The sequence below is a fragment of the Pleurodeles waltl genome, chromosome 7 (assembly GCF_031143425.1).
Source record: "Pleurodeles waltl isolate 20211129_DDA chromosome 7, aPleWal1.hap1.20221129, whole genome shotgun sequence".
In the NCBI taxonomy this organism is placed as follows: Eukaryota; Metazoa; Chordata; class Amphibia; order Caudata; family Salamandridae; genus Pleurodeles; species Pleurodeles waltl.
This window is the reverse complement of record NC_090446.1, coordinates 1,394,426,761-1,394,570,939: the sequence shown is the minus strand read 5'-3', so window position 1 is coordinate 1,394,570,939 and position 144,179 is coordinate 1,394,426,761. Positions and strand designations below refer to the sequence as shown.

Below are 144,179 nucleotides of genomic sequence, written 5' to 3'. Positions count from 1 at the left end.
CTGGACCCACGTCAATGACAACGACACCATCGAAATCATAAACACCATCGACTCTGGCTCACCATCCGACCCCTGCCCTCACCACATCTTCAACAAAGCAAGCTCTGTCATGGCACCCCAACTCCGGAAGATGATCAACGGTTCCTTCGAGACCGCCAACTTCCTGGAGAGCTGGAAACACGCCGAGATCAACGCCCTCCTCAAGAAACCCAAGGCGGACCCAAACGACCCCAAGAACTTCTGGCCCATCTCCCTGCTCCCCTTCCTGGCAAAAGTCATAGAGAAAATTGTCAACAAACTACTGACCTGTTTCCTCGAGGAGAACAACACTCTGGACCAGTCCCAATCCGGATTCCGCATCAGCCACAGTACCGAAACCGCCCTCATCGCCATCACCGATGACATCAGAACCATACTTGACACTGACGAAGCCGCGGCCCTCATCCTCCTGGACCTCTCAGCCACGTTCGACACTGTCTGCCACCACACCCTAAGCACACGCCTCAATGACGCAGGAATCTGTGACAGAGCCCCGGACTGGATCACCTCCTTCCTCACCGGCAGAACTCAGAGAGTCCGCCTCCCTCCATTCCACTCTGAAGCCCCCAGAATCATCTGCGGCATACCCCAGGGATCGTCCCTCGGCCCGACCCTCTTTAATGTCTGCATGGCTTCGCTCGCTAGCATCGCCCGATCGTACAACCTCAACATCGTCTCATACGACGATGACACCCAGCTGATCCTCTCCCTCACCAAGGACCCCGCCATCGCCAAGACCAACCTCCACGAAGGAATGAAGGCCATCACTGAATGCATGAAGAACAGCTGCCTGAAATTGAATTCCGACAAGACTGAGGTCCTCATCTTTGGCCCCACCCCCTCCACATGAGATGATTCCTGGTGGCCTGCCACACTAGGAACTGTACCGACACCCACCGATCACGCATGCAACCTGGGATTCATCCTGGACTCATCACTGTCAATGACTCAGCAAGTCAACGCCATCTCCTCCTGCTTCAACACCCCGCATGCTTCATAAGATCTACAAATTGATCCCCATTGAAACCAGAAGGACGGTCACCCAAGCCCTCGTAAGCAGCAAATTGGACTACGGCAATGCCGTCTACGTGGGAACCACGGCCAAGCTCCGGAAAAGACTTCAACGCATACAGAACACCTCCGCATGCCTCATCCTGCCACATCACAGCCCACCTGAGAGACCTAAAGTTTCTCCCCGTCAACAAGATAATCACGTTCAAACTCCTCACCTACGTTCACAAGGCACTGCACAACACCGGACCAGAATACCTCAACAGACTGCTCTCCTTCTAAACCCAGACCCGACAGCTTCGCTCCGCCGACCTTACCCTCACCACCGTCCATGCATCCACAGAACAACGCCGGTGGCAGATCGTTCGCCCACCCCGCCGCCAAGACATGGAACACTCTTCCCACCCACCTGCGTCAGGCACAGAACCTACTTACCTTCAGGAGACATCTCAAAACATGGCTGTTCGAGCAGTAGCAGCCACCCCCTCCACTCAGCACCTTGAGACCCTCACAGGTGAGTAGTGCGCTTTACAAATACTCTGATTGATTGATTGATATGTCGAGTGAGGTCTGACTGTCCCGGGTTTACCCTGCAGTGCATGCTAACCTGTGAATGTGCCCTTGATTGTGGGGCCTTCCAGAAGATCATCAGCACACCTAGTGGGAAGTCCAGCTAACAAAGGTAGCAGCCACAAGCATGCAACACTAATCATAGTGCAAATGTATTTATCAAAGTTGTCTAGCTGGCCTGTGCTAAGGAAGAAGGCATCCCCTCTCATCAGGGCAAGCATCAACCGACTCCTGCATATCAACCCTGTGACTGAGGGTGAGATCCAGCTTTCTCTGGGTCAGGATCTTGTGTCTGGGTTTAGGGGAGACACATTGAAGAAATTCTCTCTGGATAGTGAGCCATGCAACCTTTGGACAGCCACGCCATCACCAGTATAGATTCGGTTGACTTTCAACTGACCAGGCATGCAGACGTGCACACATCAGGGAATATTGGCCGGGCTGGGACAGAGAGCAGAAGATCCCCACTTGATGGGCCGTGCAGAGACCTCACCACCTTAATTAGCAATACACCTTTGACCTCTGACATGCGCAGGCTCTGGCTGCATGCACAAACTTCACCCAACACAAATAGGGTAGTGTGCAATTGGAACAACAAAAGAGAGGGAAACCTTACCTCATTGAACATGAACACAACTTCAGAGAGAAGGGGTTTATTTAGTCATGGGAGAAGGTGTACAGCAGGGTCATCTTTCTTTTTAGAAGCAAAAGCACTGGCTGGGCACTGAAATACTGATTTCTTTGGGATGGTCTGTTGAGTTCTGAGCCTCTAACCCCACATCATCTCCCTTAGTTAAGTCTAGCAGTGCTTGATTTCACTAATCTGTGGGGGTCGGGTGCTAAAGGGCTGCACTTGGTGCACAGTTTTGGATTCAAAAGTAAGGTTAATCCCAGGACACCAGTGGTAAAAGTCTCTGATTGTCACACTGGAAACCCAGTCCCATTTGATTGTCCGTGAACCCCTGGAAATGTTGCCATAGTGGACATCCAAGCAATTCCTGCTGCACACTGACCACTCTCTGGTTTGTTTTTGTACCAGTCTGTAATAGGCTTAAGGTTCTGCATCACGTCAATAGGAGTACCAGTACAAGGAAGAAACAAAAAATGTCTGTGAAAGTGTCTGGGAAATGGCCTACATGGATATGTATATTCAGGATGTGAGACAACTGCAACTTTATGCTAGGCAGTCACACGACAGCCTGCGTTCTCCACAGCCACGAGGATAAATTGTGTGCTTAACTGTGTTCATAAAAACTGTCTTTGCTTTCTTATTTGACAACTCCTCATGCTTAACAGAGACCTAGTGTGCATGCCTGATGTGCCTAGCCTTAACCCACGCAGTTTCAAGCAGCCAGGGGCAATTGAATTAAAACAATATATTCCTGTGTCATTTCTCTCTCCTTACTTCACTTCACCTATTCTAGCTTCCTGTTCTCTCTTAACCTCTCTATCTCTAATCACCTGTATCCTCTCTCAGCTCTCTCTACTTCACATTTGTATACCGCACCTCTCTCTCAATATACCCAACAAATCTCATTCAACTTCATCCATCTATACCTCTCTAATAATCTCTGTGCCTACTTCTATATCTATAACACTCAATCACCTCTTTCTACTTCGGCTCTCTCTTTACCTCATCCTTCTCTCTGTACCTCACTTACCCTTGTCCACCTGACCTCACTGAATCTTTATTTCATGTACTTTACTTTTTACATACCCTCATCTTTCTCTTTACCTCACTTCATTATCTCTCTCTGCATGCCTGTAGTACCTTCCTCTCTCTTTCTCTCTCAACCCCTTGTCTTCCCCACCTTTCTTTCTCATTTCTGTCTCTACCTCACTACCTCACCTTTCTCCCATCGCTCTTTATCTTACTACCTAATCTCTCAAGTTTACCTCACCATTAGTGCACTGTCTCACCTTTCCACTTTTTCTTTCTCTCTTTCTGCCTCTGTTTCCTTGTCCTAATTTTTCTAAATATCTTGCTCCTTTCTGGTTGCACCAGTTTTCTCCCTTTCTTGTCTATCATCAGCGCTTCTCTGGCCTCTTGCCTGGCAGTTCGGGCTGGCTCCCAAAGGGAGCAGGGTCAAGACTGTTTTGCCTATGGCTGGGTCCAAACTGGGGTGGCGTGGTGGGGGGAAAAAAACAATGGTATAAAACCCAGATCTTTGTGACTGGAGGTTAGTGTTTGCATTGTTCAGTATTCCGTGCATCATTTGTTCTTTTTGCTTTTGTCACCCTAAGTGGGAAAGGTATGCCCAGACGTGGGTCCCATGTTCACTGCACCACTGGTTTCAAGCTCACCTGGCTGATGATGGGTGATACCCCAAAACCAGTCCCTGGATGCTTGTTTCTGGTCCAGGGCGGACCTGGCCTGGCAGTTTGGGCTGGACTGTTCCCAAGGGAAGCAGGTTGAAAACTGATTTGTATATGGCTGGGTCCAAACTGGGGTGGCATGGTGGACAAAAAAACAATGGATTAAACACAGATCTTTGTGACTGGGGGTAAATGTTTGTATTGTTCAGCACTCCGTCCATCATATGTTCTTTTTGCTTTTGTCACCCTAAGTGGGAAGGGTATGTGCAAACATGGGTCCTGTGTTCACTGCGCGACTGGTTTAAGCTATCCTGGCTGATGAGGGGTGATACCCTGAACCAGTACCAGGGTGCTTGTTTCCAGTCCAGGGAGGACCTTGCCTGGCAGTTCGGGCTGGATTGTTCCTATGGGCTCCAGGGTCAAGACTGATTTGCATATGGCTGGGTCCAATCTGGGGTGGCGTGGTGGGAAAAAATGGATTACACCCAGATCTTTGTGACTGGGGGTGAATGTTTGCATTGATCAGCACTCCATCCATCATCTGTTCTTTTTGCTTTTGTCACTCTAAGTGGGAAGGGTATGCCCAGATCTGGGTCCCATGCTCACTACATCACTGGTTTCAAGCTAGCTTGGCTGATGAGGGGTGATTCCCTGAAACCAGTCCCAGGATGCTTGTTTTCTGTCCAGGGAGGACCTAGCCTGGCAGTTCGGGCTGGACTGCTCCCATGAGGAGCAGGGTCAAGACTCATTTGCATATGGCTCTGCCCAATTAAACCCAGATCTTTGTGACTTGGGGTGAATAGTTGCATTGTTCAGCATTCTATCCATCATCTGTTCTTTTTGATTCTGCTCCGTTTTCTTCATTTCTCCAAATATCTTGCTCCTTTCTGGTTGCACCAGTTTTCTACCCCTTTTTTCTATCATCAGCTCTCATCAGTTCTTCTCTTTCTCTCACACACGCGCGCAAACACACACAAAACACATATCTGTCTCTTTCTGCCGTCTTCATTTCAAATCACTTCCTTCACCTCAATGATATCTGTATACGTCTTTCTTAGTAGATCTCTCTAACCTTCTCTTCATCTCACCATCTCTTTCTCTGTCTACTTCTGTATCAATCCCACCTCTTTTTCTCTGTTTAATGTGTCACTCAACTTCCTATTTTCACTCTACATCACATTTATCTTGCTATCCTTCTTCCCTCTCTCTACCTTTCTTTGTTCATTGCTACTCTTTACCTGATCTGTATTTGATACCTCTCCTCATTTTTCTCTCTAACTTGCATCTCTTTATTTTTCCTCACGTCTCTCTAGCTCTATACCTTTATCCCTTCTTGCCTTTACATCTACTTATTTATCTCCTTTTCTATATTACCTCTCCCCTTATGGAATTATACTCCTCTGCCTTTCTCTACATTTGCCTAGCCTATATCAATCTTGGTCGCGGTCAGTAATTTCAGCAGGGAGGGTGGTGGGGAGACCACACTCACACATACACACTCACTCCCACCCATGCATTCACACACACACATCCATAAAACTCACTCACAAACACACATACATACTTTCATGTATACATACACCCACGTGCACACCAAACACTAGAAAACATCAAACTTACCTTAACTGCAGCTGTCCAGGAGGGAAGCCTCAAAGGTTCCAAGGGGGTTAGGGCTGCTGCCTGGTCAGCCAATGAGGGAAAGCAGCAGTCCCTTACTCATCCCAGAGTGGGATGAGATCAATGACACTGCTAACCCCACCCTACACTGTGATGAGGTGTCACTGATCGACCTCAGGGTTTAAAAATGAAGCACTCAGATCCAAGGCAATCAGTGACGCTCTCCCCTTGTCATGAGGGGGATGGCCTCAAGGCACCTTTGCCAGACTGAGGAGGTCACACCCACAGGGCTTTGAAATCCTCAGCCTGGTAAAGTTCAGCTCAGGCAGCCAACAGCCTGCGTATTTAGTGCATGTCTCGCTCCTGGCTGCCTGACCTGAACAAGAAGAGTGTCTATCAGGCTGACCTTTGTTCAGGCTGACAGACACTTTTTGGTGGAGAAAAAGGTGGGGGCGTGGCCTGTCTATTTATACGGGCGGGCCACTGCTGCTCCATCTCTGTGTACCTCATTTTGAAACCTTACCAATTTCTCTACCTCTCTTTTTCTACTTAATTCTTCCTTTTCCTGCTTCTCTTGATCTTTCTTTTGCATTATTATCTATTTGTAGAATTTATAAATCACATGGCTACCCAACAAGGGTTTCCCAGCACTACCTCACCGTTCTCTATTTACCTTACATCTCTCCCAATTTCAATTTATAGTTCTGCATCTTTAGTGCCACCCTCCTCTCCCTGTACTTCATGCTCTTACTATACTGTTCTCTGTATGACTCTGTCCTTCTGTGTTCTATACCTCACCATTGTCCTTACTCTGCAGGGTCATGGGTAACTATCTAGCCAGACAAGTGCACACAAAATAAGAGGAGAAGAGGGGCAAAGCAGGGGAAGAGAAAATAGGAGAAAAGTATTAGAATTTAAAAACTGGAAAGTGAAACTCCTCAGAGCAGCTCATTGTTTTTTTTTACTGTTGCAGCAAGAAAGCCACTAGTGTAAGGAGATAACTTTGTGGTTACAAATATCCAGCAAATAAAGCTACAATTTCAAGCAGTATGTGCCTGTGTCTTATTATGGTGTGACTTGACAGTACAACAGCTGCTAGCCAATTATATGAGACTAACCAGAAGAGGGGCTTTGGCTCCGCTCAGTTGTTTGGATTCAGGAGTACATGTTTTGAGTGTGCAGAAGTTGTATGCTTCCACAAAAAAGGTGCTAGCCCTCCACATAGCTATGATTATTGTGTTTATTTATCCATCTGCAAGAGCTTGAATTTTCAGGGGCACACATGCTATTAAATTGTCTTGGATAACTAGGTAATTGATGTTTTTTTCTGTGGCAGCAGTACAGATGGAAGGAGGACAGTCATCAACCTACACGGATTTTTAAGTCTGGCGTGACAGTGCAAGTGACCTTTTTACCTACACTGATAATATTCTATAGTTCTTTGCTTCCACACAAATACATATTCATTAACCATGCAATCTACTTGTGATGCTTCACATTATCATACAAAATTCCATTAAAGCTAGGCCTTATGGCATTGTTGTTTTAATATTACGGACTAGTCCACTAAACATCTGCAGTCATCATTAGCATGTTTTGTGCAGTGGGAGTAATAAGCTGGCAGACATTGAATTGGATAGAAAATACTGTTTCAAGTAAACACAATCTAGGTACTGGCTAAAAAAGAAATGGCTTACTCGATGCTTCCTTTAATTTATTTTGGTACTGTTTGGTTGACCAACACAAGGCAGCTTGAGTGTTTGATTTATTGGGAGCCCCTGTTTCTGAAGCGTTAACATATAATTCAATATTGTCTGGCCTCTTTTTGGCTTTAATGAGCCAAAAAGGGGTCATAAATTCAGAGATGTTCCAAAAGAGTGGACCCAAAATATATCTTGCTCGCCCCCCCATACACCCTTACAATTTCAGAGGGGCCACTGTTCAGGTTTGTCGTCAATTGTTAAGTAGAAGAATGATACTAAATGCATTTAAATGTGAGTGGTGTCATATTTACTCAAGTGGGTGTACAACATGGAGACTCATGCGCTGCTGATTTAGACGTCAAATCAAGGAAATGTGCCACAATTACAAGCGTGGAGTTTGTGCATGGATAGAAAAACCCCAGGTTCTTTAACTTTAACTCTGACCCTCACCATGCACACTTTACGGTATCACACATTCCTTCACACACAGTACCGCGTTCCATTCGTTTATGCTATCTCAAAAGATATCCGTGTTCACACATTCGCACTTTAAGCAGGGAAATAAATGGAACACTTCCATTCGATATTAAATGTATATCTTTTATTTGTCACCCGATCAGCAAAACCTATTTTTCTTGTGAATAGTTCATACACCATTGAAACACAGAACAAGGTCACCACCTAGTGGATTGGTAGCCCAAGTGCTTTTGTAAATACGAGTTTGAAAAATGAAGGAATAAGAAGAAATTGTTCCGAGAGACAAGCATAAGGAGGGCCCCTGCTGATTACTAAGGAAAGCGACATACTTCTCTGACATACAAAAAGAGTGAGCTCCATCTGCGCGCTTGTATGGTCCGCGGAACACTTTTTACAATATATTTTCTTATGTCAGAAACGCATTAAAATTAAGAAAACATTGGAATAAGACTCATCGTATCATGCCGATTGGGCGAATCCGTACCAAAGATCTAACTTAAAGCGTCACTGTTTTTACAGTTTTTAAAAATCAACAAATAAAAGAAGAAACGTAGCCCCTTACTTGAGCAGTAAACAGTGGAAATCTGATGGTTCACCTTTAAGAATACCACACTCTGCGCTGTCCCATCATGTCGCGTAGGGCCAGCCAGGCAGTTAATTTACTTCAACTGAATAGAATCCTCGAACACAGAAGCCTTTTCTTGAGGCTACTGTTGATAATAAACTTAACTGCATGTTTTTTTTTTGTTTTCACGAGAAACCCTTTGACATGCTTGGTGAAGATCCCCCATATTCTTTTGGAGGCGTCTCCTCTCTGCGGTCAGATTCCTAACTCCACATGCTGGGCCTCTCTCCGAGAAATGCGTCATCTGCCTTCCTGATTCTGAGTCGATGATTTTTCTGGAGGTGTCATGTAGGAGGCTGAGGGGTTGGAAAACAAAGCAGTTCGCGGAGGTGTGTGAGTTTCTTTAGGGGTCACCACGTCTCTCAAGGTTAGGGAGCAAGTACCATTATTTCTCAAATTACTGACTTGTTTAACCAAGTAAATTCATATTGCCCCCCACCTCACCCCCACCGGCAATCCACATACCTATCTGGGCCCTCCCCTGTGCAATGGTTGGCGTTTAGAATAAATACCTTTTTAACCAAATTGCAAAACCGAACACGAAACCAAAATTCTAAAGTCGGGAGTCAGGTATGTAGAATTCAGAATTGCGAAGACGGTGGTAATCAAAACCCGGTTCTAAACTCTCTTTGGCAATCGTTAACACTACTAAATGCAAACCAAGCAGTAACAGTAAGGTCTAAATCCCGAGTTGCCTGGAGTAGTATTTCTGGGATTGACCCTGCCACCACCGAATCACTCCCACCCTCCGGCCCCGCCCAACCCATGCCCAACAGCACCGGTCCAGGTTGACTCAGAGCAGGTGCTAAGGGGCATATTTACTCGCATTTCACGCAACACATATTTATTTACATTGCACGCAACGCAGGGCAGCAAACAAAAGTGCTGGGTTGAGTGAAAGGGAGACAGCACAAATATATGTAGACATGCAATCCACTAAGATATGGTATATTTCTGCCTTATTGTGGCGCTGGAGAACCGTGTGCAGCCTAGCCCCAATGCAGGTACCCTTGCACCACGGTGCCTTACAGAAGCATGTTCCTCTTTTTATGTGTGCTGCAGAATGCATCATGAATAGAAACTGGAAGTAAAGAAGAGAAATAAAAATATTTCTCTCTGTTATGCCTGCTTCTGGGAGGTGTAGCTTTTTCACTCATTACCAGGTTTACTAACTTTAGTAAATCTAGGACAAAATCCATGGGTAGCTACATGGGACCCCTCCAGGTACCACCCACGGGGCGCCTACCCAATTCAATGTAACCCAAGGCAGCACAACACACTTCTTGTGTCACTTTGTATTTACTAATCCAAACTTGATAAATGCCAAAAAGGATTTTTGGAGGGCTGCACCATACAAGTGATGCAAGTCCGTGGCAAAGCCTTAGTAAATATGTCCCTTAACATCTGAGTTAAACCTCTGGCAATCGGGGAAAAGGGCCCTTTCATTCCAGGTCCAGCCTGTTATATCCCAATCCCCGTTATCTCGTAGGGAGATACCAGCTACAATTATTAATTCCTGCTTCAGCATCTCACTGTGGAGTTAACAGGGAACTCAGAATATTGGCTTTTGTTGTTTCATGTAGAAGTGAAAGCATACATAGAAAGCAAATGATGAGCTGGAATGTGGAGGCCAATCAGCATGTCTGTGTAGAACTAATTTTTCGATTTTATTAAATAAAATCGGTCCTGATCTACCCTGGAGCCTGATGTGGTGCTGGCACTCATATTTCTCCATAACCTCAGGTTCTTGATGGCATCTGCTTCTCTGTGGTGGTTCCTGGTTGTCGTTACCTATTGTTCCACTCTGCTCCTACATGTTAAACCTTTGCTCCTGCCACGTGCCTAAAATGCTCTTCTGCTGGTCCCAGTGCGTCAGAGCCTTTCCTGATCTGTCTTGACTGTGCTCACATGCCAGGGTTCTCCTGACTCTGACCCTGATTCTAAGTGACTACTCCTGCTTGTAACCACCTACCCTTTGATGTCAGATGGAATGGTCTTCATCAGGAACAGCTCGCTCCCACCAATCTCCAACCAACATGCATCCTTGTGGCACTCTGGAGATTTGAGCACCATGCAAGAGATGACATTCAAGTGAGAAGCCTGGAGAGTATTGGGGTTGAATGACCATCTATTGGGCCAGGCTGGATGTTCCTATGAATCACCTGAGCTAGGTAGCCCTCGAATGGCCTGGAAGGCTAGCTGGACTTCGAGTGGTTTGGGCTGGGTGGTCCTCTAATGACCCAGACTTGAAGCCCTTCGACTGGTCGATGCTGGGTGTCAGTTCACAGAGGGGCACACTGTGAACAGAAGCTGTGAGTAAGAGCCTTTGTGATAAATGGAATGGAGGGGCTGAGCACAGAAGGTGTCCTGCCATATATAGCTCTGTCTTTAGGAGAACACCTGCAATGAAGCCGGCCAAAGCCAACAGAGGACTTGACCCAAATTCTTTACTGCAACTCAGCCCATCCAACGATCGCCAATTAACAGGACGATCAGTCTGCTTCTCGACAATGGTGCCACCTGCAGCTGCCAGAGGTTCCTCTTGAATGTTGTCTTTTGGAAGCACCCCAAACCCTTCTCTTTTACATAGTCATTACTGTGAAGGCTCACTTCTTACTGTGCTAAGACTATGCCTCATTACAGCTAAAAACCTACTTCCTACACTATTGTCTAGCAGTGATGGCCTTTGATTGTCTATTTGTTCAGAGAACAAATGTCTTTGCTGCTTTGACTTTAAATAAATACTTCTATGTACCAAACTAACAATGTAAAGTATCAAGTTTTTATGAAACTTTCATAAGAAAATGAAAAGTATGAAAAATATGGGGTTTTGAACGATGACAGCGATCCATGGGAAAGCAGCAAAACTACTTAGAACAACGAAAGGACTTCTAACTCAAAATACATCATTAGAGCCCAATAAAAGATTCTGTGAAACTTTCGAAAGGATAGCATGGGTTTTGGAACGAGAGCAGCGGTCATTGGGGAAAACAGCAAAACTACTAAAAAAATGAAATTAATTTTAGATAAAAATATACTCTTAGAGCCCAGTAAAAGATTCTGTGGAGTTTTTTTAAAGTTCACATCCATTAGATCCTCAGTCGTAGTGGATCTAGCCCATAACCTGTGGGACTAAAAACTGCTGGAAGGCGTGGAGGGAGGCTGTGGAGCTGGGGTTGGGGGGCAATATAAGCATCCTAATGAGTAAAGTTAGGGAACGTGAAGTCCTTGCAGATATTTCAAATGTCCACTAGCATTACTGGGAAACAGTGTAAATCACCTACATGGTCCCTGAGCCCACAATTTCAAAGTCCTTTTTCTTATTTGAACTTCTTACGGTTGGTCCTAGAGACTCAAAGCATACTTGGCAGAGCTTCCTAAGTTTTGTTCTGACCGTTTGCAAAACACTAAGGGGGTCATTCTAACCCTGGCGGTCGGTGATAAAGCGGCGGCCAACCCGCCAACAGGCAGGCGGTCCAAAAAATGGAATTCTGACCCTGGCGGGAACCGCCAACACAGCCCGCCACATTAACACTCCGACCGCCACGGCGGGACCGACAAACAGCGCGGCGGTCACCGCCAACAGGCAGGCGGCAGAAAATGTACCGCCCACCCTATCACAACTCACCAATCCGCCACCTTTTCCGGGGCGGGAGCCCCGCCGATAAAAACACGGCGGAAACAGACTACGAACGGGAAAACGCTCACCTATACACACTCCACGAGGAAGGAGGACAGCATGGAGCCCGAATTACACATCCTACCGGCTATTGTCTACCTGCTCATCTACCAGGAGTACGAACGCCGGCGCAGACGACAACGGTGAGTACTGCACCTACGACACAGGGGAGGGGGGAGGAGGAAAGCTTACGGGCACACACATACGCGATACACCCACCCCCCCAACCCACCCCCCGAATACCTACACACCAATGCAGAGCAACAAGTCAGAGTGACACCCCCCAAGCCCCCTGGAAGAATGCAAAGACATAATTCAAATGAAGTTTAAAATGTATGTATAAAATAGGTTCATTTAAGTCATGGTAAATATGCCATATGAAATATACAAAAGAAATAATGAACATAGTGCAAAGTATAAACATAGTCAATAAGTCCTGCACAGTCCGTTCAATATCCATAGTCCGTGGGCCAATGTGTACAAACACATGGGCAAAGCCCACACAGGAGACCGGAAACCATTGGAGAGAACACTGCTGGGGCATCAGATGAGATAACAACAGGCACCTCAGGGGGAAGGGAAAGGGGGGCACCTCAGCCACATGAGTCCACGACGCCAGATCCACGAGGGGCCTCCATGCCCACTGTACCATCCTGGGGAGTGCAAAGCCACAGTCCATCAGATGGATAACCGACTCCACTGGTATTGGAGGAGGCATGGTGCCCAGAGTGCTTCGTGAACACCTGCTCGACACAGAACCGGCACTGTCAATGGACCAGCGGTGCTTGAGACGGCGGTGCCCAGCGGAGCGGTGCTTGAGATGAAGGGCCCAGCGGAGTGGTGCTTGAGAGGAAGGCCCCAGCGGAGCGGTGCTTGAGACGGCGGTGCCCAGCGGAGCGGTGCTTGAGATGAAGGGCCCAACGGAGCGGTGCTTGACAGGAAGGGCCCAGCGGAGCGGTGCTTGAGATGAATGCCCCAGCGGAGCGGTTCTTGAGATGAAGGGCCCAGCGGAGCGGTGCTTGAGATGAAGGGCCCAGCGGAGCGGTGCTTGACAGGAAGGGCCCAGCGGAGCGGTGCTTGAGATGAAGGGCCCAGCGGAGCGGTGCTTGAGATGAAGGCCCCAGCGGAGCGGTGCTTGACATGAAGGGCCCAGCGGAGCGGTGCTTGAGATGAGGGCCCCAGCGAAGCGGTGCTTGAGATGAAGGGCCCAGCGGAGCGGTGCTTGAGATGAAGGGCCCAGCGGAGCGGTGCTTGAGATGAAGGCCCCAGCGGAGCGGTGCTTGAGATGAAGGCCCCAGCGGAGCGGTGCTTGAGAGGAAGGCCCCAGCGGAGCGGTGCTTGAGACGGCGGTGCCCAGCGGAGCGGTGCTTGAGACGGCGGTGCCCAGCGGAGCGGTGCTTGAGATGAAGGGCCCAGCGGAGCGGTGCTTGAGAGGAAGGGCCCAGCGGAGCGGTGCTTGAGATGAAGGGCCCAGTGGAGCGGTGCTTGAGATGAAGGCCCCAGCGGAGTGGTGCTTGACAGGAAGGGCCCAGCGGAGCGGTGCTTGAGATGAAGGGCCCAGCGGAGCGGTGCTTGACAGGAAGGGCCCAGCGGAGCAGTGCTTGAGATGAAGGGCCCAGCGGAGCGGTGCTTGAGATGAAGGGCCCAGCGGAGCGGTGCTTGAGATGAAGGGCCCAGCGGAGCGGTGCTTGAGATGAAGGGCCCAGCGGAGCGGTGCTTGAGATGAAGGGCCCAGCGGAGCGGTGCTTGAGATGAAGGCCCCAGCGGAGCGGTGCTTGAGATGAAGGGCCCAGCGGAGCGGTGCTTGACAGGAAGGGCCCAGCGGAGCGGTGCTTGAGATGAAGGGCCCAGCGGAGCGGTGTTTGAGATGAAGGCCCCAGCGGAGTGGTGCTTGAGATGAAGGGCCCAGCGGAGCGGATCTTGACAGGAAGGGCCCAGCGGAGCGGTGCTTGAGATGAAGGGCCCAGCGGAGCGGTGCTTGACAGGAAGGGCCCAGCGGAGCGGTGCTTGACAGGAAGGGCCCAGCGGAGCGGTGCTTGAGAGGAAGGGCCCAGCGGAGCGGTGCTTGAGACGGCGGGGCCCTGTTCAGCGGTGCTCTTCACGGCGGGGCCATGTTCAGCGGTGCCTGTCTTGGCGGGGCCCTCTTCAGCGGTGCTCCTCACGGCGGGGCCCTGTTCAGCGGTGCTCTTCACGGCGGGGCCCTGTTCAGCGGTGCCTGTCTTTGCGGGGCCCTCTTCAGCGGTGCTCCTCACGGCGGGGCCCTGTTCAGCGGTGCCTGTCTTGGCGGGGCCCTGTTCAGCAGTGCCTGTCTTGGCGGGGCCCTCTTCAGCGGTGCTCCTCACGGCGGGGCCCTGTTCAGCGGTGCCTGTCTTGGCGGGGCCCTCTTCAGCGGTGCTCCTCACGGCGGGGCCCTGTTCAGTGGTGCTCTTCACGGCGGGGCCCTGTTCAGCGGTGCCTGTCTTGGCCCTGTTCAGCGGTGCCTGTCTTTGCGGGGCCCTCTTCAGCGGTGCTCCTCACGGCGGGGCCCTGTTCAGCGGTGCCTGTCTTGGCGGGGCCCTCTTCAGCGGTGCTCCTCACGGCGGGGCCCTGTTCAGCGGTGCTCTTCACTGCGGGGCCCTGTTCAGCGGTGCTCTTCAGGGCAGGGCCCTGTTCAGCGGTGCCTGTCTTGGCGGGGCACTCTTCAGCGGTGCTCCTCACGGCGGGGCCCTGTTCAGCGGTGCCTGTCTTGGCGGGGCCCTCTTCAGCGGTGCTTGTCCTGTCTTTCAAGGGAGCCAGACCTGGCCAAGACTCCCCGCTTAGTCGCCCTCCGACCTTGCGGTAGCGGGGCCCTCCTGTGATGGAGTCTTGTGCCCGTGGGTGTCGTCCGTCACACCCGGTATGGGGCTGGTGGGGCCCTCCTGGTGCGCTCGGCTGCTGCATGTCTTCTCCGCCCTGCTGCCCTTGCCCTCCTTCGCTGCAGCTCTCGGGCCCTTGCCTCTCTTAGATGATGTGGCAGGTGACGTGGCAAGGCCACTCTCCGTGGTGGCAGCCGTCTCAGGCTTTTCGCGCCGGCCCTTAAGTTTTCTTGTCCTCTTCCCAGGGGGTGGGCTGGCTGTCCCCTTGCTGCTGGCCGATGTTCCTTCCCTAGGAGCTGGTGGACTCCAAAAGCCCTGCACTATGGTGATACTAGATGCAGGGCTGGTGGTGGCTGAGGTGCTCTTTGGACTCTTACCAGATGGAGGGGGTGGGTCAGGTGATGCAAAGAGGTTAATTTTGGAGAGGAAAAGTTTTTTAGGAGCAATGGGAACGGTAGGTGCAGTGGGTATGGGAGTGGAGGAAGAGGATGTGGTTGTAGGAGAGTCAAGTGTGCTGTCTTTGGGTGCAGGTGCTTGGGCTGGAGGCTGTCGTGAGGTGGATGGCTGTTGGGTGGGTGGCTGCCTGCGTTTGTGTGGTTTGGAAGAGGGGGTGTCAGACACAGTGGGAGAGGACACAGGGGACGTGTAAATGGCAGTGGGGGTGGTGACTGCACGTGTGCTGACTGTAATGGAGGGTGTGCTGGTGATGGAAGTACTGGCTGATGGTGGTGTGCATGCAGGTGTGAGTGGAGACGTCACAGGGAGGGAGGAGGGAGACGAGGAGGAGGGGGACACAGAGGTGGTAGTGACTGTTGGCATGTCTGCATCTGGATGTTGTTTGTGTGAATGCTTGTGGGATCTGTGGTGCTTATGTCTGGATGAGCTGCCCTTGGGTGTTGAGGTGTGTGCAGGCTGGTCTGATGGTGTGGATGGGATAGGCTGAGGAACAGGAGACTGGGACTGGGTGGAGGGAGTTAGAAGAGGGAGGCTGGAGACAGGGACAATGGCTGCCATCAGTGCTGAGGCCAGAGCGTTGAACGATCGCTGATGGGCAGCCTGACCCGAATGAATGCCCTCCAGGTATGCATTGCTCAGATGCACCTCCCTTTCCACCCCCTGGATGGCATTCAAAAGGGTAGACTGCCCAACAATGAGCGTCCGGAGGAGGTCAATGACCTCCTCACTGAGGGCAGCAGGGGTAACTGGGGCAGGGCCTGAGGTGCCTGGGGCGAAGGAGATGCCCGCCTTGGTGTGCGAGCGGGCACGGGGTGAACGCTGAGGGGCTGCTTGGAGGGCGGAGCTGGTGCGCTGGGTGGCGGCTGTACCTGTAGTTGCGGTGGGCACGGATGTTGCCGCCACCGCAAGGGAGCTCCCTTCCGAGGACGTGTCGGTGTCGCTGACGTCTCCACGGTTCTCCGTTGTGGAGCTCCCCTCGCCCTCCGTCTCACTGCTGAACTCGGAGTCCATTGCATGGCCCTCCGGGGCCATGTGAGATGCAGCTCCCTCGTGCGCCGATGCCACTTCTCCTCCACCTGATGATGCTAATGCACACATGCACAGGAAGAAAAAGAAAATGGGTGGGGGGGGGAAATGAAGACAGGTTGAGTGCATGCATTGGCAACACCGTTGGCGGAGAGGACAGACACAGAAGCCCCCTGAACTACGCTGCGCAATCGGGGTACACTACTCAGTTCTTGTGACTAGGCCTACCGGTCTATGGACGACAAATGCACACATGGGTGATGCAGGACCATGGATAGCTGTACTTGGCACCCTACAGAGGTGGGGGGCGGGGGCACAGGGCCATGGCTAACGGAGGGGACTAGCCTACAGAAAGCACCCTGGCCTTGAGTTACCCACAGCCCTCCTCCCCCACCCAGACACCTCCACTGCGCGCAAAGATAGCAGAATGTGCTGATACTCACCCCCTTGTGTCTGCTGTGATGTCCTCACGCGCCCATCCAAATCGGGGTAGGCCACCGCCAGGATCCGGGACATCAGGGGGGTCAATTGGCGGCTGGCACCCCTCCTACGTTGGGAGGCCATCCCCAGCAGAGACTCGGCGGTCTTTCTGGTCCCGCGGCGGATGTCCTCCCACCTCTTTCGGCAGTGGGTGCCCCGTCTGTTGTGGACCCCCAGGGCCCGGACGTCCTTGGCGATGGCACGCCAAATGTCGACCTTCTGATGGGCGCTGACCTATTTGACATGTACAGGGTGGGAAAGGAAATATCATCACTTTTCAGCATGGTAGATGTGAGTGGCCCCCCCTCCCCAACCTTGCCATGTGGCACATGTTCCCATCTGTCGTGCGTTGCACTCCTCATTCGCTCCCCTCCCCACCATCTTACATACACCCCACTCAACACAGGCATAGCCCATTCAGCGTGCACCCTGTGTACTAACCTGTTGGTCTGGAGGACCGTAGAGTAGCGCATACTGGGGGAGGACCCCATCAACAAGTTTCTCCAATTCTTCGGAAGTGAAGGCAGGGGCCCTTTCCCCAGTCGCAGCAGCCATTGTATCTCCCAGACCGAGGTCACAGCAGCACTTGCAGTATAGGTTCTCTCCTGTGGATGATCAGGTCTCGAGTGATTAATGAGATAGAAAATGGCGGTCACGCCCGCGGCGGTGCGTACCGCGGCGGTGCGTACCGCGACGGTGCGTACCGCGACCGCCGGCGCACATCGTCATTGGCTCCTGAGACCCATAGGGTTCAATGTTAACCAATGCTGCTTTGCGCCGCGGTCTTCGACCGCCTACCGCCACGGTGTGCCACGCCAGCGCAGTGACCTCACATCCCACTGTCACACTTCACAGGTCAGGCAGCCGCCATTTCAAGGGCCCACATGGAATGATTTCTACTGCGTCACTCAGGCCTTGCATTGCCACTCATACAAGCCGTTCCATGCATAGCGATTCGTGTACTGTGCAAGCTGTGTGAACAAACCTGTGGGTTGCTTGACTCTGTGCTCCATGTTGTCCTTCCTAGGCACCGTCCGCTGGGACTTGCGAGGAGAAGGATGAATCCTCCCGTGTACCGACCGCTGGTGGACCTGTCGACAATGGAAGAACGACATATCATACTTACATGCCGGCTTGACAGAGCAACTATACATGAACTATGTGCCCAGCTGGAGCCAGACCTGATGTCCCCCATCCGCCAACCCACAGGGATTCCCCCTCTGGTGCAGGTTCTGTCAGTACTCCATTTTTTGGCAAGTGGGTCGTTTCAGACAACAGTGGCCATATTATCTGGGATGTCTCAGCCTATGTTTTCAAAGGTTTTGTCCAGAGTGTTGTCTGCCCTGATGAAATACATGCAGAGCTACATTATTTTCCCTGAGGTGGGCGAATTGGCTACAGTGAAGGGTGATTTCTATGCCCTTGGACATATCCCCAACATCATTGGGGCCATGGGGCTTTGGTTCCCCCCAAAGACAGTGAGCAGGTGTACCGAAACAGAAAAAGTTATCATTCGATGAATGTCCAGGTGGTCTGTTTGGCTGACCAGTACATCTCCCATGTAAATGCCAAGTTCCCTGGGTCAGTGCATGACGCGTATGTCATGCGAAATAGCAGCATCCCTTATGTGATGGAACAGCTACAGAGACACCGTGTGTGGCTAATTGGTGACTCTGGTTACCCCAACCTGTTGTGGCTACTGACCCCAGTGAGGAATCCCAGGACAAGGGCAGAGGAACGCTACAATGAGGCCCATGGGCGAACTAGGAGGATCATAGAAAGGACCTTCGGGGTCCTGAAGGCCAGGTTTAGGTGCCTGCATATGACAGGGGGATCCCTCATGTACTCACCAAAGAAGGTGTGCCAGATCATCGTGGCCTGCTGTATGCTTCACAATCTTGCATTGCGACGCCAGGTGCCTTTTCTGCAGGAGGATGGTCCAGATGGTGGTGTTGTTGCAGCTGTGGAGCCTGTGGAGAGTGAAGAAGAGGAAGACGACGGGGACGACATGGACAACAGGGATACAGTCATACAACAATACTTTCAGTAGCACACAGGTAAGAAACAGCCACCCCAATTTACATTTACTTGAGGCCTCATTCGTCTCCACTGTCTGTGTTTACCCCCAGTTCCTGTTAACTGATTTGTGACTTTCCCTTCCCTTTTCAGAGCTGTATGACCCACTGCCTGACTTCAGCTTTGTTTGCCCATGGACTGAAGCTTATTGAAATTGGTATGTTGTCATCACAAAGTAACTGGACATTATTGAACCGTTATGTGTAATACATTTGTTAAGAATACAAGCAGACTCCTGTTTATTTTAGTGGAATGAGTGATTTATTTAAAGTGCTAGATATAGGTAAATGATTGGGAAGCGGGGATGGGTGGGGGTGGAGTAATGTCCATGGCAGAGTCCAGTTCTCAGTCGCACAGGTGCATTGTCCATATGCCTGTGGAAGGATGGAGCAGGGGCAGTTCAAGGTTGGACAGGGTGACAATGTGGGACAGTGGGATGACATCAGGGGGTATCTTAGGCTGGCGGGGGTCTTGCAATCCTACTCTGTCTTCTTGTGAGATCTCAGGTTCCGCTTGCAGGTGGTTCTTCTTCTGCAGGAGGTGGGGTTCTGGTGGCCTGTCGTTGTGTGGGGGCCTCCTGTCCACTGGCGCCGGCGGAGGTGGTAGGCTGGTCCTGGCCTGGGCTAGTGACAGGGGCCCTTTGGGGTGCCACATGGTCCCGCAATGTGGTGACGATCTGGGTAAGGGCCAGGACGATGGTCCCCATTGCGGAACCGATGTTCCTCAGTTCCTCCCTGAAACCCATGTACCGTTCTCCTGCAGTTCCTGGATCTCCTGGAACCGGGCCAGTACCGTCGCCATCGTCTCCTGGGAGCGGTGGTATGCTCCCATGATGGTGGAGAGGGCCTCTTGGAGAGTCGGTTCCCCGGGCCTGTCCCCCCCGTGTCGCACAGCAGCCCTCCCAGTTCCCCTGTGTCCCTGGGCCTCTGTCCCCTGGCCGGTGTGCCCACTACCACTGCCCCCAGGTCCCTGTTGTTGTTGGGGTGGTGGGTCAACCTGGGTGCCCTGTAGTGGTGGACACACCGCTGATTTACGTGCCCTGGAGACAGAGGCATGGGCCCGCTGGGTGGGAGCTGTGCTGGTGTTCCCAGAGGGGGTTGGGTCTGGTGTAGCCTGTGGCTGTCTGTGGGGAACCGACTGTCCAGAGGTCCCCGATGGGCCGGGCTGGTCGTCTGGCTCCAGGGAGACAGAGCTGCTGTCATCGCTGGGGGCCTCTTCTGGGGGTGGGATGGACATCTCTGGACCCTCCGTGGCGGTGTGGTGGCGTTCGGGTCCTGCAGGGGTATAAAGGTATGGTTATTGCTTCTGTGTGTGGGACTTCGTGTGATGGGTGGGTGTCCGTGTACCCATGTGCAGGCATTTCCTTGTGGGGGCTTTTGTGAGGGTGGCTTGTGGGGGTGATGTGTGTGTGCAGTGGGCATGTTTTGGTGATGGGTGTCCATGCTTTGGGGTCGCATGCAGGGCTTGGTGTTGGGATGGGTGGGTTGTGATGGTGAGGCTTTTGCTAGGGGTTGGTGTGATGGGGGAGGGGGTGAGGGTGGGGGTATGATTTGGCATTCAGGTGGGGTGGGGGTGGGAAGCAGTGGTGAAGATTTGCCTTACCAGAGTCCATTCCTCCGCCTACTCCAGCGAGGCCCTCAGGATGCAGGATGTGCAAGACTTCCTCCTCCCACGCGGTAAATTCTGGGGGAGTAGGTGGGGGTCCGCCGCCAGTCTTCTGCACCGCTATGTTGTGCCTTGATACCATGGAACGCACCTTCCCCCGTAGGTCGTTCCATCTCTTCCTGATGTCCTCCCGATTGCGTGGATGCTGTCCCACCGCGTTGACCCTGTCCACTATCCTTTGCCATAGCTCCATCTTCCTGGCAATTGTGGTGTGCTGCACCTGTGCCCCGAAGAGCTGGGGCTCTACACTGACTATTTCCTCCACCATGACCCTGAGTTCGGCGTCACTGAACCTGGGGTGTCTTTGGGGTGCCATGGGGTGGTGTGGTTGAGGTGTGGGGTGGCGTTTGTGGTGATGAGTGTGGTGCGTGTGGTGGTGTGTGGTGTTTGGTGCGTGGATTCTGTGTGGGTGATGGTGTTGTGTGCCTCTGTGTTGTGGGATTCTCTATTCTGTGCTCTGTCTCTAGCCTTCGTCAATGATTTCGGGTGGTAGGGGCTTGTGGGTGATGTGGGTGTGTGTTTTATATTGTGTTGGGTGTGTGGGAGTGGTGTTAGTATGTGTATCAGGTGTGTGTATTTCGAAGTGACCAATGTGGCTGAGTTTTCTATGGGTGTGTGTATTTTGACCGCGGCGGTGTGTACCGCCAATGGAATACCGCTTTGAAAGACCGCCGCGTGGATTTGTGGGTCGGAATGGTATGGGCGTATTTCTGTTGGCGTGACGGTGGAGGTTTGGTCAGCGCCATTTTTTTGCCGACCTTTGGTGTGGCGGATTATTGAGGATGTCGGGTTTTCGGCTGTTTGGCAGTTGCGGGTCAGAATGACCGTGGCGGTTTACCGCGGCCGCGGCGGTGTTATGGCGGTCTTCTGACAGGCGGTAAGCGCCTTTTACCGCCGAGGTCAGAATGACCCCCTAAGTGTACCCCCCCCCCCCCCCCCACACACACACACACACACACACAAAAACCCTCATTTTTCAATCTGGACAACAGTCCAATAGAATGCCTTGGTGATAAGGCATGGGGAATTTGATGCACAGATACACGTTTGCTGCCTAAATGAATATAGTCCCCAGCTTCTATAAATGCTTATAACCCTTGGGCCTATGGGTTTCTTTCTTAAGGTCTTGGTTGCATGTAGCCTCAACTCTCTATTAGAGACCAAGGGCCTCATTTACAAGAAATGACTCATTGTTGCATTGCGGCAACGGTGAGTCAAAAGTACTTGTGCAACAGTATGCCAGATTTTTAAGCCATGGATGTGCCATATTTATAATATGGCGCACCATGGCACAATGGACAACAACACCAGCCAGGATCTCCAGACATATTCACAGGGGAAGAGGAAGTCTAACTCCAGTGAGGAGGAAAATGACATCTTGATCACTGAGGTGACAGAGCACTAAAGTCAGCTCTTTGTCACCTCTAAATTCCCACTAGGGAGGAAAGAGGCCTTTTGGCAGGCTGATGTGGAGAAGGTCAACAGCGTGGGACAAGCAAAAAGGACTGTCATCGGTTGCAAGAAGCTGTGGCATGATTATAAGTGCCGGACAAAGGAAATACTTACAAGAAACCTGATGGCAGCCATGCAAACTGAAGGAGGGAGCCCTGCACCCCTGGAGGCATTGGGGGGCATTCTAGACAAGTTGATAGCTCTAGTCACCAGATATGACAGTGCAGCACATGCAGGACAACCACAGACACAGGATAAATGTCTACAAGGGGCAATGGGGGCATCAAAGTCATGTTGTGCATTGCTGTTAGCGATGTCCCAGTGCTACACTGCGCTGTCTGCAGGGCAATAGGCCAGAGTCTGGACCATGTCCCATTAAATTACAGTGAAATGGCACTCTCACTGCCCAGCAATATGTTGCACATCTCAGTCAGCCTGTGACATGGCTAACCATTAAGTGTGTGAAGTGCATCACCAGTCCATGTCAACCAGTGCATACTGGCATGTGTAGAAACAAAGGTATATCGCCACGTTGCGCTTCCCTTACAGGCTTTTGATGCATTCCCAGGTTAACAAAATGTTGTAGATCAGGGAATGCATCACAATCCTTGGGTATTTCATGGGAACACCCACCACAACACTCATTGGAATGCCTCTTTGACACAAAATAAGGTAACGCAGCAACTTGCGCGTTGCATGCCTTTTTTAGGTAACGGTCTGCTGCTTGCCCCGCTGGTGTGTCACAAATAGTGAATTACTGGTGGCAGAAGCTTCATGAACATATGCACCATGGACTGCAACAATACGGGATCTGTCAAGTGAAATTCAAAACCAGTCCACCACCACAAAGGGCATCAGTCAGCAAAGGTTGGAGACTGAGATGGATGTGCCCAGTCATGTATGAAAACTGGGTAGATACATATCTTTCATAATAATTCCACTACCATGTGGGGTACAGCCTGATCCATAGGCTTCAATAACAGCAAGACCTGTCAGTACGCTGGACATGGTCACACATATTGTTGATATTGTAGGCACATGTGAGTCAGCCTGTGATCTTGGTTACATCACTGTGTGGCAGTAAGTTGAGTCCCTGGCCCTAAATGAGTAGTCGCAGAGGAGGCATGTACAAGTATAAGTGAGTTACCCTGTGCCAAAGGATGTGTCATACTATGCAGACACCCAGATTTTGTAAACCTCAACTGGGATGAGTGTCTGTGCCAGTGTGCCTTACATAGTGTGACATTGACCATAGCCCCACGTCTGAGACCCAGTGCTCACTGCCCCCAATATAAAATGCAATCATTCACTCTGGGAACAAAGATATGGGAAGAACATGTTGTCACACATTCATGCTGCCTCAATGTTTCTTTGATGCGTAGATTTGGTCTGGATAACTGTAACCAATTCAACCCTTGCCCTCATGAATACACAAACATACAAGGCAGCAAGGCAGCACAAGGCACCGTGCCATAGTGTACAGTGGAAAACCCAGATGGCAGACTGTTTATACATTTTGGACAAAAACCACATTACCTGCACAGGAGCAGTGGGTAGGATGATGGACATGGGGAGTGCTGCTACGATAGGTAGAGATACTGCCATCTGAAAGGCAAAGTAAGTGCTAATTGGACTCCATGGGCCAGATGTACCAAAGGATTTTACCCATTCTGTGTCTATGGGAAAATGCTTTAGTACATATGGCCCCATATCTCTTGAGTAACATGCACCCAATGCCTCAATGTTAAATACAATTAGAAAACTTTTGCAAGTCTGAAAGACAGACACATTAATCATGTTAACATCTGACCTAAGGCACCGTTAACATTGTTCTCTTACATTGCAGAGGATGTACCTACAATTCCTAAACAGATGCCTGCCCAGGATGATGACCTGGATGAGGATGACAGCCTGCCAACCCTAGACCAAGACACCCTCTGGGAAATCCTGGGCTCCTTCAACACAACATCTCTGGCTGCAGGAAGGGCCAACAGCATTGCTGGGTCTCCAGAGGATCCACCCAGCAGACAATAAACACCTGCCACATTACCCCCAGCCCTGGACTCTGAGGACCCACAAGTAGAATTTCAGCGCTGTGCGGTAGGAGTCCAGCTGGACATGCTAGATGTGGTACGGAGGGAAATGGAGACCATGGTAGGCACCCTAGAGGCAGTCCGCAGGTGCCTCAGTCCAAATAAGGACACCTCGCCTGTTATATGAGGCACCTACATTCTGCTCTGTGGATTCCAACAGCCCCTGGCTGATATCGCTGGTGTCATGAGCAGAGGCACAAACAACTGCCCTGCCAAAATGGCACCACCGAGGTTGCCAAACAGTTGGGGAAAATATGCAGCACCCTGGAGTCCATGGAGCGGAAGCAGGACACATACATTGCCACTATGGGTACCTACCACTGCAATGTTGGTGCTGTGCTGGCAAATATGTATGCCCCTCTCAGTGCAGTGCTGCCTCACTTTCAGACACTGAGAAGTGCTGCTGCGGACAGAGGACCTACATCTTCAACTCATGATGTGTGTGTGCCTTCTTTGCCTCAGGCACCTGCAATAACCCCCCCATACAGGAAGCAGCACACACATCAGAGGAGGAGGATGTGGTCATAATCTCCTTCAAACTGCCAGGTAGCATCTCTCTGTGCCAAAATGGCTGTTTCTTCTTTGCCTGGTGTTCAGTCATTCCAGTGTATGTGACAACTGCAACTGACCTCATTTTGCTGCCCAACCTGTGGACCTCAAACAATTTAGGATGGCCAATGTGACTTTCCTCCCTATTGGCAATTTGATCATTCTCTTCCTCATTGAAACACTCCTCTTTCACATATGTATATTGCAATGAATCCCCCATTGGACTGGACATTCCCAGGTTCGGATGAAACGTTGGGGTTGTTGAAAAATGGACGGCCACTTGCAACTTGCTCCTATGTCTACTTGTAAGTAAAATCACTTCCCCACAGCTTGTTGTATGTCTGATAATTATAAGATGGAGTACCCCATGTTGTTTGTGCTGGCCCATAATACTCTATGGAATTGTATGCAAAAAGTCCAAAAGTGTATGTGAAACATATGTGCATCTGTACTAACAAGTAGTCACCTAAGGATACATGTATGAAGTTCTTGGAATTAAAATCTGTCACTGGTCACGCAAAAATATGTGACTGTCTAGGTGACAGATATATGAATACAAGATAGCCAACAATCTACCATGATGTCTAATTAATTGTTGCTGGGGTGAGTGAGGAAGTTTATGGGAACAGTATGTGAGCCTATGTGAGCCTACACATACCTGCTAACTCAGATTTGCATCATGCATTTGCCACCACAAAACATGTAGCTTTATTTACAGCACACAGTACAACATTTGGATGAGAATAGCAGGTTGCCCATCCACAGCAGAAATGCCACTTCTGCCTCAAAACCATGTGGGGCAATCCAGTCAGTCATTCTAGATCTACCTTACCAGTCTCTACTCTCTCGATCCTTCACTCAGTCAACCATGTTTAGAAATCATGTTGTGGAAGCAAACATCATGGGCCTAATCCAGCAAAGCCATATATGTCAAGTGCCACATTGTGAATGAGGAAGCAGTATTGTAAGTCATTCACAATGATTTGTTATACACAGTACTGACATAATAATATCTAAAAGAAAAATGACCTGCACTTACTTACAGGCCTAAACTAACTATGCATATTATTTTCTAAGCTAACTAACCTATCTTACCTTTTCCCACAAACAACGTGAACTACCTATCCTTAACCTATGAATACCTACACATAAACCACATCAGACCTATTAACCATCAACACCATCACCCTCCTTAATGCACAATAGGACATGAAACACACATACACTAAACCTATATATAAACTAACTGAACGTTGAAACCTAAACAAATATATATATTTTTTTATTTTTCAATGTTGTTTCTTCATGCAGACACTAAACACCAACCCCCACCCACTAAATGAACTACCCACCCATATGCCCAACTAACTAATACTAAAAGCTAATTACCGTTAAAAACTGCATAACCTAACACTAATCCAATCCCCACACAACACTATACAAACATCAGATGTAAAAACAATTTGAAAAATACAGGGAAGGAGCAACAGGTCCAACTTCACTAAAGGTGGACCAAAATAGCATCTACAGACTTTTGTAGTTTGTCCATCTTCATCAACATAGTGACAATCTGTAGTTTGAGGCCTGCCAGCCTCTGCTCAATGTCATCATTGGCTTGCTAGTCCATACTGGAGCCAGGACCGGGGTGTAGTGTGTGTGTGAGAAAACAGGGCTGATTGCAAAGGCCCCCTAACTTTTTGCCCCCATTTTCCACTTTTTGCTGGTGTTTTCCTGACTCTGATGGTGCCCTGGGTACTGCTAACCAGTCCCAGGGCCTGTGCTCTGTGTAAAATCTATATGCAAATTAGGCTAATTATAATTGGCTAAGTTAACCTACCTATATGTCCCTAGTATATGGTAGGGCATGTAGGTTTAGGGACCACAGCATAGGTAGTGCACCCATAGGTGCACTGCTGAGGTGCCCAGTGCCATTTTAAAGGCAGGCCTGCCTTGCTGGCTGCTTTTAAATTAAAGTTATATGCAAATTCAACTTTGGAATTAAAAGTAGTTCCAAAGTCTTAAACTACCTTATTTTTACATATAAGTCACCCCTAAGGTGTGCCCTATGTGCCCCTAGGGCTGGGTGCCATGTAACTATAATTAGGGACCTTATAAAAGTAGTTTTATAAGCCCTGGTGAGGTAAAAACTGCCAAATTCGTTTTTCCCTCATTGTAGTGAATGGCCTTCATAGGCTAGAATGGGGAGACTTTATTTTAATTTTTAAAGTCCCCTTAAATGACAGATACAAAGAGTTTGGTATCAAATTAATTTTTATAATAAATCCCACAACTTCCAGTTGTGGGATTTAATATAACTTGTTCAGGTAAAGAGTTTTAAACTTTACCTGAAAAGTTGCCAATTTCAGCCCTGCATTGTTTTTGCTGCTGTACTCTGATTGGCCAGTCCCTGGCAGCCAGGCCAGGCTGCCTTGATGAGGTGTGAAGTGGCCTCGCTTCACCCAAAAAGATGTGCCTGTGGGAGGGAATTTCCCCTCAGCAGATGGTGAGGCAGGAAGGGGGAGGGATGTCAAACTGGTCTTCAAAGGCAGAGAAGGACATTTGGAGCAACCCAGCAACACCCCCACATCCTGCAACCCCAGACAACTAGGTGCCCCCTTGATTAGATTAGGAGAAGGCAGGAGAGGGGTGTGTTTATGATTTTTAGCCACACCAGTGGGTGGGCTCAGCCAGATGTAACCTCCAAAAATCATTTTCAGCCATGATGGATTTTTGAAGAATGTTGCCTCCTGGGATTGATTTTTGCCACACTTCCTAGGAAGTGGTCATCACAGGGGGACGAACCCTGCACCTGATTGGAGAATCAGGACCCCCCTGTTTTTCACCCAGGAGCAAGGATAAAACTGGCAGACCTGCACTGACACCTCAGTTCCCTACCAGATCCCCATCAGATTCCAACAAGGAAGAACCAAAGGAGAAGAAGGACTGCCCTGCTGGACCCCTGGCCTGCACCTGCACTCAGAAGGACTGCACCAGCTGCACACTTGGGCTTCACCACAAGAAGGACTTTGCCTGGCTTCAACTGGTTCAAGGAGGGACTCCCTGTTTGCTACAGGTGAAAAATTGCTAACCAGAGTCCCCTGCACCAACTCCTGAAGAAATCAACCAGCTGACCACTGCCCAGTGGCCAAAAAGGAGTTTGCGCCAGGTGCATTCTGGGAGTTGTAGTCCACCCCCCCAAGGATCATCTCAGAGCTTCTGGACCCCTGGGGTGAGCTGTGGACCCCAAAAGAACCTTAAAGGAACATCTGGGAGAAGATCCAGAAGTTTGGAGAAATTTTGAAAAAAAGCTCCATAGAGGGACCGACCCGCCGCAGCAACTCAAGCCGGCTTGCATTCAACCGCGACCCGGGCTGATTTGCAGGTTCGTCCCAGTGAAGAAAATCTCCAAAAAAGAGACGAAGGTGGTCATTACAACCCTGGCGGACTGTGATAAAGCGGTAAGACCTCCAACAGGCCGGCGGTAAAAAAAATGGAATTACGACCGTGGCGGTTACCGCCAACAAAGACAGCCACTTTAATACTCCGACCGCCACGGCGGTACAAACAAACAGCGCGGCGGTCACCGCCAACAGACAGGCGGAGGACAATGTACCACCCACACTATTATGACAGGCCAATCCGCCACCTTTTCCGGGGCGGATTCACCGCGGATAAAAACACGGCGGAAATAGGATTCCGAAGGGAAAACGCTCACCTCTATACACCCCACGAGGAACGAGGACACCATGGATCCGGAACTCCAAATTCTACCTGCGATAGTCTTCCTGCTCCTCTACCAGGAGCACGAACGCCGGCGGTGAAGACCACAGTGAGTACTGCACCTACGACACAGGGGAGAGGGGAGGGAAAAAACAGGGACACACACACGCAACACCCTCACCCCCACCCACTACAACACACATACTAATGCATATTAATACATCACAGTTACACCCCCAAGCCCCCCGGAAGAATGCAAAGACAATAGAAAATGAGTGTAACCATTGTAATATATTAAAAGCAAGTAGGCAGAAATATATATATACACCATTTACAAAATATATACCAAGCATAGTAGTCCAGCTAGTGCTCCAATTAAGTCAGTGGAACACTGGGACCACACGGTATGGGCGAGGCCCACACAAGATCCCCGACCATGACGGAGAGAACACTGCAGGGGCATCAGAGAGCAACTAAACAGGCACCTCAGGGGGAGGGAAAGGGGGAGCACCTTAGCCGCTTGAGTGCACGACGCCAAATCCACGAGGGGGCTGTCAGGTCCCGAGAGGGCCCTGAATAATAGCCAGGGACACAGTAGTGGAGGTGTACATCCGCTTTATTCACTCTGGCCTTACAAACTGTCTTCGCGCCCTTTCCGCCCCTCCCTTGTCACCTCCCCTCACCTCGTCACCGCCCAGTCCATCCTGACCTGGCCAGAGGGGTGGTATGGCTTCACCACTCTCGTGCTCTTCTGGTGGTGTAGTCCTGCGCTGGTGACGACACCACTTCCTTTCCCAACGGGGAAGGGAATCTTTTAACATGAACATCACAACTAACTGGTAACAAGTTTACTTTGCCAGTGTGGCTTTTCTGTTGGAACTGTTCTGGGCTCTCCAGGTGGGTGCCCTGGGGTTGGTCAATCATCGGCATAGTTCTCGTATCGCCGGGATGGGCCTGGATTGTGCCTCAACAGGTACCTTCCCGTCTTGGACCGGTTTGACCCCTGGCTCCCTTCTGCTCTTTCGTTGGGTGCTATTTCTCCGCTGGGTTGCCTCTGTCTTTGTTCTGCCGTTGGGTGGGCTACACTGTGTTCCGGAATATCTCCCGCCTCTCCGCTTGCGGATTCCGGCCCGTCGGTGTCCACGTTCAGGTCTGTCCATTCTCCAGCGCTGTCTTCGTCTCTTTCACCTGTTGTCGCACAGGGTACGTGTTTGAACAGTGCTGCGTTGCGTGTTACCGTCTCCGGCCCTCGTCGGGCTGTTATCATGGTACCTTTCATCGCAGTCACGGTCCAGGGTTGTGCTTCGAACGGAAGGCGGAATTTCCCTCTTGGGTGGCGGTCTTTTACCAGGATGGTGTCCCCGATTCGTATTGTCATTTCACGGGCTCTCCGTCTCTTGGAGGCTTTCGCGTTGGTGGTGGCTCTTCTTGCTTCTGACCTGTTTGATGGTGGTAACTTCATTGCCCATGATGGATGGTGTGGGATGGCATCAGACACCACTCTCCCAAAACAGAGCTGGCTGGGGGTGGCTCCTGTGGTGGCGTGTGGCGTGACTCTGTATTCTCTCAAGAAGGTATTTATTGCTCGTTCATGATTTTCACCTTCTGCTACCGCTATGCAAATAACTTTGTTAAGTGTCTTTACAAATCTCTCCACTTCCCCGTTTGCTTGTGGCCATCGCGGCGTGATGCGCCGATGTTTAGTGTTTGTTGACGCTAAGAACTCTGCCCATTCGCGGCTGTTGAAAGGGGGCCCGTTGTCAGTGCGCACTTCTCCGAAAAGTCCGTGGGTGGCCATCATTTTCTCGAATTTGGGGATGACCATATGGGCGGATGTGGAATGTACAACTTCGACTTCCGGATAGCGCGAGTAGTCGTCTATCACGATGACCATGTGTGAGCCATCGGGAAGGCTCCCGAAGTCTGCACTGACTCGTTGCCATGGCGCTGTGGACCCCTCCTCGGTGATGATCGGCGTTGGGGGGTCTGGGCTGCCACTAGCCTGGCATACTAGGCATCGTTTTACTGTGTCTTCTACCAGTTTGTCCAAACCCGGGAACCACACTTTTTCTCTGATGCGGGCTTTCGATTTTACGATGCCTTGGTGCTCCCCATGAGCTAGGGATACTGTTCTGGTTATCAGACTCGACAGGATAACTAAACGGAGGCCTCTCAGCAGGAAGCCTTCTTCGCTTGCGGAGAGTTCTTGCTGTACATTGAACAATGCATGTAGTCGAGCTTGAGCTTCCTGCTTCCTGAAGGTGTCGGGCGTTGTAGGGCTCGCCAATTCCCCGTCCTGGTAGCTACAATGGCTAGCTGTAGACATTCGTCTTGGGCAGTTGCTTCGACCACTTCGCTGAGTGGTATGGGTAGGGGCCTGGCGCGCTCCACTATCATTCTGACGTACTCCTCTGTTTCCTGTGCTTCTTCTGCTTCTTGTGGTGTGGCTGTGCGGGCATGTCGGGAGAGGAAGTCAGCTGGGTTTCTTGTGCCTGGTTGGTATTCCAATGTGAAGTCATATTCTTGGAGTTGTAGGATCCATTTTTCTATCCTCAGTGGTGGTTTTGAGGAGGAGCCTTTGAACAGCGGTAGTAGGGGTTTGTGGTCTGTCACCACTGAGAACGGTTTTCCATACAGGTAGAGGTGATAATGACGGCATCCCCAGTGTATGGCGATGGCTTCACGTTCGATCTGCGAGTATCGCTGTTCCGTTGGTGTGAGTGTGCGGCTGGCGAATGCGATGGGTGCCCATTCTCCGCAATCCTGCTTTTGTGCTAGCACTGCTCCTAACCCCGTGGGGCTGGCGTCGACGACTAACTGTGACTGCCGTTGTGGGTCGAAAAACGCCAGTGTGGTTTCTGCGGATAGCGCTCTCTTTGTGGCTTGGAATGCATTCTCTTGTTCTTCGCCCCATTGCCATTGTCGATTCGCTTGTGTAAGCTGCCGCAGAGGTCCTGTGATGTCCGCCAGGTTCTGCATGAAGCGACTGCAGAATGTGACCATGCCTAGGAAGCTCCTTACCCCTGAAACTGATGTGGGAGCCGGTGCTTCTTGGATGTCCTTGACTTTCAGGGGATCAGGTCCGACTCCGTTTTTAGAAAATCGGTATCCGAAGAAACAGATTTATTGTTTTAGGAAGTCACACTTGTCCTTATGTAGTGTTAGCCCCTTGCTTTGTAATCTGGCGAACACTGCTCGTAATCTTTTCAGATGTACTTCTACGGTGGGTGCGTGGACTAAGATGTCATCACTCATGTTGAGGACTCCCGGGAGTCCTTGCAGGACCTCTTTGATGACATGCTGGAACACTTCCGCTGCGCTAGAGATTCCAAAGTTTAGTCTCTTGTATCTCCAGAGGCCATTGTGGGTGGAGAAAGTGGTGATGGGCCGTGATTCTGGGTGTAGCATGATTTGATGGTATCCTGACCGAAGGTCCATTTTGGAGAACCAGTAAGACCCTGACAACTCGCTGAGGATGTCATCTATTGTAGGAGTTAGGTGTCGCTCCCTCTTGATCGCTAGGTTTGGTATGCGCATGTCGACGCAAATTCTTACCGCCTCCGGTTGCTTGGGTTTCCGGGCGACTACGATGGGGGAGACCCATGGTGTCGGGCCTGACACCTTTTCAATGACTCCTGCTTGCTCTAGGAGACGTAGTTCTTGTTCCACTTTGGGTCGTAGGTGGAACGCTATTCGACGGTGTCTGAGTGCTGTGGGGGCCACTGATTTGTCAATGTGTAGGCGTAGTGGTGGTCCTTTGAGGCATCCAATGCCTTCAAATAGAGACTTGAAATCTTGCATTAGGACTTGGAGCGCGCTCACGTGGATTGCGAAGGAGAAGTGTACCAGGTTGAGGTCTTGGGCCGTGCAGCAACCAAGTAGGAATCCTGTTCCGTCTTTGGAGACATACACTTTGGTGGCCATTTCCGTGTCGTCGTGGGTAATGTCGGTTGTGAAAACCCCTGCTATGTCTAGCGGTCGGCTGTTTCCAAATGCAAACACTTGTATGTTTGTGGGCCGGAGTGCTGGTCGTGGTTGTGACAGGTTGTTGTACACGTCCATGGCCATTAAATTTATGGATGCGCCTGTGTCTACCAACGCCTGTGTCGGGGAGCCCTTGACTATGACGGTGCATGTGGGTAAACGTCGGCCTCCGACAGCGTGAATTACATGGACTGTGTGCTGATCGTTGTCCGTGTCGCTGTCTGAGTCTTGGGTCAGTGGGGCTTCCACCATCTTGACAGTTTTCTTTGTGGGGTTGTTTGCCTGTTTCGGTGTTGATTTGAAGACTTTAGCAAAGTGATTGAGCTTTCCGCATGCACTGCATATTTTTCCCCAGGCTGGGCAGGTGGTCGGGTGTGGTGCTGGGCCACCGCACCACTTGCATGGCTTGCCCCAAAGTCTCCCTTTATACGGTTCTCTTTTTGGCCGTGGTGTGTTTGCTCTTACTGCGTTGGCCGTCTCCGTCTTTATCTGTGCTGCCGGCGGTTGTTCCATGTGAGCTGCTCTAGCTCGCGCTAATTCTTGTGAGCGCCCCAGTGCGAGGATGTCCTTCATTAGCATATTGGGTTGCTGGAGAATGCGTTCTCTGAGTTTTGACGATGAGCACCCCTGTATGAATTGTGCTCGGATTTCGTCCTCTTCGTCGGGTAGAGTGCAGGTGCTGGCTAGTTCCTTTAGCCTAGCGTAGAAGACGTCGACAAACTCATCTGTGATTTGGCGTGCTTGACGTAATAGAAATCTTTCATAGTCTGCGTTGGCGTATGGCTCAAAATGTGTTGTAATCGTCCTTTTTAGTGTTTCATAGGTGCGTGGTTGTGCTTCTGTGACCGATTTGAATATTTTGTGGATGTGCGCTCCACCGATATGGAGGAGAAGGGGTCTGCGCCGCTCTGCTTTGATGTCTAGGGCTTCAAAGTATGTTTCTAGGCGCTCTACCCAGACCTTCTATCTTGCCGCTTGGGTGGGGGGGGGGCGCCTGTGACAGTGAAAGGCTCTAGTGGTGGTACTCCAGCCATTATCAACAGTGGTAAAAGGATTGTTCCCCCTTTTTTTTTTTTTGTGATGTGACTTAGTTTGTGGCCTTTTTGTGGTGTCTGTTATTTGTGCTCCTCGCTTTCCCTTTATTTATTTATTTTTCCTTTCAGTGTGTACTGCAGGTTTTATTTTGTGTCTTGTCAGCTGGTGGGCGGAGTCAGTGGACTCTCGTTGCGTGTTCTCCTTACTCTTTTTTTTTCAAAACAGCTCCGGGAGGGGTGGGGCACTTTTACTGGAGCTGGGTGGCGCCCGCGCTTGAGCAGCGCGCGTTGATGGAGTGCCGATTGTGCTCGCGCTAAGCAGCGCGTTCTCTTCTTCTTTTTTTTTTTTCCAGGTAAAGGCCTAGTGCGGGTGCCCTTGCCGTGGCAGCGCACCGGCCGTCTTTCACTTGGCGTTGTTGGAGGTGGGGGCGCCTCCTGTCGGCTGCCGCGCTCGCGCTGGGGCAGCGCGTGATTTCACAGGGGGGCTGATAAAGGGACAGGTAGGTGCAGATTGCGGCCACACGCCGCAGCGTTGCACTCCGCGTCGCTGGGAGCGTTGACTGTTCGCGCCTCACGGAGCGCGCGTTGCTCCGGGGGAAAGGACGGGTACCTGGCGGTAGCAGCTCACCGGCCGCTTCTCTTCCGCGCCGCTGGAGAGGCCGCCTGGGTTTGAAGTCTGCAGGGCAGGTAGCTGGGTTCCGCTTGAGGTGGGCGGGTGTTCTTGGGTGCGCTGGCCTGCGCGTCCCTCTCTGCCTTGTTGTGGTGTTCCTGGTGTTGGGTGGTGCCGCTACCATACGTGGTAGGCCCACCTCGTCGACAATTGTTAGGTCCCGAGAGGGCCCTGAATAATAGCCAGGGACACAGTAGTGGAGGTGTACATCCGCTTTATTCACTCTCGCCTTACAAACTGTCTTCGCGCCCTTTCCGCCCCTCCGTTGTCACCTCCCCTCACCTCGTCACCGCCCAGTCCATCCTGACCTGGCCAGAGGGGTGGTATGGCCTCACCACTCTCGTGCTCTTCTGGTGGTGTAGTCCTGCGCTGGTGACGACACCACAGGGGCCACATGCCCACTGTTACATCCTGGGGAGTCCAAAGCCACAGTCTCTCAAGTCTCTACAGTGGGTGGCTTGCCCACTGTTACATCCTAGGGAGTGCAAAGCCACAGTCTCTCAAGTCTCTACAGTGGGTGGCTTGCCCACTGTTCCATCCTGGGGAGTGCAAAGCCACAGTCTCTCACGTCTCTACAGTGGGTGGCTTGCCCACTGTTACATCCTGGGGAGTGCAAAGCCACAGTCTCTCAAGTCTCTACAGTGGGTGGTTTGCCCACTGAACAATCCTGGGGAGTGCAAAGCCACAGTCTCTCAAGTCTCTACAGTGGGTGGTTTTCCCACTGAACAATCCTGGGGAGTGCAAAGCCACAGTCTCTCAAGTGGATGACAGTCTCCACTGGTTCTGGAGGGGGACTGGTGCCCAGAGTGCTTCATCCTGCTAAGGACAGAGGTAGTGGATGGATCTCTCCACTGGTTCTGGAGGGGGACTGGTGCCCAGATTGCTTCATCCTGCTAAGGACAGAGGTAGTGGATGGATCTCTCCACTGGTTCTGGAGGGGGCTTTGTACCCAGAGTGCTTCATCCTGCTAAGGACAGAGGTAGTGGATGGATCTCTCCACTGGTTCTGGAGGGGGACTGGTGCCCAGAGTGCTTCATTCACCCCGTGACGGACTCAGTAGCATCAGTGCCCTTGCCGCTCATGGGCCAGCGGTGCTTGAGACGGCGGTGCCCTGTTCAGCGGTGCTTGAGACGGCGGTGCCCTGTTCAGCGGTGCTTGAGACGGCGGTGCCCTGTTCAGCGGTGCTTGAGACGGCGATCTCCATTGCAGGGACTCAGCTGCTGACGGTTCTTCATGGCCCAGCAGGGCTTTTGCTGGCGGTTCTTCATGGCCCAGCAGGGCTTTTGCTGGCGGTTCTTCATGGCCCAGTGGGGCTTTTGCTGGCAGTCCTTCATGGTCCAGCGGGGCTTTTGCTGGCGGTCGGTCCTTCATGGCCAAGCAGGGCTTGTGCTGGCGGTCCTTCATGGCCCAGCGGGGCTTTTGCTGGCGGTGGCCTCCTGGGCAGCTGGGCTTTTGCTGGCAGTGGCCTCCTGGGCAGCTGGGCTGGTGCTGGTGGTGGCCTCCTGGGCAGCTGGGCTTGTGCTGGCGGTGGCCTCCTGGGCAGCTGGGCTTGTGCTTGCCTCCTGGGCAGCTGGGCTGGTGCTGGCGGTGGCCTCCTGGGAAGCTGGGCTTGTGCTGGCAGTGGCCTCGCAGCTGGGCTTGTGCTGGTGGTGACCTCGCAGCTGGGCTTGTTCTGGCGGTGGCCTCCTGGGCAGCTGGGCTTGTGCTGGCGGTGGCCTCCTGGGCAGCTGGGCTTGTGCTGGCGGTGGCCTGCTGGGAAGCTGGGCTTGTGCTGGCGGTGGCCTCCTGGGCAGCGGGGATGATGGTGGTCTTCTCCGCCGTGCTGCTGTTCCCAGCCTTGCCTGGTTTCTTGTGGCCCTTCCCCACCTTGGAAGGTGTCACTGCTGACTCCACACTCCCACCAGGACCCCTGGGAGCGGCTTTGGTGGCTGGAGTCTTCCCCCTCTCCCGCTGGGCACTGGCAAACTTCTGATGCTTCACGGTGGGGGACTGTCTGTGCTGTGGCTCCGTGCCACACTGGCTGCCCTGGTGGCCGGTGCACTCCAGATTCCGGTGACTACAGGCACCACTGGTTCCGGAGATGTTGTGGCTGAGGTGCTAGTTCGGGACCTATGAGACGGACGGGGTGGGGGAGGTGTGGGAAAGAGGTCAAGGTTGGACAGGAAAAGCTTTTGGGACACACTGGGACAGGTAGCTGGAGGGGGTTTGGGAGCGGAGGAAGAGGTGGTGGTTGTAGGAGGTGTATGTTTGGTGACTTTGGGTGAAGGTGCATGGGCTGGAGGCTGTCGTGAGGTGGATGGCTGTTGGGTGGGTGTGTGCCTGCGTTTGTGTATCTTGGGAGGGGGCGTCACAGACACACTGGGAGAGGACACAGGGGATGTGTGATTGGTAGTTGGGGTGGTGACTGCACGTGAGGGGGGTGTGGTGGTGGGTGTGCTGGAGAGGGACGTAGTGGCTGTAGAGGTAGTGCATGCAGGTGTGAGTGTAGACGAGACAGGGAGGGAGGAGGGAGACGAGGAGGAGGGGGACACAGTGGAGGCAGTGGATGTTGGTGTGTCTGCATGTGTGTGATGCTTGCGTGAGTGCCTGTGGGATGTATTTTGCTTATGTTTGCTTGAGCTTCCCTTGTGTGCTGACGTGTGTGCATGCTGGTCTGTAGGTGTGCTTGGGATAGGCTGAGGTAGAGGGGATTGGGTCTGGGTGGAGGAAGTTGGAGGGGGGAGGCTAGACACAGGGACAGTGGCTGCCATCAGTGCTGAGGCCAGAGTCTGAAAAGCTCGCTGAAGGGCCGCCTGACCAGAATGAATGCCCTCCAGGTATGCATTTGTTAGTTGCAACTGCCTTTCTACACCCTGGATGGCATTCAGAATGGTAGACTGCCCAACAGTGAGGGACCTGAGGAGGTCAATGGCCTCCTCACTGAGGGCAGCAGGGGTGACTGGGGCAGGGCCTGAGGTGCCTGGGGCGAAGGTGATGCCCACCCTCCCGGGTGAGCGGGCACAGGGCGAAGGCTGAGGGGCTGCTGGGAGGGCGGTGCTGGAAGGGGGGGTGGCGGCTGTACCTGAAGATGGGGGGGGGGCACAGATGTTGCCGCCACCACAAGGGAGCTCCCATCAGAGGACGAGTCCGTGTCACTGGTCTCAGCTCCTGTCCCCGCCGTGGAGCTACCCTCGCCCTCCGTCCAACTGGTGAACTTCGAGTCCGTAGTGTGGCCCTCCATGGCCATGTGGGATGCAGCCCTCTGGTGCTCCGGTGCCACTGCTCCTCTGCCTGATGATGCTAATGCACACAAGAACAGGGAGACCACAAAAAGGGGGGAGATGAGAGAAGAAAAACAAGTTGAGTGCATGCATTACCGCTACCGTTGGTGGACATGACAGACACAGAAGCCCCCTGCACTACGCCGTGCTCTTGGGCTCCACTGTTCAATTCCTGGGAAATGGCCTACAAGGCTATGGACGACATCTGCACACATGGATGACACAGGGGCATGACTAGGTGTACTTGGCACTCTACAGAGGTGGGGTGGGGTGCCACATGGCCTGCCTTACGGAGGGACCTTGCCTACGGAACTCGCCCTGGCCTAGGGATACACACAGCCAACCTCCCCCACCCATACCCCTCCACTGCGCGCAAAGTCAGCAGAATGAGAGTGTACTCACCCCCTTGTGGCTGCTGTGATGCCCTCAAGCGCCCATCCAACTCTGGGTACGCCACCGCCAGAATCCTGGACATCAGGGGGGTCATGGTGCGACGGGCACACCTCCCACGTTGGGAGGCCATCCCCAGCGGAGCCTCCGCCGTCTTCTTGCTCCAGCGGTGAATGTCCTCCCATCTTTTCCGGCACTGGGTGCTCCGTCTGTGGTAGACCCCCAGGGTCCGGACGTCCTTGGCGATAGCACGCCAAATATGTTTTTCTGGTGGGCGCTGACCTACATGATTTGTACAGGCGGAAGAGAAAGTTATTACCAACTGCACCGTCAAAGTGATTGGCCCCCATCCCTACCCTTGCCATGTGGCACATGCATTCACCGTCGTTTCATGCACGCCGCACTCTCCCCCCTTCCTTCTTACATCTAGCCCTCTCCACACAGGCATAGGCCATACGTCATGCTCCCAGTGTACTTATCTGTTTGTCTGGAGGACCGTAGAGTAGCGTGTACTGGGGGAGGACCCCGTCCACGAGTTTCTCCAACTCCTCCGATGTGAAGGCGGGTGCCCTTTCCCCAGACACTCGAGCCATTGTCTCTTCCAGACCGAGGTCACAGCAGCACTTGCAGTGTAGGTCCTCTCCTGTCGAAGATCAGGTATTGAGTGATTGAACAGATAGAAAATGGCGGCACGTCCGCAGCGGTGCATACCGTCACCGCAGGCGAACATCGTCATTGGCACCTGGGACCCATAGGGTCCAATGTTAACCAATGCAGGATTGCGCCGCGGTCATCGACCGCCTACCACGACGGTGTACAATGCCAGCGCAGTTACCTCACATCCCATTGTCCCACTTTAGAGGTCAGGCAGCCGCCATTTCAGGGGCCCATATGGCTTCATTTTCAACTGCGTCACACATACCTAGGCCTAGACTCAACACACATACAGGCCACTTTTTGAGTATGAATAGTGTTCTGTGTAAGCTGTGGGTACGTACCTCTGAGTTGTTTGACTCTGTGCTCGCTGTTGTCCTTCATAGGCACCGTCCGCTGGGACATGTGAGGAGATGGTGGCATCCTCCGGTGTACCGACCCTTGGTGGACCTGTCGACAATGGAGGAACGACATGTGATTATCACATACAGGCTTGACCGTGCCACAATCCAGGAACTGTGTACCTAGTTGGAGCCAGACCTGATGTCAGCTATCCGCCATTTCACAGGAATCTCCCCTCAAGTGCAGATGCTGTCAGTGCTCCATTTCCTTGCAAATGGGTCATTTCAAACAAAAGTGGCCATAGCATCAGGGATGTCCCAGCCTATGTTTTCCAACGTGTTGTCCAGAGTGTTGTCTGCCCTTCTGAAACACCTGCGGAGCTACATCGTTTTCCCTTAGGTGGAGGATTTGCCTACAGTGAAAGGTGATTTCTATGCCCTGGGACATATCCCCAACATCATAGGTGCTATTGATGGGACCCATGTGGCTTTGGTCCCCCCCCACAGGAGTGAACAGGTGTACAGAAACCAGAAGAGTTATCATTTGATGAATGTACAGATGGTATGTTTGGCCGACCAGTACATCTCCCATGTGAATGCCATGTTCCCTGGCTCAGTGCATGACGCCTACATCCTGCGGAATAGCAGCATCCCTTATGTGATGGGTCAACTCCAGAGGCACCGTGTTTGGCTATTAGGTGAGCACCTGGAAGGAAGACAGTGGGAATGGTTGTCTGGGTCTGGGGATATCCCTCCAGGTTAGTGTGTGTCTAACAGTTGTCCCTCGCCATTTGCAGGTGACTCTGGTTACCGCAACCTGTCATGGCTACTGACCCCAGTGAGGAATCCCAGGACAAGGGCAGAGGAACGCTACAATGAGGCCCATGGGCGAACTAGGAGGGTGATCGAGCCGACCTTCGGCCTCCTGAAGGCCAGGTTCTGGTGCCTCCATATGACAGGTGGATCCCTATTCTACTCACCAAAGAAGGTGTGTCAGATCATCGTGGCCTGCTGTATGCTTCACAACTTGGCTTTGCGACGACAAGTGCCTTTTCTGCAGGAGGATGGTCCAGATGGCAGTGTTGTTGCAGCTGTGGAGCCTGTGGACAGTGAAGACGAGGAAGCTGAGGAAGAAGACATGAACAACAGGGACTCAGTGATCCAGCAATATTTCCAGTGAGACACAGGTAAGAGTACAGACCTGCCTACTACATGTACTTTAACACTACTGCCTCTCTACTGTCTTTCGTTTTCACCCAGTGTATGGTCACTGAGTTGTCACTTTCCCTTACGATTTCACAGATGTGGGTCCCACTGTGTGACATCTGCTTAGATTCCTCATAGACTAGAGCTGTGTGACATAGGTATGTTGACATTACATTTGAATGAACATTTAGCCACTGTAATTGCTAATACACTATTTCGAAATCACAGACAGACTCCAGATTGTTTTGTGCTTTAAGTGTGTTTATTTAAGTGCTCAATATTGGAGGGGGTAGTAAAATGGTGAGGAGTGATGGTGGAGGAATGTCCATGGCCCAGTTTGTTAGTCTCACAGGTGCATTGCCCATATGGGCATAGGAAGTGGAGCTGGGGCAGTTTAAGGATGGACAGGGTGACAAAGTGGGACAGTAGGATGACAATCAGGGTGGTCTCATTTCTTGGCGGGGGTCTTGGCATCGTTCTCTGTCTTGTTCCTGGATCTCAGGGACCGTTTGCGAGGTGGTTCTCCCTCTGCAGGGGGTGGGATGCTGGTGTGGTGGTCCTGTGGCGGGGCGTCCTGTCCACTAGCGGAGGTGGTGGGCAGTTCATAGTCCAGGTTATTGTCAGGGGCCCTTTGTAGTGCCACAGTGTCCCTCCTGGTGTTCACGAGTACCTCCAGCACCCCTACGATGGTGCCCAGGGTGGAGTTGATGGTTCTGAGTTCCTCCCTGAAGCCCATATACTGTTCCTCCTGCAGGCGCTGGGTCTCCTGAAACTTGGCCAGTACCGTTGCCATCGTCTCCTGGGAGTGGTGGTAGGCTCCCATGATGGAGGAGAGGGCCTCTTGGAGCGTGGGTTCCCTTGGCCTGTCCGCCCCGTCGCACAGCAGCCCTCCCAGTTCCCCTGTGTTCCTGGGCCTCCGTCCCCTGGTGCCCACTACCACTGCCCGCAGGTCCCTGTTGTTGTTGGGGTGGTGGGTTAGCCTGGGTTCCCTGTAGTGGTGGACACACAGCTGATTGACGTGTCCTGGGGACGGAGGATGGGCCCGCTGGGTGGGTGCTGTGCTGGTGTTTCCAGAGGGGGGAAGGTCTGTAGTAGCCTGTGACTGTGTGAGGGGAACCGACTGTCCAGAGGTCCCCGATGGGCCGGGCTGGTCATCTAGATCCAGTTGGATAGAGGTGCTGTCATCACTGTGGGCCTCTTCTGTTGGTGGTGTGGACATGTGTAGACCCTGCTGTCCGGTGACGTTGGGTAGGGGTCCTGCAGGGGTATAAAAGGATGGTTATTACGTCTGTGTGTGTCATGGTGTGCAAAGGGTGGGTGACCGTGTACCCCAGTGCTAGCATTCCTGTGTGGGACCTCGTGTGATGATGGTTTAGGGGGGTGTTTGGGTATGTGCAGTGGGCATGCTTTAGTGATGGGTGTCCATGCTTTGTTGTTGCATGCAGGGCTTGGTGTTGGGATGGGTGGTTTGTGATGTTGGGACATTTGTGAGGAGTTGGAGTGCTGGGGGTGAGGGTGAGGGTGGGGGTATGTGATAGCATGCAAGTAGGGTGGGGGATGTAATAGTTAAGATTTCCATTCCTCCACCTACTCCTGCGAGGCCCTCATGGTGGCAGAATCGGCAAGACCTGCTCCTCCCATGTTGTTAGTTGTGGGTGAGGAGGTGGGGGTCCGCTGCCAGTCCGCTGAACCGCCAAGTGGTGTCTTGAGACCACGGAACGCACCTTCCCCCGTAGGTCGTTCCACCTCTTCCTGATGTCCTCCCGATTTCTTGGGTGCTGTCCCACTGCGTTGACCCTGCCCACTATTCTTCGCCATAGCTCCATCTTCCTTGCAATTGAGGTGTGCTGTGATCCGAATACCTGTGGCTCTACCCGGACGATTTCCTCCACCATGACCCTGAGCTCCTCCTCCGAGATTCTGTGGTGTCTTTGCCGTGCCATGGGGTGGTGTAGGTGATGTGTGGGGTGGAGTGTGGGGTGATAAGTGTGCTGAAATGTAGTGGGGTGTTGTGTGATGTGCGTGGAAGTTCTGTGGGTAATGGTGTTGTGTGCCTGTGTATGCTGGTGTTGTTGCTGGTGCTGTCTCTCTCTGGCTTTCGTTCGTGAATTTTTGTCGTAATGGTTTGTGGGGGATGTGGGTGTGTGTTTTTATTTATATTGTATTGAGTGAGTGGGAGTGTTGTGTGTATGTGTATCAGGTGTGTGTATTTTGATTTGTCCAATGTGGTAGTGTTTTGTAAATGTGTGTGTATTTTCAGCGCAGCGGTGTGTACCGCCAATGGAATACCGCGGTTGAAAGACCGCAACATGGGTCGTGATAGTGTGGGCGTATTTCTGTTGGCGTGACGGTGGAGGTTTTGTTTTCGCCAGTTTATCACTGACCTTTGGTGTGGCGGACTTGTGTGGGTGTCTAGATTTTGGCGGATTCCGAACTGTGGGTCATAATAGCTGTGGTGGTTTTCCGCGGCCGCGGTAGTGTGTTGGCGGTCTTCTGCACGGCGGTAAGCGGGATTTACTGCCAATGTTGTAATGAGGGCCTAAGTCCGAATGTACAAAGTTGACCAGGACCTCCCAGCCAGCGCATCCGAGGAGGGCTCCAAGGACGTCGGATCAAGATCCAGGTTTACCCCGGTCGAAGGATTTTCACCTCGAAAAAACGACTAAGTCCGAAGGCAAAAATCTCCACTGAGGATTCCCGCGATGCGTATCCGGAGAAGGGTTCCAGGAGGTCGGATTGGACTGGCAGGTTCGTCCCGCTGAAGAAAATCATCAGAAAAACGACTAAGTGCGAAGGTAAACTTTTGACCGAGGCCTCCCGCGGCCTGTAGCCGAGCTGGGCTCCATCGCGGTCGGCCTTAAACTTTGACTTTGCCCCGGTCGAGGTGCACCAGATGACCCGATTGGCGCTTTTTGTTTCTAGGCGCTAAAAAAACAATAATTCTTTAAAAAATTCATAGCTCCGGTTCCCCTTATCCGATTTTATTCGTTTTTGTGTCATTTTAAAGATAGAAATATAATCTATTGTCATAAGTTGGTTTTGGATTTTTAAACTGTTTCCTGTGTTTTATTTAATTACTGTTTTGTGATATTTGAATGCTTTACACTCTGTCTCCTAAGTTAAGCCTTGTCGCTCGTTGCCAAGCTACCAAGGGTTGAGCTGGGTTTAATTTACTGAGACCTAACTGGACCTAAGTGGAGGTTAGTGGCCTATTGCTAAGTGTAGGTACCTACCTGCCCTTACCAATGACCCATTTTCCAACAGTGTGTACTCCCCATGATGGGGCAGTTGAAGGCCTAGTGACAGCTCCAATTTCTGCAGACAGGGTTCCATTATCCCCGGCACTCGGAATTGACCTCTCACCCTGTTTTTTCCCCGTGGTGGTGATCTCCAAGATCCTGCTGCCTTGTTCTGCCCAAACGTCTGGCCCATTTTCTGGAATGCCTTGCTGACTTGTTGTAGGTTGCAGTATTTCTCCAAACTTATCAGAAAAGCTATTTTCTTCTCTGGGTTCATGTTGTCTGTTTTTACATATCGCATGCAAAACAACATACTTGAACTCAGACATTCTTAACTGTCTACATAAACAATTAGGAGACACTCACTGGTAGCATTAAGATCCTGTAAGATGTCAACCTCACCACAGCTGTAGTCCGCGTGAATAGTGATCATCTACACTGTGCACATATGTAGCACAGTACATTTACATTACTCATGCCTGCTACTGCCAGTAAATTGGCCACGTATCATAGGGCCAAATGTGAAGGTCCAGATAATGGATGTATGTTTCCCATGTTGCAGGGTTCTTTTGCAAGTGGCGTATGTTCCCATCATGCATGGTTAGTTGGAAAATAAATTGTGGACAATCTCTGTTTTCAGCTGCAGTGCGGACATTTTCTGCTCTGTCCTCCTCATCTGTATCTTACTCCTCCACTGTTTCCTGCACATCTTGGCCCTGGTCCCATGGTACATCTGTCCATACCCAAATATTGCGCAGGATACAGCACACCAGTATTATTTTATGTGACTTCAGCAGGCCAAATGTCCTTTCAACTATTCCCCTGGTCTTGCTTAGCGCTATGTTGTATTTTTTTTGTGCCTCGGTCTGTGATTGGCAAATGGGGTCATTAGACATGCTAGCAGACCATATCCTTGGTCAGCTGAAAAGACAAAGGGAGATGAGTCAGTAAAAACACTTTTGTCAATATGACACAGTGGCTTTACCTGTCTTGTGACTGGCACAGTTGTTGTTAGTATTAGAGATGTGTCCTGATTGAAGGTACCAAAATGAGGTACACCCCTCGTTCATGTGTAATGTGGGGCTTATTTACAAGCACCTTGCACCCCTGGTGCATAACTTTTTGTGAGTCTTCTGCAGCGCATAGTGTGGAGCCATATGTACATAGCCTTGCAAAGCCACTTTGCATGGCTTTTCCTGGACTTCAGGTTATGGCTCCGTGCCTCAAGTCGCTATGTTGCCTTAATCTGTGTTGGGGGGTGTTCCATGGGTGCTGCTGGGGTTTTTCTCACACAACAGCCATGGTTCTTGACAGATTCTCAGATTTACATTTATCTGTAAACCTGGGGATGCCTCTGTATCTTTCTGCCACCGGAGGGGCATTATGTGAAGGACTATCATCTTTATTTCACCTATTTGTCACCTCTATGTGTGCTGCAAACTGCAGCACACATAGAAAGATGTGAGCATATCAATTTAATGTTTTTGTGCAGAGTGAATCATGCCAAAAATGTAGACACCCTTGCTCTTTGTGGCCAGGAGCCCGTGTTGGCACTAAGCACAAATTTGTGCACCTGCACATGCATTGACAACAGGAATGCACCATATGTCACTGCTGCAGCACATGCCTGCCCTTTATTTTGGACACAAGGTAATGCAGCAAAAGGCCCTGCAGCACTGACAGGCACAATAAAGTTGAAAATGAGGCCCTGTGTGAGTTGTCACACACCGATGTGTCCATGTGCTCATTCCACTTTTCCTGTTGTTGGGTTAGTACTGTACCTCATCTGTACGTACCAACCAGTAGGCCATTCTCATATTGGCCATTCTGAAATCTCTTGTTGATGGTGGAGTGGCGAAGGATGTATGCAAATTTGGCTAGGACGTTGGTGAATAGGCCGCAATGATCCACAATGGCTTGGACATTCATGGAGTACGTGTGTTTCCTGTTCTGGTATATGCGTGCCGTAGCTGCTGGAGGAACAAGTTGCACACGTGCAGTCCATGGCACCCAACACGTGTGAGAAGCTAGCAATGGTATAGAATCCTTTTTTTGTCTCCGGCTGCATTTGTTGTGTGTTGGGGAAGATGAGGTACTACAGTGTTAAGGATATGATGGCATTGAGGACAGTATTGAGGGTAGCGGAGAATGATGGCTGTGAAATGCCAGCCACTCTGGCTGTGGTGATCTGGAAAGACCCCAATGCCAATATGTGGAGCACGGCCATGAACTTCACATGTGGTGGGATGTTGGTGACCCGCCTAATGGTTTTGGAGCCTATGTGCTATCTGGTGTTAGACTTTTCATCCTTGGCGTGGTCTCCCTTAACTTTTTGCCTCTGTTTCCCAGGTTGTTGATGTGTGCTGGACCCTGTTTTTGCTGTCTTTGTTACTCTGGGCACTTTACCACTGCTAACCAGTGCTAAAATGCAAGTGCTCCTATACAAAATGTATATGTAATTGGTTCATCCGTGATTGGCATATTTAATTTACTAGTAAGTCCCTAGTACAGTGCACTAGAGGTGCCCAGGGCCTGAAATCAAATGCTACTTGTGGGCCTGCTGCACTGGTTGTGCCACCCACAATAGTAGCCTGCCACTGCAGTCTGTGTGTGCAGTTTTAAACTGTAAATTTGACTTGGCAAGTATACTCACTTGCCAGCCCTAAGCCTTCCCTTTTCTCACATGTAAGACACCCCTGAGCTAGACCCTAGGTAGCCCCAAGGGCAGGGTGCAGTGTATAGTTGTGGTAGGACATATAGTAATGTGTTTTATATGTCCTGATACTGCTAAATTCGCCTGTCCCTCTCGTAGGTTAACATGGGGGATACCTTTAAATATGATTAAAGTTTAGATTCTCTTTGGGAGCAGATAGACATGTGTAGGTGGGGTCACTAAGCTCACAATTTAAAAATACATCTTTTAGTAAAGTTGATTTTAAGATTGTGGCCCTCATTACAACCTTGGTGGTCGGTGTTAAAGCGGCGGTAACACCGCCAACAGGCCGGCGGGGAAAAAAATGGGATCATGACCATGGCGGAAATCGCCAGCACAGACAGCCACTTTAACACTCCGACCTCCACGGCGGTAGAAACAAACATTGCGGCGGTAACCGCCAACAGACAGGCAGAAGACAATGTACCGCCCACTGTGTTACCAGGCACTAATCTGCCACCTTTTCCGGGGCGGTACCAATGCCATCAAAAGCACGGCAGGAATAGTACACAGAAGGGAAACCACTCACCTCTCGACACCCTATGAGGAACCAGGACGCCATGGAGCCCGAGTTACAGGTGCTACCAATGTTGGTTTACCTCCTCTTCTACCAGGAACAGCAAAGACGGCGGCGACAACCACGGTGAGTACTGCACCTAGCACACAGGAGAGGGGGGAGGAAAAAGAGAGTGACACACATACGCAACACCCCCGCCCCCACCCTCACCCTCACCCACAACACCATACACACAAATACATGCAACAACATTACATATACACCCGTAACCCTCTGGAAGAACGCAAGGACAAAAGAAAATGATTGTAACAAGTGTAATCATCTAAAATTCAGATATGGAAACAGGTCTGTAACAGATCATTATATACAAATATGTACAGCAACTACACAAGTCCGGATAGTGTTCCAATAACTGTGGTCCCAAAATGCATGGGCGAAGCCCACACATGATACCTGCCTCTAAACGGAGAGAACACTGCTGGGGCATCAGGTCGAAAATAAACAGGCACCTCAGGTGGAAGGGGAGGGGGGCACCTCAGCCGGATGAAGGGACGACGCCACTGCTCCACGAGGGGGCTCCATGCCCACAGAATGGTCCTGGAGGAAGGTGTTAATCCGTCCCAAAAGTGACGGATATACCACCAGCCGTATTATGAGTCCATTATATCCTATGGAATTCGTAATACGGCTGGTGGTATATCCGTCACATTTGGGACGGATTAACACCTCCTCCAAAGTTGTAATCAGGCCCATAATGTCTACTGCAGAAGAGATAGTGATGGAACTCAACCTCACCCCTTACCTGCATCTTAGGATGTCAGAGTTAAGGTCTCTCTGCTAAATAAAAAAAGATAAAGACTGGTTCAAACCCTACCAAAGTACAGCTCCAGGAGCTTTTGGCAGAGTTTTCTAAAAACAACCCCTCTGATGATACCTTCCCAGAGGGGGAAGCTAGTGATGTGGAGGATTTCCCACCTCCAGTCCTAGATAGGAAGCCCAGGGTCCCTCAAACCCTGTCTCCACAAGTGATAGTCAGAGATGCTGCTTCTCTCACAGGAGAGTCCAGCAACTCTGGAAGCATTGAGGGCAGCCTCAATGAAGATGACCTCCTGTTAGCCAGGATGGTCAAAAGATTGGCTTTGGAAAGACAGATCCTAGCCATAGAAAGGGAGAGACAAGAGATAGGCTTAGGTCCCATCAATGGTGGCAGCAACATAAATAGGGTCAGAGATTCTCCTGACATGTTGAAAATCCCAAAAGGGATTGTAACTAAATATGAAGATGGAGATGACATCACCAAATGGCCCAAAGTGCTTCTTCCTGCCAAGGACTGGGGTAGTGGATGCAGTTCTCCACTGGTTCTGGAGGGGGCATGGTGCCCAGAGTGCTGCACCTGGGGTGTGGTAGTTCCCATTCCCTCACCTGGATGTGTGTGCCACGAGATTTCCTGGAAACAGGTAGCATGATACTCCATGGAGTCAGAGACACACTCCACCCTGCTGCGACTTTGCCTGCCAACTGCTGGTACTAACAGTGCTGGTTGTGGTGCCTCATGTAGTCTGTGCAGGGTCCAGGACATCTCCTGCAGCCTCGGACGGCTGCCTACTGGGAATGTTGTCCATGTCGGCTGTGGTGGCACTGTCTCGGGGCAGGTGGTGGTGGTGGTTGCGGCGGTGTCCACTGCCGTACAGGTTGCTGTTCTGTTTGGCAGAAGGGGTGACACCAGTCCCTCAGCCGAAGGCTCCGTGCCCTGAGCTGACTTCCCTTTAGCCTTGTGTCCCTTCTCCACCTTGGAAGTCGCTGCTGGGCCCTTGGCACTGTCCCCTTTTGTCTTGGAGAAGGCCTTGCTGGGTGGTTGGTGCAGCTTTTCCCTACGGCATGTGGGCCCCTTCTTCACCTTGGTAGGTTGCGGAATAGGGTGATCCTTGGCCTCGCTAGGTGGCACACTGGCAGCCCTGATGGGTGCTGCCAGCGATGTTACTGGACTTACAGGGACCACAGTGCTGGAGGATTTGGTGGCTGAGGTGCTGGGCTGGGATCTGGACATCCTGGCCCTAGGGGAAGGACGGGGGGTGGGAGGTGTAGGGAAGAGGTCAATGTTAGCCAGGAAAAGTTTTTTAGACACACTGTGACGGAAGATGGAGGGGGGTTGGGAGTGGAGGAAGAGGTAGTGGTTGTAGGAGGTGTACGTCTGCTGAGTTTGGGTGAAGGTGCATGGGCTGGAGGCTGTTGTGAGGTGGATGGCTGTTGAGTGGGTGTGTTCCTGCATTTGTGTAGTTTGGGAGGCGGGCTCACAGACACACTGGGAGAGGACACAGGGGACGTGTGAATGGTAGTGGGGGTGGTGATTGCACGTGAGCGGTGTGTAGTGATGGGCGTACTGGTGATGGAGGTAGTGGCTGAGGATGTAGTGCATGCAGGTGTGAGTGGAGCCAAGACTGGGAGGGAGGAGGAGGGGACACAGTGGAGGCACTGAATGTTGGTGTGTCTGCATGGGGATGGTGCTTGTGTGAGTGCCTGTGGGATGTGTGGTGCTTATGTTTGCCATGTCCACTCTTGTGTGTTGATGAGAGTGCATGCTGGTCTAATGGTGTGCTTGGGACAGGCTGAGGTACAGGGAATTGGGTCTGGGTAGTGGAAGTTGGAGGGGGGAGGCTGGACACAGGGACAATGGCTGCCAACAGTGCTGAGACCAGAGCCTGAAATGCTCTCTGTTGGGCTGCCACACCAGAATGAATGCCCTCCGGGTTTGCATTTGTTTGCTGCAGATGCCTCTCGACACCCTGGATGGCATTCAAAATGGTTGATTGCCCAACAGTGAGGGATCTCAGGAGGTCAATAGCCTCCTCACTGAGGGCAGCAGGACTGACTGGGGCAGGGCCAGAGGTGCCTGGGGCCAAGGAGATGCCCACCCTCCTGGGTGAGCGGGCACAGGAAACATGCTGAGGGGCTGCTGGGAGGGCGGTGCTGGTAGGGGGGGTGGCAGCTGTACCTGTTGATGCGGTGGGCACAGAGGTGCCCGCCCCGCAAGGGAGCTACCATCAGAGGAGGAGTCGCTGTCCCTGGTGTCTCCTCCTGTCCCTGTCGTGGAGCTCCCTTCGCCCTCCATCCAACTGGTGCTTTCAGACTCCGTAAATTCACCCTCCAGGGCCATGTGGGTTGCAGCTCCTTCCTGCTCCGGTGCCAATGCTCCTCCGCCAGATGATGCTAATGCACACAAGGACAGGGTGACAAAACAAAAAGGGGAGGAAATACAGAAGAGACACATGGTCAATGCCTGCAACACCACTACCGTTGGCGGACACAACACACAGGGAGCAGCCCTATGCACTAGCCCATGCACTAACAGTTCAGGGTAAAATCACATGCCCATGGGAAACTCTGCCTAGACCCATTTGATGCACAGCTGGAACTCACAGGAGCCTGACTAGGTGTAGAGGGCCACTACCACTTTTGGGTTTGGAGTGCCACTGAGCCTGCCAAACAATGGATCTACATTGGCGCGTCTGCCCTTGCCTAGGGGAACCCACAGCCCACTTCCCCCACCCAGAAACCTCATAAAGCGTGCAGAGTCAGCTGAATGAGACTACTCACCCCCGTGTGGCTGCTGTGATGCCCTCAAGTGCCCATCCAACTCAGGATATGCCACCGCCAGGATCCGGTACATCAGGGGGGTCATGGTGCGACGGGAACCCCTTCCATGTTGGGAGGCCATCCCCAGCTGGGCCTTCGCCGTCTTCTTGGTCCAGCGGCGCAGGTCCTCCCATCTTTTCCGGCAGTGGGTGCTCCGTCTATGGTAGACCCCTAGGGTCCGCACTTCCTTGGCGATGGCACGCCAAATCCCCTTCTTCTGGTGGGCGCTGACCTAGAGGAAAAGTGAGGTAAGAATGGATGTTATTCCCCCGTCTGGTTCTTCTTACTCATTGGACACAAACCTCCCACCCTGGCCCAGAAAAACATACACTCACCATCCTCACATGCTGGCCTCTGCCCCCCGTATCTTCCATCCACACCACTCCATACATACATGTGCCATGCATCATGCTCACAGTGTACTCACTTGTTTGTCTGGAGGACCGTAGAGCAGCGTGTACTGGGGGAGGACCCCATCCACCAGCTTGTCCAATTCCTCTGCGGTGAAGGCAGGGGCCCTTTCCCCAAACACTGTAGCCATTGTCGCTTCCAGCCTCCGGTCACAGCAGCAGTTGCAGTGTAGGTCCTCTCCTGTTAAAGGCCAGTTATCAAGTGAGTGAACAGATAGAAAATGGCGGTCACGTCCACGGCGGTGCGTACTGTCACCACCGGCGTACATCGTCATTGGCTCCTGGAACCCATAGAGCCCAATGATAACCAATGCTGCTTAGCGCCGCGGTCTTCGACCGCCTACCACAATGCTGCACAACGCCAGCGCAGTTACCTCATTTCCCCTTGTCCCTCCTTACAGGTCAGGCAGCCGCCATTTCAGGGGGGCACATGGCAGGGCAACTAACTGCGCCACAGCACTTTTGGCCAGGAATACGGACAGACAGCGCCACACACCGATTACATCATGATTGTTCTAAACACCCTTGTGAAACCTATGTGGTGTATGACCCTCTGCTACCCTTCTCCTCCATAGGGCACTTCCGCTGGGGCAGGTGATGAGATGGCGTCATCCTCCGGTATAAAGACCCTTGGTGGACCTGTCAACAATGGAAGACAGACACATCATTATCACCTACAGACTTGATCGTGCCACAATCCATGAACTGTGTGCCCAGTTGGAGCCAGACCAGATGTCAGCTATCCGCCATCCCACAGGAATCCCTCCTCTAGTGCAGGTCCTGTCAGTACTCCATTTCCTGGCCAGTGGGTCCTTTCAAGCAACAGTGGCCATGGCATCAGGGATGTCGCAGCCAATGTTCTCTAACGTGTTGTCCAGAGTGTTGTCTGCCCTGCTGAAACACATGCGCAGCTACATCGTTTTCCCTCAGGTGGAGGATTTGCCCACAGTGAAAGTTGACTTCTATGCCCTGGGACATATCCCCAACATCATTAGTGCCATTGATGGTACACATGTGGCATTTGTCCCCCCCCCCCAAAGAAATGAGCAGATGTACAGAAACCACAAAAGCTACCATTCTATGATCCATGGTCTCCTGGGAATGATGGTATGCTCCCATGATGTTGGAGAGTGCCTCACGGAGCGTGTGTTCCCTGGGCCTGTCCTCCCCCTGTCGCACAGCAGTCCTCCCAGTTTCCCTGTTATCCTGTGCCTCTGTCCCCTGAACCGCGTGCCCACTGCCACTGACCCCTGATTGTCTTGGGTTGGTGGGATTTTCCGCCATAGCTCCATCTTCCTAGCAATGGAGGTCGGATGCACCTGTTATCTGAAAAGCTGTGGCTCTACCCGGATGATTTCCTCCACCATGACCCTGAGCTCCTCCTCAGAAAACCTGTGGTGTCTTTGAGGTGCCATAATGTGGTATGGGTGATGTGTGAGGTGCTGTTTGTTGTGCTGTGTGATGTGTTGTGTTGGGGTGTGTTCTTTGAGGTGCGTGGATGTTGTATGAGTGATGGTGTTGTGTGCCTGTGGATGCTGGTGTTGTGTTTGCTATTTTCTCTCTCTCTGCTTTTTGAAAACATTTTGTTGTAAGAGGTTGTGGTTAATGTGGGTGTGTGTTTTATAGAGGGGTGAGTGTGTGGGTGTGGTGTGTGTATATGTGTATCAGGTGTGTGTATTTTGAATTGTCCAATGTGGTTGTGTTTTGTAAATGTGTGTGTATTTTGAGCGCGGCGGTGTGTACCGCCAATGGATTACCACAGTTGAAAGACCGCTGAGTTAATTTGTGGGTCATGATAGTGTGGGCGTATTACTGTTGGTGTGACGGTGTAGGTTTTGGTATCGCCAGTTTATCACTGGCCTTTGGTGTGGCGGACTTGTGTGGGTGCCTGTATTGTGGCGGATTACGAGATGTGGGTCGTAATACCAGTAGCCGATTTCCGCCACGGTATGTTGGCGGCCTTCAGCGCAGCGGTAAGCGGGATTTACCGCCAGGGTTGTAATGAGGGCCTGTCTGTTTGAAAATGCCACTTTTAGAAAGTGAGCGTTTTCTTGCTTAAACCATTCTCTGACTCTGCCTGTTTGTGGATTCCCTCTGGGTCAGTTTGACAGTTGGGCTGTTTGCACCTCTCTCTAGACGGTGACACAAAGGGAGCTGGGGTGTAGCCTGCGTATCCTGATGAGCCATCTGTGCTAGGAGGGAGGGGAGGAGTGGTCACTCACACCTGAATGGGCTGTACCTGCCCTCACACAATGTAGTCTGCAACCCACTGGTGTGTGTCTGGGGCCTGGCCTGGACAAAGCAGGATTTCACAAACAAGAGAGACTTTTCTTTGAAGTAGGCCTACTTCAGAGGGCAAAATGGGTATAAGAAGGGCACCCAAACCCACAGACTTTAGATCACTTCTGGAAATCAAGAGGAACCTCTGCCTGAAGAAGAGCTGAGGAAAAGTGCGGCCCTGCCTGTGACTGTGCTTTGAGGAGCTATCCTGCAGTTGCTGCTTCTGTCTAGGGGACAAAGACTGGACTTTGTGGTATATTCCTGCTTGAGAAGAAATCTCCAAGGGCTTGAAATAGAGCTTGCCTCCTGTTGTTGAAGTCTCAGGGACAGCAAAGACTTCTCTCTGCCAGCACCTGGAGCCTCTGCTGAGATTCTTGCCCTGCCAAGTGGTGCCCATCCAGTTCCTGGGGCCCTGAAAGGAGAAGCTGGCAGAACAAGAGTAAGAAATCCACGCACAGACCGCCGTGCGGGGAAAAGATTGACGCAACTCCAAGACGCGGCTGAAAAATCGACAGGCTGCTGGCTTCACGGCTGAAATCGATGCTCGCCTGCAGCGCGGCTGGAAGATGGACGCATGCAGCTGGAGAAACGACGTGCAGCATCGCTGACGGAGGCTGGTGAGATCGCAACCCACGCTGCATGGTTTTCGGATCATCGTGTGGCAGGATTTCCGATGCAAACATCGTTGGGCCTGTAAAAACGACGCAAGGCCTACGCAGACTTGAGAGTGCTGTTCGAATCGATGCATCGCTCTCCTGCAGGGAGAAGAAACGACGCACGCCGACTCGACTGAAGTAGAAGCGATGCACGGTCTCGCTGGTGAGTGATATTGACGCATCGCAAGCCCCTTTTGACGCACATTCGCCTGAGCGTTAGCGTTGTGTTTAAAACTACATGAAGACTCGTTTTGATTTTTAATTGATAATTTGACTTGTGTATTGTGGATTTTTGTCGTTTTGGTCTTGTTTTGTTTATATAAATATTCTCTATTTTTCTAAACTGTGTTGTGTCATTTTGTAGTGTTTTAATTAAGTTACTGTGTGTGTTGGTACAAATACTTTATACCTAGCACTCTAAAGTTAAGCCTGCCTGCTCGTGCCAAGCTACCAAGGGAATGAGCAGGGGTTAGCTGAAGGTGATTCTCTTTTACCCTGACTACAGTGAGGGTCCTTACTTGGACAGGTGGTAACCTGACTGCCAACCAAAGACCCCATTTCTAACAGGTGTAGCAATCAGACAACTGATTGCCTCCGTAGCCGATAGTGGGGGATGACCTCATCCTCCCTTAGGTCAAATAGGCTTATTCACTGCCGATATATACGCTCCTGTCTCCTGGCAGCCTTTGTGGTGAAGGGGTGGATGCAGGTGCATTTGGTTTGGGTGGCAGCATATATGGTCTTCTCTGTGCCACTCCCAGTTGCAAGATGAGGAGCTCCATATTGTCCTTGAGCTTACCAGACTGTTCTGTCTGTTCTTTTTGTTCCACTGCCAATGCATAATTTCCTATGCCTAGGTTACAGATGCACAGGAATTCCGATGCACTTGCACACTGGCGGTGAAATCCCATCCGGTGTGTTACTATTAATTTTCCTTCTAAATATCCATGTGCCATTTTTGCGGTAAAACTTATACAGGAACACCTATCTTGCATACATTACTACTTACGTGATGCAGCAGGATCCGGCACAGGTAACTTACTAAAAGTGACGCATTGACCTACATGCATCACCTTGTAAATATGGAGTACTGAATGCACCACCATGGCGTTAAAATTTTTGAGACATTGGCGGAGCAAGCTCCTTGTAAATAAGCCTCCTAGTTTTTCCATATAGTCGGCTTTGGGTCAGGCCCTTGCTCATCACTGTATGGCTTTGTTGTCTATTTCACTCCCTTAATTCTGATTCCTCATCTTTCTTCCCTATGGGTGGGACACACACAAGACTACTTACAAGGTGTGCTTTTGAATTGGATGACGTATCCTTCTACTGCTAATATCAGACCTTGCATTCCAGTGCATATGAGGGACTAGTTTATTCTCTATTTCGCTGCTCCCCTTCTCCACTATCCACTCTCTTTAGTAACACCCCTTTGCAGTACCCAACTCAACATTTGCTTGCCACCTTTTGCTCCCCAGGCCTCTCAGCCCCTGCACGCTTTGAGGGCCACCTGTATGCTATTGGCAGGTAGGCATCTTAAAATGTGCCTTTTTAATGCTTCCAAGATGGCCACTCATGTATGCCTAATGCATTTTGTCAGTGCAGCTAAGCCTGATTCCTGGCCTCCACCCAACCTTCTCCTGAGGTACATCCTTTCCTGTCCAATGCCACCTTCAAGGTCCCTCTCCCCACTCTGGTTTCTTCTTTTCCATTCATCACCTGCTCAGAGCTGCCGGCAATTGGGAGTGGTAATCTACATAAAAGAGGCAATATGCTACTGAATTTCAGATGGAAAAACTGGGTCAATGTGTTTTTCCCATTCCGTGGGATTAACTCATAATAGGCAAACTTACATCAGGAGATACAGGGGCTGATTCCGAGTTTGGCGGTCGGAAAAACCCAACCTCCAAACTCTAGATGAGGAGACGGCCACAGTCCTATTACATGTTCTCCACTGGGCTGATCCGCCATCGCACAGGGGCCTCCCTAGCTCCCAGAATGCACACTGTCTGCACAGAAGACCGTGCGCATGCCGACGGTGCTGGGGACAGGGGATCCCTACACTGCCTATGCCAGAGCCATGAAAAGGCTGGCGGAGAGCATGATTGTAATCAGCAACGCAGCACCGACTTCAGTGCCGCCGTGGGTGATTACAACCATGACTGCCATCATCCCGTGGGGATCATAGGTCGTAATGTGCGACAGCCACCGTGACTCTGGCAGTCTTGAGACCGCCAGACTTGTAATAGGGCCCACAGCCTGGAATTACCAATTCTGGCCACCCAGTATCTCTGCACTCCATCTCAATCATAATAGGGGGCTTTAGGTGCTATTTTGTAAGTGGTGCCCCCAGTTGTACGCAGTGGTTCACAGGTCATTCATAGTTTGCAATGAGCTAATTCAGCATCAAACTTTGGAGACTGCTGTCTCAGCAACCCACGAAGCAGCAATCCAAGGAATTCCTGGTTATTCCTTGTATGTTAACCGTGGTTGGCTGTTTTTCCTGGATGTTCTGCAAGTTCAGTACACCCAAGGTAAACCACCGAGTAGAGCCATGCCAATACCCTTCTTACATCTGCAGATTGTTTGTACAGTATTTATTATAAAACTAAGGAGCTGATAATGAGGCGGGGGTTCCTATGACCGCCAGCTCTGCGTTAGCAGTCAGACCGCTGCAGCTGTGGCAGTCTGACCGCCAAATTACAAGTTTGATAGGCGGACCCGCTTAAAGACCACCGTCCCCTCCAGGATCATAGATCTCATCTGGGTGACGGCAGTCCGGTTTGTAACCAGCCATGGGGGTGCTGAACTCAGCATCACTTCGCTGATTACAACCCCTCTTTCCACCAGCCTTGTCATGGCGGGGACCCAGCCATGAAAAGGCTGGCAGAAAGTCAGAGCGTGGGGCCACAGGTGGTCCACTGCAGTGCCCATGCCCATTGCATGGTCAGTGCAGGGGCATGCCTGCAAGCACACTCGGAATGGGCACTGTCTGCACTGCAGACAGTGCACATTTTGAGGGTGCTAGTGTGTTAGGATATTGACCTTTGCTCCCTTAAAGGAGCCGAGGCCAATCTCCTAACACTGTCCCTGCTGGGCAGCCCGGCGGGAACGTGTATCACAATGTTCCTGCCAGTCAGCCCCAGTCAGCCCCGCGGGATCACTGTAATACGCTCTGGGAACTTCACCACCATGGCGGTGGTGTCCTCCCCGTGAGTTTGACGGTTCTGTGGTGGAACTGCCAAACTCATAATGAGGCCCTAAGTTTATTCCGAATCATTTGGTAAGATTATTGTGGTATGAAATTTCAAAACCAAACCTGATAAGACAGAAAGCTTTCACCTGCACAAGGCTTCATTATAAAAGAAATCAGGTACATTCTGAATCCATTTCTGTTTATCTGCCATCTTTCTTTTAATGAGTGCCCTATCTTTTTTTCTTTCTAAGATAATGGGAAACGATGTGGGCACTCTTTATGGAATGGTTTGTTATACTAGTTAGGATGTGTTTTCCTGACATTAATTGACCTCCCCCATTCAGTTTGGCTAATCCATGACAAAAAGATGCCCATAGTTTTGCACATAGCTAGTTTGACTCCAGTCTTTTCCCTAGCAGCAGATTAGGCTTGCTTCCTACACTACAAGCGTGGAGCTATAATCAGAGGTTATTTTATTTCCCTGAGCCCCAGGGGGGGAGGTTGTACTCCTGCCATTTGTGTGATCCTAGCTGCACAAAGGTTTCTGTAGAGTCCCGTTTGGGACAAGAACTAGGTTTGACACTCAGTGCATCCTGAGACGAGGATAACATCAGCAAGAGGGTCTGCTGATATGCTAGGAGGTCTTGTGAGCAGTTACATTTTCTTTTCTGTTTGTCTCTTTTCATTCTCTTGTCTAAATAAACTGTGCAGGGCTTACAGAGCGAGAGTAAAGTGTTGATTTTCACTGTTCAGTTCAGCCTACCCAGCATAGGCGCCCCTTCGAATGCCCCTGCCACCTGACTAGATGTCAGGATAAATTAATCTGATAGGAATGCGATTAAACTTTGACGCTGTTACCTGGAAATACGAGACGACTATTTGATTAAATGTAACTTTGGGGTAGAAGACTACCTGATGCCTGGGAAACTGGGGGGCGCCTAAGTTCAAGGCAAGGTGCTCCCCAAACCTTTTGCATTTTTACATCTTTAGGTCTCGTGTTAGCCAAAATCTGTTGCTTTCATTAAAATTATATGTATAATAAATATACCTATAGGGGGCTTCAGTCATCCCTTGCCATCCATCAGTATTTTATCCCACTCACTACAGCATACAGCATGGTGCACTCGATCAGCCCACCTCAACCATTGGTAAATGTACTGTGAGTGACAGATGCCTGCCCTTTCACAAGGAGCACATCCACAAACAAAGCAGTTCCCTTTGGTGCCAGGGTTGACAAACACAATGTTTGCTTTTGGAGGTCAAAAAATAATTTGTCCAGCAACCTTACGTCTTGTGTCGTGAATCAGCCACTTTCTCTTCTGCTCACAACTGCCTACTACTCCTGGGCGTGAACACTAGCCTCTGCAAACTTCATCCAACATATTCAACACTTGTTCCAGATCAGGAAGCTCAGTGAGCAACTTAATGAAAACAGCACCGAGCAGCTTTCTCAACCAGGGCCTCTGATGTATCTGTTCTCACTCTGCCTCACACAAACTAAGTTCAGGGTCCTCATCAACCCTCCACTTCCACAGCTTGTCAGGAAGGTGTTACTGGGCAAATCTGTGTAACGAAAAGCATGATTGATGGATGGCTGTATGATGTTTGAATGGATGGGTGAAGTTTGAATGGAGGGAATGATGTAAGAGAGCAAAAGACAGAAGATTATAGATGGATAAAGACAGAAAGAAGGGCGAAAAGACTGAAGAAAAGATGACAACCCCCCCTGAATGAGTGTCAGGCTCCCCAGCATCACTTGCTTGTTCAAAACATTTTTGGATATGGGTCAAAGTGGGGGTATTTAATTCTTCTGGATACTCCCTTGCATACGCTACTGCTATTCCAATAGATGTGTGAGCCCACAGCCTGCTTTCTGCTAAGAAGCTTGATGTTAGTGATAGCAGTCTCCATCAAACAATCATCAGATCCATGACACATTTACCGACCTTTGTGGATAAAGTTTATGCAGACTAGAATATTTGAAGATTGGAAGCCAACGTGGCTTGACGGTTACCCTTACAAATTACCTTTACACAGCTCATCCATCCTTGACAGATTCTAGCACATAGGGATTTATCGCTTCACTTTATCGGCCTTGAAAAAGCTACTGTGTGACGAAACACGTGTTGGCTGTTTTTTGTATTGGACCTACTACGAGCTGTTACTGTATGTACATGGACTGTACTATGGAAAAGGACTGTTTTTCTAACTAGTTCAATACGATTGAACTAAGCTGTAAAGACCTTCCCTGGATACAAATAAACCCATGAGATCACAAGGAAAAAGAAAAATACTTTGCTGCATTCTCATGTTGCACTTAAGATTGTGTTTTATGTATTTTCATATATCCAGTTAACTACTTAACCTGCTGTATATATTTGGGATTGAGTGCTGTGGGCCTTACCTAATACTGACATGTTATGTATCCTTGTTATACAAAATGTTTTTGTCTTGTGCTAGTAAGACAATTGGGCCATATTGCACCACCACAAACTACCCTATTTTTACTTTTAGACACTTGTGGGAAGTGCACTTGTGTTACCATTACTACAATTTCTTATTGATATTTTAATATTTGTTTAATTCTATTTATTTTAGGTAATATTTTATTTTAAATATAGTTTATTTATGTGTTTTGAGTGTGTTTGAGGGTTTTTAAGTTATAGGGATGGAAGTGAATTTAATTTTACTGAATTTATTTGTATATATAAATATATATACATATAATGTTTTTTCAATTATTTTGTATTTTTTCACTTAATATAGTATGTTTATAATATATTGATATATAATATAATATATGAATATTAATTTTCTCTAAGGTAATTAAATGTTTTCTACAAAATGACTTTCAGTTGGAATAGTATATTTAGGGGCAGATCTATGGAAAGAGTGCAGCGCCACTTTCCCTCCACCCCTTAGCGCCTCCCTACCGCCACCATGTGTGCGCCGTTTTTAAAATACGGCGCACCATGGTGCAGGGTAAGGGGCAATGGCGTAATTGTTCATGACGTTATTAATGTACTCTGCAGGAGTAGCACCAAAATATTGGCGCTACTCCTGCAGAGTACACAGGGGTCCATTATAAATAATGGAAGCCCCCTTTTAACGTCTTCTCTGAGCAGGCGTTAAAGTGCCGTACAAAATAACGCAAGAAAATCTCTTCGATTTGATGATGCTAATGTGGCGCAAGGTGCTTATAAATATGCCCCTTAATACTTCAGAACTTCAACTCTTTCCTTACTGAGTCATACATTGTAGAGAGAATAGGAAATGTAACCCCTCTGAAGTCTAACACTTTCCCTACTGTTGCTTGGATGGGGGTAGGAATAGAAAATCTAACACCACCAAAGACCAACACTTTCAAAACTGTTGCTTAGGCTGGAGTGGGAATAGTAAATCTAACTGGTTCCAAAGTCCAACACTTTTTCCCAACTGTTACATATATTGGCTTGGGAATAGTAAATATAATCCCTCCGAAGTCCAACGCTTTCCCTACTGTTGCATATATTGGAGTAGGAATAGTGAATATACCCCTTGAAAGTCAACAGCTTTCTCTACTGTTGCTTGGATTCGAGTGGGAATAGTAAATCTAACCCCTCCAAAGTCCATCCCTTTCCCAACTGTTGCTAAGATTGGCATAGGAATAGTAAATCTAACCCTGCTAAAGTCAAACACTTTCCTGATTTATTGAGACTGGACTGGAAATAGTAAATCTAACCCCTCTGAAGTACAACACTTCCACCACTGTTGCTTAGACTAGAATGAGAATAGTTAAGCTAGCCCTTCCAAAGCCCAACGCTTTTGCAACTGTTGTTTAGACTGGAGTGGAAATAATAAATCTAACCCCTCCAAAGTCTAACGCTCTCCCTTCTGTTGGTTAGGCTGGAGTGGAAATCCTAAATCTAACCCCTTTAAAATCGAACACTTCCCATACTGTTGCATATATTGTAGTGGAAATAGTATATGTAACCTCTCTGAAGTCCAACAGTTTCCTTACTGTTGCTTAAATTCTAGTGAGCATAAGACATTTACGCCCTCCAATATCCAACGCTTTTCCTACTGTTGCTTAGAACAGTGTGGGAATAGTAAATATAAAATAATTTTGTAATGTTACTCTTTTAAAAAAATTTTTTATAATAGACGTTTAACTGTTATACTTTTTAGTATATACATACATATATACATATATATATATATATATATATATATATATATATATATATATATATATATGTACATATATACATATATATATATATATATATATATATATATATATATATGCAAATAAATAACTGATTTAAACTATTTATTTAATATTATTTCTAACTTGTTTACTATTGTAATTAAATGACACTGAAGTTGATATTTATTTAATAAATACTATTCTTACCTTTTGTGGGCGATATTCCTTTCCACAGTATTTTTGTCTTTTACATTATAAACACAGAAACACTATATTTTGGTAAACTATACTCTTGACACCATATTCACGTCAATTGATATTTGTATTCAAGATACTTTGTTATACAGTCGAATTCTTGTGCAACGTTTTGGTGATACTTTCTTAATGAGGGTTAGTGGAATGTTTTGAAATGTTTGCCTGCTTTGATTCTGGTGCTTAGCCATCCCAAAAACTTTTAGATATGCCAAGGTACGCAATATGACCACTGAGGCCTATCACTACCTACTTATCAACTGAAGAATGCGCATGTGGTCTAGATGAGGCAACAGATAAGCAGTGAGTGTGAGAGCAGCAGGAGGGAGGATCAGGCTGCACTTCCATTTGTCAGTTATTACTTCTTTTGACGTTTTACACATTGGTTGCTTCTAGTCTGAATACATTTACAGTGAAAATCAATCTCGAATACACAGGGCCTCATTATGAGTTTGGCGGTCCCGTGGTGGGACCGCCAAACTCACGGGGAGGACGCCACCGCCATGGTGGTGACATCTCCCACAAGCGTATTACAATGTTCCTGCTGTGCTGACCAGCGGTAACATTGCAATACACTTTCCCACTGGGCTGCCTGGCAGGAACAGTGTTAGGATATTGGCCTCGGCTCCACTTACTCCAGCACCCTGGGAATGCACATTTCCTGCAAAGCAGACAGTGTGCATTCCGACGGTGCTAGGCAGGGGGGCCCTGCACTGCCCATGCCATGGGCATTGCAGTGGCCACCGCCACTGCCTTTCCGCCAGCCTTTTCCTGGCGCGGTCCGCACCATGAAAAGGCTGGCAGAAAGTGGGGTTGTAATCAGCCAGGCAGTTTTGAATTCAGTGCCGCCATGGCTGATTACAAGCCCGGCCGCCATCACCCCGTCGGGATCTGTGATCCTGGCGGGGACAGTGGTCTTTCGGCAGGTCCACCCACCAAAGTCGTAATTTGGTGATTGGACTGCCACAGCCGCGATGGAACTACCGGCGCCGCGAGTTTGACTGTCTTATGATCGCCAAACTTGTGATGAGGCCCATAGTCTTTGACAGTGATATTTTCTTAAAGTGAAAATTATTTTTGAAATCCACTATGTTAATTAAAGGACTGTGCTGTTATGAAATTCAGCAAAAGTTCCTATTTTATTTATATGCACTTATTTTGTGCAGTGGTATTTCGATTTCGAACATTTTAAACCATCCATCCAAAGGCCTGTTTTTAAATACCTGAATTCACATGTTAAGCAGTCAGTTTGAATCAGCAGTGCTACTAAGGGGGCAAATTTGCTTCACAGGCCCATCCCATTCAAGGCATTGCCTTCTTGCTGCATGAGGAGCAACAGATGCACGCTGCTGAAATTGTAAGAGCTGACATCTTCTGCCTGGGTGGCAGCTTTGACGCCCACCTTCACAGGCAACTGCTTCACCATTACAGTCTGATGGTGTGCTGGCTATGTGTGTGCCAAGGACCACCAGAGATGGTGAGGTTCTCTGGAAGATAAGCAGGGGCGCTGGTTGTGATGGCTTTTAAAACAATGCAGCTAAACCTAAAGATGGTGTGGGCTGGCAAGTAGAGTCAATGGAATTCGATCAGGGTGGGGGTGATGTGATAACATTTTTTAAGAGCCTGGATGAGATGTGATGTTTCAGATAGGATGCTCCTAAGGACTGCCAGTATGGAGACTGGGAGACATAAATTGGACCATTACCACCATCGAGAGTACATTGGCTTAAACAGCAGTTCTGAAGTCGACTTCTGGAAGAAACTATTTGACTTTTTGTTTTTAGACAACAGAACTTATTCCAGGCCACCTTTGGTTTTGGTATGGTGGTCCTAAGAGGAAGGGTTGGTGTCCAGTGTGAGTCCATGTGATATGGCTTTCGGTGAGAGTTGGGCTTCGAAACTGTCAAGGTTCATGTGATTGAGCCAGACTAGTACTGTATCTTGTTTGTTGTTCTTGGCAAATAACACCAATCCTGTCTTGGTTGGGTTTAGCTTCAGGTAAGCCTAGGATCCAGATCTAAAGGATGTGCAAGCAGTGTTTGAGGCGTTGGATGTCTGAAGCTGTACATACTTTCAGAGTTAGAGCAGTAGAGAGTAGAGCATATTGGTGAATCTTGATGCAGTTATCTGTCAGTAGAGCTCCAAGCAGCTCCATGTAAAGGTAGAATTTGACCGAAGACAATATGGAACTCTGAGAGACTGTATATGTGAACTTTTGTGACTTGGTGGTGCCAATGTGAATAAATTGGAGTTGATTGAAAAAGTTAGAGGAGAGACATTGAAGGACATTGCCAGTGAATTCCAATTGTGACTCAAGGGTGTGAATGAGAGTGGGGTGGCCTGCTGTGTCAAACACAGCTGAGAGTGCCAGCAGTTTCGGGAGGCAGGAATATTCCTTATGCATGGTCAAGAGGGCATCATTTACGATGCGTAAGGTAGTGATTTCTGTGTTGCAGTGTGACATGAAGCCACACTAGTAGATGTGCAGAAAATGGTTGGCATTGATGTGATTTTGGAGTCGGGCATAGCCTGCTTTTTTAATGATCTTACCAATGAATGGTAGATGAGTGATGCGCTTCTAGCTGGTGAGGTCATCAGGGTCTAGTGTAGATGTCTTCAGGAGTGGAGGATCTGGCCAGTCTTAGGAGTTTCTGGTAATATGCCGTGAGTGAGGGAGTCATTGACAATGGTAACTAGGAGTAAAAGAGCATTTCCAGAGCCAGCTTTGAGGAAGTACAATAGTAAGACATCATCTTCATAATAAGTGTTTTTGAGGGACTTGACTATATCAGCCAGATCTGGGAGAGATGGGTCTTTCAAGGCTGTCAGGAACGAAAAGGAGGGCTTTTAAGAGGGAGGTTTCATAAAGAACATGGTCCTGTGCACGATACTCCCATATAAATCAAAGAAAAACATATGCACAGTTCCAAACAAATATTGATCTATGTATGATCAATCTCCCATAGTCCAGGAGAGATCAGTAATGGAACCTATGAATATCCCAAATCTGGAACAAGAGCCCTCACCCGCCAATTGGTGATATGCTTCATCATCGGGCTTTGCTCCTCGTCAGACCGGCACTGCAATGTCCTATGGGACCCTTGTGGGGGCTCTTTGCCGGAGATCTTTTGAAGAGAATTGCCGGTGGTGAATGCAGAAATGTGGGATTGGTAAAGTGAGCTGTTAAAATTGACTAGGAGGACCATATAGTGAAATATTTATTGAAAATGTGGACCTCTGTCAAGATTAAAAAATCAATGAGATCAGGGGAAGTAAGAATAATGTCTGTCTTACCCTATTCAAAATTTGGTATCTGATGTCAATGAGCCCTATAGTTTAGGGATCAAGTATTTGTGTGGCAGAGTTGGACATCCCTACACTGCCTGAATTGAAAAGGTCAACATGTTTCTCGCTTTAATCAGTCTATACAGATCCAGGTGCGATTCGTCAGGACCTCAAAATAGTCATACCTAATACTCACTGTTATAGTAAAGTGTGTTGAATATGCGATACAGGTACCTAGAAAGAAAACATACTTGTTGGGAACACAATAGTTTCAGTTACATAAAGTGCAAAAAGTACATGCCAGTGTGAAAAGGAACTTTAGTGAAAATCCCTAATGGTGCTTATGTGACGTGTACACTTCTAAATAGAAAAAAAAGCTCTGTTTCCTACCCCCCTCAAATTAAAGGATGGGCCCCTTAGGGGATAGCGAAGAACATACGTGATCCAGCCAATACAGTAATCAGCACGTCTGGAGTATAGAAAGAATAGACAGACAGTTATAGTATATCTATGGTTAACCTCATAGAATAGTATAAGTAAACAAAATATTCTTCTGTCTAAATAGCATGATCTATCAAAGAAATATACAAAGCCTGGATTCTAGCATTGAATCATATGTACTGCTATCCCTAGTGTATGTCGGTGTCAACAGGTGATTGAGACATAAATCCTCACCACACACTATAGATAATACATATACTACATGGGTAAATTAGAAATCAGATTGTAACTGGTATGACCCCAAAATTATTGCGGTAGTATAATAGTAATGTCCTACGGACCTAGGGAGGTGCAGGTAAATCTTATCAACAAGTATAAATCTTCTATATTTCGATAGTTGACAGCTCCCACCAAGATATTAATTAATAATACGTGAAAGGTATGGATATAATACCCAAGATAAAATGATCCATAGAACAATAAATGACATCTCCCTCCAAGGGGCAAACAACATATTAAAAACGCAGGTATCAAAACAAACCCATCATCGGCTAACCAAGATGTCGTAGTCATGTAATAATTACTCTATGCAAGGTCCCAGGGTGCCGTAATGGTGTATAGCTCAAAGCAAAACGGCACTTTCATCATAGATATGTGGAAGATTTTGCATCATCCCTAATCGTAAAACATGCTATAAGGTTGAGCCACATAGAAAGGATCATTATCTCAGAGGGCCCTGAATGCCATAAAAGAATGGCACTTACTTGTACGAGGATCCTTCGGAAGGAGGGCACTTACTTGTGCGAGGATCGCGGTGTCCAATAGAACCTACCCCTGCTCCGCAAATCTGGAACTAACTTCGGAGCGGGGAACAGGGCTATTTAAACAGGAGGCCACGTAGTCAAAGGCATTGACATAAAAATAGGACTCCACCACCCAATAGTGGTGGCGGCCGCCATCTTGGAAAAGGATGAGGAAAGTTAAGTCATCACCAATGTTCTAATAAAGAGCCTGTTACAGAGTACCCTGACGTAATGGTGCCCAAACCTAAACACCACAGAAAAACTCTAACTATTACATATTAAGCGGGAAGATAAAAAAAAACTAAATAAAAAATGAAGATAGTAAAGGCCAAAAAAGGCCATAAAATTGGTGTTAAGTAATAAAAGTGTCAAAATCTGGATTCAAGATCATAAAAGGGAATTCTACTATGAGTCCATCAACTGGCCCACCCCCATGAGCAAAAAAGGGGTAATGTGTATAGTATGGTGATGGTATAGTCATTTCCTTTGGCTGATGTGATGAGCTGTCTGTGTGTGTTGCATAAAGGGCCTTCGGTATCAAGAGGTCCTCAGGAGTTCTGTTTTTCTTCCATTTTCTTTCCTGTCTGTGAATTAATAGTTTATTATCAGCAAGATCTTTTGAATACTAGGGAGCTTAAAGGCATTGGGATGCACTTACATATTGTAATTATAGCTTCCAATAGATTGTTGAAATTATTTAGAAGGGTATTGGCATTAGACGTGGAGCTAGTGGAGTGAGTGGTGAGTCCCAGCATTAGGTTGTCTATTGAGAAGTCTGTGAACAATCTGATGGTTTGGTCTTCTTGGTTGTGTTGACCGTGGGTTGTTGGTACTATGCTAAGCAGGTAGATATGGATGGCAGAATGGTCAGTCCAGTCCAAGTGTATGCGTGGTTTGCATTGGATGTTTTGTGATGCTGAGAAGACAATATTGAGGATGTGGTCTTTGGAGTGTGTTGGTTGTGTGATATGCTATACCTCATTGAATGTATTGATGAGGGTGAAGAGGATGTCTCTTGTTGTTTTGAAAAACTTGCATTGTTTGGGAGGTTGAAGTCACCCAAGAGGGTGGGGTGTGGGCATGTCGGATGGGTGAGGTGGTGAGGACATCTGATAATTCATCAATTAATTCCTTGTTCTGCCTGGCAGGCCTATAGATGAGATGGAATGTGGCAGTCTAAGTTGCAGAGAGAGGGAAATGGCATGTGTCATTGCCTTGCTGTTGGGACGAGTATGTCCTCTGCCTTGGATGACTGCATGTGAAACTGATACCCTGACTTTTTTTCTACCCTGGCATCACTCTAACCTAGTGTATATGCAGTGGCCTAAGCTTGTCCCCAGAACCTCTTCTCAGACATGCCCTCATACTAGGCTGTGAGAATAGAAGGTAAGAAGCGGGTCCTGGTATTCCGTGACAGCCTTTATTTAGTACAATCAACATCAAAATCGGCACCGACTCTCTGCAATCAATCTCCGCCACCAACTGCCACCGTAACATTCTAACCCCACTTCCCCAGCTAGATGTTCCACATTCTGTATTCTACCCATTTCAACCCGCATTACCACACACCTCTCTCCCAATAAAAATACAAACAAAAGTTCAATGTAAAAGAACAAACAAAAACCAGCAACTAAGATAAAGACCTAGATCAAGAACACAATAGAAATACAACAGTTCATACAATAAGTAACATACAATAAGTAAACACATCATTTGTTGGTTACATAGGGGGTCATTCTGACCCTGGCGGTCATGGACCGCCAGGGCCAACGACCGCGGGAGCACCGCCAACAGGCTGGCGGTGCTCCCATGGCATTCTGACCGCGGTGGTACAGCCGCGGTCAGATACGGGAAACCGGCGGTGTACCGCCGGTTTCCCGCTGCCCAAGGGAATCCTCCATGGCGGCGCTGCTTGGATTCCGACCCCCTTACCGCCAGCCTTGTTCTGGCGGTTTTGACCGCCAGAACCTGGTTGGCGGTAACGGGTGTCATGGGGCCCCTGCAGTGCCCATGCCAATGGCATGGGCACTGCAGGGGCCCCCTAACAGGGCCCCACCAAGATTTTCAGTGTCTGCCACGCAGACACTGAAAATCGCGACGGGTGCAACTGCACCCGTCGCACCCCTTCCACTCCGCCGGCTGCATTCGGAGCCGGCATCCTCATGGAAGGGGGTTTCCCGCTGGGCTGGCGGGCGGCCTTCTGGCGGTCGCCCGCCAGCCCAGCGGGAAACTCAGAATTACCGCGGCGGTCTTTTGACCGCGCAGCGGTATTCTGCCGGCGGGACTTTGGCGGGCGGCCTTTGCCGCCCGCCAAAGTCAGAATGACCCCCATAGTCTCTTAAATAAGTAGGAACCTTCCTATCTCTCCCACTGCGGCGCAAAGCCTCACCCACACTTGCTTGTGCGTTATGACATGCCATTCCATAACCATTGTCAAAATCATTCCCAAACAAATACTCGTTGCATTCTTCCATACATTCCACATTTTGCTTACTCTCAACACTTGGATCTCCCCTACATACTGACAATCATCTTACATTCCATACTCTACCGTCATCCAGTTTCACAGCATTTTTCAAAACCTTCACAATTTTCCTTGGTTCAGACCATTGAGATTTCCCCTTTTCCACAAATCCTGGTATCTTAACACGGACACTTTGCCCCGCTTTCAAGACTAGATCTGACATTATGGCGGGACTTAACCCGCGATTGAAAATCCAGCACCTTGTTTCTCTTCTCCACATCACATTCTACCTCAAATTTCACACGATTTCTTTCCATTAACCACCATGGAACCAAACCAGTAGACGGCTTCCTTCCCCTTAACAATTCAAAAGTCATCTTCCCTGTCACAGAATGTGGAGATACTCTGTAAGAAGAGAGCATCTTCCTTAAAGCCTCCCTCCACGGAATACTCAACTTCCAAACCAATTGTACAGTTTATTTAACAACTCTATTAAACCTCTCAACCAGACCATTCGAGGAAGGGTTATACAAAGCCACCCTCACATGTTTGATACCATTCCTTTCCAGAAATGCAGCAATTTTTGCAGAAGTAAACTGTACTCCATTATCAGACACCAGCGTCTCTGCAACCCCTTCTTTGCAAATATATTTTCCAAAAATTCTATGACAATTTCTGTGGAGACTTTGCTTATGAATTCAACCTCTGGCCATTTAGAAAAATATTCTATTAAAACAATAGCATATGGCTCCCTCATAGGCAAAGTAGAAAACAGACCTATAAAATCAATAGCCAATTTCCTCCAAGGCCTATCTGGTAATTCAACTGGTAATAACGGTGCAGAACAAGGTTTAGCACTCTTGTCACTTTGAGCACAAATAGCACAATTTCTTACAAACCTGTCAACCATCACATCCACACCTGACCACCAGGAACAATTCTTTAACTTGCTGTTTATTCCTAGACATCCCTCTATGACCAACATGACTCCTTCTTACAATAATATCACGTACCCCCTTCAGGGGAATTATTCTGTCATCTCTCAGAATTACACCACCCTCTAAACTAAGTTTGTCCTTTAGTTTCCATAAGGCTGCACATTCACCCCTCAACAATCGTTCACTGGGCCAACCATTACTTATATACTTTTTAATCAACTGCATTTCATTATCTTTCATCATTTCTTCCTCCCATACTTGTTCAGTTAACACAGTTTGTTCTGATTCACCATTCGCTTCCAATCCAGACAATGCATCAGCATGCATGTATGCAACATCGCATTCCATATCCACGTATCCATCATCAACAGGTAATCTGGACAATCCATCAGCAATAAAGTTGCTTCTACCAGGTATGTCCTCTACTTCGAAAAAATACATTTGCAACTTGGAAGCGTCTTGCTAGTCTAGGAGATGAGTTCCTCCCACCACCTGGTTGCAAAATATTCACTAGAGGCTTGTGGTCTGTACATAATTTGAACTTTCTCCCCCATACATACATCCAAAATCTTTCTACAGCCCACGAAGCTGCTAACAGTTCTTTCTCAATCACAGAATAGTTCCTCTCTGATTGGGATGGTGTGCGCGAAGCATAAGCTACAATCCACTTCTCATACCCATTCTTTTGTGATAAAACAGCCCCAATGCCATAATTACTTGTGACCACTGCAATCACACAATCAGCACTCATTACAAACGGTTTCAAACACGGTGCTTGCACAATTTCACACTTGATGCAATCAAAGCATTCTGATTGTTCATGCCCCCATACAAATGAAACATTTTTCTTTAACATCTTCCTCAAATTCTCCACTTTGGTTGCATAATTTTCTATGAAACGTGAATAAAATTCAGTGAGACCCAAGAATGACATCAATTGCTCCTTACATTCCGGCTCAGGAGCATCAACAATAGCTTTCACATGACTTACTTTAGGACGAATTCCATCACGGGAAATGACATTAGCTAAATACTCCACCTGAGATTGACCAAACTTGCACTTGTCTTTCCTCACTGTCAACCCATTCTTGCAAAGTAAGGTTAAAGCATTCTTAAGAACTTCATCATGCTCCAATCTGTCCTTGCCATATATCAAAATATCATCTTGAAACACCTTGGCATTATGCACATGACTGAAAATCTTACTCATCTCCCTTTGGAAGACAGCAGATGCACTAGCAAGGCCAAAAGGCATCCTTTTGTATTGAAATGCACCTTCAGTCGTTATAAATGCAGTATAATGTCTTGAGCTTTCATCCAATTCAATCTGGTGATATGCACTAGACAAGTCAATGGTGGAAAAGATGGCGGCTTGACACACAGATGATACCAATTCTTGTAAATTTGGTAAAGGAAACGTATCAACCCAAATCACTTCATTCGAAGATCTTAAGTCAACACATAGTCTGAGATCTCTATTACCCTTAAGAGATAAAACAACTGGAGATATCCAGTCAGAACTTTCAATTGGTTCAATTACATTTTTTGTCGCATAAGTCCTTCAACAATTCCTTTAGTTTTGGTCTATAATTTACAGGAACATTGCGTAATTTATGCCTTACGGGACGTACATTTTCTTGCAATATAATCTTGTGTTTAAATCCCTTCAGTCTACACAAAGATTTTGAAAATACTGTGGGAAAACACTAGTCTAACTTGTCATACTGCAACTCCCCATGAAAAGTACTCTCCAATGCCAGATACACTGGAAAGGGTTTCGTAGAATCAATTTTAATGCCTAATTCCTTTATGTGTGGCCATCCTAAAATTGTCTGATCTTTTTCAGCTACATACAGTTGGCCCTTGCACTAGTTACGCCCAAACTCAATGTGTACGTTAGTGTAACCAACTATAGGAATTCTGTGGCCTGTATAACTTCCAGGATTCACATCAGAAGATATTAACTCCTTACCAGGCCACAGGCTCCTAAACCTACTCATACACATGATTGCAAACCACGCACACGAATCAACCATGGCAGTAACCTCAATACCATCTATACATAACTTACAAGTAGGTAACCCAGAAGGCCGATCCGGTGGAATTTCTTCACCATCAGGTAAAACACTCAAAACAACCTCTTGGATTCTAGCACAGTCAGGGTCGTCTTGATTCGAAATATGACTAATCCTCCTTCATACTTCTCTTGCATACTTTACTAAAGTGTCCCATTTTTGTACATAGATTGCACAGCTTATTAAGTGCAGGACACTTCTTAGAGTTGGCTAGATGGTCCCCAGCACCACATCTGTAACAATATTTAGTAACACCTCTTTTCCTTTCAATTTTTTTCTCAACTCCTTTTGAGTCCTTAGTTACATCACTAACACCAACTACACCAAGCTCAGAATCATTCATATTCTTCCTCACAGTTTGAATGCATTTCTCAGATACTTCCATTGTTCGTGCTACATCAATAGCACTTTTCAAGGACAAGTCGCTTCCACATGATCATAACTTCTCCTGGATTTTGCGACATTTTGTTTTCATTAAAATCTGATCCCGCAAAACTTGGTCATAAGACATTTGTTCAAAATTGCAAGTAACCGCTAAACCTCTAAGAGCAGCTACAAGTTGCGTTCCAGTACTACACATTAATCTTCCTGCTGTTTCGTTCATGAAGTTGCTCTTGGCAAGCTGATAAACATCAACATTTCCAACATTGTCGATTGGAGGTAGGTTCTTAAATTCTCTCAAGCCAATGGCACCTAACCTATGTTTCAGTAAAGCTAAATGTCTTTCGGGAGAGCATTCCTGAGCCTCCAAAACCTCCAAATAAGCCTGAAATAAATCAATCCATAGTTCCCATTGAATAGGAGGTTCACCAGGTTCAGCAAGGAAAAATGGTGGTGGTTGAATGCTCGACATAATGACTTTATATAATAGCGTCAGAAGTATACTTCAATCTGACTCCAAAATCTCAAAAAAATGCCAGCTGCACCTGTTCCATCCACTTAGCAACAACAACAACAAAAATAATACAATAAAAGTTGTTTGAAAAATAAAAAAAATATTCCAATGTGAACCAAAAGATCACAAAAACGACAAAAGAATGATTAACAAATTCAATTCAATTGCCGTTGCTCAAAGGCAGAGTTATTTCCATTAAAACATCCTCAAAACCAGATCAGATTTGTTGCCATAACAACAAGGAGTTCCTCCGAAATGGCTGCCAGCTGCACTCCTGTATTAGCACGTTCTAGTTGTTACTGCAACATTACGCATAGGTAACACGTCAAATTACCTTTGCCGACGGCCCACAATCACCTCCCACGACGAATCCCAGTGAAGAAAAAAATGTGCACTGTACAGCTTCTCTGCAAACCCTAACTGCCACTGTAACATTCTAACCCCACTTCCCCAGCTAGATGATCTACATTCTGTATTCTACCCATTCCAACCCACATTACCACATAGGCATTTGCCTATAGTACCTACCCCGATGCAGAATGTAAATGGTAGTGACAACGTACTGTGGTTTGCGAATTTGTAGTGTGACCAGACCATTTTCCCTTTGTCAGTGAGAGTGCGGTCTATTAAGTTACTCATGTAAGTTTCACTGCTTTAGTGCCAGAACCTTGCACTGGCATTCTACATGCATGTCATGAGTGTGTGTATGTATGTGCGGTGCTTGTGTATCACATGTATGGTAGCAGGACTATGATTGAGTCAGTGGGAGCCAGTGGGATAATATTTGCAATGCCACTGGTTTGGCATGCCACAAGATTGAGGATGAGGATAGCTGTCCCAGACAGTGGAAGTATATTGCCTGTATCCCTGTGGCTGGGGGTGGTGACCCATACACTGAAGTGAAGAGGACAGAGAAAGGGTTTCTTATAGAAAATCCATGAGGGCATTGTTAGCAAAGAACTGCTGATCAGTTCTTCTCTAGAAGTGCTCTTTGGTGATTGGTAAGAGTGAGGTTTGGGACCGCATTTTCTGTTGTTCAGGGTAAGAAAGAGACTAGGTATGGTCTTCCTTTTGTCTGCTTCGGATTGCTACTTCAGGAAGGCTGATGGCAGCCACATGCATGGAAGTGACACTTCATTGGTTTGAATACATGATTTTCCATGAAATTTGCTGGGAAAGATGCACCAGACAGCTTTCCCTGCAAATTGTGTTTGTTCATAAATAGCACAAAGTAGAAAACCTACACTCAAACCTAGATCTAAAATGTGAGTGTAGTTTTACTGCTTCGTTTGTGAATTAGGGTTGTATATATTTCGAGGGGATTGAGCCCAGGCAATTATAACAAGAGTGACAGGGATCGGGTTCTCCTTGGTATAATGGGGAATAAATGGAACTATTTTGCAGATAATTGTTTGGTATTGCTTCGTTATGCTTAGTAACCTCTACTTTAAAGATTATTTGAGATGATTGGTGGCAAATGTTCCATGGTAAAGAACACTCGGCAGGAACATGGATGAAACCTGATATAATTTTACACAGTTTGTTCATCTTGCATTCACTATAGTGTTGGAAGAATAATGAAAAACAACATAAAAGAAAGCAACATAAAATACTAATACAGGGTTAATTCCAAAAATGATAAACAGGTGGTAAGACATACCAACATTTACACCCAATATTTATACTACCCCTTCCACAAATACACACGTTTTGATTGTTTTCTGACATATGAAGTCATGCATCCTCTCGTCACCATATTGAGTGATCTTGTGAAAGTAATTTTAGCTCCCCTGGACTCTGTTCCTATGTCATCTAGAGAAAGAACTATTAGGAATCACTAGGATCAGTGACAGTTGCTTTATATATTGACACATACAAGTATTCAATTCACCCTTTCTGCAGATGTGATTTTTGTCTGAGCCCAGCCGCAGGGTTTAAAACCCAGTGCACTATGTGTGATTGCCTCGTGACAGCAGGTCTAGAATAATGTGATTCGGCAGAGCAGTGCTAGAGGTCAGTACTGAGGTACTTGGCAGAACAGCACACCGTCTGTGCTGGGAAAGGTGGATATGTGGTAGATCAGACTGAGGTACATGCACTGGGCAGTGTGCAGGTTTAAGCTGAAAGGGTATTCGGTTATGGGTCAGTATTTTAATGCACCGGCAGTGAGTACAGAAGTGAGCAACAAAAACTATTCTGGGCCTTCGCACTAGTTATTACAATAATTATTATTATTATCATTATTATTATTATCGTTATTACTATTGTTATTATTATCGTTATTATTATTATTTACAATAATAATAATAATAATATGTTACAAATGGAAGTCAGTGTGGCTATGCGAGAAGGGGGGGGGGGCGGTGATGAGGAGGGTTGGGGTCACTGCCTTATTTTCTAGGTCAGGAGGAGTATCTGGCTACAGGCGGATTCCTATTCAAAGTGTGAAATGTTTGCATTTACGGTCTGTTAGGCAGACACAGTAATTCATTTGTAAAAACGTAAGTGCCAGGGCCGTCCAAGAGGCCCCTGCAACTTTCATCACCCATTGACCCTTGCAGCGCTGCCAGTGACAGAAGCAACCAACTACTAACCATCACATGATACAGGTATAACAATGCAGACTATTCCAAGCAGCGGTGTAACAAAGGCCCCTGCAGCCCCAGCAGTGCGCAGGCTGCAGGTCCCTGACTGGGTTCCTGGCGGAGGGGGCCCTCTCAAGGTACTTTACAGGGGGGGTCCCTCAAGTTTGGTTACGCCACTGGTTTCAAGCTCCCAACCCTGTAAAGATGTTTTGGGCAGCAGCTATTAGTCCTTTTTAATGTATTTTGAATTAAGAAACAACTGTTGTGCTGATCATCTTTAAATTAGACAGAAAGCGCCACCATGTGGCAGACTGCCATAAGTGCCCAGCTTGACAATTAACTGCCGGTGGCGAGCACTAGAAACTACCTGCTCAAATTAAGAACTACGTAGATGGTGTCTGTAGAAAGGGACGAACTACTTATAAGGTAAAGGCTGTGATGACAAAGAGGGAGAGGTAGTGGGGTGTCAGCTAGACTGACAGACTCCAAAGGCACCTTTTTGTCATCAGTCAACCCCTTTGAGAGCACAGCTGACCTGCTCCTAATCTTCTTCCAGATTTCCTTCCTTCTCGATGTCATGGTGACTTTTCACAGATGCCATGTGCTGGCCTCTCTGGAGGTGTGTTAAGGTGTGTAAACAGACAGCCTCTTAGTTGTCTCTACTGTTTGTATATTGCTCCCAGTGCATAAGAAAACACTGCCTTCTTCCTCTATAGTCCTCCCAGAAACTCTGCATGTGCTGCTCTGAGAAGGAGATGCAAATACAGCACTTTACTGTGGCAAGACCGATGTGGAGAAATCCTCCAACATGATAATGGGCCACGTGGCAGGCCAGGCGTTGCCAGCTGAAATTTAACACTTTTTGTCCTACATTCTGACAGGAAACGTCACCTGAAGCAGATCATCCTGGAATATGAAGCTCTGGACATGGAGATGCCCTGCATACGGAAATTCGAGAAGCCCCCAACAGCTCAGCCTCTCACCCTATGCATTGAATGCACAGTGAGTTTAGAAAATATCGACTAGGCATTTTATCTGTGCGTGCATGTTTATTATATGGGGGGAGTGGAGTGCGTGCGTGTGTGTGTTTTATCTGTGTAAGTATGCTTATTATATGGGGGAGTGGAGTGTGTGTGAATGTCTGTGTGAAGGATTGGGCTCTAGATTAATGTTAACTAGAGGTCAAGCAGCTTGAAACCTTACATCTGGGAGCTCCCATTTAGGGCTAGCAGTTGAGGTGGCAGGCATTTGGAATCTGCCATTTTACATACTGCATTTTTTAAATGGTTTGTGTAGTTTTAACTATCAAAATACTTTTTGCTGATGTGGATTAGAGATTTTTGGATGAATGTACAGATTTGGTTCTAGAAGTGGATTGTTTGGAAATAGCCAGTTTTGCAGTGAACGGTGGGGAGTTCATACATTAGTCATGGGGATGTATGGAGTCCATGCATGGTTTAGAGTGTACTAAATCCATTTTAGGTGTCAGTAAATGTTCCAAATGTTAAATCAGTTTGAAACGTATCAATGTTTTGTGACTAAATTGCAGTGGCAAAAATTACTGAAAAGTTACATACCCTGAGGTGGGATGTAACCCATGTGCAGAAGGGAAGGGGTCTTTTCCGGACCCCTTCCCCTTTGTGAATTATAAAAAAAAGTTTGTTGGTGAGTAGTCAGTAGCCCAGTGGACCACTGCCAGTTCTAAAAATAATATTTCAAAAAATATATAGGGCCTCATTATGAGTGTGACTGTCTGAGGACCGCCACATGTGCGTTGACTGTCGGACCGCCATACTCTGAGCGGTCCAACTGCCCAATTAAAACCCTGGTGGACAGCTTCGCCAGGGGACCGCCATCCCCGCCGGGAACATTGATACCGATGGCATGATGGCAGTCAGAGTTGTATTCAGCCAGGGCGGCGCTGAACTCAGTGCTACCTGGCTGACTACAACTTCCCTCTCCTCCAGCCTTTCCATGGCAGTTTCACCGACTTGGAAAAGCTGGTGGTGAGGGTGTGGTGGGGGTCACTGTCCACCCCCTCATGCCCAGCACCCTGGGAATGCTCACTGTCTGCTTTGCAGCTGGTCAGCCCCCTGTGTGCTACAAGGTACCACTCAGCTCCTAAAAGGGAGCTGAGTGCTATCCCGTAGCACTGTTACTGCCAGTCTGACCTGCAGGAACGCTCTATTGCAATGTTCCCACAGGTCAGACCGGCGGGAAGATTGTAACAGGGTGGGGGGTACGCCACCGCCATGGAGGTGGCGTCCTCCCTGCGAGTTTGGCAGTCCCTCAGTGTGACCACCAAACTTGTAATGAGGCCGATAGTCCTGTTCCTTTTAAGGTAAGCAAGTAGTAATTTCAAAAAAGTATTTATTTAATTACAGACATAGTGATCTGCTTAGCCTTAGAGGCCACAACCCCTCTGATTGTGTCCAATTGGACTGAGTCTCAATTTGCAACCCAAGTTGATGAAATTTAATGAGGCCGATCGGATTGCTACTCAATCCGAATTGTTATTTCCCAAACCGACCAATTAGTACATGTGGTTTTAAAGTTGACTTCTTTTGTATTACAGTGGACAAATATCATGCCTGGAGTGACCAGATTGACTTAATAGCTTTCCAGTGTCTTTAAGAATGCTCTTGTTTGATTGGAGGCCACTGTAATGCTTTGTGAATCTGTCACATTTCATCCTTGAATTTAAGCACCTTCCTTTATAGTCATGGGTTTGTGAAACATGTATTTTTTTTTCATTTATTTGCATGAGCATCTTTCATAATACTGGGGCATGATCTCTTCATATATAACTAGAGTCCTGATGGCGATTAGAAACTAGGGTAGAAGCTGATGGCAGTGGCTGCTGCACTGTTAATGCGGTTGGTCATGGTCAAATTAGGTGTAAGTGTACCTGACTTGGATAACTGTAGTTTGGGGTAGCTTGGCATTGTTGTGGACCAGACAGATTTCTTTAGCACACTGAGGCACAACCAGTTGCTAAGCTTAGGTGTGGCTTCCTGCTGCATTACCAGCAGAGAGCCACATCCGTGAATGTAAAAAAGTGGTTAGCGAAGCATCCCTGTGATCACATTTACCATCAGGCTCGGGAGAACATACAGCCCTCGTAAACGTCAGCTGGTAACAAGGTGGGAATGGGTGACACAACTAATAGTTCTGATTTGTTTTCATTATTTTTTATTTGTCGTTTGCGAATAGTATTCAGAGTGACAGGCGGCCATCCCAATGCTCATGTAGATAGAAGGTGAAATGGGATAACTATGGGGTAATTTCATGGTTTGTGTTTTAAAAGTTTTTGATGGATTCACTGGAACGCGTTGTTTGTAGCTCCGGTGGATAGGAGGCAGTTAGCTGCATGAATATGTCTTTTGTTTTTTTAATCCTTTTTTGTTTCCATAAAGCTTGCTTCACTGGGGAAAGGAATTGAAAGAGCACTTCAGAAGGAACTGTATCGAATATGCAAAAATCTACCACCAAATGGTTACGTCTTGTTGGGCACCCAGAGATTGTTTTGGTACCCCAAATTAGGCACCTTGTCATCCGATATGGTACAGTGAAAATGGTGGCATAGGTTGTGGCTTAGGCAGAGAGTAGTCAGTTCTGCTGCTGCATAGGCTGACGCCAGTGGAGTGACATTTGTGCTGGTGTGGTAGGGTCTGTGCATTGCAGACCGAGGAAAAGAGGGGCTACTTTGGATTTGCTGTACCCTAGCCATCATTTAGGCAGATTGGATCATGTAGCTGACCACATAAATGTTCCAGCGCTACAATCTGGCAATCGTTTGCATTTTAACAATTTAAGTCCCATGCGTTTTACTTTTTTCACCTTCTGACTGTGACCATAGACCAAATTTAAGAAACTATTCGGCAAAGAGACTTTACCTGATCAAGGATATCCCAATTTAGCTATTTATTTCATTATCACAGAAAGTGGTGAATATTTGGTAACCTCCACTTCGATTGCAGTACCAGTTCAACGTAATTGCTGTAGACAGTGCTTAATTTATAAAACAATAGGTGCCGGTGCCCAAGAGCAGCACTTTCGAAGATCAGGGAATCTAATACCAAGGCTGTAGTCATGATTCCACCTCATGCCCCTTTAATGCACATCTAGACACTCCCTGCCCCATCACAGTCCTTCAGTTCCATTTCATCATTGTTTTCTCCTGTCACTGTTTTTCATCTTTCTGATCCTCTTTTTTCCTCCCTTTTTGTTTTTTCTACCTCTTGCTCTGGACCAAAAGCTGTGAATAGCCGGTCCCCAAACATGAGTGGCAGTGGACTCCAATTGCAACCACCGGCTCAAATTAACCACTGGCTGTAGGGTCTTTTATCTATGTCCCTAAAAGGGGTCCTTAAAACACTCCCCTCACACTCGCTTGTGTCATTTCAGTGTGGTTACTACAGCATGCTTATATGAGGACATGTGACAATGAACTAGCTGCATGCTTGAAGTCACTGACTCTGGAGATGTGTGAATGAAAGACCATATTTCCTTTTCTTCTGGGCTTCGCCTCTCTCTCTCCGTCCTTTTATAGAAATTTACAGTGGCGGCGCCTCCATTAGGGTGGAGGAGCATCGGCCCTCTGCTCCCAGTGCAGCAAAAATGAATAATAAAATGAATTACCATTTTATTTGTCACTGCTCCGAGCCCGAGCAGTGTTTGGGACGGGGCATTGCACCTGACTGGCAGCAGGGGAGTGGTGCTCACCCCACCAGTCACGTTGACCGGCTGTCTTGCGATGGCCAGCATGATATGCTCAGTGTAAACCTCTCCACCTTGCTGTTTTAGCAGCAGGGTGTAGAGCAGGCACAGGCCCCTTCTGCCTGCTGGAGCGTCGAGGAAGCCAGCTCCAGCCAATCCTGGTGCTGCTCTCATGCTGCTCATCTGCAGGCTGATGCTGCATGAGATGCCATTGGGATGACTTCAGTCAAGACAAGGACGAGGAGCATGGGTGAGTACATTTTTAATTATATTTGTATCTTTTTGGCCCACTGACAGGCGCTGTGAGAAACTCGCATTGCCATCAGCCACAATTCCAGAGCTTTCACTCTTGGCCCGTTATAAAACCTGTTAACGAGCCATGATTGAGGGCTTTGGAATGTGATCTTAAAGGCATTGTGATTTATTATAGTGCCTGCTACTGGGTTTGGCACTTTGCTCAATGACCCTCCACTGTTGAGGGTCAAAGCCCCCCACTGGAAACTTAGGTTGGCATGTTTTCTCCTGGGCCCCGTTAAGAGCTGCTGGGTTCTCCTTCGGAGAATCTTTATATAAATCTCATGAAAGCGGAGAGAGATCCTGAAGACCTATTCTTCCGTCCTCCCTAACATTAGTATACTCACAAATAAAAGAATAAGGCTTGTCTGAAAGCACCAAATTGTGTCAGATATACCACTGGGAATAGCAAGGCCTTCACTCATATGATGTGACATGCTTAATCATGGGCATTCCCACACTTAAACTCATTTGAGTCCAACTGGGTGACACTGGTGGGAGTGTGTTTTTTTTTATTTAATTTTAACAGAGACAGTTCGCTAATGCCAGAGAAAATACAGGTAAACAGTCCTCAGTAACCCGATCTGATGGTTTGTTATTGGTTATTTTGATTATATGGAAGGTATGAGAGATAACAGAGTTCGGTGTCAGCAATGGATCGGGCTGTTAGTACTCTACCATCTGAACTGGTCTACTTGTTTCGGACGTCTCACCAGAGCCAGATGTGCCTACAACTTGCTTCAGGACCTATACAAGTCTCTGTCCCTGTATACGAATTACCTGTGAATAAAGTCTACTAGACCTGTGTATTCGCATGCCCTGTCTCCTACCAGCAAGGTCACTTATTTATGGGGGTGGAGGAAATTCCTTCTAGGCTACATTCTGTGGAAAACAGAGGACTGCCTGGCACCTCACAGAATTAAGATTCTGTATTAGAATTCAGTAGCAAAATAGTGCAGCTACATGTGGGCACAGCGTACACTGATGTTCCATTCCAGGCATGCTCGCTGTAAATTGTTATGTGTGTTGTATAATAACATAATCAAATGTAATAACAATATGACTCTATCTTTCCACTAGATTAGACACATTTTTCCCGGCGAAGAGAAGGGGCTGCGCTCTATAGTCACACCCTCGGAAAAGAGAACATAGATTTTGCACATACAGACGATTGTTTTAACGTGCCTCATAGTCAATTAAAAAAGTTCCACGAAAATCCTCCATCAACGTGTGGAGAAATTGGTCAAGTAGTCATTAGGTTAGACAGAAGTTGCATCAAGCAAACAAATCTGACTGCTGTACTCGGAGAGGTTAGTCCACCATAGATCAATGTCTCTGAATTGAGAGAGGCGAAGAAAGCTTTCATATTAATATCTGTGGCAAAACTTACTCCAGTCTTCAAGGAAAGACCAACAGCACATTTTGTGCCTTCTTCCCTAGCTACGCCAATCTTGGATACGGCTGTACGGGGCTTATTTGTAGTAACAAACAGACACTCGCAAGATACAAGTCACGCTATGATGGAGCTGCATAGGTAGCTCATGAACACTTTCCCTTTGTGCTATAGTCATTGCGGCCATTTTGGAACATGCTTCAATGCCCGGGTATGGGTCAACTCAGCCTGTGCTGTGGCATAGTTTTATCATAGCATAAACAGAGAGACAAATGACGTAACCTTTGACGCTAGACTGTAAACTTTATTATGAAGGCCTTTGTTGGCATGAGGGAATCTCTCACACCATAAAAAGGTGTACAAAATCGGCCATTTTTAAGGGGTCTAAGATAGTTTTGCAGGCTAAGAAGTGCTTTGCTTCTGTCCACAACTTTTTACTGTATGACCATATTATGTTGTGAATACAATGACGTTTTAAAAAAGGCTATTTAAAACAAAAATGTGTATGCATTAAAGAAACAAGGCAATTTATTGCAAAGATTGAAAAAGGTTAGCATATACATGTCATTGAGCCCCCAACAAATGGCCACCATATTTGATTGTTTGAATTTACATATAATGAATATAGATGTCAAAAATATATTCTACAGAATGTTAGAAGTATTTTGGATGATAAAAAGATCCAAAAGCTGGGTATATCATATGCATGTATGACCGTATTTCCATATCTAGCCCAGGATATGTTATTGTGTTTCAAAATGTTCGTCTGGTGCCAATCTATTTTATCATTAAGACCCTTATGTGAACTGCCAAATCTGTACATACGTCTTTGTTTATGTTCTAGTAGGATTTTTTAGTTTTTTTTTTGGCTATTTCTGGCTATTTGGAACCCACTTCAAGTCATTCTTGATGCTTTTTGCTTCAAGGAAATGATTAGTTACATTTCTAGCTGATCCATTGCATCTTATTTTGCTCCTGTGTTCGCTTATTCTTGTTTTTATTTTTTCGGCTGGCCATACCTGTATACTGTAGTTTGCATGGATATGTGATTAGGTAAATAACTACTTTTGAATTGAAATTCATATGTTCTTTTAAGATCCATGGTGTTGTTAGACCTACGTCATTGTGGTTTCTGGGGGTGATAAAACTACAGATGTTACAGCTGCCACATGAAAAATGACTCGTTACTAGGACAAGGTCCCTAAGTGTATTCTCGTTCCACGTTTGTTTATTTAATGGCTTAGTGTGAATGGCCAAATCCTGGATACTTGAACTCTCCTTGAAAGAAAACATAGGTTTTGAATCCGTAAATTGGTTGAGCATACAATACTCCAATGTTTGTTGATAATTTTTTTAACAGTGTTGGAAAATCTATTGAATGTGGTTACACACATGAGATTGTCACATTCCTTTCTTCAGCAATTCTCCAACAAGGTCTCCCTGTTATTATTCCTTGTACTTTTTATGCCCTTTTAATGATCTTTTGTGGATAACCTCAATTCAGCAGTTTCTTGGCCGATAATCTGACTTCAGAATCAAAGCCAATAATGTCTGAGGTGTTACACCGTAGTCTAAAAATTGCCCTGTTTTAGGATGGAAACTTTCATAGTGTAATAGACAATTCGTATCAGTTGGCTTATGATAGACTTTTGTTGTCAATACGTGTCCAGATGGTACAATCTGAAGGTCAAGGAAGGATAGACCAGTATGTGACATATTATGGATAAATAAAAAAAAAGAATGCAGGTGTTAATTCAAATATTACATTTTGTGGCCATTCCTTCGTCACCTTTACAAATTATCAGGTCGTCATCTATATACCTACATTGTAAACAGATGTTTTCTATTAATGGATTAATTACAGAGGAGATGTACTGCGTCTCAAAATCATGGGCATTCAAACGACCCAGACTGGGGACAAAAGTACTCTCTATAGAAGTACCATGGGTGAGGAGGTACAGTATTTTGTTGAATTTGAAGTAGTTTGTAGTGAGACCTTTACAGATCAATAAAATTATGAACTACCTGAGTGCTCTATATCTTCAATCTTCATTATATAATATATTTTCAAACACACTAATGTGTTTTTTCTGGGGCATACCAGTGTACAGTGACTCGATATTGAGTCCAAACAACACATTTTATTCTGGATCGAATGGCATCAGGTCACTCAATCTGATGGTTCCTTTAACATCATTTGAGAATTATGGCATAACCTGCACCAGTGGTTGTAAACAATAGTCACTAAATTGTGAAAGTGGTACAGGGATTGAGCCAATTCCAGACACAATGGGACGACCCAAAGGGGTCTTACTACTATATGAATTTTTGGGATCTTATAGAAAAGGGTATTTTTGGGTCGTTATTTGCCAGTAAATCCACTTCATTTGTGCTAATCCAACCCTGTGTCAATGCATCCACAACAATCCTTTTTGATGTTTTTTAAAATCTTTGAGTAAGGTCCTGAGTAAAAATCCTGTAGTTTGAATTGACATCCAATAAACAATGACATTCCTGGTTATAAGTGGTGGTGTTTTGTAGTACCTTTGTCAGCAGGCTTTCTTGCAATTGCCTCTTTCTCCAGTATTGGATCTTTCATAGATTCAAATGCTTGAATCATTTTCCATCGTCAAAGTGGGAGTCCCATACTACCTTCTCAAGCAGTAAGACAAAGTACACATAGCCTATAATTGATAAGATACATTCATTTGAGTAGCTTTTCCACATCCTTTGCACGGAACCAAACTTCAGCCAATCATGCAACAGCACCCTCTAGAAAACTCCCGGCTGAGGCATCTTCCCTCAGATTTTATACCACATGTCGTGAAAGGGAGTCTCCCTGAGCTCTACTCAGTTCTTCAAACAAATATTATTCATCTGAACCTTTTTGGTTATGTAAAAAGGCTTCACCTGCCACCCATCTAATGACCATTAAAAATGTCAGAGCCATTTGAAAAAGGATTTTTCAAACCCTGTGGATCTTGTGGGAAAAAGAGACTTCATACTGAAGACCCATAAAAGGAGTGTATCTACTGCCTACACCCTGCTCACAAGTTAAAGGACTACAACATCTGCAGCTAATTTTCCTCAAAAACTCTTAAGGCTAAGGAAGGGAGGCTTCTCTTATGGCTGCAGAAATTAAAATCAAGAAGGTCTGTTATTTCTTTCTGAGGAGGATAGTAAAGGTTCAACTGACATTCAAGAAAGGTCACAAAAAAGAAAAAGGTTGCATTACCAAGGGTCATCAGATGCGCCTAGGAAAATCTTTAAAAAAGACTCTGCATGAGTCTTCAAGAGATAGTTCTCACAGAGAGAAAAAAGAAACAATCTCCTCACAAACTGCAAGGTCAGAGCCTACTACTCCTTCCTCCAACTTGAATTTGCACCTAGAAAAGTCCTCCTCAGAACCGTCAACATCAAAATCGACACTGACTTTAAACAATTTCGCCGACAACATAAGTGTCAAGAAAAATACCAGCGACGATGACGGTAACATCCGCATCGATGGCAACACCGTCAACAACCACAACAACATGTCGATGAGGACACAATCGACGAACGTACAGTTGTCGAAAGCACCATCATTGATTGTAAAGCACCTGGCAAACAAGCTTCCGCTGTCATTGGACACAGCCACAGAGCTGACAATGATGGGCCGTCAACAAGGGATATTACATCGCCAAGTAAATTCTCTCTGACCCTGCCAAGTCACTTGCTTGATAAGAATGATTCAGCTGATGAGGGTCTGTTTGGAATGGTGCATAGTCCTTCTGAACTGATCGTAAAGTATCAGGAGTAGGATGAGGAAGATTATTACGAGGATTACTATATTCCAAGTCAACAACAATACAGGGAAAAGCCTAAACAATATATAGAACATCCTCAGGCAACATCTCCAGTACAATCCATGCCTCCACCTCAGCCTTCAACTCCGAGAAGTCCTTGTCCTATACCTCCAACTCTAACATGTGGAATGACTCCTGCAGCCAACATCGCAGTGCCTCCTTGCAATGACCCATCCTCCTCTTATGATGACAGAGAGGAACGGACATTTCTGACAATCAACCTACTCCCAAAGAATGGGATGGCTATTTGATTCCGACACCATCTCCACCTCCACCACCATTGGACTCTCCACCCATTGACTTTGGAGGTTTTCACAACCTCATGGAAAGAGCTTCGAAAAGATTTCAATTGTCTTTGACAGTTAGGCAATCGATCTGTTTCATGTATGACTTGAAAGAACCTACCAAGAAATCTATTAGAGCGATCCCAATAGTGGATTACCTTTGGGAAGAAGGCATAAATATTATGAAAAATCCTGCTACAGTCTCTGCTGTCCTGCCACGGATTGATAAGAAATACATAGTGCCAGAGAACTCGCCTACATATCTAGTTGGACACCTGAGACCAGTTTTTGTGGTAACTCTGGCAGCTCAATGCTGGTCCAAGAATCCTTCAAACACCCATATCAAATCCGCCAGAAAGGGAAGACAGGCACTTGGATAATATTGGTAAAAAAACATTCTACAATGTCAGCAACTACAGTTTGAGCTGCCAGTTCGCTAGCCATATGGGGCCGGTACGATAGACAAATGTAGTCGGACATCGCTGAACCTATGGATCTTCTACGGAAGATAAAAAGGGGAAGCAGAGAAAATTCTTCAGGAGGGCGAAAGAGCCTCATCTGAAATAATAGACTGAACTATGGATATAGGATCAATTGGATTCAGAAAATTAGCAGGAGCTGCAGTTCTGACGTGACAAGGATGGATAAAGGCCTTGTCATTCAGGCCTGAAGTCCAAGTAAAATAAGAGATATACCCTATGATGGAGAGGCATTATTCAGAAAACATGTTAACGATGCCTTACGGGCAGTTGCAAACGGATACAGACACAGCAAGATCCTTGGGCACCTTTCAAATATGGAAGACGCCTTTTTGAGGAGCATGTAGAAGAGGTTTGTTTCCTATAGAGAGGCTTACCAGTAATACCAACAGTATCAGCCCTTTCAACACCAATATCGACCTTCCTATCAACAACAGCTGTTTAGAGTAGCAGCAGCTTACAAGAAGCAAGAGTCTACAAGAAAACAAACCTCACAAGCAACATACACTGTGAGAAAGCATGGACACTGTAGAAGTGCCGGTTTTACCTTTTTCAGACCAATAACTTGTGGGAGAATTTTTTTTTCCAACTTTTCACATAAGTGACGGCAAATAACATTGGACCCAATGAATTTTGGATGTGATCACCTATGGACACACTTTAGAATTCGTACAAAACTGCCAAATACTCCCACACAGGGGCTACACCTACCTCATCTTCATCTACTCCAGAAAGAAGTTTTCACCATGCTACAAAAAGGAGCAATAGAGAAGGTACCCCACTCGCAGAAAGGAATGGGTTTCTTCTCCTGTTTTTTCTTAATAAAAAATAAATCAGGGTAATGGTGATCCATTTTGGATTTCCAGAAACTAAACAAATACCTTAGGAAACAATCATTTCTCATGGTAACCCTTCAAGGCAACCTGCATCTCCTCAATCACAGAGATTGCATGACCACTTTAGATCTACAGGATGCCTATTTTCATATCTCAGTTCATCTGAAACATCGTAGATTCCTAAGATCAGCCCCCTGCATCTTTGCAAAATGTATAGCACCAGTGGCAGCCCACCTAAAGAGGAAGGCTTTCCAGGTATTCCCATACTTCAACAATTGGCTGATAAAAGGTCTGACTGCCCGTCAAGCGTTAAGTGCTACAAAGGCTTACCTGGCATTTTTTGAAAACCTAGGTCCGACTATCAATCATCACAAGTCATCTATTCATCCGTCAACAAGAATGATGTTCCTTTGAGCAGTTTTAGATGCAATCCAAGACAAAGCATTCTTATTGCAGAAAAGGCAAAAAAGGCTCATAGCATTAACGTACAAGCCATTGGAAAGAAAGTCCCTTTCAGTATGACTATTTAAATTTGTTCTAAGAATGATGATCTCAGTCATCTCGCTAATACACTTTTCCCTTCTGAGAATGAGGTCTTTACAGGAAGAACTAGGCAAACAATGGAATCAGGCAGAAGGATATTTTGACAATCTGATCAAGATCACTCCAAGCATGATAAAGGCTCTACCTTGGTGGACAGAAGCTGGCAATCTATCATCAGGACTAATCTTTCTACCCCAGATACCAGACTATGTAATTAATACAGATGCTTCCTTTAGAAAGTTAGGGTGCACATTGCAAGACCTACAAATAAGTGAGAAAAGGTCTTCGTGTCAGATGAAAATGCATATCAACTGGTTGGAACGCAAAGCAATCTCATTAAGTCTCTAAGCATTTCTGCCAAGAATAGCAGGCATGTCAGTGTTAATCTGCACAGACAATACCACCAGTATGCACTGCATGAACAAATGAGGAGGCCCAAGATCTCTGGCCCTTTCCAAGGAAGTGCTCATAGGCCCATATTTAGCGCAGCATTTGTGTAATTTTTTGACGCAAACGTGGCGCAAACTTACAAAACGCAATGATATTTTGTAAGTTTGCGCTGCTTTTGCGTCAAAAAATGACACAAATGCGGCGCTAAAATGTATAAATATTGGCCATAATTTGGAAATGGGTTTTAATAAACTGAATAACATTGCAGGCAGAACATGTCCAAGGTGTGCACAACATCTTGGCAGACACATTGAGCAGAAACAAGAACAGCTGCCACGAATGGGAGCTCAATCAGTCATCTTTGAACAAGATCTTCCACTAATGGGGCGAACTGACACTCGATCTTTTCGCAACCCAATAGAACTGGAAATGCCAATTTTCTGCTAGCTAGCAACTACAACAAGAGTCGTGGGGCAATACGTTTTTGATCAGATGGTTAGGGATCTTAATCTATGTTTTTCCCCTGATCCTTTTAATACCCAGACTTATTAGCAAAATGAAGAGAGAACTGTTTCAAGTAATTCTGATTGCTTCAAGGTGGCACAGACAGTACTGGTTTACAGAACTGCTACTACTATCGGAGACAATTCACATTCAGCTGAAGCCTTTAAGGACACTATTGACAATGAACCAGAACCAGGTACTTAGGCCCATATTTATACTTTTTGACGCAAAACTGCGCCAACGCAGTTTTGCGTCAAAAAAATTAGCGCCGGCTAACGCCATTCTGAAGCGCCATGCGGGCGCCGTATTTATTGAATGACGTTAGCCGGCGTTAGCCGCCGGCGCCGTCTGGTGTGCGTTAAAAAAAACGACGTACACCAGGCAGCGCCGGCGTATGGGGATATGGGGCTTGGGCGTCAAGAAATGGGGCAAGTCAGGTTGAGGCAATTTTTTTGCCTCAACCCGATTTGCGCCATTTTTTTTCACTCCCAACCCCCATAGAAATGACTCCTGTCTTAGCAAAGACAGGAGTCATGCCCCCTTGCCCAATGGCCATGCCCAGGGGACTTCTGTCCCCTGGGCGTGGCCATTGGGCATAGTGGCATGTAGGGGGGCACAAATCAGGCCCCCCTATGCCACAATTTTTTTAAAAAAAAAACACTTACCTGAACTTACCTAAATGTCCCTGGGATGGGTCCCTCCAGCCTTGGGTGTCCTCCTGGGGTGTGCAAGGGTGACAGGGGGTGTCCCTGGGGGCATGGGAGGGCACCTCTGGGCTCCTACAGAGCCCACAGGTCCCTTAACGCCTGCCTTTTGCAGGCGCTAAAAAAAAACGGCGCAAAAGCGGCCGTACGTCATTTTTTTTGACCCGCCCACTCCCGGGCGTGATTTTTGCCCGGGAGTATAAATCCGACGCACATGCCTTGGAGTCGATTTTTTAGAAGGGAACGCTACCTTGCATATAATTAACGCAAAGTAGGTGTCCACGCTAAAAAATGACGCTAACTCCATGGACTTTGGCGCTAGACGCGTCTAACGCCAAGTATAAATATGGAGTTAGTTTTGCGTCGAAATTGCGTTAAAAAAAACGACGCAATTCCGGCGCAAACGGAGTATAAATATGCCCCTTAATCTGAACCTGTCCTACCGGCCTGGCTCCTGAATACCACGAGTTCAAAAGCAGAGACATCCCTCAAGACTGCAGAGACATTCTTGCAAAAGGTAACGCTGACACCACTAATAAATCATATAAATTAAAGTGGAAGCATTTCTGTTTATGGTGCCAGAAAACGGATATTCAACCTATCTTATTACCACCAGAGCAACTTCTGCCTTACCTATTATCATTAGCAAAATCATGTTTAGTCTACACGTCTATTAAAGTACATCTAGCGGCAATCTCAAGATACAGATGATTTTCTGGTTCACCTTCAATATAGTCTAATAGAGTCATTAAAGCAGTTCATTAAAGGTCTGTTCAGAGTTTTCCCTCTGATAAAGTGTCCTTCTCCGACTTGGCAGCCTAATACACAATTTGAGCAATTAATGAAGATTCCGTTTGAACCAATACACAAGGCAGAGGTCAGATTTCTGACTTGGAAAGTGGCATTACTATTGGCTGTCACATCAGCCAGAAGGGTTAGTTAAATACAAGCTTTAAAAAACCTTTCTTGTAGTTCAAAGATGATACTGTGATTCTCAGAACCAAGCCCAGATTCATACCCAAAGTCCCTATGGATTTTTGTAATAAGGAACCTATTGTACTAAAGTCTTTCTTTCCGAATCCACAGACGGCAGCGGAGGAGTCGCTGTATACCCTCGATGTTAAAAGAGGCCTGAAATATTATTTATATTGCACCAAGCAATTCAGAAAAACAGGCCAACTGTTAGTAGCATATAGGAATCACCGTAGAGGTGGGCCAGTTTCCAAGATGAGCATAGCTCGATGGATTTCAGCTGCTATCCAATTCTGCCATTCCAAGGCCGGAAGACCTTTGACAAATAAAGTTAAGGCTCACTCTACTAGAGCAGTCTCTACCTTCACTGCTTCGTTCACTGGGGTGCTTCATGAAAGTATATGTCGAGCAGTGTCATCGAACTACAGGCATACTTTCACAAAACATTATTGCCTGGAACCAATACAAAGCAGTGATGCGGTTGTGGGACAGGTGGTGTTATGCCATTTATTTCAATAAGGTGAGCCTTTCTAATTATGTTTATACCCACTGTCTGCTACTGAGTTATGTTATTGATTGGCTTATAAATACTATAACTGCTAGCTGTTCTGATTAAAGCAAGTGAATCTATGAAAGGTCCAATACTGGAGAAGAAAATAAGTTACTTACCTGTAATTGTGATTCTCCACTATTGGTATCTTTCATAGATTCACAGATTAATTTAGTGACTTTAGTGTTCACCCTAATTGGGATTGTGGCTGTTGCTTGAGAAAAGGATCACACACCCCCAACTCCCCCCCAACCAACAACCCAATTTCCCACCACAGCTCTCTGTCCAACATTCATTCAGGTGCAGGCCAAAGTGAAATATTTACAAATACTAGTCAGTGGTGGCATTCAAATTATTTTTGGAGGCAACATGGCCATACTAACATGACAAATGTGAAGGGATTTTGCTAACTGGAGCAAACTCCGGCTCTCCATGTGTGAATACATACAAACGATAACGATTGTGGTGACATGCCGTTTTAACTATGTTTTTGTATGTTGCCGGTTGTAGTCTCCCACATCAGATCACAGATTATATTTGGCAAGGCAACACCAAGAGTGGAAATGGCTAAACTGCATCCGGGAACTATTTCAAGATGTCTCTGCCACTCTAAAATAGAACTGTTTCACACTGCCAAACCTTTGTCTCAACCAGCATTTTATTTTAATTCTGACTTGGAAACCTCAAACTGTGCTATACTTTGAAGGTCAACACAGTGGTGTGACAGGGCTGCAAATGATTTATATACGACAATCTACAGCTGAGCGTAGAGAAAACCCTATTCTGACAGGGTCAATAAAAATGTGGACTTCTGGTCACAGGAGTCTCAAGCAGAAAGGATTTCTAAACCTTCAGGCAGCCCTTCGGAATAATGCTGATATGCTATATATATGAATATAAAATGGTCAAATGCTGGTTACCATGGAAATGAAAAGGCATTTTGACCATGTGCTTTGAGAATTGAGATGGAACATTTAAACCCTCTCAAGATTTGTGCAGGAATTTCAAATGGAACCTGCTCAACTTCTGCAATACTTGCAACTTAGGAACTATCTGTCCAGTAATTTAGGCATTCATTTATCTACACTAGAAAACTTCACCCTCCACACATACCTAGAGCCAAGAAATAGCTATAACAAGGTAATATCATCACTCTACAGGACGTTATTCGAGAAAGCATACGCTAAGCCCACTCCAGCATAAATGTCAAACACACATTCAAAATAACTGATCTTTCGGCTAAGCATGATTGAAGCTTTAGGGAAGACCGACTACATGTAGTTATTTTTAAGTTATCCATCTGGCATTGGTCACCAAACAAACTGCACAGGGCAAAGTTGACACCTGATAAGAGGTGTTGGAGATGTAGCCAGAGTGGTAGAGATATGGTGCACATTCTGTGGCACTGTTCAGTCTCACATAATCTCAGTCTGGTACACATGAAAACAATACATAATGCTATCCCTAAAATAGGATATACTCCATGATACATATGGTATCAGTGGATCACCAACCACTATAAAAGGTGGTTGAACTAAGCTCTAGTAGTTACTAATATATGCACATTGTGACAGTGGGAAAAGAACGTGCCTCCAGTGATAGGAGAATGGACAGACACCATGGTGAAAATGGTGTTGTATGAACAATTGATTTATAAAATGACCAGTTGCAAGTGTATGAGGAGATTTGGAGACTGTATGTTAAATGATTGCATGACATGCTTTAGTTGAGTGTGCACATAGCTGTAATGCCGTTCTAAAATGCAATGAGTAGGACTTAAACACTTGGAAAAGCCTTTGAATAAAATTCTATAATGTAGTAGATGGATCAATAAAGCAGAATTAGGACTGTGGAACACAAATTGTGACTCATTGGAGTGTATATTTGGGCATTGGAGACCCTACTGTTGTTGCGCAGCCTTATACTTTTGTGACCCAACGTAATAAAAAGATTCAAATAAAAATGTAGAAACATAACATGTTTAAGTATTAATGATCAGATTTACTAACAAAGATAAGATGAAGCAAGCTTTTCAGTTTTCAAACAAATAATGAAATAAACGAGGACAAAGACGCAAAGAAATTTCAAAATAAAACATTAAATAATTATACTTATATTTAATTCTTTACTTCATCTGAAAGCAGGCTAATTTTCTTTTAACTTTAACAAAACATTTAGGGCCTGATTTAGATCTCAGCAGACGGGTTACTCTGTCACAACGGTGACGGATATTCTGTCCGCCAAAATATAAATCCCATAAAATAAAATGAGATTAACCCCTCTGCCGAGATCTAAATCAGGCTGTTAGTTTATCAATATTTTTAAATTTATAAACAATACATTCTCAAATAAAAAACGTGCACATAAATTACCATTATTAAAGGATATTAACATTATGAAAATCAACACTGCAAATATCACAGACAGGAAACAATAGCCTCAACTTGTTTCAACAAAGACATTTTAAGGTCAGGACAGGAGCATTGATACATGTGGATACAGTGTGTTCAATGTCCTTTCTCTATTTTTGTATTATTCAGAGACATATCGGTAAGTTTTGTGAGGGGTTTAACACCCCTTGCAGGTTAACATTCAAGTCTTTAATATCCTTATACATTTATGTTATATGTTGTAGAAGTTCTTAAAATAATCATGGATTTCATTCACAGTGCGCTGAACTATATTTGCTATCTGTAGGAAGCTGGCCTGGTGTGTGGTGGGTACCCAAGGTACCTGCACCTTATACCAGTTCCAGGAATCCCCTATTAGTGTAGTGTAGGCAGTGTCTAGAAGCCAGGCTCTCTAGAGGTAGCTGTGGATGAGCAGCCAAGGCTTATCTAGGAGACATGCAAAGCTCATGCAATACCACTGTAGTCACACAGCACTTACACACATGAAAGTAAACACTCAGTTGTACAATAATAAAGGCACTTTATTTTTGGAATACAATACCACAAAATACTAGAAGGGCAACCCTCCAATAGGAGGTAAGTAATACACTAAATACATACACTATCAATCAGAAATAGGCAAGAAACGGTTAGAAAACAGTGCTAATAGTAATAACCAATAGTGACCCTAGGGGGAGCACATACCATACACTAAAAAAATGGAATGCAAAAACAGGACCCCCACCTAGGTAAGTGGATTGTGTAGAGGGGAGCTTAGAATACTAGAAAACCACAGAGGTATGTAACACAACACCCCCCAGCAACCAGGAAAGCAGGAGTAAACCACTGGATTTTCCCCCAACCACTCAAAAGGAAGAAAAGAAGAAAAAGAAGACACCCAGAGAATACTGCAAGAAAACCAGCAGTGGATTCCTGAAGAAAGAAGACCTGTGGAGAGAGGGAACCAAGTCAAAGAGTCATGGTTGAGTCCAGCAGGAGTGGGAGCTACTACCCTTCCAGCTGTAGTTGCAGGGGTTGGTCAACCGTGATGAAGAAAAGGTCAGCACTGCAGCCCTGGAGCCGGAGAAGAGTTCCTGATGGATGCAGAAGATGTCCTATGCTGGAAGGAAGATTGCAGATGGGTGTCTGTGAAGAAATTCCAACAACAAGCCTTGTCAAAGTCAAACTCGCAGTTGACAGAAAAGAGGTGCTGGCAGGGACCAGCAAGGCCCAGGAGGACTCAACGCAGAGGAAACTCACAGGGGACATTCAGCATCGCAGAGAGTCCACAAGAGCAGAGGCAGCACCCACAGGAGTCCCACAGGACGGGGATACAGGAGTTGCAGGCGGAGTCCACACAGCACTACGGAAGAGGATGCCATGCCGCAGGAGAACCACACAGGAGGCTGGGATTTGCAGGAAGGAGTGCTGGGGGCTAATGCTGCACGTAGCCTGAAGATCCCTTGGAGGAGATGCCAACATGCCATGCAAGAGATGCGATGCACAGGGATACTGTCCTCCGTGGGAAGGCAAAGGCTTACCTCCACCAAAGTTAGACAGTTGGTAGAGAGGACCAAGAGGACCACTCCAGACCACCGCCTGTGGTGCAGGATCCACGCAGCTCAGCAGGAGAGGGGATCCACACAACCGGTCATCATTGCAGTAGGTGCCTGCGTATTCAGAGGAGTGACTCCTTCACTCCAAGGGAGATTCCTTCTTTCTAATTGTGCAGGCTGAAGAGTTGCTGTCTTTTGTGGATGCACAGCCGGGGAAATGTTGCAAAGCTGGCAGGAACCCTGGAAACAAAGTTGCAAAAGTGTCTTCTTCATGGGTTGCAGCGTTGTCGGTTCCTGGAGGGTCCAGTCGTGGTTCTGGTGGCCAGAAGTAGAAGTGGAGGTTGCAGAGGACTCCTGCTGGAGTCTTGCAAGCAGAATCTGAGGGCCTACCCCTGAGAGAGACCCTAAATAGCCCGGAAAGGCGGATAGGTCACCTAGCCAGGTAAGCACCTATAAGGAAGGAGCTCTGATGTCACCTGCCTAGCCTGGCCACTCAGATGCTCCCAGAGTTCCCTGCCAACCTTGGAAACAAAAAGGCAGAACCCAGGGACCCTCTGGAGGAGCTTTGGGCACCACCCCTTGGGTGGTGATGGACAGGAAAGTGGTCACTCCCCTTTCCATTGTCCAGTTTTGCGCCAGAGAAGGGACTGGGGGTCCCTGAACAAGTGTGGACTGGTTTATGCACTGAGGGCACCAAATGTGCCCTTCAAAGCAAAACCAGTGGCTTGGGGAGCCTACCCCTCCCAAGTTCAAGTTTAAGTTTATTATGTTACGGAACCCCTCCCAAGCCAGTCATACCTATTTCCAAAAGGAGAGGGTGTTACCTCCCTCTCCCAAAGGAAATCCTTTGTTCTGCCTTGCTGACTTGATCATATCAAGCAGAAAGGGGGCAGAAACCTGTCTGAAGGGTGGCAGGGGTGGCAGCAGCTTGGACTGCCCGGAAAACCCTGTGTGACTGGTGGTAGCAATACTGGGGTTCCTCTAAGGAGCCCCCAGAGTGCATGGAGTAATACTTCCAATATCTGCAACAGTACTGGGGTATGATTCTGACATGTTTGATACCAAACGTGCCCAGGTTCAGAGTTATTAGTATGTAGCTGGACATAGGTAGTGACCTATGTCCGGCACACACGTAAATTTGTGTTCCCACACTCACAAAGTCCAGGAGAATGGAGCTGAAGTTTGTGGGGGCACCTCTGCTAGTGCAGGGGTGTTCTCATACAGAGGTACTTGCACCCTGCCCTCTGGGCTAGGAGGGCCTGCCATAGAGGTGACTTACAGTGACCTAGTGCAGTGACCTGGTTGTGAAAGGGTGCATGCACCCTTTCATGCAGGCTGCAATGGTAGGCCTGCAGAACACGTTGCATGGGCTCCCTATGGGTAGCATAATACATGCTGCAGCCCATAGGAATCCCCTGGTACCCCAATGCTCTTGGTACCTGTGTACCATATACTAGGGACCTACATGCAGGCACCAGTATGCCAAATGTGGGGTGAAAACGGTTCTAGCAATCAAGTTAGAAGGGAGAGAGCATAATCACTGGGGTCCTGGTTAGCAGGATCCCAGTGAACACAGTCAAACACACTGACAAACAGGCCAAAAAGTGGGGGTAACCATGCTAGAAATAGGCTACCTTCCTACACTATCAATTACGAAATGTGTCAAATTAATTTATTTATACGTCTTTTGTTGGCGGTTCTGTTGTTTGTCTCTCTCTGCAGATAGGTCTTTGTGTTTAAGTAGATGCTTCATTGGATATATGCTGTGTTGTGTTTTGACCTGCAGCACCATGTAAAATATATGTGTATCCTCATCCACAATCTAAAGACGGAATGATAATGTCCACTGATATCATTTAAAAATGTTTAATCAACATCTTCATTTGCTGAATTATGAAGATAAACAATAAAAAGAAGTTGTGTTGTAAACATAAAATTGAGTAAAAAGAAACTCAATTGATATTATTCTTGAAAAAATGTGATTATAGAAATGTAGTAAAGCAATGTGACAAATGGCATGGGCACTGCAGGGGCCCCCGTAAGAGGGCCCCACTTTGTATTTCAGTGTCTGCTTTGCAGACACTGAAATACGCGACGGGTGCCACTGCACCCGTCGCACATACCCACTCCGCCGGGTCCATTCGGAGCCGGCTTCCTCGTGGGGAGGGGTTTCCCGCTGGGCTGGCGGGCGGCCCTCTGGCGGTCGCCCGCCAGCCCAGCGGGAAAGCCAGAATGGCCTCCGCGGTCTTTCGACTGCGGAGCGGCCATTTGGCGGCTCCCTCCAGGCGGGCGGCTCCCGCCGCCCGCCGGGCTCAGAATGAGCCCCTTAGTGTCATGCGTGAAACGAATGTTTAACAGGACCTGCATTTTTAATTATGTTTTAATTATTTACACGCCTTGTACAGGGTCATTAAAACAATGAGGAACAAGTAGTTGATTATACCCTGCAGTAATAATTTTGTAATTCCGAATATCCATTGTAGAATAAACACATGGCTCTTGAACTATAGAACCCAGGACCTCAAAAAATGTCTAAAAATTAAAGTGAGAGATTGTTAGTAAATTAGAACAGATCGTTTTATTCAGGCGTGATAGAAATGTGAGTCCGCCACTATGAAATGCTCTTGTTATGAGAGAGTGAGAATTCATGGAGCTATGACATCCACTCACCATACTTGTGTGAATTGCTGTGCACCCACCTTTAAATCTTATCTCATGATAATCACTGTCAAGAACGTTCTTTCTGTAATAAAATGGCCGAGAGGGCTTTGTAGGACTGGGCAGTGGTCACACTGTACGGCTTATTAGAAAACCAGAAAATGCATGAGCTAAAGGCCCTGACGGAGAGGATCCCTCTGCTTGCTCCCTAGCTCAAAAGACTCTAAGAGAGGGGCATCTAGAAAGAGGTCTCAAAACCATAAATTGTTTTGCTCACAGTTGAGGTCTGTGACACTGAGGGTGGCGAGAGATGTGAAATGCTCGACATTGAGACTAGCTACACAATTCAGACACCCTTTAACTTAATAAAAGCAGAGGAAAACATTGAAGCGCTCCGCAACGCTCAAGCACTCAACCTCAAAACGATTTTCAATGCCAAAAGACTTGGTGTTGAACAGATCATTGCATCTTTCAGCAGAGCTGATGCATTAGCTGAAAAGGAGGAGAGTCCCCGGGGCTTTGAACACTCAGTATTCCAGGGAGTGTTTTCCTTGGGGAGCTTATCTTCAGGTACAGTTTCTCCTGTAACTTTTGTTTTTTTTAAAGTGAATATATATATATATATATACAGATATGTGCATATGTGTATATATATTTATATATGTGTGTGTGTATATTTATAGTAATTTTAGTAAATGGACAACACAGCCAGGTGGGTAACAAACGTTTGTAGTTCTAAAAACTGGGTAGTGGGTCTAAAAAAAAATTGGGAAGGACTATAATAGAGATTTGGAAGCCTACTCCTTGGTATTTTTCCCCTACTGTAAGTATTAGGCATTTCATTTACTCACTTGCCTCATTTATTTTCTACAATATCATAAAGCAGTGGTTCCCAACCTTTTGACTTCTGTGGACCCCCACTTTATCATTACTGGAACCTGGGGACCTCCACTGAATCATTATTGGAATCCTGAGACCCCTCACTGAGTCACTACTGGAAGCCAGCGACTCCGGCCTAAACATTGTTGATGATCTGAACTACAAATCAATACACAGAAGTGTGATTTAGAGCAGTCAATCAAACCCTCAAGGCCTTCATACGATCGTATCCTAACATACAACACCAACAAAATAAATTATCTCATCAAATCTAGATCCAGATCTAGGACCCGCTCTCTAGAGGCTGAAGCAATCTGGAAATGGCTCCTGGTGAGGAATCTGTCCATAAAAAGTTTTTCACTAAATTTATGGCATAAGGTGCTACGTGAACATCTCTCATGTAAAGCATCTCTTCGGGTGGCCAGTACATCAGCCTGTAGAGTGAGCGAGCCTGAGTCTATAACAGTGGTAGAACCGTACACTATTTTCCACTTCATTGGGTTCATTGTGAGGATATATCCCTCTTAAAGAAATCAGTCTCAGACTTTTATATGAATCACCCGATTTTCTTACTGGTTATCTTCAGCATCTCTTGACCCGTGTAGTGAGGTCCTTGCATTCATTACGGTTGTGATCTAATTATTTCCTTGTAAACTACATCCAAAGAGGATGTATCCAGATAAATATTGTCATGTATTTTACTGTATACACTACTGGTGGGAGAGGTTTTTTTTTTAGAAAACTAATTAGTTTCCTGTTTCCCTGTCTTGGAGAGTTAGTTTTTGACACAGATGTGAGTCAGGCTCCTGTTATGGTGTTTATATAACTTAACGGGAGGACAAGCCTTGGCTCCTACCATTCCTCTAAACTACCTTTAAGAAGTATATGTATTTTACTGTGTCATCAGCTATCCTGCAAACCTTTTTCTAGAAAACCTAGAGCATATTCTGTGTGAAGTAAAGCAGCAACTGCTCCCTGGTGAATGAATGTCATGATGTTAGATACAGGTAAACCAACTACTTGGAAGTCCATTAATACATTCACAAAATGTAATTGTGTAGACTCAGGCTCTAGATCTGACACTGTAGTTGTCCAGGATACTCCAAAGAACTTATTTAGATGATATTATTATCTATCAGTCAGTGATCATAAGTTGTTTTGCCGTTTGGTTTTAGAGGCTGCTAGCTAATTGGGTTGAGCTTGCTATTCTGTTGCAGGTTTTTGACTATCAATAAGTATCCCACGATGCAGAAGCAGATGTTACTTACTTGTAATCCTTGTCACTGTCCCCACTGCCCAGCCCCTGCTTCTGAAATTGCAAACAATCTTTAGTCATAGTAGAATGGAACTGACAGCACAAGGCTTGATTGGATGTGGTAGTTGCTAGCTCCAGAAAGAAGCAGTGCATGATCACAGACTATACATTACATGCTGTCATTCAGGCTATTCTTGCACTACTGAGGTTCTATTTCTAACTTTGCATCAGGTTTTAGGTTGAGTATTGTAAAGTTGCCTTATGTATCCAAGAATGTTAGCCTACATAGGCTGTAAGAGAAGTATCAACCATGTCCTTTTGTTGGACAAGCACATGGGTTTATTAACCAATGTGATGGTGCAACTTGTCTTCGACTCTGGGAGATGGTGCTATTGAACTTTCAGTTCCATACAATGTTTTTGAAAACATTAGATTTGTTTTCAAGACCCTTTGGGGGGAGGCAAAGATTTCATTGATGATAAGGGCTTTCTTACCTCCTCTTTTGCATGATTCACCACAGAATTTGATGTCAAATTTGGAAGAGATCAGATCATCTAGAATAAGTATTTAGGTTGTGGTTATGTGTTTTACAGATGATCAGAGAAACACCAATCTGTCATTTTTATGTGTTTGTGAATGCATGGTGAATGTTTACAGGATGATCACATATTGCTTATGGTACCTGTTATTTGTTATTTGGGGAACCCCTAAAGGGGCTTGAAGCTATGAGACTGGTAGTTAGAGCACTGGGTGGTGTGTGGAAGCATGTGACGGCTGGCATTTGGGACCTTGCAGGTCCAGGATTAGCTGGTGGTGACTCGAAGCTGTAAATGCCGGTGACACATAAAGGTGAGGTGGTGACATGAAGTCAGTCGGGGAGTTGGCAGATTGGACGGAAGGGGTTAAGGAGATTGCAGTTGTGTGAGTAATTTGTGAAGATTATGAGATAGATGGAGCCTACAGGATCCACAAAGGCCTAAAGCTTGAGAATTAAAGTCATTTGCTGACAGTTAAATGTTGCTACGTATAGGACTACTCAGTAGAACACTGCGGGGGGATCGTAGTCAAGGTCCAGCAATTGCTCGGATTATATCACCAGTGCCTGCTTCTGCTGTTCCTGCTACTGTGGATGCAAGACATTTGGTAGTTACTAAACCACCCACCTCACTGGTACCCCAGGTAGTACCTGTCACCACCATCGGAACTGATTCCACAGCACCAGGGCCATGTATCCTCCATTGAGTAGGAACAGTAAACAGCAACTGTGTAATAACTGTAATACCTGTGTATTACAGCAGTGTTTCCAAAACTGTGGTTCAGGAGATACTGGTGGTCACAAGCCGATTTTGGTGGGCCATAAAAGTCCTGGTCTGTGTATGAGCAATATTTAAAATGATAAGCCCGCTTTCTGTACCAGTGCAAAGGAGCTGCGAAATGTCCCTAAATTATGTTTTTAAAAAAAAACTTCCAAGTATTTGGAACAGCAGTCCGATGACTGCCTAGTGGGTTCTGGCAATGACAGTTTGATGCCTAGTCACTGGGACATGTAGTTTTATTCCTAGAAGGTACGTGGCAGTTGCAGTGGAAGTTAGTTGCAGGGTGCTAGTTAGAGAGGCTTCAGCTGATGGACTAAAAGTTGAAGCAGTGCTGTTTGAGGGGTACAGCTGCATTTAGGATTGTTGTAGCGCTGTCATCTTGGGGGAGGGTGGAGGGTGGGGTCTATTTGAGGCTGATGAATATTGGCAAACAGCTGAGCACTAGGTGTAGGAGTGTTAGCAGTTGGAAAGCTAGCATTGTGGCCAATTAGAGTTGAGGTACTTCCAGTATGTACAATAGCTAACAAAAGGAGAGGCTTCCATTCCATGCCAGCAAACTGAAAACCAGGGCAGTATGAGTAGTATTGGATGTTGGTCTTTTTTATAACATGGATCTTTATAGTTTTCATCATGAAAAGATCCCTTTTATAGGGACACCAAGAGAAATACAGTGACATTCACAGATACAGGTGCATAAAAATATATACTGCATATCATACCAATAATATGGATAGCCATACACTCAAATATATTGCAACCACTGGCGAATAAAACACAGACATAGGCACACTCGGTCAAACCCACAGGTTTTAAGGAAAAACTCATCCAAACAAAATAATAGATGTAAAAGTAAGCACACAATCAACGCACAATTATGCTGATGTATCTCAACTCTCAGTGACATGTGGTGATGTCATGCTTCTCTTTTTTCTGTTTCCTTTTCAGCCCGAGAAGGATTACAGTCACCTGGACATAATGACAGCAGTGGAAAATGTTGTCCCAAAGGCATTTGAAAAAAAGAGAGTCTGCAGTGTCCAGTATGAGAATGTCAATGTGATCTGTGGTACAGCCGGTCGTAAGAACAGGTGAGTATGGAAATTTAGTTTTTTGCAAAGGATGGGACCAGATATAAGGGACAAAAGAGCTACACAAAAGATCAGGGCATGTACAGGAAGATCAGTCACAGATGAGGTAGAAACTGAACAAAGCACATGGGGGAATTACCCAAGCAAGATAAGTGTTAGATAGACATTGAACAGATGATCTTGAGACACACATGTGACAAATACAGTCTAAGGAGGGTCCACAGTTATTAACAACAAATTATCTTATAGGTTCTCATTTAGTGTGTGTTCTTTCCAATCTAGCGCGATTAAAGGTGTGGCAATTCTGTTTAAAAAGTCTTTAAGGTTTAAGATAGGAGAGGTCCAAGTAGACTCTAGGGGTAGATGGGTAGTGGTAGAAGTGTGTGTATGTGGCTACTGGGTAACAGTTGCAGGTTATTACGGTCCAAATTCGGATGATCCGACGCCTTTTCAAGATCTGTTTAACATCTTACTTTCAGCTAGGTACCCAGTAGTACTAGGTGGCGATTTTAATATTCTGTTAGATCCCGTTCTTGATAAATCAACCCCCCGGGGTACGGTTAATTCACCCAAAACAAGGGCACAGGTGAGGCAAGCCATGCGGGATTTAGGTTTGATAGACATATGGCACTGGAAAGGGGGTGAAGGAGATAGATACACATTCCACAATAACAAATATGGACACAGATCTAGAATAGATTTTTTTCTACTACATAAGAGTTTATGTTCAGAGGTGATAAAGGTAGCTCACAATCCAGCACACCTTTCGGACCACTCAGCTGTAAAAGTACATTTGGATATCAGGGTCGTAAGTAAGGGCATTAGTACTACAATTAATCGCTTATTACTCTTAAATGATTCGATAGTAGAGGTGTTAAAGAAGGACACAAGAGATTTTTTCTATTTAAATCGAGGAACAGCAAATTTAGGCAATGTCTGGGACGCTTATAAGGCCTATATCAGAGGGAGGCTTGTGAGTCTAGCAATATACAAGCGTCGCGAAGAAAGGAAGCAGTTGGGGGGCATGGCATCATCCTTAAATACTTTTCAAGTTTTAATTCATAAAGCACGTAGAGAAGGGAAGGAAGAATTACTTGAGGAGTTGATACGCCAAGAGGATAAAGTTCGGATGGACCTAGATTGTTTTTTGGAGAAGCGTAATAGGTTAAAGTGGGAAAGTAGTCAATATGCACATTTCGAATATGGAGAAGGTTGTAGTAAATTGTTAGCTTGGAAGGTTAAGTCAGATCTCTCTAAAAGGCATATTTTATTGGTTAAAGCAGACTTTACGAATCAGATTTGTGCGGAGCAAGATGAGATTGAGGGGGCATTTGTGTCTTTTTTTCAAGAAATGTATTCAGAAAGTTTGGTAAATTCAGAGGAGTCGATTAGAACTTTTTTGGAAGAAGTGTATCTTCCAGTTCTGGATGACTCGGCATAGCTGGTGTTGAATTCCGAGAAAGTAGGGCTGAGCTTGCCGATGCCATAAAAGCTTTGAAGAAAGGGAAAGCAGTTGGCCCAGATAATTTACCTAATGAGTTATACAAGGTACTGGGGGAAGAACTTATTCCAATTTTATTGGAGTTATTCAACTCCATGCTTGTAGAAGGGGCATAGATACCTAATTCTTGGAGAGAAGCTATAATTTGTTTATTGTTAAAACCGGGTAAGGACTCAACGTCTTGTTCATCATACAGACCGATTTAATTGTTGAATTCGGATTATAAACTGTATACAGGGATCTTATCTAGGAGACTGGGGAAAGTTATGGGTAACTTGATACATCTGGATCAAAAGGGATTTATGAAGGGTAGACAACTCTACGAGTTAACTCACAAGTTATTTGCTGCAGTAGACTTAGCAGAACAAAAAAAGGCTCCATTAGCGATTCTGACTTTTGATGCAGAGAAAGCTTTTGATCGTGTGAACTAGTCCTTCTTGGGGGTCGCGCTGGAAAAAGCGGGATTGGGTTCTCCTTTTATTAGGGCTGTTAGAGAATTGTATAGATGCCCTTTGGCGAGAATCTTGGTTAATGGCCAGTTATCACAGGAATTTAGGATTTTTCGGGGTACTCGACAGGGGTGTCCTTTATCTCCCTTGCTCTTTAATCTATACATTGAACCTTTGGCAACTTTATTACGGGTTTGTAAGGACATCCCCCCGTTTCGGATTGGGGACTGGGAAAAAAAAATAGCATTGTATGCAGACGATCTTATGGTATACACTAGTGATGTGACGACTACTTTACCTATTGTCAAGACATTGATGGAGCAATTTGGTAGATTTTCAGGTTATAGTATAAATACAAAAAAAACGGAAATTATGTGTTGGAACTTGGCCTATGCTTCTCCTTTAGTTAAACAAGAGATCAAATACTTGGGAATTCGGGTCACAAATGATCTAAATGATGTAGCTAAGTTAAATTTTGACACAACCTATAGGGAAACTAAAAAACTGTTAAAGGCGTGGGTTGTTCTTCCACTTTCTATAAAAGGAAGATCTAATATTTTGAAGATGTGTATACTTCCAAAGTTTACTTTTTTATTTAACACAATCCTACTAGAGTTTAAGAGGAGCTGGTTTAAAAAATTACAGGGAGATTTATCCTCGTTTGTTTGGGCTTCTAAGGGAGTGAGGATTTCTTGGAAAAAGATGAGTAGAAAGGAAAAGTGGGGGGGTATTGCATCTCCAGATTTTTTTAGATACTATCTGGCCTTTCAATTATGTTATGGAATAAGAAGTCAGAGTATTCATTGGTCTGGAGAGCTTTGACGGCACATCTTGAGGGAGGTGCAGACTATTTTTTATATAAATTTGGTCACCCAAAGTATTTCAAGAAGGTGCGTTTGAAGCTCCCCAAACAGGCTTGTAATGTTTGGATCCATCTTCGGAAAGTGCTAGGGATACCTTATTATTGCAGTTCCGCCCCTATTTGGGATTCTCCCGGTACTCCTGAATGTCTTATCCATAAACTATCAATTCCTTTGAGAACTAGCGGGATGGTAAGATGGGGTCAGATTATTGAAGGTTCTGATTTGCTAACCTGATCTGCATTTCAGGAGTGTACTAGGGGGACAACTTCTAAATTCAAGTATCTTCAGTTATCTAGCTGGGTTCATTCTCGACGAGCAGGAGAATTAGGGAGGAGCTCATGGGAAGAGAAATTAAACTTGACTACTATTAAAAAAGAAGTTGCCTTTTGGTATCATGCCTTGTTGGAATCAGTAGACGATGCCCCTTCCCTTCCTTTGTTGAAATGGGGAAGGATCTTTCCAACCCTAGAAGTCACAGCTTTGTGGCAGAAGTCTTGTTCAGAACTATGGTTTACTACTAAACCTGCGGGATTGAAGAAAAACCATTTGTTTACACTACATAGGGTTTATTGGACACCTGCTAGATTAACAGCTATTGGGAAAATTAAGAAATATTGTCCGCGATGTGGGGAAGACAATGCAGACGATGTTCACATGTTTTGGCAATGTTCAATGTTGACTAAGTATTGGGAGGATATAGGAAATATTCTGAGTGTAATTTTTGATGTAAACGTAAGAATAAACCTTCTTATGGTGGTGTTTGGGGTTTGTGATCCGGGTGCAAATTACCAGAAATTATTAGCACAACAGGAGCACTTGTTGTTTGTATTAATGCTTTTGGCTAGACGGGAAATATGTCGTAAATGGGTGGATCCATTGCCCCCCCTTGCTAAAGACTGGCAATCATCAGCGAATCGATTGTGTAAAATGGAACAATGCGGTCCTCTGACTAGAAGAGATAATTTTTGGGTGGATTGGCAAAATGTTTATCAGTAGCTTACAAATGTTGAATAGTTTCAGTCATATAACTTATGTTTTGTGTTTTTTTTTTTTTTTTTTGTTTGGTCTCCTCCTCTTGGAATTTCAGTCCAATGATTAGAACTCCCCTCACCTTATTGGGTGTTGCTTTGGTTATGATCAGGTTTCGAAGAAAATAGTAAGACTTGGTCGATGGCAGTCGATTGGGAAAAGTGCAATATCTAGAACAGGTGGGGCGGCCCAGCAATGATGTGGACCGCACATCTGGACTCATATCATAAGTGTCTCGGCTTTTGCCTTTTCCATTTAACCAAAGCATGGGTGGCGAAATGAGGACAAAAAATAAATAAAATTATCTTATAGGTGAGATTGGCACTAAGAGGATAAGAGGAGCGAGAGATGCCGGTAATGGAATTAGCTGTGGTTAAGGGGCTGGTAGTGATAGGTCATTAAATAAGGGTCTGGTTTGTTAAAGCTTGTCATTTTTGGGTTGAAGAATGGAGAGCCATTGGACAAGATTGATTATAATTCAGTCGCTCACTGTGGAGATTTCAGTAGTTCAATAAAACATTTATAAGCCTTGAGAGTTTAAATGAGAAATTGTTCAAGCTCTCCGCATAGTCCCCTAGTTGTGTATCTGCCACTCCTAAGTGAACTTCATAGACTTACATTTTTTGTCATTTTTAGGAAGCTATGTATTTCATTGTGTAAGGAAATGGTTCCCTGTTGCAGTTACCCCCCCACCTTTTGCCTGATACTGATGCTGACTTGACTGAGAAGTGGGCTGGGACCCTGCTAACCAGGCCCCAGCACCAGTGTTCTTTCACCTAAAATGTACCATTGTTTCCACAATTGGCACACCCCTGGCACACAGATAAGTCTCTTGTAAAAGGTACCAGTGGTACCAAGGGCCCTGTGACCAGGGAAGGTCCCTAAGGGCTGCAGCATATGTTGTGCCACCCTAAAGGACCCCTCACCTAACACATGCACACTGCCACTGCAGATTGTGTGTGTTGATGGGGAGTAAAAGGCAAAGTCGACATGGCATCCCCCTCAGGATGCCATGCACACAAAATACTGCCTGTGGCATAAGTAAGTCACCCCTCTAGCAGGCCTTACAGCCCTAAGGCAGGATGCACTATACCACAGGTGAGGGCATAGCTGCATGAGCAATATGCCCCTACAGTGTCTAAGTCTATTCTGAGACATTGTAAGTACAGTTGTGGCCATATTAAGTATATGGTCTGGGAGTTTGTAAAAAACGAACTCCACAGCTCCATAATGGCTACACTGAATGCTGGGAAGTTTGGTATCAAACTTCTCAGAATAATAAACCCACACTGATGCCAGTGTTGGATTTATTAAAAAATGCACACAGAGGGCATCTTAGAGATGCCCCCTGTATTTTACCCAATTGTTCAGTACAGGACTGACTAGTCAGTGCCAGCCTGCTGCTGAGAGACGAGTTTCTGACCCCTTTTGGTGAGGGCCTTTGTGCTCTCTGAGGACAGAAACAAAAGCCTGCTCTGGGTGGAGGTGCTTCACACCTCCCGCCTGCAGGAACTGTAACAGCTAGCAGTGAGCCTCAAAGGCTCAGGCTTCGTGTTACAATGCCCCAGGACACTCCAGCTAGTGGAGATGCCCGCCCCCTGGACACAGCCCCCGCTTTTGGGGGCAAGTCCAGGGGAGATAATGAGAAAAACAAGGAGGAGTCACCCACCAGTCAGGACAGCCCCTAAGGTGCCCTGAGCTGAGGTGACCCCTGCCTTTAGAAATCCTCCATCTTGGTTTTGGAGGATTCCCCCAATAGGAATAGGGATGTGCCCCCCTCCCCTCAGGGAGGAGGCACAAAGAGGGTGTAGACACACTCAAGGACAGTAGCCATTGGCTACTGCCCTCCCAGACCTAAACACACCCCTAAATTCAGTATTTAGGGGCTCCCCAGAACCTAGGAAACTAGATTCCTGCAACCTGAAGACGAAGAAGGACTGCTGACCTGAAGCCCTGCAGAGAAGACGGAGACACCACTTCGAGAAAAACTAGAACAGCGACACGTCCCCCAGGGTCCAGCGACCTCTGAAGCCTCAGTGGACTACCCTGCATCTAAAAGGACCAAAAAACTCCTGAGGACAGTGGCCCTGTTCAACCAACTTGTAACTTTGCAACAAAGAAACAACTTTTAAAGACCACACGTTTCCCGCCGGAAGCGTGAGACTTTCCACTCTGCACCCGACGCCCCCGCTCGACCTGCGGAAAACTAACTCTACAGGGAGGACTCCCCGGTGACTGCGAGCCTGTGAGTAGCCAGAGTTGACCCCCCTGAACCCCCACAGCGACGCCTGCAGAGGGAATCCAGAGGCTCCCCCTGACCGCGACTGCTTGCTTCAAGGAACCCGACACCTGGAAAACACACTGCACCCGCAGCCCCCTGGATCTGAAGGAACCGAACTCCAGTGCAGGAGCGACCCCCAGGCGGCCCTCTTCCTAGCCCAGGTGGTGGCTACCGCGAGGAGCCCCCCCCCCCTTGCCTGCCTGCATCTTTGATGAGACCCCCGGGTCTACCCATTGAATCCTATTGCGAACCCGACGGCTCTTTGCACTCTGCACCCGGCCGCCCCTTTGCCACTGAGGGTGTACTTTCTGTGCCTGCTTGTGTCCCCCTCGGTGCCCTACAGCCTAGATTCTTGTATTAAACTGAAAAGGCAATAGACGTCCCCCATCACTGTGCATGACCCTACTGATGGCAATCTCTGTATCTCCTTGATCCATTATGATTGCATGAAATCATGTTGTTACTGGAGAAACCACCATGCCATCATCACAACCAGCCATCCATAATACCCATTCCAAAAAACCCAAAGGACAAGCTGTATGTAAGAGCTTAATAGTAAATAAACCATAGACACTCCAGCTATATCTTTTGGTTTCTATGCCAAAAAAAACAGCTAGTAACCACATTTGACATCATGTATGTAGATAAACCTATTTGCTCTCTGTGTATCAACACAATGTTGTGGAGTTCTCCAAAAAAAAAAAGTTTGAAGAGGCTAAAACAGAGCTCTTGAAAAACTTTTGAAAGAGCATTACAAGAATAGCAAACTCGGCTTCTGATGGCACTAAACATTATATAAAGCAAAGGGACAGTACCATACAGCCCACATTACCAACGCCACCTGTCTTTTTGGAGAACTCTATGAAATCTTCAATTAACTATGGAAAACTGGCATCTCATTTACTGAAATCATACATTCTGACTCCCTGTGCAAATCTTTGGCAGTGCACTACATCACCAAAGCTAAAGTGCTGGAAATGTGTTTTTATTAGGGATAGTATCATACCACATTTGTATCTGGTAAGGAATTGAACAATGATATGCACCACACAACTAAGTCCCATTAAGATACACTAGTCTATGATCCTTCCTTTCTGACCTCAAGACTTCGAACAACAAACCCATACTCAAGAAACAAGGATATGACCAGTACAGCCTGCTAAACTTCAGACCAATCACAGCATTACTAGCCAAGTGAATCAAAAGAGCAGCTTGCACCCAACTTTCCGCCTGATTTTTTAAAACTTTTTATGTGCCTTAGCCGGGGCACAGAAACATCTCTGATCACCATCTGGGACAACCATAAAAAAATCAGTGATCACAAAGGAGTCATGAAACTCTTCCTACTAGAATTCTCCTTTACTCTTTAGACAGTACACCACCCTACTTACTAAAAACACTGGATGATATCAAAATGCAAGGGGCTGCAGTGAAATGTATACCCTCATACCCTACAAGGAGTTTTCAGTGAATCACCTTCCTTCCATTCCTGTCAACTCTCTCTCTCTCTCTCTTTCTCTTTGCTGGTAAGACAGGCTTTTATTGTGTAGCTCCTGGGGAAGATGGGGCCCCCCATGGGTGGTTCATACTGGGAGGGAGCCCCAAGCACACCCCTGCCCCTCTCAGCTTTCTAATAGGAGTCAAAGGGCAAGACACCTTAAATGTGCATAACTCAGGCCCTGATGGGGTGATTTGGGCAATCTTTGGCTTGTGTCACTCCTAGTGGTGAACTCTAGCCACCTGGATCATTTTTTAACATGCCTTATGCTCTAAAAGTGGCCCCTTTTCCAGGAAGGATATTTGATTGGCTTCCTTTAGTAGTCTTCTCCTCTGCTGTGCACTCCACAGGCCTCAAGGCCTCCAGGCCATTTTGTAGGGCATCTAGGCATCGTGGAGTCCAAGTCTTCTCTCAGCTGGTCCTCAGGGGGTGTAAGAAAGCCAGCATCACTGGCCCTTGAGAGACCCACACTATTCCTTGGGTCAGCAGTCCATTAGGGCATCAATGTGCTTGTCCTTCCAGCTGTCAAAAGTGTTGCCTCTGTTGCATTCCAGGTCCAGAGTCTTGCTCTTCTTCATGTCCTGGGATGCCACTTTTATGCACACTCCAGCTTATGGTTGGGGGATTCACCCTTTGTCTAACCTTCCTCCTTTCCTGGATTTGGCTCCAGCCCAGGTGCTGACACAAAAGGCTGGTGTGGGGTCTCTTTTTGGTTGCTGGAGAAAGACCATTTGAACTGTAATTAGGACAGGGCCCAACTCCTACCCAGCCATCCTGTCAGGAAGGCCTACTTCCTTTTCCTTTTACACTCAGACTCTTGTGCACTGTCTGGCTCCAATATGCATTTCCCAGTGGGAGAACCATCACCAGCCCAGGCAGCTGGAAGCTCCCAGAAACTTAAGGCAGAAAAATGTCAACTTTCTAAAAGTGCATTACTAAGATAATAATTTAAAATCCAACCTCATCATTAAAGTGAACTTTAAATTACAATTCAAAAGAGTATTGTTTAGCTGCTACCAATCCGAATTTAATATTTAGTAAATGTACAAATGTAGCCCAATGAGTGTGTGCAGATGTTTTCATGTATAGGCAGCCCAGTACACCTTACCAAAGCTGTGTCGCCGTAGCCTTATCTTAAAAGGCGACACTGGGGGTAAACACATACAGTCTAATTTACAATGAAATTAATGGGAGTGAGACTCAGAAAGTGAGATAAAAACCATCATTAACAATCATAATTAAATAATTCACTGAACTCAAAAAACGTATGAGACAGTCATAAACATAGACATCAGTCTATTTACGCTAAGTTAAAAACTATGGCTATGTAAAACTCATCCGAAAGCGAATACTGGGATTGTTTCACAGAAACTCGAACTTATATTCATCGACCGGATTTCTATAACTGTAAAGACAGTTACACCGCCCTGTCGTCTAAGTGATAAATCAAGATGGCTAAGTAAAACTGCACAAGATGTGTTTGTTAAACCTAGGCCTTTAGAGTACTGGCTGGTACTATGCTGGAGCCACACCAGCTTCAATAGATGTTAGTATAGATTCAACAAGCAGGACATCCAAGTGCTCCAAAGTCGGTTCTTGACCGTAGGGAGCTACAATGCTGGGATCTCCTTCCAAAGTCCTGCAACATTCTCCTTGCTCGCCTACAGTCAGCGGTTGGGTACCAAGCGAATACTGTGTAAAGGTACCCCAAAATAGCGAGAGTTGAGTGATTGAGGTGGAAAATGCACCTGTGTCTTATACTGTAGGTAAATAACCCCCTTTGAGCTGCCGATTCCCAGTCCCAGGATCAAGGGGCCTTTGTCACATTTGTCAAGGTGGTGTTAATAAACCTCCTAGTGAATGACTCTAATTTGGCCACAGCAGGATCAGAGCTAATGAAGGGCTAAAAGATGTATCTCGCTTATACTTTTCTTCCGGATTTTATCAGAATAATTTAGTAGACAGTTCCCAAGATGACATTCTTCTCAATAAAGAAGGGTAAAGAAAGATTATCAGAACAGGGCGTATTTCCATGCTTAGCTAAGTGACAAGATGTCTTTTAAGTCAGACAACAAATCTACTTTGGGGAATAGATAAATGTATTAATATCACTTTGAGGCACTAAGGGCAACGATTGGTGGCCTTGGGATACCCTTCACTTTTAGATCAATATCACGTTTTATTCAGACAAATGGACTGTAACCCCAGATTATTGTCCTATTCTGTAAGTGGCTTTCAACATAAATCCGTTTTTTAGGGTTCAGTAAACAGTAAGATTTTATTGTACGAAGTTCAAATGTGCAGAAAATTAAACATGGCCCTTGGTACGGATGGGTCTGTAGTGTCAAGTGGATATAGCTGGTCAGACTGGACGCCATAGATGCAATGCTGTGCGCCAATCGACAAATTACCATAGGCACTTAGGGGCATATTTATACTTTTTCACGCAAAACTACTCTAACGCAGTTTTGCATGAAAAAGTATCACTCCGGCTAGCACAATTCCAAGACGCCAGCCAGGCGTCATATTTATGGAATGACAGTAGCCGGCGGTGAGGCCCGGCTAGTGTCATAAAAAAGGATGCTAGCCAAGTGGGGCAGGCGTAGGGAAAACAGGAGGTTGTGCATCAAAGGATGACGCTAGTATGGGTAGCGGCATAAAAATGCCTCTAAACAGACTAGCGTCATTTTTTGACGTAAAAACCTCATAGACATGACTCCTGGCTCAGTAAAGACAGGAATCATGACCACCACACCAATGACCATGCCCAGGGGACACATATCCCCTGGGCATGGCCACTGGTCCCAGTGCCATATATGGGGGCCCAAGTTAGGCCCCCTGTGGCACTTAAAAAAAAAAACAGTACTTAGATGTGCTTAATTACTTACCTGGGATGGGCTCCCCCCATCCTCTGGTGTGGGTAGGTGTGTCCCTGGGGCTAGGGAAGGGCACCTGTGGGCCCATTCCATGGTCTCTGACCATGGAAATAGGCTCACAGGTCCCCTAACGCCTGCCCTGACCCAGGCGTTTAATAATGGTGCCTGAGGAAGCTTAGCACCATTATTTAAGGCCCACTTCCCCCGTGCTTGATTTTAGCATGGGGGAATAAATATGGTACTAAGGCCATATCGTCATATTTGACCGTACACGCCTACCTTGCATCTCATTGACGCAAGGTAGTTCCCCGCTAACAAAATATGTATCTCCAAAATGTTGGCACTAGACTGGTCTAGCACCAAAGTATACATTTGGAGTTAGGTTTTCACCAAATTTGTTTTAAAAAATGACGCAGATTGGCGCAAAGCAAGTATACATCTGAGCCTTAAGGTTCACAGTTTATACTGTCCATTGTGGTCACCTCAGGACAGTGAACAGAAGCAGTGAGAGTCAGTGAACTGTACTGACACTGCAGTGTGCAGAAATGTCAAGGCTATGGGCTGGGCACAGAAAAGTTAGAGGTGCAGACAAAATGGTCTGGCTTATCGCAGTATAGATGGATGTCTGTGAAGAGTAGTTTATGACTAAGGCACTAGTGGGTCATTAAGTGGTGTTTGAAACGCAGTAGGTCAGGGGTTGTTTATGTGAGGAATCGGTAGATAGTGACCTAGGTGCTGGTGGGTCATTGTTGGTGGTAGATGTAGGAAGCTGGCCTGGTGTGTGGTGAGCAGCTATGCTGTTATCACCTTATACAGGTCCAGGTATCCCCTATTAGTGAAGTGTAGTCAGTGTCTGGGAAGCCATGGCTTTCTAGAGGTAGCTGTGGATGAGCAATCAAGACTTAACACAGTGTTAAAAAAATAAAGGTACTTTATTATGGTAACACACATACCAAAATACTATATAGGCAATACCCCAACTGGAGGTAAGTAAACACACTATTATATGTACATTAGAAGTCGGGAATTAACATAAAAAGGCAATAGAAAACAGTGAAGCAATAGACAATACCAAAGGCCTGGGGAGGGGGGGGAACCATATACTAAGTAAGTGGAATGTGAAAGTTGGGCCCCATCCCAAGGAAGTGGAATCAGTAGAGGGGGGGCTGGAGGAACTAGGAAACCCACAAGATAAGTACCAGAGTGACCCCCAGCGACCAGGAGAAGAGAGGTAAGTAACTGGTTCTCCCCACACCCACTAAGAGGACTTCAGAGAAGGATGTTGCAAGACCCAGACAAGACTGCAAGGAACCAAAGGTGGATCCTTGGAGGAGATGCCAACAAGCCTTGGTAGCTGCAAGAGAAGCAGTGCCCAGGGGATTGTCCTGCATACAGAGGCAAAGACCTGCCATCTCCAGAGTTGGACAGCTGGCAGAGGGGACCAAGGGGACTACTCCAGACCATCACCCGGGATGCAGGATCCTTACACCTCAGGATGAGATAAGATCCACACAGCCTGTTGTCATTGCAGTTGGTGCCTTGCAGATACAGGGGAGTGACTTCTTCACTCCAAGGGAGATTCCTTCTTGCTTCTTGTGCAGGCTGAAGACCCGTCACCCTCAGAGGATGCACAGCCAGGGAAATGTTACAGTTGCTGGAAGGAGCCGGAGAAACAATGTTGCAGAGCAGAGTCGCTGTAGCTGCAGATTGTAGGATCCTGTGAAGTCCAGTTGTGGTTCCAGTGGCCAGAAGCCGAAGTAAGCATTGCAGAGGAGTCTTGCTGGAGTCTTGCATGTCGACTATATGGACCCATCCAAGGGGGAGACCATAAATAGCCCTAGAAGGGGGATTGGTCACCTAGAAAGGTGACTACCTATCAAGAGAGGGCTGTGAAGTCACCTGCCTGACCTGGCCACTCAGATGCTCCCAGAGGCCTCTGCCCACCATGGTTTCAAGATGGCAGAATCAAGTGGCCACCTGGAGGAGCTCTGGGCACTACCCCTGGGGTGGTTATGAACAGGGGAGTGGCTACTCCCCTTTCCATTGTCCATTTTTGCACTGGGCAGGGGCTTGAGGTCCCTGAACTGATGCGGACTGGTTTATGCAAGGAGGGCACCAAATGTGCCCCTCAAAGCATATCAGTGACTTGGGGAGGCTACCCCTCCCAAGCCATGTAACACCTATTTCCAAAGGAAAAGGGTGTTGCCTCCCTGTCCCAAAAACAATCCTTTGTTCTGCCTTCCTGGGCCGGGGCTGGTCAAGCAGCAGGTCGACAGGAACCTGCCTGCGGGGTGGCAGCAGTGTGGGCTGCTCGGAAACCCCAGAAAGCTGGTAGAAGCAATGCTAGGAGTACTCTAAGGAGCCCCCAGAGTGCATGGAATCATTCAGCCAATACTGGCAACAGTATTGGGGTATGATTCCGACATGTTTGGTACCCATATTAAGCTGGACATAGTTAGTGACTTGTGTCCAGTACACACGTAAAATGGCAACCCTGCACTTACAAAGTCCAGGAAAATGGAGCTGGAGTTTGTGGGGGCACCTCCGCTAGTGCAGGGGTACCCTCACACACAGGTAGTTCCACCCTGCCCTCTAGGCTAATAGGACCTACCATAGGGGTGACTTACTGTGACCTGGTGCAGTGACCTGAAGTGAAAGGGTGCATGCACCCTTTCATGCAGGCTGCAATGGCAGGCCTGCAGACACATTTCTACATGGGCTCCCATCTGTGGCATAATACATGCTGCTGCCCATGGGGAACCCCTGGTGCCCCAATGCCCTGGGTACCATATACTAGGGTCTTATATGGGGGCACCAGTATGCCAAATATGGGGTGTATGAGGTACCAAGCAACCACATTTAGAGAGAGAGAGCACAGTCACTGGGGTCCTGGTTAGCAGGATCCCATTGAACACAGTCAAAACATACTGACAGCAGGCAAAAAGTGGGGGTAACCATGCTAAAACTAGGCTACTTTCCTACAGTAGAGACACTGGTTGTTTAATGGTTGATAGTTAAGGGTCTGGTGGGTTGATGGCTGGAGGTTTAGCTGCTTACGAGTCATTGGTTGTTGTGCAGATGCTGGTGGGCAGTGCTTTAAATGGAAAAAATTAGTGCAGATACTCATTACAATGAGCTAGGGGGCATGGCTCATGGGCGGGGTTAGAGGCAGGTGAGATATGATGATACGAGGATGCGTCTATCGAGTATGCATTCTGCCCATGCATTGCCCTTGATAGTTGCCTCAAAGGTCCCCATTCCATTGGTTATAACTTGTGTTGGTACAGTAGTGGTACAGTGTTTTTGCACAGTTATGTTATTTTCACGTACAGATTTAGCGTCGGTATCAGCTTTGTTCTATTCATGGTTCTCATCGCCACCTGACTCTTTCTGCCACACCAAACACCCCAAGATTCCCCAAGTGCACCTTGGCTCTCTTAATAGTAACATACTCTGGAATGAGGACTGAACGAGTTGTGACTAGTGCTGAGATATGCTGTGACTTGGACGTCACAATTTGAATACTAGTAAACAAAAGGTCAGAAAATTGTGTAATATTAAATTGAGTATTATTGATACAGACAGTGCTTAGATTTGTCAAACATGAAGCATGAATTGCTATCGGACAGTAACTTATATGTCTACTCATCCATTCTTTAGAAAAACAGACTTCAGATAAGCAGGTACGCACATCAGGCAGAGTGTCAGCTGCAAGGCATGCTTCACAGAATATGAATGTAGAACAACTCCATAGCCCCTGGAAAGCGCAGCCAGTGAGGCATATTGCTTCGTCCCTTTCTCTCTTATGTCTCACTTTTGATCATACAAACACTCCTCTCTTTCTCGTTTTTGTCTCTCTCCCTTCTCACCATCTCTTTTAGTATACACATTTCTAGTCTCTCAATCCCTTCCCCATTCACTTCTGCTTCTCTCCCATTGTCTCTTTTTCCTCTTGCTGCCCCCATTGCTACCTCTGTCTATATCTTTTCCCTTTAAACTCTCCTCTGCTCCTTCTATCTCTAACCCCCTACTCTTCACATTCTCTCACCTTCTTCTCACTCCTGTGGGCAGAAGGCCCCACGGTCTTAGAACTCGCAGTGGAGAAGAGCAATGCTCTCCTCTGGTGGAAAGGTCAGTAGACCTCCACCCAGCTCACCTCGGCTCAAAAGAGGCCGCTTAGCCATCTCCACCACATCATCACTGTCCCAGCAGGCGGGCGGGGCAGTATTTGCAGGGGCAATTGAGTCCGGGGAAAGACAGTCAGACCCCGGTGAAAATGGACCTTCTTACCTTGGTTCAACCACTCACGCTTAGCCCCTCTCCCCTCCCACTCATTCAATCTGCACACATCAGTGTGCCCCTGGCAGCCATTGTCCCATAACAAGACGACCCAGCATGAAGGCCTGGCAGGGGGCTGGTGAGGACAATGAGAGCTTCCATCTGAGTGGGGATGGAACAGAGGCCCACTTGCCCCTGCAGCAGGCCTGCAGCAGACCATTCAGGCCCCATCGGGCGCTTGCCACAGATAAATGATACACACGGGTGTAGGAAAGTAGCCTCTTCCTAGCATGGTTACCACCACTTTTGGTCTGTTTGTGAGTGTGTGTCAGTGTGTTTTTACTGTGTCACTGGGATCCTGCTAGCCAGGACCCCAGTGCTCATAGATAAAATCCTATATGTCAGTATGTTTTGCCTGTCTCACTGGGACCCTGCTAGCCAGGACCCCAGTGTTCATAGTTTGTGGCCTAATGTATGTGTTGTCAGTGTTGACTGTGTCACTGAGGCTCTGCTAACCAGACCCTCAGAGCTTATGGTCTCTCTGCTTTTATATTTGTCACTATAGGCTAGTGACTTAATTTACCAATTTCAGTTGCCACACTGGACCCCCCTTATAAGTCCCTAGTATATGGTGCCTAGGTACCCAGGGCATTGGGGTTCCAGGAGATCCATATGGGCTGCAGCATTTATTTTGCCACCCATAGGGAGCTCAGACAAACCCTTGCACAGGCTTGCCATTGCATCCTGCGTGAAATAACGCACACGTTATTTCACAGCCATTTTTACTGCACTTAAGTAACTTATATTTCACCTATATGTCTAATCTTCACTTGCTGAAGGTTAGGTGCAAAGTTACTAAGTGTGAGGGCACCCTTGCACTAGCAAAGGTGCCCCCACATAGTTCAGGGCCATTTCCCCGGACTTTGTGAGTGCGGGGACACCATTACACGTGTGCACTACATATAGGTCAATACCTATATGTAGCTTCCACTCAGAATATGGCCATGTAACATGTCTAAGATCATGGGATTGCCCCCCCATTCCAAATCTGGCATTTGGGATCCAATTCCATGCATCCTGGGGGCTCCACCATGGACCCCTGGTACTGCCAAACCAGCTCTCTGAGGCTTGCACTGCAGCTACAGCTGCTGCCACCTCATAGACAGGGTTCTGCCCTCCTGGGGTTTGGGCAGCCCAGTCCCAGGAAGGCAGAACAAAGCATTTCCTCTAAGAGCAGGGTGTTACACCCTCTCCCTTAGGAAATAGGTGTTACAGGCTGGGGAGTGGTAGCCTCCCCCAGCCTCTGGAAATGCTTTGAAGGGCACAGATAGTGCCCTCCTTGCATAAACCAGTCTACACCGGTTCAGGGACCACATCTTCCCTGCTCTGGCGCGAAATTGGACAAAGGAAAGGGGAGTGACCACTCCCCTGTCCATCACCACCCCAGGGGTGGTGCCCAGAGCTCCTCCAGTGTGTCCCAGATTTCAGTCATCTTGCTTTGCAAGGTGTGGGGGCACTTTGGAGGGCTCTGAGAGGCCAGTGCCAGCAGGTGACGTCAGAGACCCCTCCTGATAGGTCCTTAGCATGGTAAGGTAGACAATCCCCCTCTCAGCGCTATTTAGGGTCTCTCCTGTGGGTTCTCTTCAGATTCTGCTTGCAAGTTTCCTTCAGGAATCCTCTGCAACAACTTCAGACTCTTCTGACCTCGGATAAACCACAGCCTGCTCCAAGAAACGCTGTAACTGCAACAAGGTGTCTACAAGAGACATTTTTCTTCTGCACACTCTGGGGACTCCCTGTCTTCATCCTGCACCAGAAGGACCGAAGAAATCTCCCGTAGGGTGACAGAGTCACTCGCCTGCTTCAAGCAGGCACCTTCCAAGACGACAACCAGTACCCTGGGACTCCTCTCACAGCGACGAGCGTGCTCCTAAGGACACAGGTGGTGGACATCATCGACATAGACTGTCCTGAGGTCCTGCTGATGCAGTTTGGAGGAGGTAAGACTTTGCCTTCTCTGAGAGCGACTATACCCCTGTGTACTGCGTCTTCTTCACCTCCTGAGTCCTCTGTGCACTCTTTGCAGAATTCCTTTGTGCACAGCCTGGCCCAGGTCACGAGCACTCCATCCTGCGACGCTCAACTCGCTGAGTTGTTCTGTGGCTGCGTGGGACCTTCCTTTGCTGTGCTGCATCAACCACGTTTTGCACCTCCTTTGTCCCTGTTTTCTGGGACCTCCGGGGTGCTGGCTGGCACCCTGAGGGCTCTCTAAAGTTCTGAGAGCCCCCTCTTCCTCCTCACACAGAGTTGAGGCCCCCAGGTCCCTCCTGGGTCCATCCAGCGACATTTTGACGCAAAACGCTCTTTTGTCGTAGCCAAGTTTTGTTGGCGACTTCCAACACAAAATCACGTCTGCAACGATCTTCACGCCGTGGGACATCTTTTGCATCATGCAGGAACCCGCTGGCATCTTCCTAGGGTGCATTTCTGCAGTCTTCGACTAACCGTGGACTCTTCTTTTGCACCCTCTTCTGGGTTGGCAGGGGCTCGTGTCCTTCCTGGAACTTCTTTTGACTTCTGGACTTGGTCCCCTTCCTTTGCAGGTCTTCATGTCCAGGAATCCAGCTGTTGTTCTTTGCAGACTTGGTTGGCTGCTGCAAAATCCCAATCACGAGGTGTAGTGTGTCCTAAGGAAACTTGCAGTACTTTACTCCTGCTTTTCTTGGCTCAGGGGCGGGGTAATTTACTTACCTTTACTGGAATCTTACTCTCCCAGTGAATCTGCATACACTACACTTGTCAAGGGGGGAATTTGTGATTTGCATTCCACTTTCTTAGTATATGGTTTGTGTTGACCCAGACCTATTTTCTCCCATTGCAATCTATAGCATTTCCTATTGTTTGCATTGTTCTAAGACTATTTACTTGTCTAATTTTGGTGTCTAGTGTATATATTGTGTATAATACTTACCTCCAGAAGGAATATTCAATCAATCAATCATCAATCATAACATTTGTAAAGCGCACTATGTACCCGTCAGGGTTTCGAGGCGCTGGTTGGGGGTGGGGGGTGAGGGGGGGGGGGTGAGCTGTTAGCGGTCGAAGAGCCAGGTCTTGAGGAGTCTCCTGAAGGCGAGGAGGTCCTGGGTCTGGCGCAGTGAGGTGGGGAGAGAGTTCCAGGTCTTGGCGGCGAGGAAGGAGAAGGATCTGCCGCCGGCGGTCTTGCGCTGGATCCTGGGGACGATGGCGAGGGCGAGATTGGCAGAGCGGAGTTGACGAGTGGGGGCGTAAAAGTTGAGTCTGGAGTTGAGGTAGGTAGGTCCGGTGTTGTGTAGAGCCTTGTGAGCGTGGGTGAGGAGTTTAAAGGTGATCCTCTTGTCCACGGGGAGCCAGTGGAGGTCCTTCAGGTGAGGGGAGATGTGACATCGGCGGGGTATGTCAAGGATCAGGCGGGCGGATGCATTTTGGATACGCTGTAGTCGTTTGATGTCTTTTGTTGGGATGCCTGTGTAGAGTGTGTTGCCGTAGTCAAGTCTGCTACTGACGAGGGCTTGGGTCACCGTCTTTCTGGTTCCTGTTGGGATCCACTTGAAAATTCTGCGGAGCATTCGAAGGGTGTTGAAGCAGGAAGAGGAGACGGCGCTGACCTGTTTGGACATGGTGAGGGCTGAGTCCAGGATGAAGCCGAGGTTTCTTGCGTGGCTGGCTGGGGTGGGGTCCGAAACCGGTGGGCCACCAGGAGTCGTTCCAGGCCGAAGGGGTGCGCCCGAGGATGAGGACTTCCGTCTTGTCGGAGTTGAGCTTCTGGTGGCTGTCGTTCATCCACTCGGCGATGGCTTTTAGTCCCTCGTGGAGGTTGGTTTTTGCGGTGAGTGGGTCTTTGGTCAGGGAGAGGACGAGCTGGGTGTCGTCGGCGTAGGAGATGATGCTGAGGTGATGTTCAATCAATCAATCAATCAATGACACTTATAAAGCGCGCTACATACCCGTAGGGTCTCAAGGCGCTGGGGGGGGGGGTGCCGCTACTGCTCGAATAGCCAGGTCTTCAGCTTCTTCCTGAAGGAGAGGTGGTCTTGGGTCAGGCGCAGGTCGGTCGGGAGGGAGTTCCAGTTCTTGGCGGCCAGGTAGGAGAAGGACCTTCCTCCTGTAGTCGCTCTTCGGATGCGGGGGACGGCGGCGAGGGCGTGGTTGGCTGATCGGAGGTGGCGCGTGGGAGCGTAGAAGTTGACTCGCTGTTGAGGTAGCTCGGGCCTTGGTCGTGTAGGGCTTTGTGTGCGTGGGTGAGGAGGCGGAAGGTGATTCTCTTGTTGACGGGGAGCCAGTGCAGGTCTCTCAGATGTCCGGAGATGTGGCTGGATCGTGGGATGTCGAGGATGAGTCTGGCTGAGGCGTTCTGGATCCGCTGGAGTCTCTTCTGGAGCTTGGCGGTGGTACCGGCGTAGAGGGCGTTACCGTAGTCCAGTCGGCTGGTGACGAGGGCCTGGGTGACGGTCCTCCTGGTCTCGGTGGGGATCCACCAGAAGATCTTCCGAAGTGTGCGTAGGATGTTGAAGCACGCCGAGGAGACGTTGTTGACCTGCCTGGTCATGGAGAGGGACGAGTCCAGGATGAAGCCCAGGTTGCGTGCATGGTCTGTCGGTTTGGGTGCGGTGCCCAGGGCGGGAGGCCACCAGGAGTCGTCCCAGGCGGAGGGTGAAGAGCCCAGGATGAGAACCTCCGTCTTGTCCGAGTTCAGTTTCAGGCGGCTGGTCGTCATCCACTCGGCTACCTCTTTCATCCCTTCGTGCAGGTTGGCTCTGGCGGCGGCGGGGTCGTTGGTCAGGGAGAGGATCAGCTGGGTGTCGTCGGCGTAGGAGATTATGCTGAGGTTGTGTTTGCGTACGATGGCCGCGAGGGGGCTCATGTAGACGTTGAAGAGGGTGGGGCTCAGAGATGATCCTTGTGGGACGCCGCAGATGACTTCGGAGGCCTCTGACTTGTACGGTGGTAGGCGGACTCTCTGTGTTCTTCCGTCGAGGAAGGAGATGATCCATTCCAGCGCCTTGTCCTTGATTCCGATGTTGCTGAGGCGCCGTACTAGGGTGCGGTGGCAGACCGTGTTGAATGCCGCGGAGAGGTCTAGGAGGATGAGGGCCGCTGTTTCTCCATTGTCCATCAGGGCTCGGATGTCATCGGTGGCGGCGATGAGGGCGGTCTCGGTGCTGTGGTTGGCTCGGAAGCCGGACTGTGAGGGGTCGAGGGATCCGTTCGTCTCGAGGAAGGCGGCCATCTGCTTGTTGACGGTCTTCTCAATGACTTTGGCTGGAAACGGGAGAAGCGAGATGGGGCGGTGATTCTTGAGGTCGGTGGGGTCCGCTGTTGGTTTCTTGAGTAGAGCGCTGAGTTCGGCGTGTTTCCAGCTCTCGGGGAAGATGGTGGTGTCGAAGGATGTGTTGATGATGTCTCGCAGGTGGGGTGCGATGACAGCGTCGGCCTTGTTGAAGACGTGGTGAGGGCAGGGGTCGGTCGGTGATCCGGAGTGGATGGAGTTCATCGTGCGGATGGTGTCTTCGGTGCTGATCGGGGTCCAGGCGTGGAGGGTGGTGGTGGGGGGTGGTTGTTCGGTCATGGTGTGCGTTGGTTGGTTGTTGAAGCTGTTGTGTATGTCTGCGATCTTGTTGTGGAAGTATGAAGCGAGGGAGTTGCAGAGGTCTTGTGATGGGGTGATTTCGTTGTTTCCTGCGCTGGGGTTGGAGAGCTCATTCACGATGTTGAAGAGTTCCTTGCTGTTGTGTGCGTTGTTGTCCAACCGGTCCTTGAATGCTGTTTTCTTGGCGGCGCGGATCAGCTGGTGGTGTTTCCGGGTGGCAAGTTTGTAGGAGGTCCTGTTGTCCGGTGTTGGTTCCCTTTTCCAGACTTTCTCGAGGGCTCGGAGGTTCTTCTTGGAGCACTTGAGTTCGTCGGTGAACCATGGGGCCTTCTTGCTGCCGGGTCTGCTAGGCGGGGTCCTCAGCGGGGCGAGCTCGTCCGCGCAGTTGCTGATCCACTTCGTGAGGTTGTCGGCGGCCTGGCTGGGGTTCGCTGAGCTGGCAGGAGGGTGCTGGCTCAGGGAGGTGGCGAGCTGGTCTGCTGTGATCTTGTTCCAGCTTCTGTGGGCGGCTTGTTGCTGGTGTTGGTGGGTCGTCGTTCTCTTGAAGGTGAAGTGGACGCAGCTGTGGTCCGTCCATTGAAGCTCTGTGGCGTGGCTGAAGAGGATGTCTGTGCTGGATGAGAAGACGGCGTCGAGTGTGTGTCCGGCGAGGTGGGTGGGGGTGGACACCAGTTGCTTGAGTCCCAGGTTGGCGAGGTTGTCGAGCAGGGTGCTGGTGTTGTGGTCGTTGTTGTTCTCCAGATGGTAGTTGAGGTCTCCCAAGAGGATGTAGTCAGCGGAGGGGAGGGCATGCGGGCTGACGAAGTCGGCGATGTCCTCGCTGAATTGCGTGCGTGGACCAGGGGGTCGGTAGATCAGGGTGCCTCTGAGGGTGGTGTTCGGGTTGGTGTGGATCTCGAAGTGCAGGTGTTCGGCGCTGGTCAGGGTGATGTCGGTGCTGGTCGTGATCCGGATGGTGTTTCTGTGGATGATGGCGATGCCTCCTCCCATCTGGTTGGCGTTTCGGTCCCTCCGGACGATCTTGTAGCCCTCTGGGATAGCGATGGCGATGTCGGGAGCTGAAGAGGCGTTCATCCAGGTCTCCGTGAGGAAGGCAACGTCCGGGGCGGTGGCGTCTAGGAGGTTCCAGAGTTCGATGGCGTGTCTGTGGACGGAGCGGGTGTTGAGCAGGATGCACTTGAGGTGGGTGCTGCTGGTGTTCGATTTGGCGGGTGCTGGTGTGCGTCTGGTCTGGGTGCGGGAGAACTTGCAGGCGTGGCAGCTGAAGGGTCCGTGGGTGCGTCGTGGTGTGGCTTGGTGGCAGTCTGGGAGTCGGCCGGTGTTGAGAGCGATGAGGGTGGCGGCGGAGTACGTCAGGCGGGTCGGTCTGGATCTTCTTTGGCCAGGGGTCCTGGCGCTGGACGCGATCCGGTCGCGGACGGGCGCAGACGGGCTTACCTTTGGCGCGCCTTCGGCGCACCATCGGCGCGCCCGCTGCGCGTGACCGCTGCGCGTTCGCACGGTCGCCATATAAGGCGAAGTGCGCGGGTGGGCGGGGCAGCTGGGAGGCGGGAGCGGGGAGGGAACAGAAAGGAAAAAGGGGCGTGGTCAGCGGTGGTGGCGGGAAGCGGGGAGCGGGGAGGGAGGTGGGCAGACAGGCAGGAGAACGCAAAGGGCTGAAACTGACTAGAAAAAATACAGGCACAAAAGTCAGACAAACGCTGGTAACACGGGAGGAAAATGAAGAAACTGATTAGAAAAAAATACAGGCACAAAAGTCAGGCAAAAGCTGCTAACACGGGAGGAAAATGCAGTTCAAACAAGCACAAATGCTAGACAAAACAAGCAAAACCGACGCCAGCGGCGTCAGCCGGCAGCGAGGCAGGCAGCGAGGCAGGGGCAAGGCGAGGGGGCACACACAGCAGCTGGTGGCCGTGCGGCGCGGGGGTGTCCCACAAGTGGGTCACACTCACCTGCGTTGCACGGTCGCCATATAAGGCGAAGTGCGCGGGTGGGCGGGGCAGCTGGGAGGCGGGAGCGGGGAGGGAACAGAAAGGAAAAAGGGGCGTGGTCAGCGGTGGTGGCGGGAAGCGGGGAGCGGGGAGGGAGGTGGGCAGACAGGCAGGAGAACGCAAAGGGCTGAAACTGACTAGAAAAAATACAGGCACAAAAGTCAGACAAACGCTGGTAACACGGGAGGAAAATGAAGAAACTGATTAGAAAAAAATACAGGCACAAAAGTCAGGCAAAAGCTGCTAACACAGGAGGAAAATGCAGTTCAAACAAGCACAAATGCTAGACAAAACAAGCAAAACCGACGCCAGCGGCGTCAGCCGGCAGCGAGGCAGGCAGCGAGGCAGGGGCAAGGCGAGGGGGCACACACAGCAGCTGGTGGCCGTGCGGCGCGGGGGTGTCCCACAAGTGTTGGCGGGCCAGTTTGGCGAGGGGGGTCATGTAGACGTTGAACAACGTAGGGCTGAGGGAGGATCCTTGGGGGACGCCGCAGATGAGGTTGGTGGCTTTGGAGCGGAAAGAGGAGAGTCGGACTCTCGGGTTCTGTCGGTGAGGAAGGATGAGATCCAGTTGAGGGCTTTATCCTAGATGCCGGCTCCATGGAGGCGGGTCAGTAGGGTGCAGTGGCAGACTGTGTCAAAAGCGGCTGATAGGTCGAGGAGGATGAGGGCCGAGGTTTCGCCGTTGTCCATTTGGGTTCTGATGTCATCTGTGGTGGCGAGGAGAGCAGTCTCGGTGCTGTGGTTTCGTCTGAAACCGGATTGAGAGGGGTCTAGGATGGAGTTGTCTTCGAGGAAGTGGGCGAGCTGTGTGTTGACGATCTTCTCGATGACTTTTGCTGGAAAAGGGAGGAGAGAGATCGGTCGGACGTTTTTGAGGTCGTTGGGGTCAGCCTTGGGTTTCTTGAGGAGGGGTTGGATTTCTGCGTGTTTCCAGCTGTCTGGGAAAGTGGCGGAGTCGAAGGAGAGGTTGATGATCTCGCGGAGTTTGGGGGCGATGATGGCGTTGGCTTTGTTGAACACGTGATGAGGGCATGGGTCCGTGGGGGAGCCTGAGTGGATGGTGTTCATGGTTGTTATTGTTTCGGTGTCGTCCACGTGGGTCCAGGCGGTGAGGCGGCAGGCGTCTGTGGAGATGTCAGGGGTGGGGTCTGGCGGCGTAGTGGCGTTGAAGCTGTCGTGGATGGTTGTGATTTTCTGGTGGAAGAAGGTGGAGAGGTCGTCGCAGAGTTTCTGGGAGGGCGGGATGTCGTTGGAGTTGGCGTTGGGGTTTGAGAGTTCCTTCACGATGCCGAAGAGTTCTTTGCAGTCGTGGGCGTTGTTGTTGATGCGTTCAGTGAAGTGGGCGCGCTTGGCGACGTGGATCCGTTGGTGGTGTTCCCGGTTGGCGTTTTTGAGGGAGGCGAGGTTGTCAGGTGTGCGCTCTAAGATCCACTTCTTCTTGAGCTTCTGGCAGAGGCTTTTGGAGGCGGTCAGTTCGTCTGTGAACCAGGCTGGTTTTTTCTTTCCTTGGTTGGCGGTGGGTTTCTTGAGTGGGGCTAAGGTGTTGGCGCAGTCGAGGATCCATTGATGGAGGTTGATGGCGGCAGTGCTTGGGTCGGTTGAGCCGGGTGGAGGGTCTTTGACGAGGGTGCTGGTTAGTTGGTCTTGGGTGATTTTTCCCCAGTGGCGGTGAGGAGGTCGAGGGATGCGGTGGTGTTCGGTGATTTTCGTATAAGAGAAGTGGACGCAGTGATGGTCGGTCCAGTGGAGTTCGGAGGTGTGGCTGAAAGAGATGTGGTTGCTTGAGGTGAAGAGGGGATCAAGAGTGTGTCCGGCGATGTGGGTGGGAGTGTTGACCAGTTGACGGAGTCCGAGGTTGAGGAGGTTGGAGGTCAGAGATGCGGTGTTGACGTCGTTGTTATTTTCCAGGTGGTAGTTTAGATCTCCCAGGAGGATGTAGTCTGGGGACGCGAGGGCGTGGGTGCTCGCGAGGTCGGCGACGGTGTCGCTGAAGGGGGCTCTTGGTCCTGGAGGGCGGTATATGAGGGTTCCTCTAAGGGTCGTGTTGGGGTCCGTGTGGATCTGGAAGTGGAGGTGTTCGGCTGTCTTAAGGGTGTCGTCCGTGTGGGTGTGGATTTTGAGGGTAGATTTGTGGGCGATGGCTATTCCGCCGCCGATTCCGTTGGTTCGATCTCTTCTGGTGATTTTGTATCCCTCCGGTATGGCGATTGCGATGTCTGGGGCCGAGGAGTCGTTCCACCAGGTTTCGGTCAGGAAGGCCACGTCAGGGGCGGTGGTGTCGAGTAAGTCCCAGAGTTCGATGGCGTGTTTTCGTGCGGAGCGTGTGTTGATGAGGATGCAGTTCAGGTGGTTGGTGTTGGGAGTTCTTGTTGTTGGCTTCGCCGTTCTGTCGCAGGAGAAGTTGCAGGTGCGGCAGGAGAAAGGTCCTTTTGTGTGCTTCAGGGTTGCAAGGAAGCACTCTGCGGAGGGGCCGGGGTTGAGTGCGCGGAGTTCGTTGGTTGAGTAGCGGACGCGGGTGATGCGGGGGCGTGAGGACCAGGGGGGGTGGCGCTGGGCGCGGCCCAGGCGCTGGGCGCGGCCCAGGCGCGGACGGGCGCAGACGGGCTTGCCTCTGGCGCGCCTCCGGCGCGCCAGCGGACGCGCAGCGCCAGCCATTAAGAAGGGAGGGGGGAGGGAGGAGCAGCTGGGAGGCGGGAGGGAGCGGCGAATGGGGGCGCGAGGGGGGCGGGCCGCAGGGAGGCAGCGGCAGGGATCGGAACGCTTGGGGCAGCGCACAAGGGGCAAAAAGCACAAAAAACGAGCAAAATTAAAGGCAATCACAATAGAAAAAAAACACACAGTATGAAATACAGTAATGGCACAGTACACGATCGGGGAGACAGCAATCAGGGGGGCACAACGGGGGCAGAAGCGCCGGCGGCGAGGCGCAGAAAAATCGGAAAAACAATCAGAAAAACAACTTACAGGACGTCGGAAGCGGCACACGGGTCAAGTGGAGCTAGGCAGAGCCCACTAGACACCAGGGATGAGGCGCAGAAGGATGCCTGCGGGTGGAGGAGGGCCTCGAACACGCAAACAGCAGCGTGGTCGGGGGACAGAGGCAGGAGGCAGCAGGTTGGTGCTGCGGTCGTGGGGGGCGAGCTCAGGACCTGAAACAGGTCAGAGGTCGCTCACTCGCGACGCGCAGCGCCAGCCATTAAGAAGGGAGGGGGGAGGGAGGAGCAGCTGGGAGGCGGGAGGCGGGAGGGAGCGGCGAATGGGGGCGTGAGGGGGGCGGGGCCGCAGGGAGGCAGCGGCAGGGATCGGAACGCTTGGGGGAGCGCACAAGGGGCAAAAAGCACAAAAAACGAGCAAAATTAAAGGCAATCACAATAGAAATAATATTGGGGGTCATTCTGACCCCGGCGGGCGGTGGGAGCCGCCCGCCTGGAGGGAGCCGCCATATGGCCGCTCCGCGGTCGAAAGACCGCGGAGGCCATTCTGGCTTTCCCGCTGGGCTGGCGGGCGACCGCCAGAAGGCCGCCCGCCAGCCCAGCGGGAAACCCCTCCCCACGAGGAAGCCGGCTCCGAATGGAGCCGGCGGAGTGGGAAGGTGCGACGGGTGCAGTGGCACCCGTCGCGAATTCCAGTGTCTGCAAAGCAGACACTGGAATTCAAAGTGGGGCCCTCTTACGGGGGCCCCTGCAGTGCCCATGCCATTGGCATGGGCACGGCAGGGGCCCCCAGGGGCCCCACGACACCCCTCACCGCCATCCTGTTCCTGGCGGTCGGAACCGCCAGGAACAGGATGGCGGTGAGGGGGTCGGAATCCCCCATGGCGGCGCAGCAAGCTGCGCCGCCATGGGGGATTCCCAGGGCAGCGGAAAACCGGTGGGAGACCGCCGGTTTTCCTGGTCTGACCGCGGCCAAACCGCCGCGGTCAGAATGCCCTGCGGGGCACCGCCAGCCTGTTGGCAGTGCTCCCGCATCCCCGGCCCCGGCGGTCCTTGACCGCCGGGGTCGGAATGACCCCCATTGTCTCTAAGATATTTTTGGTACTGTGTCACCCAAATAAATACCTTTATTTTTGGTAACACTGAGTATTGTCTTTACTTGTGTGTAAGTACTGTGTAACTATAATTGGTATTGCAGGACCTTTGCATGTCTCCTAGTTCAGCCTAAGCTGCTCTGCTATAGCTACCTCTATAGCCTAAGCTGCTAGAACACTCCTACATTTCACTAATAAGGGATAACTGGACCTGCTATAAGGTGTAAGTACCCAAGGTACCCACTACAAACCAGGCTAGCCTCCTACAACAGGAAGCCCTTAGGGCCTGGCCAATCGCTCTGTGCCTACCTTATCAATCTGCCATGAGCACTAGTACTCTCTTTGGGGAGGGGAGAAGTGCCTGTACTCAGCTCGGTAAAAATAATAAGTGCTGGTACCCAGTACCTGTGAGCACAGGCCTATTTAAAGCACTGCTGGTGGGGCTCAAGTAGGTTGTGAATGGTTGGTAGCTAAGAAGTCAGGTAAGTTTGTGGGTTGATTTTAAGGGTGTCTTGATAAATGGTTGGTGGTTGAGGCATCAGTTGGTCAGTTGCTAGTGGTTGTACCATTGTTTTGTTAATCGGTCCATTGGCGAGACACTGGTGAGATGTTTCAAGGTTCAGCAGGTATTGGTTTAAAGCCACAATAAATCCTCTCATTAAAGAGTGAGTTGTCTGCCTACGTGATTTTTCTTTAGGAATGAGCAAGTGAGGAATCTTCACTAAAATACTGCAAACTGTTTCTCGAACTCAATCACTCAAAACCATTTCCACAGGTGGCTGATTACCGTGCTGGACTTCCAAACACGGAACCTGTTTCTCCGGTCCGGCTTGGTCATCAACGGCGAACTTTTCCCTCTGCGTCGCTACGATGACGTCATCATGGAAGATTATAAACTGCACCTGAGGAGGGCGCTGGCGCGGAAGAAGATCTTGGACATGTTGAGCAGTTCTGCGGACGAGGGCAAGCTGGGCAGCTTGATTTGAAGATAGAAATGTGATCTGCTATGCGACCAATAAACAATGAAAAAGAGATGAAAGTGGTGCAGTGTGGAGGAGAGAGGCCTTCTGGCACGGAGTCAGCTCTGGTGTATCAAGATTATGTGTATCCTCACATATTAATTCACGTGCACGCCCAACAAGTCACCCTGCACTTTTATATTCTCTGTCTTCAGGCCACGCTCTGCACTGCCCCGCCAATGGCTTTGGGAGAATGGCACAGATACAGTACAGAAACTGTACCAGTTTGCAAAAGGTTCTCTTAGTATAACGGAGTGTGGCGCACAGATTAATTTCCACCTCGGAAGTGCCTGAAATAAACTGTTCTAGCAGGGGCTAACATGTTAGTATTCTAACCCACCTCCTCGCCTAGCTCAACACACTCTCTTGGCCCTGCTTTCCCCCAGCTCACACTTCGATCTCTTGGTCATTCAGCCCGACTTGCGACTTCTCAACTCTCATTGCCCTTGGCATAACCGCACTGACCTCCCAGATCCAAGTCATTCCACAAGTGACCTTACAGCATCGATGTAATGTCCACTCTAAAAGTAAGCCGATGCCTTCGCTAGCCTGATTGTGCTGAAAATATTTCAAGCTCATTGTTTAGTTCCTTTTTCTCAGTAAGCTAACCTCAAAACTAACACTAAGTGTAAAACTACCATTGGTGATGTAAACAGCACGCAGGAAAAACAACTTCTCTGCTTGAGATTTTTCGGCCCCATCAGAACCTCTGTTTTTCACCTTATACTATCTCCTTATTTTCAGACCCTTGCACAACATTTTCTTTACAGCAACCAAATTAAGTTTATTTAAGCCAGAACACCCTTCTTCGACAAGCTTCATTTTGTGATGCCCCAAGCAATACACTCTCATCTTCTCCAAGAATAAAGCAATGTAACTATTAAATAATATTACCACCAGCTTCTGGACCCCACCTACCCTTTTCGGATGGAATCTTATCCAAATGATCCATCATCCCTGGGTTTTGCTCTCTATTGATCGTAAGCATCTTTACTTCTCCCCATTTTCAAGGAAGCTCTTTTATCTTGAACTAGCCCATTGTCTCTGAAGTGTCTTATGCCATATCAGGTGTAGTCTTCCTTACCTCTCTCCCCCCCCCCCCCCCCCCCCCCCCCAATCAGGACAGGTAATGATAGTCTCCAATCATGTCCCGCTTATTTGAACATCTAACTACCACTTTGTGAAAGCTGCAACGAGGCTGGTTTCAGCCTACCTCTTCTCAACCTACACTGTTGGCTACATTCGTCAGCCAAACCTCCAGTGCCCTCTCATTTTTCCTATATCTAGATCCTCATCAAGCTAAGATGTAATATCTTTTCAATCCTCTAGTCAGTGTTTTCTCCTTGTACCTGTTATCCTTTGTCTCTGTCTCGTCAAGTCTTGTCAGTCTTTATCGCTGTCCCAATCCAACTGATTTCGCTTCATGTTCCAGCCCACCCTCACCCATAAATAACTCACTGCGGGATGGGCAGAGGCTGCTATTTTTTCCCGGATTCACCACCATGCTTATACATGGCATATGTTTTCCGTCTGCGATTCAGTAAGTGCTACAACTGGTCCTCTCAATAACTGTTTGAACATCCTCAGACACACCAACTGAGCCCCTTCTTACTCGAACATGTCTCTACTTACAGATCAGGTCACCCCGTTCCTGCCTTTTCACGATGTAATTCTGTAAATGCTCTAGGGGCTCTAGAACAAGACACGTTTTAAATAGTTGATCTTGCCCAACTAAAGAACATATCCTTAGTTATAGACCAATCATTTGATGCAACAATTCTTCGGTTACTGCTCTACACTGCTTCTTCTCCAACCCCCGCATTGTGTTCCAACTTAGCATATTTTCCTCACTATTTTCGCTGCTGAGGCATCTTAGCCCGGAGATATTTCCTACAAAAGGTTTTCATGGTTAGCATAATGGCTATTGCCAATCTATCCATGAAATAAAACAAGAGACCGTTTTCACCCTGATACCTTCTTTCTATCCAATTACACCCCGACAACCTCTTCCCTGGGATGTTTTCCAAACATTACAGGCCATCCTTTTTAGTTCTGTGCTAAAGGTAGCTGTGGCTGTCGTAGAGAGCTCATGTGGTGAATAAAAGGAAATACACAGAGATGGGCTGGCGCCATTAGGCCATTGGTCATTTTGGCTCAGTTGGCTTCAGCTATGCCTTGATGAAACTGGCATTCACATTTTGGATCAACCCACAGGAGTATTTACTCATCACCGACTTTCTGTTAGCTGCAGTGGAGATGTACATTTGCACATATTTTCAACCTCCACTTACTCCTTCTCCTACTCATTCTCCTACTTTTAAATACTCTTTGTTTACCTCTACCCAGACGTCTGACTCCACTCCTCCCCTTGGCTATTGCTGACCTCCAAGCCTACCCACTCGTCTAGCCGTCCACTGCTACCCATACCAGAATTTCTAATCCCTTTCCTGCACTTGACCCCACTTACATCTTCTCTTAATCCTACTTTTTGTCTCATACTCTTACTCCTACACTTACTTCTACATTTATCCAAGAGGCAACTTTCGCTGTAAGCCAGAGCGCTAAAGATGATAAGAAAATATACAAAGGGGGGAGCTTTGGGTCAGCCTCTTTCAGCAATTGCTTGATAAAAGTTTAATTCACATTTTGTAGCTCCCCAAAGCAATATTTTCTCTTTATCATCACACTACTAGTTATTAGGTGCTTGTGTTCCCCAAGAGTTCTTCTTTGCTATGCAAGGATGGCGAAGCACCCTTATACTGAAATGGAGGTGCATCCTGTCACCTAATCCCACCTATATCTACCCCTACTTACTCCCAACCTATATCTGTCTCTACTTTTACCCCATCACACTTCCACCCCTACACTTATTCATAGCAGTACTCATCCCATTGTTATTATTGCGCACACTGTATGATCTTATCCAGATTGTGTGCAGTTCTCGGGTGCATTGGGTTGCTACATTTTCACCTTAACCTTTTTCCTGGATCAAAAATGTCCGATTGCACTGCACAGGATGGTTTATTTTCAACCACACGCTGTCGTTTTCTTTCATTAATTTTTTCTTTTTGTCCAGAGTTGAGAAGTAGCTAGTTCAGCCTCTGTGCTAAAACACATGAGCCATGTTCTTGAGTGCTAACAAGTGGGATATGTTTAATACCCCACCACCGAATATTGGAAATCTAGGATTCCAAGGATACCAACTTTCAAAACAGCGTGCTTATGGATAATGTAAAGCAATGTGAACCCTTATTCTATGTAGGTTACCCCAGGACCTTATATCCAAATTCGGTCCTTACTCTCTCAGGGATCATCCTTGCTCAACCATTCTGTCTTTGACAAGTTTCTGTGTACTTCACAAAAAGCCCCATGGAATGTGCATGGAAATCTATTGTAAATGAGGATGTAGGAATGCAGGTTCTTCTTGGGAACAATATTTTCCTTGTGGAGGGAAAAAAAGAAGAAGAAATGCACTGACAATTGTACACAGGTAATTTCAAAAGTGAAATTGTGTATGATGTACAATTATGTGTGAACGTTTTCAGGAATGCTACTCCAAAACTGAGAAGTACACCTGAAAACCTTTGTGAATCCCTGAAAGTTGAAAAACTAAATTTAAAATAGATGTAAACCTCCAGGCGCATAATTTCAATTTTTTTACAAGAGGCCCAACATTTTTAGAGCTACATAACGTTTTGGCACTGCACAATAACATAATTATACCCCGACTTGCTCTTACTCCTCCCACCCTTGAATGGGCTGAGGATTAGTTTTTAAATCCCCATCATGGAGCACCAGCTCTGAACCAATAGGGGCATATTTACTTCACCTTAATATTACACCCAATGTTACCTACCAATCAATTGATGTGAGAGTGACTTCCCCTTAGGCAGCACTGAATCATATGGAGTCACATAATTGAATCATTCCCTGTTTTAGGGCTGGGAATCCTCGATATTTTAGCACAGCAGTAAACTGTATTAACAGTCACATACGCGACACAATAGTGTTTGTTTAATAACACTTTAATAACACTTTCACCTCACTGAAAACTGCTCAAACTACACCCAGTGAGATGAAAGTGATGAGTACTTCACTTCCCCTTGAGGCTACTGTAGCTCTGATTTCTGCTGCATATCGAGTGTGATAGGATCCCGAGAGAGAGCTATGAGTGTCTATTTGTTCAGATTAAAATTTTCTCTAGACCAGGCGAGATCTTTTACTCAAGATGGCTGAAACTCGGAGGGGAAAATGATCACTTTTGAGGTCTGCTCCATATGAGGCCAAAAGTAATTTTTTGTGTGGATCATTCGCATCTATAGTTCTTCCACTGCCTGTACTCCAGGATAACCAGGGTGGAATTCAGAAAGTAATGACTTTAAGTTTTGCTTTTAGTGTGTCACACAGCAAAACATTCAAAGGCAGGGGTTAAATGTGATAGAGCGTTCCGTCCTAATAAATTACCTGTATTTGGACGCTCTTGGGTCGATGAATCTTTTGACCAAGTGGGGCTCTCTTCACCCGAGATTAGTCAATTTAATCAAATCAATAATCAATAACGAACATAAGCAATGCCCTGATCAACATAACACTTCACAATTAATCCAGAAAACATTTCGGCGAACCATGACCTTCCGGCCATGAATAACCACACCAGTTTATTCAAAGTTAATGAATTTATTTCCCTATATTAACAAAGCTAGCACAATATAAATGTGTCTCAACACCAAATGATATATGTAAATGAACATTAATAGCTGTCCATAACGGCGAAAAAGATGCAATCTATGCAACATTTGAATAACAATGCATTCGATGATAGCAACGCAAACCACTAAAACTATAATCTGTAATGGGCTAATTGCATACATTAGTCAGCATAACAAGGTCTCAAATTGCATCGTGCAACAAATTAATCCTCATCTAACCTCAAATTAGCATCTGCATGTGGGACTTCATGCAAAAAACAATTTAGCAACATTGATTTGGAAAACTCCTAACTAGGGCTCTTATCAAAAATCAGCAGTTGGTTACCTAAAAAGAAACACAATGCAATTGTACATTTTCCTTTCATATTTACCAAATTCAATCAGCATTCAAGGAAGTCTTCGTCTCACAGGTACCGGTTTCGATCAGCATGGGACGGGGTCAAAGGGGCAGGGTGGACGGGGCAATTGCCTCACAGCGGCAAGATAAAAGGACAAAACTACTACTTTATGCAAAGGGGCAAATCGAAGTTAAAGTCTCTAGGGCGAGAATTACTTAAAGTCTCTTTCTCTCGATTAGAGAAAGCATCAAAGTCTCATTCAAAATGGCGTCGAACATCAATTGGCATCGTAGAAGATGGCAAAATGACGAGGTCGGCAAGATGGGCCATAATGGCTGCAATGGGCAATAATGTCCTCAATGGGTGCAATGGGTAATGGCCGCTGGCTAATGGCTGCTTTCTTCTTGTGCACCAGGTTTAAATAAACAACAGTTCAAATCCAGTAAGGTCTTCCATTGGAGGGTTCATAGGTTGGCTTCAAATTGTCCAATCAAAAACAACAATTTACAAGCATCTACCTAGGCATACATTATCCTTGGAGTCGGGAACGTAAGTTGCAACATATTTTACCAATTAACTCACTTTCAGAGCTTCCATTGTCTGCACCTGCAGATTGACCTTGGAGCAAAGAAGAAGATGCCAGGCTGGCACGAAACCTTAAAGATAAGCATGTGAACCGATCTCACTGGAAAAGTACAGCTTCAAGCAAGAATACACGTTTTATTAGCACATTAGAAAAACACGAGCATCTAAACCGTGAGACAAGGCAACTAGGCCGAAGCCTCCACTAAAGTTATGCTAAGTTAAAACATTTCAAACAAGCAAATCATGGCACACGTTTACGGTTATGTCAGATTAGTACAATTCTAATACATCATGTTATATAAAGCACGCTTATAAATGTTGGCGAACTACTCTGAGGGCACATTTGTCCCCGTACAATCTTTATTAGTTCGGTTAAAGTCACACTTGATTATCGCGGCACTACGTTTATGCGCTAATAAATGTAAAACCTTCGTTTCTGCGTCATCAAATGTCAGGCAATGTCTACTGGCAAAAGGCTGTGTAGTATGGGGTTAAGAGAAATAATCCAAGAAACAAATTCCAAATGAATGATGAAAACTCCTTCAGTTTTATTCAGGAAAAGGTCCACAACTTAAGAGACGTCTGGCAGACTCCACAACCCCAAGCAACTGACTTGCCCAGACTTCCAGAACCCACAAACAAATCAAAGGATGCAGAATACATCATAGAGACATAGAACTTAATAACCTTAAACATCAAAATACAGGGAAGATAAAATACATTACCATATCACATATAATATAAGAGAAAATGCACATACTACAGAGTGCTTATTCTTTTAAAAGGGATATTGGTGTTTTCTTTCTCTGCAAAGAGAGAGGAATTTTAAATTGAAAATTATGTGACGATAATGCTGGTGTTCAGTGTGAAAGGAAAGGCACAATGGTGTGATTTTCTTCTTAGCATCAAGGGATATCAAAAGTAAACTTTGCCAATGTTTCACCAACTAAATGTTCTTTTTCGGAAGCACAAATCTCACCGATGGCAACTTCTCACAAAATCATCAAAAATTACATATTTTAAGACCAGAGTGACACAGAGTGGCAGCTCCAGCTAGTCTTTGCTTGCTTCCTCATTTACATCCTCCTAAGAAATCGAACTGTCATCAAACAAAGATACATCGTTTTCTTTGCTGATGAGAGTAATGAGTTCCTCAGTGGCAGACTGCCTGCTGGCACATTTTTTAACATTGGCACCCCTACCGACTGCTCAGTATCTTTTGACTGGAGAAGCGGCGTCCCAGCAGTGTTGTCAGTGGGAGCTCCACCATCGATTACACTCTCAACAGTTCTATATGTGGTTGCCTTGCTTTTGCTCTCATCGATTGCCTGTTGATAAAACAAAAAACTCAATATGTTGGTTCTTTATTCACGTGATCACAAGTCTCATTCTCTTTTGAGCTCCCAGGGGCCTTATACAGCCATCGTCTTTTCTGAAGAAGACTATGTTTTAGCTACCAGTCCACTTTCTGGACACAGAAGAGTAAGCAGAAGCTAGAGAACAAACCCAATGTTTAGATATGTTCTACAGCCCCACATTAACACTTAAAAAAAATATATAATCTTATATTACTGGTTATGTGAATTCAGAAAAAAAAAGTAAACTCTTGGGCGCTCTTCGCACCTGCCTGTACATTTTGACATATTTATCTTAGGCTGTTATAGTCTCTGAGCAGTACATCAATTAAAATGATTTCCCCTGCTTTCTCCCCCACTCATACATACATTTACACTTCTTCATCTTCAGTGGCCATACATAGCTCATAGGTCACAATACAAGTCTCATTATATCAAATTGTTTCGAACCTCCAGACTTGTAATTTGTCATTATCAGTGAGCCAGCCTACCTAGTCCATAGCTGTCCAGTTGGCTATATCTTCTAATGCTGGATCATAGTTTCTAACGTTCTCAGTCATGTGTCTTCAGACATGGCCTATTCAATCATGTCTTACTCCTGTATTTTGACTGTCCAGTCCCTAGGTTGTAACCGATGTGTGGCTATTCGTCTTTTAGTAAGTTCCAGACCCAAAATTAAAAAATCTGTGTCTTATAGCAAATTTTTCCAGTTTGGGACTACACTTAGTAGGCATTGTTTAGGGGACCTCAACAATTTGAGGGTCGTTATTGAATGCAGCCTTGTCACAATTCATGTGCATGAATGAAATCGTGCATGAATGAGAATTCTTAGACAGAAAAATGATCTTCTGGGTAGATTTTTTTTTATAGTTTAAATCAGTGGTTTCCACCTTTTGCCATCTGTGGACCCCCACTTTATCATTACTGGAACACGGGGACCCCCACTGAATCATTACTGGAATTGGGGACCCCCTACTGAGTCATTACTGAAAGTTGGGGACCTAAGCCTTTAATATTATTTCATTTTCTAAGCAGTCGCAGACCCCCTGAGGAGGATTCGCAGACCCCCAGGGGTCCCCGGACCACAGGTTGGGAACCACTGGTTTAATTGGTTCCAAATGTGTGTGATGTAAAAAGTTAAAATGTGCTAATTTAAATCTGAAGTTACTTGATATCTCTTTCAGCTGTGCACATGCTTCTTCTGTTACAATTCTATGATAGAACCATTTACAGCATCCTCCCTCTCCTATAAGATTCTTTTGTGCCATTGATAGGTATGTTTCAGCTTCAGATGAAGAACAATAAGGGGCGATAGCACGACTTGATTATGTTAGTGGTCAATCACCACATTTTGATAACAATGATGCCGATGCATCTGCACAGGACATTTAAAATTATAGATGGGTAACAATGACTTAAGGGGATGTTTTACACCTTGTGGATGTGAGTGACATTAGACAACGAGAGAGGAATGGTTGTCTATGATGTCACTCAGAACCCTGAGCTGAAAAATAGTCCAGTAATTCACTTTGTACCCATCTATAATTGTATATTATGTATATACCCAAAATGAACTGCCCCTACTTTGAGCTGCAATGCAGTGTCAGAGGAGTAATACCTGTGTGGTAGAATTATCAGTAGAACATGTTCCAGGCGTGCGCACTGATGTAGCAGACTGATTGAGCAGATATTATTCAGGTATCTATGAATGGGAATTGCACAACCACCAACTACGATTAATCTTTCAGAGACAGGGCACTCCTCAATGGGACATGTTTATTATAAAGAAGATCTAAAAATGCAAGAACTTAGCAAGCAGGTGGCCTTGTCTAGCTTTAAATGGGAATGCGTTCACAATGAACTGGACAGGAATGTTAGCTTATGTCTTCCCTCTGACTCCTCTGATTTTAAGAGTGATACACAAAATATAAAGTGCGAACTGCACCGTGGTTTTGCTAGCCCTTGCATGGGCATGTCAACACTGGTATGTAGAATTATGGAACATGTAATTACAAGTTCAGATCCAGTTCAAAGCAGATCCACAACTGCTATCAAAAAGCTGTGAAAGGATACTGCATCAGAACCTTCCAATTTAAATTGGGAACGTTTTCTGCAATGGGAAAAAAACCGAAAACGGAACCCTTTACAGATGTGACCTTATCAATTCTTTCCATATGTGTTAACCCTAGCTAAAGCCAGACTTTAAATAGCATCAGTTAAAGTGCATCTTGCTGCAACATTGTGACATTTGAGAGAACATGAAAAGTTGTCTTTATTTTCTCAAAGAATAATAAAATAATTTATGAAGGGAATTACCAGGATGTTTCTTCTGTCTCCAAAGCTGGCTCCAGAATTGCAATTAAATGAAGTATTAGCAGCCTTACTGTGTCTACCTTTTAAGGAGTTTCAAAAAGCAATACTCCAGCACATTTCTTGGAAACAAATGTATTTTTAGCCATCACTTTAGCTAGGAGAGTAAATGAATTCCCAGCACTATCCTGTCGCCATTTTTACAAAAGCTAAGGCGACTATAACAACCAATCAAAAGTTTATCCCTAGAGTTCCATCCTCATTTTTGGCCTGGTCAACAGGCAATCCAATACCCTACAAGCCCTGGCAAGATGGATTGCGGCCTTAATTATAAAGCCTTCTGCCCTGATGAACAGACCTTTAACAAAAACAGTCAAAGCATGTTCTATAACGGTGGATTTCCTTGAGCAGACATTCGCAAAGCAGCAGTATGGAAGAAAGCACATTCTTTTGCTAAGGATTACTGTATTGGTATGGATACTACCAAAGTTGCAGCCCTAGGAGGAGAAGTGCTCAGAAATCATTTTAGATAAGGTAAGCCTGATGCTCTCCAACTGCTTTGTTGGAGGCTGCTGTCATAATTTTAATTCAGGCATGTGATTCTTTGAAAGATCCAATGCTGGAGAAGGAAAAAAAGCTACATTGTTCATAGATTTATGTGACCCACACCCCTCCCCTTCTCAGGAGGCTTCACTAAAGTGTCAGATGAACATGGTTTGAGCTGAGAAAATCTAGAAAGTAAGAAGCCTCTGATAAGGGAACCGCTGGGGGTGCGGGTCACTGATTGGCTGCAGTTTGGATCATTTAATGATGTGGCTAGGTTACAAAATTAAGGATCCATGAAATTCCAGTGTTAATGAGTGTAAGGCAAACTAACATTATTACCGGGGTCCTTAGCCTGGAGGCGGGGAATAATTAAAGCATGTGATTCTTTGAAAGATGCCAATACTGAAGAATGAGAATAAGAGATTAATATTTTTTTTTCCTTTTTATGCTTTTAAGTGTCTCTTATCACTGGAATTGGGAAATAGGCCCCATATCTTATTATACTTTTGCAGGCATACTCTTGCCCTCTATATGAAATCTGCAGATGAACACCTGTCCATCTCCATAAATCTTTCTGGTATTAGAGGAACCGATTCAGACTTCCATTATTTGTTTTTTTCTCGCTTTGCTAGTCCTAGCCCAGTCAGTGAGCAGTGTTTCTTTATACCCATTGTTAGACCTGGCAGCCTTAGGGTAGTCACCCCTAACTTTTTGCCTGCCTCCCTCCACTTTCTAGATACTGTTTTTCCTGGTTTTAAGACTCTGCGCACTTTACCACTGCTAACCAGTGCTAAAGTGTATATGCTCTCTCCCTTTAAACATAGTAACATTGGATCATACCCAATTGGAGTATTTAATTTAGTTATAAGTCCCTTATAAAGTGCACTATGTGTGCCCAGGGCCTGTGGATTAAATGCTACTAGTGGGCCTGCAGCACTGATTGTGCCACCCACTTAAGTAGCTCCTTAACCTTGTCTCAGGCCTGCCATTGCAAGGCCTGTGTGTGCAGTTTCACTGCCAATTCGACTTAGCTTTGGAAAGTACTTGCCAAGCCTAAACCTCCCTTTTTTCTACACATAAGGCACCCCTAAGGTATGCCCTAGGTAACCCATAGGGCCAGGTGCTGTGTAGGCAAAAGGCAGGACATGTACCTGTGTAGTTTACCTGTCCTGGTAGTGTAAACTCCTAAATTCGTTTTACACTGCTGTGAGGCCTGCTCCCTTCATAGGCTAACAATGGGGCTGCCCTCATACATTGTGTAAGGAAATGCCTCCTTGGCATGGTTACCCCCTGACTTTTTGCCTTTGCTAATGCCAAGTTATGATTTGAAAGTGTGCTGAGGCCTGCTAACCAGGCCCCAGCACCAGTGTTCTTTTCCTAACCTGTACCTTTGTCTCCACAATTGGCACACCCTGGCATCCAGGTAAGACCTTGTAACCGGTACCCCTGGTACCAAGGGCCCTGATGCCAGGGAAGGTCTCTAAGGGCTGCAGCATGTCTTATGCCACCCTGGAGACCCCTCACTCAGCACATGCACACTGCTTGCCAGCTTGTGTGTGCTGGTGGGGAGAAAATGACTAAGTCGACATGGCACTCCCCTCAGAGTGCCATGACAACCTTACACTGCCTATGGCATAGATAAGTCACCATCTAGCAGGCCTTACAGCCCTAAGGCAGGGTGCACTATACCACAGGTGAGGGCATAGGTGCATGAGCACTATGCCCCTACAGTGTCTAAGCAAAACCTTAGACATTGAAAGTGCAGGGTAGCCATAAGAGTATATGGTCTGGGAGCCTGTCATACACGAACTCCACAGCACCATAATGGGTACACTGAAAACTGGGAAGTTTGGTTTCAAACTTCTCAGCACAATAAATGCACACTGATGCCAGTGTACATTTTACTGTGAAATACTCCCAGAGGGCATCTTAGAGATGTCCCCTGAAAACATAACCGACTTCCAGTGTGGGCTGACTAGTTTTTGCCAGCCTGCCACACACCAGACATGTTGCTGGCCACATGGGGAGAGTGCCTTTGTCACTCTGTGGCCTGTAACAAAGCCTGTACTGGGTGGAGGTGCTTCTCACCTCCCCCTGCAGGAACTGTAACACCTGGCGGTGAGCCTCAAAGGCTCACCCCCTTTGTTACAGCGCCACAGGGCATCCCAGCTAGTGGAGATGCCTGCCCCTCCGGCCACAGCCCCCACTTTTGGCGGCAAGGCCGGAGGAGATAATGAGAAAAACAAGGAGGAGGCACTGGCCAGTCAGGACAGCCCCTAAGGTGTCCTGAGCTGAGGTGACTCTGACTTTTAGAAATCCTCCATCTTGCAGATGGAGGATTCCCCCAATAGGATTAGGGATGTGCCCCCCTCCCCACCGGGAGGAGGCACAAAGAGGGTGTAGCTACCCTCAGGGCTAGTAGCCATTGGCTACTGACCTCCAAGACCTAAACACACCCCTAAATTGAGTATTTAGGGGCCCGCAGAACCTAGCAAGATAAATTCCTGCAACTTGAAGACGAAGAAGGACTGCTGACCTGAAGCCCTGCAGAGAAGACGGCGACACCAACTGCTTTGGCCCCAGCCCTACCGGCCTGTCTCCCCACTTTAAGAAAAACTGCAACAGCAACGCGTCCCCCAGGGTCCAGCGACCTCTGAAGCCTCAGAGGACTACCCAGCATCTAAAAGGACCAAGAACTCCCGAGGACAGTGGCCCTGTTCCAAAGAAACTGCAACTTTGCAACAAAGAAGCAACTTTTAAAGACCACACGTTTCCCGCCGGAAGCGTGAGACTTTCCACTCTGCACCCGACGCCCCCAGCTCGACCTGCAGAAACCAACACTACATGGAGGACTCCCCAGCGACTGCGAGCCCATGAGTAGCCAGCGTTGACCCCCCTGAGCCCCCACAGCGACGCCTGCAGAGGGAATCCAGAGGCTCCCCCTGACCGCGACTGCCTGCTTCAAAGAACCCGACGCCTGGGAAACACACTGCACCCGCAGCCCCCAGGATCTGAAGGATCCGACCTCCAGAGCAGGGGCGACCCCCAGGTGGCCCTCTCCCTAGCCCAGGTGGTGGCTACCCCGAGGAGCCCCCCCCCCCTTGCCTGCCTGCATCGCTGAAGAGACCCCTGGTCTCCCATTGAAACCTATTGCAAACCCGACGCCTGTTTGCACTCTGCACCCGGCCGCCCCTGTGCCGCTGAGGGTGTACTTTCTGTGCTGACTTGTGTCCCCCCCGGTGCCCTACAAAACCCCCCTGGTCTGCCCTCCGAAGTCGCGGGTACTTACCTGCTGGCAGACTGGAACCGGGGCACCCCTATCTCCTTTGAAGCCTATGTGTTTTGGGCACCATTTTGACCTCTGCACCTGACCGGCCCTGAGCTGCTGGTGTGGTAACTTTGGGGTTGCTCTGAACCCCCAACGGTGGGCTACCTTGGACCCAACTTTGAACCCTGTAAGTGCTTTACTTACCTGTGAAACTAACAAATACTTACCTCCCCCTAGGAACTGTTGATTTCTGCACTGTGTCCAATTTTAAAATAGCTTATTGCCATTTTTGCCAAAACTGTACATGCTATTGTGATGATTCAAAGTTCCTAAGATACCTGAGTGAAATACCTTTCATTTAAAGTATTGTTTGTAAATCTTGAACCTGTGGTTTTTAAAATAAACTAAGAAAAGATATTTTTCTATATAAAAACCTATTGGCCTGGAATTGTCTTTGAGTGTGTGTTGCTCATTTATTGCCTGGGTGTGTACAACAAATGCTTAACACTACCCTCTGATAAGCCTACTGCTCGACCACACTACCACAAAATAGAGCATTAGAATTATCTCTTTTTGCCACTATCTTACCTCTAAGGGGAACCCTTGGACTCTGTGCATGCTATTTCTTACTTTGAAATAGTACATACCGAGCCAACTTCCTACACATTGTTTAAGTGATAGCTGCTGATCTGAAAGGAGTTGGAAGGTCATATTTAGTATGACCAGAATGGTGATACAAAGTCCTGCTGACTGGTGAAGTTGGATTTATTATTACTATTTTAGAAGTGCCACTCCTGTGACTTCATCCTGCTTTCGCAGGAAATCCACGCATCGTCCCCGGGGCGTCCGAAAACCCTGCAACCCGAAGAGGATCTACGACCAAGCGCTGGAAATCGATGCACAGCCGCCCATGCGTGAAAACTAAATGACATATCTCCGTGTGCGGCCCGAGAAATCAACGCACACCCCTTTGTTTCCACGCATCTCCTCCTTTGCGGTTCTTTGCAGAGATTTTGCACGCGAACCACGTACTTTGTGCTTGAAAGAGCCTTTGATTGCTTTTAAAAGACTTGAAACACTTTGGCCCTCATTACAACCCTGGTTGTCGGTGTTAAAGCGGCAGTAATACCACCAACAGGCCGGTGGTAAAAAAAATAGGATCTCGACCACGGCGGAAACCGCCAACACAGACAACCACTTTAGCACTCCGACCGCCATGGCGGTAGCAACAGACAGGTGGAAGACTGTTAGACTCTTCATCCTTGCCGTGGTCTCCCTTAACTTTTTGCCTCTGTTCCCCAGGTTGTTGATGTATGCTGGACTCTGATTTAGCTGTTTTTGGTACTCTGGGCACTTTACCACTGCCAACCAGTGCTAAAGTGCAAGTGCTCCTTTACAAAATGTGTATGTGATTGGTTTATCCATGATTGGCATATTTGATTTACTAGTAAGTCCTTAGTAAAGTGCACTAGAGGTGCCAGGGCCTGTAAATCAAATGCTACTAGTGGGCCTGCAGCACTGGTTGTGCCACCCACATAAGTAGCTCTGTAATCATGACTCAGACCTGCCATCGCAGTGTCTGTGTGTGCAGTTTTACCTGTAAATTCGACTTGGTAAGTGTACCCACCTGCCAGGCCTAAACCTTCCCTTTTCTTACATGTCAGACACCCCTAAGGTAGGCCCTAGGTAGCCCCAAGGGCAGGGTGCAGTGTATGGTTAAAGTAGGACATATAGTAATGTGTTTTATATGTCCTGACAGTGGAATACTGCTAAATTCGTTTTTCACTGTTGCAAGGCCTGTCCCTCTCATACGTTAACATGGGGGCTACTTTTAAATCTGATTAAAGTGTAGATTCCCTTTGGGAGCGGATGGACATGTGGAGTTTGGGGTCTCTGAGCTCACAATTTAAAAATACATCTTTTAGTAAAGTTGATTTTAAGATTGTGCGTTTGAAAATGCCACTTTTAGAAAGTGAGCATTTTCTTGCTTATATCATTTCTGTGACTCTGCCTGTTTGTGGATTCCCTGTCTGGGTCAGTTTGACAGTTGGGCTGGTTGCACCTCACACTAGACAGTGACACAAAGGGAGCTGGGGTGTAGCCTGCATATCCTGATGAGCCATCCTTGCTAGGAGGGAGGGGCGGAGTGGTCACTCGCACCTGAAAGGGCTGTGCCTGCCCTCACAGAATGCAGTCTCCAACCCCCTGGTGAGTGTCTGGGGCCTGGCCTGGGCAAGGCAGGATTTCACATTCCAAAGAGACTTTACTTTGAAGTAGGCCTACTTCAAAGGAGAAACTGGGTATAAGAAAGGCACCCAAAACCACAGACTTTAGAACACTTCTGGAAACAAGAAGGAACCTCTGCCTGGAGAAGAGCTGAAGAGCTGAGGAGAAGTGCTGCCCTGCCTGTGACTGTGCTTTGTGGAGCTACCCTGCAGTTGCTGCTTCTGCCAGAGTAAGAGGGCAAAGACTGG

General features: G+C 47.6%; 1 protein-coding gene across 1 annotated transcript; it reads left to right on the top strand.

Moving 5' to 3' along the window:
* The first annotated feature begins 74,889 nt into the window (after positions 1-74,889).
* Positions 74,890-128,561, top strand: C7H19orf81 (chromosome 7 C19orf81 homolog). Its single transcript, XM_069201805.1, has 4 exons — positions 74,890-74,924; positions 75,380-75,500; positions 101,011-101,150; positions 128,351-128,561. The coding sequence occupies exons 1-4, from the start codon at positions 74,890-74,892 to the stop codon at positions 128,559-128,561; spliced, it is 507 nt and encodes a 168-aa protein (XP_069057906.1).
* The last annotated feature ends 15,618 nt before the right edge of the window (positions 128,562-144,179 follow it).

What these genes read in the sequence shown, in the direction of transcription:
- C7H19orf81 (XM_069201805.1), top strand. Translation starts at nt 74,890, where the DNA reads ATGGTGTCTGTAGAAAGGGACGAACTACTTATAAG. An exon ending in AGGGACGAACTACTTATAAG is followed by an intron (nt 74,925 to 75,379) that starts GTAAAGGCTGTG and finishes ACATTCTGACAG; the next exon opens with GAAACGTCACCTGAAGCAGA. An exon ending in CCCTATGCATTGAATGCACA is followed by an intron (nt 75,501 to 101,010) that starts GTGAGTTTAGAA and finishes TTTCCTTTTCAG; the next exon opens with CCCGAGAAGGATTACAGTCA.